The sequence below is a fragment of the Vulpes lagopus genome, chromosome 10 (genome assembly GCF_018345385.1).
Source record: "Vulpes lagopus strain Blue_001 chromosome 10, ASM1834538v1, whole genome shotgun sequence".
Taxonomy (NCBI): Eukaryota; Metazoa; Chordata; class Mammalia; order Carnivora; family Canidae; genus Vulpes; species Vulpes lagopus.
The window spans coordinates 76,379,685-76,523,863 of record NC_054833.1 but is presented as its reverse complement, the minus strand read 5'-3'; the positions used below and the strand labels follow the sequence as shown (position 1 = coordinate 76,523,863).

The window sequence follows — 144,179 nt, the reverse complement described above, 5'->3', positions numbered from 1 at the left end:
TTCTTGTCCTTTCTTTTATTAATGTGGTATTGATTTGTGGATGTTGAACCACCCTTGCAGCCCAGGAATAAATGTCACTTAGTTGTGGTGAATAATCCTTTTAATGTATGGTTGAATCCTGTTAGCTAGCATCTTAGTGAGAATTTTGGCATCCATTTTCATCAGGTATATTGGTCTTTAATCCTCCTTTTTGATTGAGTCTTTCTCTGGTTTTGGGATGAAGGTACTGCTGGCCTCATAGAATGAATATGGACATTTTAGTCATTTAAATAAATAATTTTATTCTAAATTTGTCATGGATATTATGTACTGAATGTCAATGTAGTTTAAACTCTGGATTTGCAAGCAGGATATAATTTATATTGCTATTAGTTATAGTTAAAGAGTGAGAAACTGGTTAATTTTTTATTTACCTGGTGAATTCTATCAGGTTTTATATTGAGTTACTAGTATTTTTTCTGATTAGCTTTTCCAATTTTAGAGGGACAGTGGGCCAAATCAGAGTTTCAGTACCAGCTGTCATGGGGAAAGACTTTTGAGACCTTCTACATAATCTTTTTTATGAATTTATTTGAGAGTCAAAAGCATAAATGGCAGTAAGGACTCCAAGAGCAAGAGAAATGTGAACTGTAATTGCATTGGGGCAGCAAAGAACCATAAATATTAAGGGGCAGCAAGAGACATTAAGATTATATGCTGATTTCACACAGTTAGTCAACAAACCCTGATGGAGTATTTGCCATGCACAAAGCATTGTGCTGGTGACAGGTAAACCACACTAGTGAACAGTGTGATTCCTCTTCATGGAGCTTAGGAAAATTAAGAAGAGTTCAGAAAAGTTAGAATCTTCTAGACAAAAATGGCACTTGGGAAGGCCTGAGGGTAGGAAGAAGTATACTGCCTTTAAGTTACTCCTGGAGCATAGATGGCATATTCTGGGTGTTTTAAATATCTGTGTATTTCTCACAATGTCTGGTATTGTGCTTCACACAGATAAAACAGATATTTTTGAAATAATAATAAATTATGAATGCCAATGACTATGACACCATTGTATCAGTGGGCCCTTCCAGAGTTTGTCTAGTTCTGAAGGCTAGGGATCCCTGGGTGGCGCAGCGGTTTGGCGCCTGCCTTTGGCCCAGGGCGCGATCCTGGAGACCCGGGATCGAATCCCACGTCAGGCTCCCGGTGCATGGAGCCTGCTTCTTCCTCCGCCTGTGTCTCTGCCTCTCTCTCTCTCTCTCTGTGACTATCATAAATAAATTTAAAAAAAAAATTTAAAAAAAAAGTAGTTCTGAAGGCTAGAACATGAATATCTTCTCTGTAAAGTGTGCAAATGATATCTACTACACACTATGATATAGAAATATAAGGTGTTATACAAAAAAACAATCTCTAAAATGCAAAAACATCATCAACGTGCTCATCATTCATCTTTGAAACAAAGAGAAGAGTAGAAAAAGTACGGATAAGAACATCAAGGAAGATTATCATTAGAAAGGGTCAGAATCCTTAACATTTTGTTAATTTAATGCTCAAACACGTAAAATAATGTATCTGAAGCAGAAATAGCCTCATCTCTGTCAGTGTTAAAGTCTCATTAACTTGGGGGAGAAAGAGAAAATCCTCAATCTACCCTCTTGAATAAAAGAATAGCTGTTTCTCATGATCAAAGCTCACAGATTGGGGGCGCCATCCATTTCTGTTAGGAAGGACGTTAGGTTTGAGGAGAATAACTACCATGACTTCAAGTGCTTTGAAGAAACCTCAGATGCGAGGCCTTCTGGCCAAGCATCTGCGATTTCATATCATTGGAGCCTTCGCTGTATCCCTGGGGGTTGCATCTTTCTATAAGTTTGCTGTGGCCGAACCAAGAAAGAAGGCATATGCAGATTTCTACAGAAATTATGATTCCATGAAAAATTTTGAGGAGATGAAGAAGGCTGGTATCTTTCAGAGTGCAAAGTGAATTTGGAATATAAAGAATTTCTTTGGGTTGTGTTTCATTGAAGCTTGTCACTGACTGTCCTGTGTTCCTGAGCTATGAAACATGAACACTTGGTAATGGAATAGATTCTCTTAATAAACAACCAAAAAAAAAAAAAAAAAGCTCACAAGTAAAAAGAAATTAAATTTAATTTTAAAAAAGCTCACAAGTCAATGCACCTGAGTTTCACACAACAGCATAGAAGTTGAACAATTTGGTTAAAGAATATGTTAATATTCTTTGGCACTGATGCCAATCAGTGAATTTGGGTAGATTTCCGCACAGAATCAAACTCTTGTTTTGATTATACATTTATATACACAGAGTATGTATGTGTTAAAAAGAAATTTGTTAACACTTTTTTTGGGGGGGTATGAGATACCATATATGAAAACATATTATAATCTACAAATACAGGACTCTAAGAAACTGCTATTATTAGTAATATTTTTACTGTTATATTGCTCCATGCCATTATAATCTTATGGGCAAGGCTTCTTAATAATGATCCTTTGGGAGCATTCAGTAAATGGTCTTGAATGAAATCCAAGTCTTGAATTGCTTAAATGAATTCCACTCTCCCCTTAATGGCATAGTACTGCTTCAGGATGTTAGTTAATGGAATTGTGACCCTACAACTTCAGCAGGGCTAACTCTATTAATAAGGCTAAATAGGCCTTTATCTAGGATGATAAAAACAAATAGCACAGCACTTTTTTTTAATATCCATTGAGATATCCTTGGAATAATGCCACAAATTTGAGTCTGAAGAAGAAAAATCAATTATTTGGAAAAAGAATGCATTCACATATTGCTCATCCTGCCTTTTACTAAAGTACTTCAAGTATGAGAAACAGACTATACTGATGCTTGTCACATCACATGCAGTGAACTTGAATAAAAGGCTCTCAAGATGTCTGCTGGTAAACATGGAAGCCACTCTCTCCATAGGGCATTTCCATATTAAATATCCTGTGTTATTATCAGTTAATTTACTGATTATATTACACTAAACATTGCAAATAGGTTTCAGTTCCTCTGCCAATTCTAATTGATTGGTAGTGGCTGTTGGGGGCACTTTGTTGAATAAAAATGTGATGGTAAAATCAAATTCTAAAGCAAGATCATGGATGTATGTATCTGAGGGTGGAAATATGAGGCTATGCAGTGAATCATGGCTCTGGATTAAGGAAAAGGCCGATTAATTACGGGCCCATGGTTACACACTCATTTATTCATTTTCTCATCATTCACCCCTTCCAAAAAATGGGAGAAATGTTTAATATAAAAAATATGAAGTCAGAGGAAAAGGAAAGTAAGATCAAATAATAAGAAATGCAATCCATAAAATCCTGTACCCTTAGCAAAAGGGCCTTATTACTTGACTCCGAATTTCCTAGTAGCTAAATTAAAAATGGGAGTTACAATCATCTACAAGATCCACTTTGTCAAAAATATAAGGAAGGTCCTATAAGGAAAGTATAAAATAGACATATTGGTAAAAAAAAAAAAGAATAGAAGTAGATCTAAAAGTCATGAATTTAAATCCTATTTAAAATTAACAGCCATGTCACTTTCAGCAGATTATTTAAACTTGACTGCCTCAATGTCTTCCCTTGTAAATATTACTTCCTGAATTGTTTCAAAGTTAAATTCTAAAGTGAGTGTGCTCTTTATTATTCTTTTGTCACCTAAATCCATTCCCCTCACTTCTCTGCCCTGCTCTGTGCCATGGGAGGCTGACCCAGCAAACTTCATCCCTTTGCCCTCTGGTGTCCAGTTTGGTTCAGTCAACCAGAAGTAACCTCTCCCCACTGACTGAGTGCTGAAAATCTAATGGTAGCCACTCTCTCCATAACCATAGCTTCTGATGGGCAGCAGCCTTCCATAGCACCAGCTCTCACAGAGCTCCAAAAGTACTGCTGCCTCCCCTTGCCTACAGGTAGTAACAGCTTCTAAATTACCTGGTGCCTCTGATCACTTGTTGTTTTCCTCAACTGTATTCATACTTCTATAATTAGTCCCTTCTTTAAGTTCTCATCAGAGTCCAATTTGAGCATGCATTCTGTTTCTGGCCCAGGCCCTAACTGATGATACAATAAATATTTATAACAAGATGGAAGAAGGAGGGAATAGAGGCCTAGTTTTGAGCCCCTAATACAAGCCAAGCACAGACACTGTTTATGATAGATATTCAATAAATGCTGATTAATCTAAACAAAGGAGTCTGAGTCAGGATAAAAGAAAAAGATACCACAAAAATTTCAGACACAGGACTCAGATCCTTTCTATTGGATGGTCCACTTTCCCCAGTATGAAGGTGAGCAGAAGAAAGAAAATCAGCATTGATTTAGTCTGGACAACAAAAACATGCTAGAATTTTGAAGATGGAAAATATTGTTCTCAGTTTTAATACAATTCAAAGAGGAATGATGTGGCAAAGAGCAACTCATGATTTTTCTTTGTGCTGCTTTATATACATGGGTTTATGATGGAGGCAAGTGGGCATAACATAATTAATGGAATGACTAATATTCTCACATGCCTAACCACTTTTTGGAGTGATTTACAATTTTCAAATAATGTACCATCAGAAAATAAATATTTTGCCTCCTTTTCACATGCAAAAAAAGGGTCAACTTTAAAAATGACTTAAACAACAGAGAAACTAGTTAACTAGTGCCCCAAAAGTGTAATGTTCACAGGGTCTAGCACAGGCATAACAAAAGGTTTGTGAGCATCCAGGAAATTCTGTTGTTATTCTCAGAAATCACCAAAGCCAGTCCATCCTAGTGTTTCTCTTAATATACTATCCTACATGTGACTTAGTATACTATCCTACATCCTAGTGTTTCTTTTAATATACTATCCCACATGTGACATGGGCCTCAGGAGAGGCCCTCTTCCTCAGATCCTCTTTATTGATAGAGACATATTTTTTTCTCTTCTGATGCATGATTTTTTACAGGAGAACAGAGATGTCCTAGATCCTTTCTGTATAAGTCATCTCCATAACCATACAGACAGATCTTGTATAAAATAACGACAGTGTAGGAGAAAACTCGCAAAGAAAAAGACTCATAAAGTAAAAACACTTTGCTTTTCTTTTTGCCATTTTCATCCTGTTTTGATTTTCAACATGCGTAAATCATTCTGTGCTATAAAATTTATTAAACAAAGTAGAAAAGCAAAGACCAAAAATGTAATAATTAAGCAAAGTTTTAATCCTTTACAATTTTTTGGCGTGATCAGCTTGGTTATATTTGATATACACTTAAGGGTTTTGTGTTTCAGAGGGAACTTTTCTTAAAACTGTTATGTGTCCCAGATGTGACCTAGTTTCATTCTGGAAAATAGATGCTGAGTGTTGCACAGGCAAGTCAAACAGACATGGCTATTTTAGGAGCCATTAATGCAGTATACTTAACAGGAACCAAATATGAAATCCCAGCTGGCCAGTGCAAACCTTTGTTGAGCATGTACTATGTGCTGAGCACAGAAATGTAGAAACAAAGGACAAGTCCTGATTTTAAGGATAGTGTAGTAAAAGAGGCAATAAACATGTCACATTGTAAAAGAAAACAAATGTAAAAGTACAACCAAACACATTAAAATATCAGAAGGTTAGGGGTGGGGAAAGAGAAGCATTTTGTATAATGCAGCCATATTTTCTGTTTTAGGAGAGTTAAGGGGATGCTTCATAGAGTATTGGGATTAGAGCAGATTCTGAAGTTTTAATTCCGGTTTGCAAATTTTTTTTCAATTAAGTCATGATCTGTTTATGGACAAATGTCCACTTGGATCAGCGAGATAACAGATGGAAAATGACTAGCCCAAGGCTGGACATAAAAGTAATAATTATTAAATGTTTCCTCTTTCCTTCTATATATTTTTTAATGGAGGTAAAATTCAATAACATAAATTCACCCTTTTAATCATTTTAAAGTGTACAATTCAGTGGTGCTTAGTACATTCACAATGTTTCACAACTATAACCACTTTCTAATTCCATAATGCCTTCATCATTCCACAAAGAAACACTCTGCCCATTGGACAGTCATGGGCCATCCCCCCCTCTCCCCACAGGACCTTGCAACCATTCAGCTGTTTTTTGTGTCTGTGCCTTTTGTGGACATTTCCTATATATATAGTCATCCAATATGTGGCCTTTTGTGTCTGGCTTCTTTCACATAGCTTAATGTTTTCAAGGTTCATCCATATTGTAGCATGAATCAGTACTTCCATTTCTTTTGATGGTTGATTAATATCCCATTGGATTTATAGACCACATTTTATTTATCCATTCAGCTGTTGGTGGACACTGGGTTGTTTCCATGTTTGGACTGTTGTGAATAGTGCTGCTATAAACATTTGCATATGGTATTTTATTTAAAAACTTGTATATATAATATATTCATATCATCTGTGACTAGAGATAGTTTGGCCTCTTTCTTTCCAATTTGGATGCATTTTATTTCTTTTTCTGGCCTTGTTGCTCTGACTAGAACTTCCAGTACAATGTTGAATAGAAGTGGCAGTAGCAGACATCCTTGTCTTGTTTCTGATCTTAGGGAAAGCTTTCATTCTTTCACACTGAGTGGGATTTTCATAGATGACCTTTATCGCATTGAGGAAGTTGCCTTATTTTCCTACTTTTCTGAGTATTTTTATCACGAAAGATTATTGAATTTTGTTCAATGCTTTTTTTGCATCAATTGTGATGATTGTGTGGGTTTTTTCCTTCCTTCTATTAAGATGATATAAATTTATTGTTTTTCACATGCTGGACCATGCTTGCATTCCTGGGATAAATCCTACTTGGTCATGGGATACAATATTTTTAATATGCTGTTAGACTAGTTTTGCTAGCATTTTATTGGGGACTTTTGCATCTAAATTCATAAGAGATATTTGTCCTATCATTTTCTTTTCTTGTGATGTCTTTGTCTGGTTGTGATACTAGGGTAAAGCTGGCTTCATAGAATAAAGTGTTCCTGCCTCTTCTATTTTTTAGAAGAGTTTGAGGATTGGTGCTATTTCTTAAAGCATTTGGTAGACTCCACCAGTGAAGTCATCGAGTCTTAGCTTTTCTTTGTTGAAGACTTTTGATTATTGAATGTTACTTGTTTTAGGTCTGAATATTCAGATTTTTCTATTTCATCTTGAGTCAATTTTGCTGGTGGTTGTATGTGTGTAGTTTGTGTGTTTTGAGAAATTTGTTTATTTCATCTAGGTTATATAATTTGTTGATATGCAAGTGTTTACTGACTGGTGAGTGGCTAAAGAAGAGGTGCTATATTTATACAATGAAATATTACTCAGGCATAAAAAAGAACTAAATCTCAACATTTGCAATGACATAGATGGCACTAGAGAGTATTATGCTAAGCAAAATAAGTCAGAAAAAGACAAATACTGTATGATTTCACTCAAATGTGGGATTTAAGAAACAAAAGAAAATTACCAAAGGGAAAAACAGAGGGAGAGAGGCTAACCAAAAAACAGACTCTTAACTATAGAGAACAAACTGATGGTTACTGGAGGGGAAGTAAGTGGGCATATGGGTAAAATAAATGATGGAGATTAAGGAGGGCCCTGGTTGTGATGAGCACCAGGTGCTGTGTGGAAGAGTTGAATCACTATATTGTACGCTTGGAACTAATATTACTCATTACAATATTATATGCTACCTATACTGAAATTTAAATAAAAACTTAAGAAAAACAAAAAAAGAATATATATCCAGGCTTTGCTGGCAATGGGCCAGGTGTAACAGAGCAGGTATAACTGCATGTGGCTTGAAATGGACCATGGCTATGTGAGCTGTGTATACTGCTGTGCAGCTTTTAGAAGCCGTGTGTGTTTAACAAAACAATGTAAAATATCACATTAAAAATATTCATAGTATTCCCTTATAATCAGCTTATTTCTATAAAGTCAACAGTAATGTCCCATTTAATTTTTTATTTTGTAGTTTGAATCTTTTTTTCCTTAACTAATAGAGCTAAAGTTTTGGTAATTTTGTTACTTTTTCAAAGAGCCAACTTTTTATTTCATTTATTCTATTTTTCTATTTTCTATTTCATGTATCTCTATTCAAATCTTTATTACATTCTTCCTTCTGCTTGCTGTGGGTTTAATTTGCTCTTTCTTTGCTAGTTGCTTAGGAAGATGAGATTATTGATACAAGATTTTTCTTTTCTTAGAATGAGGCATATAGAGCTATAAATTTTCCTCTGAGCAAGCACTCTTTAATTGCGTCACATGAGTTTTGATGTGTTGTTTCTTTATTCATTCATTTCACACTATTTTCTAATTTTCTGACTTCTCTTTTGACCCATTGGTTGTTTAAGAATGTGTGGTTTAATTTCTGCATCTTTGTGAATTTTCCAGTTCTCCTTCTGTTCTTTCTTTCTTCCTCCTTCCCTCCCTCCATTCTTTCCTTCTAAAAGGATGTGTTAAGAACATTAGACATTAAATCTACTATCTAAAAAAATTTTAGGAGCATAATACAATATTGTTAACTATAGGCACAATGTTGTAAAGTAGACCTCTAGAACTTCTCTTACATAACTGAAACCTGTACCCATTGAACTGTAACTCCCCATTTCCCCCTCTCTCCAGCCCTTAGAAGGGAGCATTCTACTCCCTGTTTTTAATAGTCTATTTTAGATAACTCATATAAGTGGAATCAGGCAGTATTTGTCCTGTGACTGGCTTATTTTACTTAGTGTAATGTCTCCTGGGTTTATCTATGTTGTCACATATAGCATGATTTCATTCCTTTTTTAAAAAGCTGAATAATATTCTATTGTATGTATATACCACATTCATCTGTTGATGGACATTTAGGTTATTTCTATACGTTGGCTATTGAAATAATGCTGCAATGAACATGGGAGTTCATATATCTCATTGAAATCCTAATTTCAATTCTTTTAGATATATACTTGCTAGACCAGATAGTAATTCTAATCTTAATTTTTTGAGGAAATCCTATAATTTTTTCCCCAGAGGTTGCACCATTTTGCATCTTACACGTACCAACCATGTACACCAATTTCTCCATATCCTTACACTTGTTAACTTTTTAAAAATATATATAATAGACATCCTAACAGATGTGAGTGATATCTCATTGTGGTTTTGATATGCATTTCTCTGATGATTAGTAGTATTGAGCATTTTTTCATATACCTGTTGGCCACTGTATGCCTTCTCTGGAGAAATGTCAACTAAAATTCTTTGCCTATTTTTTAATCAAGTTATTTGTTTTTGCTGTTGAGTTGTAAGAATTCCTTGCGTATATTCAGTATTAATCCCTTATCAGGTATATGGTTTTAAAATATTTTTCCCATTCTTAGTTTGCCTTTTCACTCTGTTGACCACCTCCTTGGCTGTGTGGAAGTTTTTGGTTTAATTACTTTTATAATTTTGCTTGTGTTGCTTGTGCTTTTGGAATCATGTGCAAGAAATCATTGCTAAACATAATGTCATGAGCTTTTCCTCCTTTTCTTCTAGAAGTTTTACAATTATTTCTAATATCATTCCATTGTGGTCAGGGGAAATGCACTGTATGGCTTGTCTTTTAAAATGTATTGAGATTTATTTTATAGCCTAATGTGTGGCCTTTTCTGGAGAATGTTCTACGTGCACTTGAGAAGGATGTATATTCTGCTGTTGGGCAGTGTTCTATATATGTCTCTTAGATCTCATTGGTTTATATGTTGTTCAAGTTTCCTATTTCCTTGTTGATCTTCTGTCTCATTGTTCTATCCATTATTGAAAGTGAGGTAGATAAGTGTCCTATTATTATTGTTGATCTATTTTTCCCTTTGTCAGTTTTTGCTTCACATATTTTGGAGCTCAGTTTATGTGGTTATAATTGGTATATCTTCTTGATGGGTTAATTTTTGACTCATTGTGTAATGTCCTTCTTTGTCTTGTAACAATTTTTTTCTTAAACTCTATTTTTGTCTGATATTAATGTAGCCAATTCAGCTATCTTTTGATAAGTATTTGTATGGCATATAGTTCATATCCTTTGTCAACTTATCTTTCTTAGGATTTAAGGTGTACCTCTTGTAGAGGACATGTGGCTGAGTCATGTTTTTTACTCTCTTCTCCCATTATGTGCCTTTTGTTTGGAATTTGGGGGGGGTGAAGTTTTGCTTTTTGTTTTTTTTTTGTTTTTTTTTTTTTGTTTGTTTGTTTGTTTGTATTTTTGAGAGAGAGAGAGAGAGAGAGGATGAGTGGCTGAGCCTGACCCAGGGCTTGTTCCCAGGACCCTGAGATTATGACCTGAGCTGAAGTCTGACATGTAACTGACTGAGCCACCCAGACACCCCTTGTTTGTAGTTTTTAGTCTATTTACATTTAATGTAATTACTAATAAAGAAGGACTTCTATTTAGCTATATGTTTTCTATATGTCTTCTATATTTTTTTCTCATTTCCTCCATAACTGCCTTCTTTTGTGTTAAATATATATTTTCTAGTATATCATGCTGATTCCTTTCTCATTTTTTCTACACATTTTCGAGTTATTTTCTTAGTTTAACATTCAATTAGAGGGATTACAATTAACAATTTATAGCAATATAGTTTGAATGAGTATCAAGTTAGTTTTAATTTTATATATAAGAGTTTTTTTCTATACAACTCTATCCCTCCCTTTATGTTGTTATTGCCACAGATTACATTTTTATATACTGTGTACCCATTGACATATATTTATAATTATCTTATACAATTTTTTAAAAATTGCATAGGATGGGATGCCTGGGTGGCTCAGCAGTTGAGCGTCTGCCTTTGGCTCAGCATGATCCTAGGGTCCTGGGATCAGAGTCCCGCATTGGGCTCCCTGCAGGAAGCCTTCTTCTCCCTCTGCCTGTGTCTCTGCCTTTCTCTCTGTGTCTCTAAATAATCTTAAAAAAATAAAAATAAAAATTGCATAGGAAAAATAACAAGTTGCAAATCGAATTACTGACATATATTTACCTATGTCGTTACCTTTACTGCTCCTCCTGTGTTCTTTTTTTTTTCCCTTCTCTTCCCCTCTTTTACTTTTCACTCATCTTTTGTTCCTTTGCTCCTCCCTTTTTCTTTTTTTTCAAACACTGGTAGGGGAAAAAAAGAGAAAGTTATACTTTACTATGATTTTAAATTGGGAAACTTATAATGTCCTCAGTGATTAAACCTTTCTCTCCTCCTTGAAACATGATTTGTCTCTGTGTTATTTGCCTTTTTGATGTGCAAGTTCAGCATCCCTAATTACATGGTAAGCATAGTAAGGATAGAGACTCTGTCTTATATTTCTCCACATTTCCAGAGTCAAAGGAAATGTTCTATTCATAGAATGCACTTAAAATATGGTTGGTGATGTTGTCCTAGATATTCTGCCTCCTTTCTTCAGGCAAGCAAGCTATTATCCCCACCTATAGTGAGAAACTGAGAACCAAGAGAGTTCAGGGACTTCACCAAAATAATAAGAAGAAGAGGAGAAAAACATGTTCTTCTGGGCTTTTTACCCAACATTGTTTTCCAGGCAGCTTGTCTCAGTTATCTCTCATAAGCTTGTAGCATGCTTTCCCACCACTAGCAGTAACTTCTGGCAATAGGCAATACTTGTAATGAATAATCCAACTGAGACGGCATTCAATTTGAGATGCTTATCTGTTCTTTTTAAATCAACACTGCAAGCAAATAAAATAGAATTGTTTCCCACAGACTTCCTGAGCAGTAGAGAGAAACACTTGAAGCTATTTTTTCAACCTAGGACAAAGTTTGTGAGGGTGGCTGTGCAGGCAAGTCACAATGAATAACTTCAAGTGAAATAGGAAAGCAGCATGTTAGCAGCTTGTTTCTCAAAGTTTAAAGTGGTTGAACTTTGTCTTCTCAGGCCCAGAACTCCTTGCTTGGCTTTCAGAATGTCATGGTGTAGTCGAAGGCACAGGTGAGACTCCTAAGGTTAAATTAAAAAGGGGGTTAGTTCTGAGTTATCTGCCATATGCATTCCAACTTTGAACAAGTTACTTCCTCATTTGCAAAAGTAAGGACTTATGTGAGGATTAATTTATGCCCTGTATGTGATGCCCGGAAGAGAAAAAATTGACACCAGCCTTCTTTCCTCATCATGGGTCCCTGTCACTTTTTCGTTGTCCCTCCCACTTTCACATTGTTCAGTGTCCTCATTCCCTTAGCTTCCTATCCCTTATAAAATACATGGGGTGATAAATACTTTCATGCTAAAGTATACCGAATGACGATTAGGGTCCATATTGAATTTTTACAGGAACATCCTCATTTTAACAGGGGACTGAAATCAAATGTCCAATAAATGAAATTATAATTATGAAATGGAACCTGGCTTGGTTACAGAAATTCAGTCTTATTAAAAACATCATTCCTCACAAAATAGAGCCAGGGCTTCTTGGAGAAATGGATGATTCCAGGATAGGGACATTAAAGCACCAAGTAAACCTGAAACATCTTGTCCCAGGAAGTATAGAGTACTTAAAAGATAGGAGAGGTATGCATGAAGGATGTAGAGATGAACTTGAAGAGGTTCCCACTGGCTGAGCTTAGGACAATTTGATGATTAAAATGAATACTGACAAAAATGAAGTATATCATATTAAATAAAAATACATTTATGAATCCATATTTACACTTAAAAAATATAAAGGAGGGTGTGGACAGAAGAGGAAAAACTCTTTAAAAAAACCAGAATAATGCCAACTAATGGATGTAAAAGGAATAATAGAAATAGAAAATCACCATTTTATGACAACATAGTAATAGTTAATTCAGGCAATGACATGGATACTAAAAGCACTGTGTGATAACCTTTTGAGGAATCATATATTCAAAAATTCTCAAGACTATTTAGTAATTACATTCAGAAAAAATATCTTTACAATGAGGAAATCTGGTGGACACCATCCTAACTAAATGATAAAATTTAACATCTCCCGTAACTGGACAATCCAATACTATGTTCCTGCCAATGTGATGCACTGAGCTCACAATATAATCTCTGCTAAACATGATAATGAAATAAATCTTATCATGAAGAAATAATCTGAGAAAACTTGCTGCACTGGACCATTCAAAAACATTGCTGTCATGAAATATTACAATACCGTCACATATATGGGTTTTCATGGGCCCAGATAGGGAACAAACCTACATCAGAGGAGACAAAAGAGACATGATTATAAATACAATGCATGATCCTTGATGCCTTGATTTTGGATCCCAGAGGAAAAAAAGAGAAAAAAAATGGGGACAATTAGGTAAATTTTAAAAAGATGCAATTTAAATTTTAAATTGCATATTAAACAATATTTAATTTAATTTAAAATTAAAATTTAAATTTCCCATATTTGACAATTACATATGGTTATCTTAAAAGAGTGTCCTTATTCTTAGAAGATAGATACTGAAGTACTTAAGGGCAAAGGATAATTATTTTTGTTACTTAAAAAAAAAAATACACATACAAACACACACACACACACACATATATATATGTTTCTATATATATAGAAACAGAGAAAATGTGGTTAACTATAACCAAAAAAGAACTTTGTACGTAAAAATACACCACCAAGGGTAGGCCAGTTATTTAATCAAATAGTCAATTTAGTTATTCTTCAGAAAAAAATCATGTTAAGTTTTTAAGGAAAATTATAAAAGGTCAAGTTTACACTTGTGGTGAGCATAGCATAATGTAGAGAGTCGTCCAATCACTATGTTATACACCTGAAACTAATGTAACATTGTGTGTAAACTGTATTTCAATGTTTAAAAAAGCGTCAAAATGTCAAAATATGTTTAAGGTCTCTGAATCATCAATTGTAGTCATTAACCTTCAGTCAGCAGATTTTTCAAACAGGTAACAATTAACTTCACTCAACTAGATCTTATGGCTTCACTTGCTTCACAGCGTGGAACAAAAAGAATCTTGACTGCCTGAAAAAAAATATTTTAGTAACAAGGGAAAATATAGAAACAATAATGACTGAAGACCGGTACATGTTGTATTTTATTTTGGCATGATTATCTTTAAAAATCAATTCTTACCACAAAAAACATACAAAGAACACAAGGTAATTTTGGGAGGTAATGGGTATGTTTGGAACCTTGATTGTGGTGATGGTTTCACAGGTGTATACACATGTCCAAACTCACCAATATGTACATATTAAATGTGTGAAAGTTTTTGAGTATCAATTATACTTCAATAAGATTTTATTTTTTTATACATTTATTTTTTATTGGTGTTCAATTTGCCGACATCTAGAATAACACCCAGGGCTCATCCCATCAAGTGCCCCCCTCAGTGCCCATCACCCAGTCACCCCCACCCCCCGCCCACCTCCCCTTCCACCACCCCTAGTTCGTTTCCCAGAGTTAGGAGTCTCTCATGTTCTGTCTCCCTCCCTGATATTTCCCACTCATTTTTTCTCCTTTTCCTTTTATTCCCTTTCACTATTTTTTATATTCCCCAAATGAATGAGACCATATAATGTTTGTCCTTCTCCGATTGACTTATTTCACTCAGCATAATACCCTCCAGTTCCATCCACGTCGAAGCAAATGGTGGGTATTTGTCGTTTCTAATGGCTGAGGAATATTCCATTGTATACATAAACCACATCTTCTTTATCCATTCATCTTTCGATGGACACCGAGGCTCCTTCCACAGTTTGGCTATTGTGGACATTGCTGCTAAAAACATCGGGGTGCAGGTGTCCCGGCGTTTCTTCAATAAGGTTTTAAAGGGCCATTCTGATCTCCTCTAGGAGGAGTTTCCTCTTCACCTCTGGAAAGAGATTTTTCTGAAGTATTCAACTTATTTCTTATATAAGCATGGGTACTTTTATGCATCAGTTTCCTTATCTATGAAATAAAAAGTACTACTACTCTATCAGATTGTTAATAATAAGTGAATTAGCACAGATGAAGCACTTAAATAGTGTATAGCACCTGATAAATAATTTTAGGTGGTTGTGTTACTTCTAGCCTCAGGATTGGATATTTTCTTGGTTACCAGTTGTGTTCATATAAAACATTACTAAAGTGTGGAGTTCCTTACTTTAATGAAATGTGCAACTTCTTGTAAAAGGCTAAGCCCTCATCAGTTTTGTGTTGTTACTTTATGTTTTTGTTTTCTTTTTGCAATTTCTGGAAAATATTTCCAAATTGCATTACAAAGTATTTGTTTATTTGGTTAAGTAATTTCAAAAAGTCCAGTAGCCATAGTGGATTTCCAGGTACTTCCTACAACTCTTCATATTAGCTAACCCTTCACATATCATTCCGGGCACTTCCTTCTTTGTTCCTACAGCCCACTTCTTATTGCTCATGGTTAGGCAGCTCCTCTTCTTCTGTCTTCTGTCCTTAAATGACCTGATAAATTTCTCCTATTTTGATATTTGTAAGATGTTTCATATTCTATATAGGTTATACTATGTAACACATGGAGGGTGAGGAAGACACATTTCCTCTGGCAAAAATCACTTTAATGTATTTTCAACTGATACATGTGCAGAGGTTTCAGAATACTGTATTTAGCCACAGTAGTATCAAATATAGTTTTCTCAGGCTATGATAAAATATAAGCAGTATTTCTAACACAGTGATCCCTGTCCTCTTTAGAAATCACGCTTTTATTTCTGTGAATCTTGTCTCAAGAGCAGAATTCTATCTACTTTCCATTTATATAAACTAAATAATTCATTTTAAAATATTAATTTTCGATACCCTTGGAAAAATAGAAGGTACTTTAAATATTTATTCTGTAAATTTAGATTTTACTTGATTTATAGAGACAGACATCCCTGGATTAAATGATTAGCCACTATGTGTCAGTGTTTGGCCTTTATTTTTAAAATCTGCTTACATGGATTAGAAGGATTTTTGTACATAAAAAAATAGGTCACCAACAGAATGATAAGCATGGATAATCCCTTAACAGAGTGTAAAATGATGACATATCTTGTGATTCACTTAAACTGAAATATAAAGTATAGGATTTATATGTCACAATGATACTTTAGACTGATTACAGTATCAGTACATTTTACTAAATGTCTTTATTACACATTGTTTTTAAGTGTTTGAAAAAATAGTGCATATACCTTTTTATTAATTTTTTATAATCTGAGTTACTTTAGGACATGATGAATTAATTATGTCCAATTTTATTTCACTTAGGGCTTCGGGGTGAATTTAAATAAAATGGTTATATTAATTTTAAATCAATAAATGGCAAATTAAACATCCCTTTCCATTAGTTTAAATACAATTTATAGGGGTGCCTGGGTGGGCGCAATATTTAAGTATCTGACTCATGATTTCGTCTCAGGTCATGATCTTATTGGTTGTGGGATCAAGCCCCGAGTCAGGCTCTGCACTCAGTGGGGAGTCTTATTGAGATTCTCTCTCTCCCTCTCTCTACCTCTTTCCCTTCTCTCAAGCAGATAAATCTTTAAATAAATGCAATTTATAACATTACCCTGTGCTGTGATTTATCTTTTTGTAATTTCTGTTTCCCCAAGTATTCCAAAATAACATTTGTTTAGTTATTTGATACCAAGTCCCTGCATGAAATTATAGCTGTGACTACAATCCCTTTCCATTTTGGAGCTTTTTCAGTATAAGAAACAAGAATCCCAAAATTCTTCCTCTGTGACCATTATAACTTTGCAGTTATACTATTGGCACAGTTAGAGATACTTTTCCATTTCTGACTCCACACTTTACCATTCTGAATGACGGCACATCACCTCCACCCAAAATGACTGTGAATACTGTTCAGAAAACAATGTGATGTGATGCCCAGGTCCCCAACATTTGAGACTGCTGTTGTGAATTGCCTTGGCTGGCACACCACCTTTTCAGGACAGCTCACATCCAATGATTCATCAACATGGAGGTATAAAAACTAATCCACTTTCATCTAAACTCTGACAACCTGAAAGGCCCACTCTAGCTTCAGAGCTCCCCAGGAGTTGGTTGAAACTTTTATTAGGACTGCACCACAGCCTTCTTTCCCCCTCTGTGTACTTCTGCTTCCATTTCTTCTTCTCCATAGCTCTTAATTCCCAAGACCACTTCTTAATAAACTTTCTGCCTGCTAATCTCCATCTCAGAGTCTACTTCCTGCAATTTTTCTGCTTATAGTATAATTTTAAAATCCTTTGTACTATAGATATACATGCCCCAGTAACAGAGATGCCTTCACCCTTAGTTTGAACTTCTCCATTGAAATCTTAAAATAGTTTTTCTTTGGGTAGCCCACCAGATGACATTGCTTGCAACCATGGAACTAAAATGCATCAAAAGGCAGTTTTACTAAATGATATAAAAATCTTTTGAACTTAAGTCTAAAAGCACTAGAAGCAAAAGTCTCAGTGTCACCTACAGTCTCCACTTAAACATTAGTTTTGTAACAAGACTCACTCAGTTCCTGGCCAGTGTGAGGAATAGATAAGTATTTCCTTTTATACAGTGAGAAGTAGTCCACATTCTTGATTCCCTTCCTCCAGCCTCTACCCAAATAGACACGTCAGCCGGAAATATCTGTAGAGATAAAGTTGCCCCAACCCCATCACCTAAAAGTTCAGACCTAATGAGTATACAAGTCCATGTTCTCCAAGGTTTTCTCTTTATTAGAAAACCAAACCTTGGGCAGCCCAGATGGCTCAGTGGTTTGGTGCTGCCTTCCGCCCAGGGCATGATCCTGGAGACCCGGGATCAACTCCCGCGTTGGGCTCCCTGCATGGAGCCTGCTTTTCTCTCTGCCTGTGTCTCTGCCTCTCTGTCTCTGTGTCTCTTATGAATAAATAAAATCTTAAAAAAATAATAAAAAAATAAAAAGAAAACCAAAGCTTACCCATGGTTAGTGTCTGGGATTGGTCTTATTTCCCTAAACACAGTACAGTAGCTAATAGAGCCAGACACTAATGCCCACTGGGATCAAAGGCCTAAGAAGTAGAAGCAGTTTTAAAATGTCAATTTTTGTCATCATTTCTCTTCCCTAGAACTCTGACAAGGGCTTGTAAATCTTTCCAAGGGCCTAGGCACTATTATTTCAAAGTATCTCTCAGATTCTGAAAATTGTCAATTAGAAGTATCTGCTGTTATATTTAACTGCCTGTGGACCTTGATGCTTACTGGACATATCTTGAGCCCGCTATGGTTCTTTGGATACTGGAATGCAGACCAGTCCTGGGGTTATCATCTAGAAAATCAAGTTAACCCCTATGGTGGATTTTATATCATTCTGGATTCTTTTCTCTGTTGCTGAGATCTAGCCATTTTGCAATTCCTTTTTTTTTTTCTCCTTCCTTCTTCCCTCCCTTTCTTTATCCCCTTTCCCTTTCTTCTGTCCCTAAAACAGCTGTAGGACTTCTGTTTGGGGGACTAATGCAAAGTACAGCTGCACTTAAACAATGCTGTAAGGATCTTGTGTAGGGGCCCCAGTAGTTTGCTTCAGGAATAAATGGCTTATTAATGAGTTCTGCCTGGAATGTTTGCAGCTGGTATGGTCATTCTGCTAGAATGGGTGCTGTGTCTGAATGTCTAGATTGGTGTCTGTCCAGGTCAGAGTTTTCCTCTAGCTGAGGTCTATTCTCAGCCATTCAAGGTATCTAGATATCGGCAGGGGAAAACCTTTGATATCGCCATTTCTTCTCACCATCACTTGCTTGTGCAAGGTACAGATTTCCTCTTCACAAGTACAGCCTACTACAGTTCTATTTGAAGTACCTAATCAGAGATTCTCTTTTATCATTTCTCCATCTACTTATAGTCCAATTCAGAGTTTTACATCTCATCTCAACCCATCTCTCTCTAAGATAGTATTTGTTTTTATTTATTTTTTAAAATTTAATTTAATTTTACTATCTTTTATTTGTATTTGTTTTAATTAAAAAGTTAATACTTGTTCATTTTTATGAAATTGGAAAATAAAAAAATTAACAATCACACCAAATAATCACTGCTAATATTCTAATATATTTACTTTGTTTAAAAAAAAAAGTGAGTAGAAACATAACCATGCACACACACCCTCCCAAGACATATACACTGTATATATAATAGCTAAAATGTACTGAGCAATTATGAGCTAGAGTCTCTGGTAAGTTTGTTTGTTTGTTTGTTTGTTTGTTTGTTTATTTGAGAGAGAGCAAGTTTGAGCAGGGGGGATACACAATCTTCCCACTTAGCAAGGAGTCCCAAATGGTGCTTGATCCCAGGACACTGGGATCATGACCTGAGCCCAAGGCCGACTCTTAACTGACTGAGTCACCCAAGTGCCCCTCTGTTAAGCATTTAATATGCATTTGATCTTCACAACAATCATGTGAAGTCATGTGCAGAGAATCATTTTTATTTTTGTCTGAATGTATCCATCTTCTCCACCCTCCATCAACCACCTCATGATTTCACCTTGGATCTGAAGTCCTGCTGGAGCAGACAATCTAGAGACTTGCTCTGTTTCTGGCAAAGGATTCAACATTCATCCTATGACAGACCAGTCAGATGGTCTCACTGGAACTTGAATCTTGATTAGAATGACTTAGAAAAACTAAGTCTAACAAATGTTAGCAAACATTTGATCATATTCATCTAGGTGGTGTTCTCTTCAAAAGACTTCCATAGATCCATAGATCAGATCCTAGATCTGATGAGCAGCTCTCCGACCTGCTCTTGGCCATGCTGAGTTCTTTAGATATTCCTCTGTATCTATAAGATTTCTCATATTCTTGCAAAAACATAGTTCTTTATAAAGTTACCTAGGTTTTATTTCTCCCACTTACCACCAGAAAATCCATAACTAATATTGAAATACATAGAATCAACAAGTCTTACTCTATTTTGCAGAGACTGAGACTTACTGAAATGAAGTGACTTGCTGAAGGTCACCCATGCAATAAGAAATTATATTAGTTCTCCGTAACACTAAAGTGTGTTCTTAATTTTAACCAACTCTCTTTTCAATCTCCTTCTGTATAGATACACAGATGTGTGTGTGTATTCTTATATTCTTCCACATTAAGATCTGGCCATACTCAAAATTTTAATCATTTTCAGCCTTTAGGGTTTTTTTTTTCTTTGTCTGCTAATAAAACCATCAAAGAGCAATTTTAAATTAACAAAAAGTACAAAGAAGGTAAAACATACCCATTATTTCAATACCTAGATATCATCAAAATTACTGTTAATGGGGCACCTGGGTGGCTCAGTGGTTGAGCGGCTGCCTTAGGCTCAGGTCATGATCCCGGAGTCCAGGGATTGAGTCCCACATTAGGCTCTCCAGAGGGAGCCTGCTTCTCCCTCTACCTGTGTCTCTGCCTTTCTCTCTGTGTCTCCCATGAATAAATAAATAAATAAATAAATAAATAAATAAATAAATAAATAAAATATTTTTTAAAATTTACTATTAATACTTCAGTTTATTTTGTTTAGTCTCTCTTCTCTTCCTCTCTTCCTCAGTGTGTATATATACACTCACATGCATTCACAAATAGGGATCCATACATAAATTTACATGTATAGTATATATAAAACAGAGAGAGCCATACTGTATATACAGATTTGCATCATCTATTTTCTTTTAATATTATTCTTTAAGCCTTTTCCTGAGCAATTAAACCTCTTTCAAAATATTTTAATAGCTATAATATATATCATTGTATGGATATACCATAATGTATCTAATCACTCTTCTTTCAGACATTTAATGGCTGTTTCTTTTTTTACTTTGATAACTAGTACTGCAATCAACAATTTTTTTGGCATCTGATTATTTTCTTAGAATAGATTCTGGAAGTGAAACTATTGATTTAAAGGCTTTGAGCATTTTAAAGATTCTTGATATATATTGTCAAAAATTTTCGGAAAGATTATTTCAATTTACAACACCACGAGCAGTGTTTAAAAATAAGCTTTATTCAGTGCTCCAAATATAGATGCCAACTTTTAGAAATGAATGTCAACAGTTGGAAAATAAAAGACTATATTGTATTAGGCATTTTTAAAATATATATATTTCTGATTATAAAGTATACAAACTAATTGCAGGCTGAAAAATATAGATTACAGAAAATAATCCCTTAACCCATAGATAAACATGAGTTTGATGAATATTCCTTTTTTTTGTCTTGTTACTGTGCACATATTAAATAAATTAATATTTATAATGTTGAGATCATAGGGCTTTTACTTTTATATCTGAATTTTTAATTTAATGAAATTTTAATATAATTTAATTTAGTATCCTGAAGAATTTGTATTAAATATTCTCCAAAGCATTTTTTTATTAGTTGCCAAATATTTTATCTTATAAATTGGCTATAATGTAGTTAACCTTTTTTGCTTATTGTAATGTGTATTGATCATTATATACAGGATTGCAATGCATAACATTGTTTCTAACCTCTGGCTACATTTCTCATTATTTCAGGAGAATTCATGAGCAGAAGTGGAATTATAGAATCATGGGTTTAAATAGTATGGATATTTTAAAGTTTCTTGATACATATAGACAGAAAATCAGAAAAATTATTCTAAAATGTTTCATTCAGCTTTGTATGAAAGTGCACTTCACTCTTCTCAATATTATTTTTTGTTGTTTTTTTCAATGATTCATGTTTTGCATTTTTCTGTTTCATATTTGCTTGAATTATTTGTTTTTTCTTCTTTGAATTCATCAATCATGTCCTTCACATATTTTTCCATTAGACCTAGTGTCACGAAGACTGAGCATCCATCCCCGAGAATCTGTTCTCTGCTTCTAAAGAGCTCAGAAGGATAACTCAGTTGCCCCTCAGTTACTCTTCTTAAATATTCCTAGTAATTCAATCACTTGTGACTCTTAGTGATAAGCATATGATCATAGTAACTCATATTTACAAAGGAGTATTCAGTACATTCAACTCTTCCACATCCATCATCAGTTTTGTCCCTGTGAGGGAGACCGGGCAGGTTGGTGTCATTAGCATCACGGTAGAAATGGGGACGTTGGGATTACACAGGAGAAAGCCGTCAATAGCCAATGGGGAGTCAAGTCGAGACTCAGACCAGGTCTTCCATTCCTAGATCTTTTCCTTTTCCTTAAGTCACTTTACTGATGTTGCTAGTGTCCAGAAATAGAAAATGACTCCACATAGGGTAAGAAAGTTCTGGAATAATCTTAAGAGACTTGATAGCAAATGCAAGGACTATAAATTTAGAATGAGACTGATTTACATTTGAGGGCTTTTAATTGCAGTCATCCATCAGTTTTAAACTTTCAGTGTCTAAATATAAAGACGTGGCAATATAAATGAGCCAGCTGCGCTTTTACACAGCGCATGAACTGATGAGTTTATGAATGAGTGAAGTGATGGAAATCAACAGCGCGAATAAGAATATCCCAACCCATTTCAACAGCCTGAGCCATACATCAGTACCTTGGAGAGCTTCCAACTTAAGCCATACCTTCCCTCACATTCCAGTCTCAGAAAAGACAGGTTTGCAACCGCCAAAGGAAAATCGGGAAGCGTTTTATTTACACTCTTATCTTCCATGATTCTTGAAAACTAAAAGATGATTTCATTTTCCATTTTCCTACCTGAAAAAAAAAAAAAAAGGTCTTCCCTTTTGCCCTATTTAAAATAAAATTGCCCGTGGCTTGTGATCTTGTGACAGCTTATTTAATTTAAGCAGCTCCACGGTATTTTCCCCCCCCCTTAAAGAGCAAACACATTTCTTTGCCACGTCTGCAAATTAAAATGTTCTTTGCCGGTGAGCTCCCAGGAGAAAACCAGCTCTCCGCTCCCTATCGCGAGTGGTGTTTATTCTGGGGGTAAGAGCTATTCTGGAAGGCAGGAGGGCATCGGCGTGTGGGTGTCCACAGGTAGGAGCTGCCCCACGGCGAGAAAGGAGGCGGGAGGAGGCCGGCGCCAGCTGCCCCGCGGCCTCTTCTGCGCCTGGGGCTGCGCGAGCTCCAGCCGCTCCAGCTCCCCGCCGCGCACGCGCGCTGCCGGCCCCCGGCCCCACCGCACCTGCCAGGTCACAAACCCCTCCCCACCCTCCCGCGCTCCCTCCCGGAGGCTGTCTTGTCTCCCGCTGATTGGTCGGAGCTCGGAGGCCGCGTCCAATCACAACCCCTCCTGCGCAACGTATCCCCGCTCTTCCCGCCCCCTCCCGCCCCGCACGCCCCTCACGGGCACCTACTTTCTTTGTGACTGGTGCGCGCTCCGGTCACTCAGCGCGGCGGGGAGAGGTGCGCGGGCGCGGGCAGGAGGCGGGGCCGGGGGGCGGGGCCGGGGGCGGGGCCGGAGGGGGCGGGGCCCAGGTGCGGAGCCGCGCGGGGGCGCCTGGCCGGGGAGGGGGCCCTCCGCGGGGCGGGGCGGGGCGGGGACCGGGGCGGGGCGGGGACCGGGGCGGCGGCGAGGAGGGGGTTACGCCGGCGACGTCGGCAGCGCGAGGCTTCGCGCGTGAGCCGCGCGGGCGCTGGGCCTGGCTCCCGAGCTTTCCCGGCCGGCGGCGGGCAGGTGGTCGACGCCGGCTCCCGGAGGAGCGCGGGGCGGAGGGAGGTGTCGGTGTCAGCGGCGTGGTCGACGGCGGCCCCGGCCATGGAAGAGACGCAGCCGCTTCCGCAGACCGAGCTGCCGCTGTGCGACAGCCTCATCATCTGGGTGAGTACGAGGCGGCGAAGGGCGCCGAGCGGCCGAGGCCAGCTGCCCCGGGTCGCGGGGGGCCCCGCAGGTGGGCCTGAGGAGTCGGCCGGGCCACCTGCGCCGCACACGGGGCGCGTTGCCCTTCGCGGCTGCTGTCGCCCTTGACCGCGAGAGTGCCACCTGCGGGGCGCGAGGCAGGTGTGTGTGTCCGGAGACGTGGGAGGGGGAAGGGAGCTCTGCAGGTATAGGCGTGGAGGAGGCTTGTCTCTCCCCGCCGACCCTGCTTCGGACAGCTGTGCCCGCAGCCCGGTGTCCATCCCCTTTTGGCTGCCCTATTTTCTCCCTCTGGACCACCGACTCTCCCGCCTGCTGTCTGCTGATCAGCCTTCCTGTATGGATCTCTGTGCCCCTGGGGAGCGAAGCCTCCCTCCCACCCACCCCCCACTCCCCGCCGCTGAAACTCCCCTCCCAGCCAAACCACTTTGCTCTGCTTGGACACAGGTGGCCAAGAGGTGGGTTTTGATGCCTGGATCGTGAGAGCTCCTCCAGGATCCCAGGACATTCAATTTTGTAGAAGTCATTTAGAAGGGTTATTTCTACATAGTTCCTGTTTGGAGAAAAATAAATGTTGGGGGTAGGGGCTCGTATTACCTTTTTTTTTTTTTTTTTTTGCTGGCCCCCATTTCCTCCTTCCGGTGGACAGCATTCTCTATAGAGAAAAAGACTTGGCATTTTCATTTGCACTTTGTGCGTGCTTAGTATTTTTTTTTTTTTTCCCTAAAGTAGGCTCCATGCTCCTTGAACTCAGGAGCCTGGGATGAAGACCCTGAGGCCTAACCTACTCAGGCACCCAGATGCCCCTGTACGTGTTTAATATTCTAATTAATTTGTGTTAGGTGGACGAGTAGAATCTGTCCAGTATTCCTATCAGTAAAATATCTCACCTTTTGGAGGTGCTCAGCCATCAGAGTGCTGGCATTCAGGTGTGGTTTCTAACCTATATTTTGGTAAGGTTGTTGCTTGATAGTGTGTCCACAAGGTGCTGTTGATGGTTGCCCATCCCCAAACTAGTTGTTTGGTGTGTGTAGAGGAGTGTGTGCATAATGGAATGTATACAGACTGGATCAGGAGGCGGTAATTAGTTGATGAGATTCTGTAGCAGTCTCCTAATTGGAGTAATGCAAAAGAATGGGAGAAATCAGAGCAGGTTTCTGGCCACGTATGAAGTCTGTTGGAAATAACCATGATTTAAAGCAGCTTTTACAGTGTAGAGGTAAATAGCTTTTGTTATAAGCATAATGAAAGTATGTAGGGTTTCTGAGTTAAAAGCAATTAGCTAACTATTCATCTGTATGTTCATTCAAAATAAGTATTAGGGTTTAGATGCTATATCCTAAGACTGTCATGAAATAAGGTAGCATTGTTTTTAATGAGGTGCTTTGTTTAAGTAAGTGACTAATTAAAGAGTGTATCCTAATCTGTAACTTTATTGTTCCAAACAACTGACTTAAGTAGTAAACTTAGTCTTTATGATGTCATTGACTTATATGAGGTGGAGGAAGAGTTTAGGATTTTTCTTGAATTGTATTGCAGTATTTTAAAATATTATGTGACTATATTCATTCTTTGAACCAGTAATTATTGAGTTCCTACTTTGTTCAAGGCACTGAGGAGGACAGATAATGAGAATAATCAAAGAACTTTCCATTTTTTGCTGGGGAGCTAGGCAGAGCTGTGCATTTTCACAATGAGAGGCAAAATTCCTTAAAAACTGCAAAAAATGGTACAAATGACAACAGTGTAATAGGTTATTTGCTTCTCGAGTTCTAAGGCTGTTGAAACACTGTGGAGAAAGTGGAGTTATTGTGCAGATTATTGCCTTTTGGATGCTGCTACAGCCAAATCTATCTGTTCCCATAACAATGCCTAGCTGCATAAAGACTAGGAACAACCACCCAGTTCCCCTCATGTTTTTTTGCAAAGTTTTATCGGTATCCTCTTTGAGCCCCCAATTTTTCTCCCCTCGGGAAAATGACCTCGTCCTTATCTTTGACTCCAGCTCTAGATCCCATCCCTTCTACCTCTTCTAAAACTTTGCTCTATCATTTATCTTCTTTCTGTATTTACTACTTCTTCCTCTCCTTTGGCTCCTTCCTCTCCACATGTAGACTTACTCAAATCTTCTTTATCTTAAAAAGAAGGAACAAAGAGCCACCACTCCCTATTAAAATGACACTGTATTTCCCTTCCCTATGCAGTTGAATTTTTTAAGTACTGAACTTTTATACTTCTTGAACTTTCATTCACTCCTCAACCCAATGCACTTGAGTTTCTTTTCTTTAAGACCTTCATCTATTAGATTTGGCAAACTATTATGTATAATGCTTATCTTACTTGTGAAATGATCTTATCTTACCTTTGTGAAATGATCTTCTGCCTTAGTTTCTTGGGCACCTGTCTGTTGGCTTCTCTTTACCTCTCCAGATGATTCCCAGGGAACTGTGGTATCTTATTTTGCCTTTGCCAGCCACTGCCTTATTGATGTCACTTCACTTCCAACATGTTTTCCCAAACTCTTCTGATGCCACACTCCCCATGCCCACCACGCTGCACTGACTTTCTCTTTCTTGAGGAAGTTAAGCTGTTTTTAATATACCAGGTCTTCTTAACTTTTCTTTCCTCTACCTAGAATATTCTCTTCCTGGTTCTTTTAGTGGCTAGCTTCTTCCTACCATTCATTTCTTGGATCTCTTGTCATCTTTCTGAATCAGTAACAGTGAATGGCCATCTTGTGCCCCACTCCTATATCCCTTTGTAACTGGCTACCCACTTTCTATGTGCCTATAACATTTAACACTGTCTGAAGTCCTCGTATTTGCTCCTTGGGGCCAGAACCCTTGTATGACTGGTTTTCTGCTCTGTCCCAGGAGCAAGAACTGGCCAGGATCTCTAATCCAACATTGAATCAAAGTCATGATAGTCTATATCCTTGTCTTGGTCCTGACCTTAGAGACCAGCATTTCACCATTAAGTAGATTCTTGTAGATACCTGAAGTAAACTTCTAACTGTATTATAGAGGATTGGATTTCAGCAAATAGAAATCAGGGGAAATGAATATTCTAAACACAGAACCCCTGGCAGTAATGTAAATGGTCTCCTTTGGCAGTAGATCCAAAAGAAATAGTAGAAGCCACATCCTTGTCATAATATTTCTTGTCTTGTCTCTTAATGGGTTCCCTACCATGCTGAGTAACTTTACATGTTGAGGAGAAGTAGTAGGAGATATAAGATTAAAAAGTTATGATGGGGGGAATGCCTGGGTGGTTGAGCCTCTGTCTTCGGCTCAGGGCAGGATCCCCAGTGGGGGGATTGAATTCTGCATCTGTCTTCCTGCAGGGAGCCTGCTTCTCCCTCTGCCTATGTCTCTGCCTTCTCTCTATGTCTCTCATGAATAAATAAATAAAATCTTTTTTAAAAAGTTGTGATGGGATTAAGTCATGGAGGTGAGAAGACAGTTGTAGTAAACTGTGTTCTTTTAGCACTAGATGGTGTTCTGGGACAGTAAAACCTACATTAACAGAATTTGAGAAGTCATAAAGAAAAGTTGGTTAGTAAAGAGATGCCTCTTCTGGCAGTTATTAAGAAGTTATATTTTATAATTTGGAACTCATCTTAAAATAATTAGTTCTTAGAAACATTATACCACTACTTAACAAAAAACTCAGGGCTGAAGGATAAATTTGGGCATCATTTACAAGGTAGAGGAAGTATATGAGTTTTAAGTATATTCATATGAAGATAAATTTAATTCTGCCTCTAAGCTCTGTGACATTTGGAAATTTAATATTTTGGGACTTTAATTTCACCAATAAAATTAGAGTTGAACCATATTTGTTTTAATGGCTTTCTTAGTTCTTGTATTGTTGACTTTGACATGCAGGTGGAGGAAAAACTCATGCCAAATATATGCCCAAATTCACAAATACTAAAGGCTGAATCATTTTTATGAAAACAATAATCTTCTTTCTGAAATGAGCATTTAGAGGAGGAGAATATGATAATAGAGCTGACCCAAAGTTGAGTTTTCATTGGCTGTCAGTTGTGAAAATCCTTTTTTCCCCTTGATTTTGGGAAGACATTTACAATGAAGCAATTCAGGAACAACATTTCCACCTTTCTAATTTTTTTTTTTTATTTAAAGATAAAAAGAAACTAAGATGGTTATTTGCCAGAATACTGAGGTTACTGATGGAAGCCCTGTCTGTTCCTTTTAGGCCACTTATTAAAAAGTCTTTTGCTTCTTCACCTCTACGTAGAGTGTGAAAGAAGACATTTTCCTTCAGCTGTCTGTTTTGGCCTCACTACCCATACTGAGTTTTTAAATTTATTCACCCTACTTGGTTATAAAGCCTTTCAATTTGGCCAAATGAACTTACATTTATGTTTGTCACTAATTTATTTTGCCACTAGTTTAAGAACTTACAAGAGACGCTCCAGTTTCCATGTCTGTAGGAAGGGAAAATTGTTTTAATCTGGACATGATGAGCAACAAGGCAACTACTTAGTATATGTATAACTTTTACATATTTCTTTACTGTTTTGCTTAATAGTCTATGCTTCTTAAATCATCCTTTTTAGGTAACTAATCATATCCATTTTGTAAAAAGTTAATCATGTAAAGTATGAGTAGGAAGAGTTGAAAAATGGAAGCCACAGTTTACCTAAAAGTATGTGATTGTCTTCTTTTTAAAGATGCCCTAAACCCTAGGGTTTTTCTTTAATGTACATCCACTTAATTGCAAAATCCGGGGATCCCTGGGTGGCTCAGCGGTTTAGTGCCTGCCTTCGGCCCAGGGTGTGATCCTGGAGTCCCGGGATCGAGTCCCACGTCGGTCTCCCTGCATGGAGCCTACTTCTCCGTCTGCCTGTGTCTCTGCTTCTCTCTATATATATCTCTCATGAATAAATAAATAAATAAAATCTTTTTAAAAAAATTGCAAAATCCTTGTTATTTTATATTTTAAATTCCATAAATTCATTCTGTCCTCTTAGTTAGCATTACCTTAATTTCAGCCATCCATTTTATCAACAAGATCATTGCAGGAGCCTTCTCCTTTAGGAGCCTTCTCTCTTCCTTTCTCTGTGTCACTATTGCTGCTATTCAGAATATGCTAAAGATGTCACTCCCTTACTACTCTAAAGTGATTCATTATTACCCAGAGCAATGGTTCTAAAAATTTGATGTGCATAAGAGTCACTTAGGGATTTTCTGATTGAATATGTCTAGAGATTCTGATACGTACAGCCCTTAGACCCCAAACATTGAGAAACTCTGAATCATAGTTCATTGCTAATAGCTATTGAGCTTGTACCATGTGCCAGGTACTGATCTAAATTTGCTGTGTTTGCTAATTACATAATTCTCAAAACCAACTTGTGTGGTAGAAAGTATTCTACTGTTTCTTATTATAAGGGTGATACCATCAAGGGTAAGTCCAGGCTTCTTGTCATGGCCCTCCAGAGTCTTGGCCCATGTTTATTTTCTTAGTCCCTTAGTTTGTCACCCCTTCTCTTTCCTCTCTACACTAAAAATCTAGTAATACTGAGCTGTATGTGGCCCCAGAATACCATTTCTTTTCATATATTTGTGCTCTTGTAATGTTCCTTTTTCCTGAAGCTTCCTTGTCTTGGACCTTTCTTTACTTAAGACATTCCGTTTGGCAATCATCCCTAAGGAGTCTTTCCTAAATACAAGCCCTAATTAAATTAGTTAACTTCCATCTATTTCAGAACAATTTGTGTGTATTGTAGTCATGAGACTGGGAATGGCATTATTTAGAAATAATTTATATCTTTTTCTGCTCTCCTTAACTCTTTTTTTTTAAGATTTTATTTTTTCATGAGAGACACAGAAAGAGAGGCAGAGACATAGGCAGAGGAAGAAGCAGGCTCCCTACAGGGAGCCTGATGCAGGACTCGACCCAGGACCCCAGGATCATGACCTCAGCCAAAGGCACATGCTCAACCACTGAGCCACCCAGGCATCTCTCCTGTCCTTAACTCTTGATTGAAACTGCTTGAAGGTAGAAAACTGGTGGTTTTCCTTTGTAACCCCATTATATACTACAGTGCCCCCACATAGAGTAGGAGCTTGGTAAAGTATCTTTGTATGTGTACTTTGAAAGTAACTGTGTCTAGATTTATTTGTGTCATCCTTCCATGTTGTATTAGGATAATGGAGATAGATTTGCGGAATCTCAAAATAAGCAATCACTAAAGGTGAATCATGGGGAGAGATTTTTATCAGATTAAAATAGGTGGTAAACTAAGGAATTATATATAATTCAGTAGTAAAGGGGATGAATATGTTTAGGCAAAGAGAATCATAGTGTATTTAATTTGAAATGATTATGGGTTGAGATTAGATGTCTAGGAAGTATATAAACCATTGTAGCTCTGTTACAATTCGCTTTTCAAAAATTCTTCTGTCTTGTATTACTTTATTAGAGAAAGATGCCACAGTTCCACTTCTCTCTCTTTTTAAAAAAATGTATGTATGTATGTATGTATGTATGTATGTATGTATTTGAGGGGGGAGAGGCAGAAGGGAAGGTAGAGTCTTAAGGTGATGCTGTGCTGAGTGTGGAGCCTGACGTGGCCTGTGCCACTCAGACCCCCCCCCCCACTCTCTCTCTCTCTCTCTCTCTCTCTCTCTCTCTTTTTTTAAGATTTTATTTATTTATTCATGAGACACACAGAGAGAGAGAGAGAGAGAGAGTAGCAGGCTCCATGCAGGGACCCCGACATTGGGACTCAATCCCTGGTCTCCAGGACCATACCCTAGGCTGAAGGTGGTGCTAAACCGCTGAGCCACGGGGCTGCCCACACTTCTCTTTTTGATGTTTATGTGAATGTTTAAAAGTAGAGATTTGAAAAGAGTAATATCTAAAGCCAAACTAGATGTAGTGGGTGGGCCCTGGACCATTCATGCCCTGAGACTAATTGTTGAATGACAGGCTAAGGCTCTGCTTATTTCAGAGCCCACTGGTAATTTAAGTAGTTTTAGACTTGACATTTCTAGCCTTTGTTGTCATACCACATGATGTGAGTGAAGTTTTAACTTGAAATAATAGGTTTTCCTAAAGCTCTTTCTGATGTTATTCTCCTAAAAATGAACACAATGCTTTCCATGAGGGTTTCAGAAATTCTAAAGTACTTCATACATTACATCAAGGTATTTCACTGTCTTAGGTACAATTTTTCATGATTTCAAGAATTGTTAAGTGTTTGCTTTTATAAAAATATTACATAGCCATAGAAACTTATTAATATAGTTTCATTTGTTTGGCACAGTCTGAATTTAAACAAAACAGGACAATTTTTAGTTATTTTTCTCTGTAGTGTTCATATATATATATATGTATGTTTGGGGGGGAGGGTGGTAACACTACCCTGTAAGTATACAGAGGCAGTAAAGTCATTTGTTCTATGTCATTTTAGCTGCAGACATTCAATACAGCTGCACCCTGTCAAGATGTCAAACAGCTGACTAATGGAGTTGCCATGGCACAAGTTCTTCATCAAATGTAAGTAGTGGTCCAGACTGTTTTTGAAAGAATTATAAACCCAATACCAAGGAAGAAAGCTTAGAGTCATTCTAAAAGTCACTGAAATTGTATCCTATGAAGTCCTGCCAGCCATATGGTACTAAGGCATTATTGCATCTGGAGAATTAAAACTTTTACTACCTGATGATTCCTTGCTTGTTCATAGAGATACATGTTAATTAAATGAGCAAACAAGTTTCTTACTATTTAAGAGATTTTAATTTTAAACTTGTTCTGGTCACATTCACAAGTTAAAATAACTTGAAAAGAAACAGCTTTGAAATGAAGGGTATATTGTCTATAATGTTTTTTTTCAGTTATATTACTGCCACTGGAAGGTATCAATAATCTTATAATAATAAGATTATTATTTTAGAGATAACTGAAATATAAATACTGTCTTTGGAAAAAATATTAAATTTTAAAATCTATATTTGAATTGGAAGTATGATTTCTATAACTCCACCAATAATAAAATGAAGTATGCATGAAATTTGAAGTCACAAATATTGGGAAATCTCAACTAATAATTCTATTTGGGGTAGGCCCATATTATATAGTATCAAAAGCGCTTAAGTCCATTATTTCCTAATTTTTGCCAAACATTGTGCAAGGATTATGATTATAACATCTGCAATATGAAAGGGATCCCTGGGTGGCTCAGTGGTTTAGTGCCTGCCTTCGGCCCAGGGTGTGATCCTGGAGTCCCGGAATCAAGTCCCACATCGGGCTCCCCGCATGGAGCCTGCTTCTCCCTCTGCCTATGTCTCTGCCTCTCTCTCTCTCTCTCTCTCTGTGTGTGTCTCTCATGAATAAATAAATAAAATCTTAAAAAAAAAAAAAAAAAAAAAGAACGTTCAGTTAAACTCTACAGACCCTTATCACCAACTCATTTTCTGTAATCTTTTGGATTTCGCTGTCACTGCTGGTCCTCTAGCTCTCTGATTTTCTTTTCTTTTTTGTTTTCTTTTTTGTCTCTTATTGTCTTCTAATAGCTTTTGTGCGAGAATAATATAATAGCCAACCAATCAGAAAGCTCTCTTTCTTCATAAAACTATGATTGACTTAAAACTGGATTAGAACCTCTTTTTTGCTGTTTGCCAGTTTTTGCATTTACTTAGCTGTCTAAGCCTCCTTATCATCTAAGGATTACTTTAATTTTTCTTTTTGAATCTGCTGCTTGTTTTGAAGCTTCACAGAAGTCTGGATCTGGAGAGTGAAACTTAGAAGCGTACGTTTCTCCCTAGTTGGATCATTATATCGAATTCCTGCTAAAAGGGCACATTTTACCATATTTCATTGAACACTTCAAAGCACTTTGTATATGTTACAGTCTATCATGTATTGCATTGATTGCTATTGTGACTCCTATCAAATCACATCAAAGTTGTTAGTGAAGATGAGAAGGGAAACTTTGCTTTCTAAGGAAGTAGCAACATTAAATGAATAATTCTTTTATTATTTACCTGAGGCAAGTATGCTACAGAATAAGATCTAAGATCATAAAAATTAATGCCTGGGGCATCTGGATGACACAATTGGTTAAGCATCTGACTCTTGATTTCAGCTCAGGTTGTAATCTCAGGGTTGTGAGAGCCAGCCCTGCATTGGGCTCCATGCTCTTAAATAGAGTCTGTTTAAGATTCTCTCTCTCCCTCTCCTCTGCCCCTCTCTCCTGATGCATGTGCACGTGTGTACATGTGCTCTCTCTCTCTCTCTCTAAAATATATAAATCTTAAAAAAAAAGAAAATCAAAGCCCAAACTGTATGACTTAGACATGGGAAGTCATAGACTTATTTCTAGGGTTCTACAAGTCCCTAATTATCTCTGGTCTGAATGCGTTATATATATGTATATATCTATATCTATATATATCTATCTTTTTAAAATATAGGTAGATATTTAAAAAACCCATGGGGGAAAAGCTATAACTACAACTGTATTACTTTCCTAGGGTTACTATAACAAAGTACTACAGAATAGGTACAAAACAACAAAATTTTGTTCTTTCATAATTCTGGAGGCTAGAAGTCCTAAATCAAGGTATTGGCTGGGCTATGTTCTCTCCAAAGCCTGTAAGGGAGGATCATTCCTTCTTCCAGCTTCTGATGTCTCCCCCTACTCCCCATTCCTGGTTTGTGGCAGCAAAGCTCCAATCTCTGTCTCTGCCACATGGCTGTCTTCCCTCTGTGTCTTTGTGTACTCCTCTTCTTAGAAGGACACCAGTCATACTGGATTGGGGCTTACCTGAATTATTTTGACCTCAATCTTAATTTGATTACATCTGGAGTAATTTCCAAATAAGGTCACAGTCACAGATATCAGGGGTTAGGAGATAAATGAACGTATATTTTTGGAGACACAATTCAATGCACAACAACTATATTATAGCATGTGACTCTATAATGTCCTCTAAAAGAAAGGCTTAATTTGGCCACTTTATGCAACAGATAACTTCTGTTTGTTTGTTTTTGCCTTTGACAAGACATTTTTGCTAGAGGAAAAAGAGTGAGATCAAGAGTATAGGAGCCCAGAGGCCTCAAGTACCACACACTCATTTGTTCACTCATTCATTTGGTAGATATTCGAGCATTTGAAATGATAAATCATGATAGCCATCATCTGAGCATTTCCTAAATTATAAGACATTGTTAGATACCCTAAACATATGTTTATTTCATTTAATTCATACTGTTCTATGAGGTAGACATTCCTCAGTCTATCTGTGAAACAGAAGTTTATAGCAGTGAAATAACTTTTGTAAAGTCAAATAATGAGTTATTAGCAAAGCCAGGATTTACATAGCTTTGGCCTCACTCTGACACCAGTGCTTGCAGTCAGCTGTAATCATTGAAATCTAGTATCTTGAACTTCTGATAGATTTTTTTTACTTTGCGGTTTTAATACATAAAAGTCCAGATGCACATGCCCAAAGAAAGCTCACAATCTGATGTTTTAAGTAAGTAGACCTTTTGAGTATTCAAGAAGAGTGTCAGGACGTCTGTTGAACCAAAACAACTATGTCATGTATAGAAACCTGTAGGTGTTAATTACTGCATGTATTTAGTTGGTAAGACTATCGAAGACAAACACCATGGGTAGAGTTAAAAAATAATTTTATACTGATTCTCTCTTACCTTTTTAGAAAACAGTTGGACCATATTTTGCTTCCTCAGTCTTGAGTCTTCTTATTCTGATTCTGTGTTCCTTAAGATTCACTCAAGTTCTGGGAAATAGGAGAAAAGGAACTAATTGTTAGGGCCAAAAGTCTAGTTAAGACATGTAGATGTGGCAATGAGAAAAAAAGTAAAAGAAGAATATGTCCAGAGAGTTTTGAGGTTGGATATCAAGTTTGATTGTGGGAAAGATTGACTGTCATTACAATTGTTTAAGAAGGATGAACTGTTTATAAGAAAGAAGAAGTTAGAAAGTATTTCTCAGGGTATTATAGACTGAATGTTTGTATCCATTCTAAATATATATGTTGAAGCCCTAACCCCAGTGTAGCTATTTTGGAGCTTCTCAGAAGTAATTAAAGTTGAATAAGTTCATAAGACTGGGGCCCTGATCTGATAGGCTTATAAAAGAACATACATCAGAGAGCTCACTCACTTGGTACTCTTGAGAGTACCAAGAGTCATGTGAGCACACAGTGAGATGGCAGCTACCTACAAGCCTAGGGAAGAGATCTAAGAGTTAAACTTACCTTGCCAGCATCTTGATTTTGAACGTCCATCTTTCAGAACTGTGGGAAATATCTGGTGTTGAAGCCACCCACTTGGTGATGTTTTGTTTTAGAAATTTGAGCAAACTAAGACACAGGGCTGCAGTTGACTTGGAGTAGGAAGACAAAGAGGCACACAAGATAAAGGGACAAAACCTAGAAGAGGTTATATTGAGATCCATTTTCTAATCATGTTATAACTATAGTATCATATGTCTCTTCACATACAATTCTTTAGGGTCAGTTAGTAGACTGGTTTAGTAATCAGGGTTCTCCAGAGAAAGAGAATCAATAAGACATAAATATATACAATAGGATACAGACACATACACAGAGGAGAGAGCAATTTGTTTTTAGGAATTGGCTCATAATGATTGTGGAGGCTGGCAAGTCCAAAAGTCACAGGTCAGGCCTGCAGGTCAGAGATTCAGAGAAAAGTTGATGTTGTAGCTAGAGTCCACAGACCATCTATTGGCAGAATTCACTCTTTCTTGAGGGAGGCTATTCTTTATCTTCAGGGCTTCAACAGATTGGATGAGGGCCACCCACATAATGGAGGGTAATGTGTTTTACTTAAAAGTCTACTGATTTAAGTGTTAATCTTCTTTTTTTTAAAAAAAAAGATTTTATTTATTTATTCATGGGAGACACACACACACACACACAGAGAGAGAGAGAGAGAGAGAGAGAAAGAGAGAGAGAGGTAGAGACACAGGATCACACCCCAGGCCGAAGGTGGCGCTAAACCACTGAGCCACCGGGGCTGCCCTTAAGTGTTAATCTAATCTAAAAAATATTCTCATAGCCACATCCAAGCATGCTTAAGCAAAAAATGGGTAACTTCACCTAGCCAAGTTGATACATAAAATTAACCATCACAACTGGCTCACCTATTTTACTTAATCTGATGTCAAAAGAAAATGAATTTGTTTTGATGACAGTTTTGGTTCATTACTAAATAGATCAAACTTTTTAAGTAAATATTTGGTTATAAATACACCATTTATGCATTTGTAGCCAAATTATGTTGGTAATTGTAGCCTTAGCATCTGGGGAGAGTTGAATATAATCAACATTCATTTCCTCAAAAGAAAATGGCTACAGATTCCACATAGATGAATTAGATGGCAAAGTAATTTGTGGTTACCCCAGTAGGAAGTGGTATCTTCTGTACTAGAGCATCTAAGGCAGAATGATTTCTGAAAAACTAAGCACCCTGTTTTAGTTTCAGCTTTATATTTTTAAATTCAGGCATTGGAAATGAATCCCTTTCATTGCTTCCCTCACTTTTGTTGGCTTATTTGTGAAGTACAAAATTTAGATGAGACTTGATGACCTCTGCTCGTACTATTATTCTGTTATTTTGCAGTGTTTGTGGAGTTAATATAGTTAATATAATTAATATAGTTAATATAATTACTCTTATAACTCCTCAATTACCCTTACATTTCATACATTCTCCTTTGAGTATAGTTTTGTGCTTTTTTTCTTTCCTGGTTTAATAGCTATTTCCCTGAGAGTCATGGTAGTAAATTATTCATCTTTATATTAATCTTGCTCAATTCCTTACTCAGAGCAAGCATCCAAATATTTGTTTAGAATATATAGGATCTAGGGATGCCTGGGTGGCTCAGCCATTGAGTGTCTGCCTTTGGCTCAAGGCATGATCCCAGGGTCCTGGGATCGAGTCCCACGTCGGGCTCCCTACATGGAGCCTCCTTCTCCTTCTGCCTGTGTCTGTGCTTCTCTCTCTGTGTGTGTCTTCATGAATAAATAAATAAAATCATTAAAAATATATACATAGGATCTATTAACACAGTTCACTATAGCCAAATGTTATTCTTTAAAACCTTACTAAATACATAAAAAAATTGATGTAGCAATTCTTTGTCTTGCCTTTCCATATTAATATGACTTGACTGTATGAGCTTAAAATGAAATTCGTCCTTGTAGACATCTCTTTACACTCATTCTACTCAATTACAATCAAGTAGATTTATTTTGGACTTTGCCGTGTACTAAGGTCACTTTGGGCAAATCTCTTATCTTCTCTCATCCTCAGTTCCCTGAAGAGTAAGATTGAGTATAATCATAATCAATCCTTTGCCAATTACTATGATAATGAAATATTGTACTGTGGGAAAACCATCAAGCACAGTGCTTAATACACAGTAGACACATTAGAATGTTAGTTTTTTTCTTTTTTTCTTTTGTCCCCCTCTTTAGAATTGGGACTTTTACATCTTCTTGCTACCAGAGTGTCTAGTATGAGATATTTAGTAAATGTTTATTAAATTAAGTAATTTATAATGAGAAATTACAAAAGAAATTCTTAGGAATCACTAAAAATTCAGTGAGTTCGTTTAAATAATATTTACTTGTATTAAAGCTTTCAGATATAAAATAACCTAGTGATTTAATTTGGTACTTTCTATGTAACAGAAACGTTTTAATGTTTTGCATTTGTTTTTTTGTTTCAGTGATGTAGCTTGGTTCAATGAATCTTGGTTAAGCCGAATTAAAGAGGATATTGGTGACAACTGGAGAATAAAGGTATACAGAGCAAGTAGTAGAAGCACTTAATCCAAACAGTGATTTTAAAATTAATACTAAGATCAATTAAATCTTTCTTTAAAAATTAATTTTAAAATGCATTTTATTTTGCACAATTTGAGTTTTGACACATCTATGTTCTTCTGCAACTACCATTGTAATTAGATGTGGAATATTTCCATAATCCAAAACATGCACTTAGGCCTCTTCCCAATTAATCCTCACACTTGGCCCTGTGGATCTGCTTTCTGTTACTACAGATTTCTAGAGTCCATGTAAATGGAATTAGACATTGTATATTCTTTGTGTTTAGCATTTTTCACTCACTATGATGTTTTTAAGAATCATCCATGTTGCCTATATTAGGATTTCTTTCTGAATAGTATTTCATTACATTTATACACTACAATTTGCTCACCCACTCATCTATTGATGGATAGTAGAATTGTTTCTGTGTTTACCTACTTTGGGTACAATTACAATGACATATATCTAATTTTTCTTGGGTAAATTCCTGAATATGATTGTATCCCATTGTCTAGGTGTATATTTAACCTTATAAGAAACTACCAGACTGATTTTTTACTTTTTCTTAAGTCAGTTTTGTTGTGTCTTGTAGGGTATTTGTGTGTTTCATTTAGGTTGTCCACAATTTGTTGGCATACAGTCATTTTTTACTGTTATGTTGCTACTAATATGCTGATGGTTGTGATCTTTAGTGATGTATCCTCTTTCTTTACTGATGTTGGTAATTTATATCTTTTGCCTTTATTTTCCCTTGATAAGTTTGGCTTGACATTTTAAAATTTATTAATTTCTTTTTAAGAACTAGCTTTTGTTTTTTATTTTATAGATGTCCTCTCTGTATTATTTCCTTTTCTCTACTTACATATTCTCTTCTTTTTTCTTGTGTCTTAAGGTAGGAAATTATAAGTTTTGGCTTTTTATTTTCCTAATATGAAATATTGCCTTACACATCCTACACTGTTTGACAAATTGTGTTCCTGTTTTCATTCATGTCAAAATATTCGTTAATTTCAAATGTGGTTTCTTTTGATCCATGGGTAGATTAGAAGTAGGTATTTTAAATTATAAATATATGAGGATTTTCAGATACCTTTCTTGTTTTTATTGATATCTAATTTAATTCCATTTTTGCTTGAGAACATACTCTGTACGGAGAAATTCTTTTATATTTATTGAGACTTATTTTATGATCTAACATATGGTCTGTCTTGGTGAATGTTCCATGTGTACTTGAAAACATATTCTGCATTTGGATTATGTCAAATGTACTGATAGTACTATTGCATCTTTTGTATCTTTATTGATTTTCTGTTTGATTATTCTATCAGTTATGGATGAGGAGTCTTTATATCTCTAACAATGATTATGGATTTGTTGATTTCTCCTTTCAGTTCTGTTAACTTTTAAATCATATAATTTGAATCCCTATTGTTTATATACACTAATTTTTAAATGTCTTCTTGATGAATGAATCTATTTATCATTATGAAAGGCCTTTTGTTATCCCTGGCAATCCTTCTTCTGTAGTCTAATTTGTCTGATATTAATGTAACCACTCCAGTTTTATGATTGTTTTTTTGTTTTGGTATATCTTTTTAAAAATTCTTTTAATCTATCTTTATATTAGGTCTTTCATGTAGACACCTAACAGTTGAGTCTTCCTTTTTTTTATCTAGAGACTATCTTTTTATTTTGTTCTTTAAGAAAAAAGAAGAAAATCTTCCATTTCTGTCCTTGTATTCCTGTTGTCATTTAAATCCTTGAACATTTTGAAATTAGCAGTTTTAATATTATATTGTCTTCTAATTCTTTCATTTCATTTCTTGGCCCATTTCTATTGACTGAGTTTTCTCCTTATTATCATCTGCATTTTCCTGTTTCTGCACATAAATAGTAGTTTTTTATTGGATGTTGGATAGTATGAATTTCATTGTTGAGTGCTGGCCTTTTTCTTTCCCTTTAAAGAGTGTTGAACTTTGTTTTTGCAGGCAGTTAAGATACTTGTGAATTGGTTTGATAATTCCAAAGTTTTGGGTGTTAGGATACAGATGTAGAATTATCTTTCCTCTAGGGCTAGATTAGACCCACTACTATGATGTGACCTTTTTAGGGTCTTTAGTTAGTGCTTGTCAGTGCAGCAGAGTCTCTTCATTCTGGCTGATGGGAATTTCAAAATTTCTGGCCCCGTGTAACCTTGGGAATTGTTCGTCTTAAAGTTCCTTGGATTGTTTTTTTCCTTGGAAATTATTCTTGACTGGGAAAAAAATGGAAAAAAAAGTGAAATTATTTTTGTTTAATCTCAATGAGCTTCACCCATTCACGTGCCAATTAATATGCAGCTAAAAGTGACAAACCACTGTGCAAATTTCTGGAGCATTTTCTCTCCATAGTGCTCACCTCTTTTCATTTGTCTGCCCTGCAAATTCTAACTACCATGACCTTCCTGAACTTCTGATGTCCATCTCCTCAACTCAGTGAGAACATCAGGCTTTGTTCAGTTTCTACCACACTATATACCATGGAATGAAAATTGCCTCCAGAGAGAAATCTTAAAGTCAGGCTCATCATTTTTGTCTTCCTTCTCTCAGAAATTAGAGTTCCATACTGTCCAGTATCTAAGGCTTGGAAAAGTTGTTCTTGCATTTTGTCCTACTGTCCGTTGTTTGTGGCAAGAGAATAAGTAGAAGCCCTGTTACTCGTGATTGGAGATGGACACGCTCATAGCTAAATCTTTAAAGTTGGTACTTCTTTTCATTGTAGCTCATTTTAAATAGAACCACCCTGGTTAGCCCGCAGAAGCATTTAGACACTTTAAATCAGATTCTGATTAAAGCTTTCATGTTTAAACAATATCATATACTTGTATTTATAAAACTCTAATATATGTTTTTTGTTGTCATTGTTATGAAACCAGAGTTTGTGTTGTCTTTCACCTTAGCATAAATTTTTTCATTAGTAACGTGAAATAATTTATTGAATTCTTATTCTTTTTTCCCCATTAGGCTAGTAATTTAAAGAAGGTACTTCAAGGAATTATGAGTTATTACAATGAGGTATGAAAAACATATGACTTTGTTTAAATACAAAATGCTATGTGATTATTACATTGACATCAGAAAATAACCTGGATTTTTGTTTATACATCTTACTAGAATGTAATTCATAATTGGAATATATTGTTTTTTGGCATTTTCAGAACATGCTAATTTTGTGAACATGAACAGGCTTAAATTTAATATATTGATTTGTAAAATAATGTTGCTTCTATATTGATACTCTTGAAATATGTTATTTTCTCCAAGAGAATTACTGTCATCTCTCTATATGATTTGATTTTATGCAATGCTATAGACTATAATTAAATTGAAGTATTTCCTGTGTCAAGCTTTATTTTGACATTTCTTCTCAATGCAAACAGCCTCAGAAGTATGCATGCTGTGAAATTATGCTTTTGTGCAAGTAAATTGGGAAAAATGCAAAATGAAAGTAGTTTTAAAATCAGTTTAGATAGTATACTATTCAAGTAGGTTTTTTCTTAGTACCATAGCAAGTTCTCTAGTAGGATTATTTGTTGCAAGAAAGCTTTTTGGTTATATTTGAAAATTTTTAGTGTGGTCTTGCCATTGAAAGATTTGGTTTCTATTTTTTAAAGTTGTCACATATTTATACTTCTGGTTGTTATCCAAATAATTTTAAGACTGAAAATTTTCAACCTATTAATGCCTCAAAGTATTTTGGAGTTCTTTTTTTAATGCTGAAGACTTAATGAGCTGAAAAAAAAAGATAAGCCCAAAAAGATTAATCCATTAGATTTGTTACATTTCCTGTTCATTTGTAAGTATGATGGTTTATATTGTGGTTTTCTACCAATGAGTCATGCATCAAAATTTTATGCATATCCTTCAGCTTAACATAAATCTGTTTATTTTTGGAAAGGCATAAGTTTTGTCATAATAGATACATCTAAAGGTTTCTTAATCCCTCTGACAGTGGGATTAAAGGGTATTTGATGTAAAACCGTTTTAGTTGTTGGTTGGTAGTCAAAATTTGGGGATGCTGCTTGAGCTTTGCTAACTGGTTTTAGTCAACAGTTATGGATTTATCAATTTGTTAATTTACCCAAGTCATTTCAAGATCCTGTTTATAATTTCCCGGTCATAATTAAATGTAATAAATTTTTTGTAGCCTACATAAAAGAGTGATCTAATTTATTGTCTCAATTCTGCAGTTTTTGGGGCAACAAATTTCTGAAGAACTTATCCCTGATTTAAACCAAATAACTGAGAGTTCAGATTCTGTGGAGCTTGGGAGGTTGCTCCAGCTTATTTTAGGTTGTGCAGTCAATTGTGAAAAGAAGCAAGGTAAGTGAATTTCAGTCCATTCAAAGTCAATTTGGGGATATTTACTCTCTAAAAACACCTACATTGTATAGAAAATACCATAAAAATTTACTATTACGTCTTGGCACAAAGCACCTGGAAAGGTAACCCAGGAGACCTTAAAAGGCAGACCAGTTCTGCCATTAAAAAGCTACAAATCTTAACCAGCCTATTTGTACCTGGATTTGTACCTATTTAACTTAGCACCTGTACAGTGGCTAAATTTTTCAACCTATTAATGCCTCAAACTATTTTGGAGCTTTTTTTAATGCCAAGAAAACTTTTAATGAGCTCAAAAAAGAAAAAAAAAGATAAGGCCAGGAAAGATTAATCCATTAGATTTGTTAAATTTCCTGTTCATTTGTACAGTGGCTAAATTAAATGTATTTTAGTTTAATTAACTTACTATATTCAGTGCTTAGACTTAGTGGAAATTCAGTAAAAATTGTACCTGATTTATTTTGTTTCACGTGTAAGATGCACACTTAGGTTGATTTAGGTTTTTATAAATAAATATGCAGATATTAAATTATAATCCAAGCTTCTTCAGATAATATTCTGCTCTTTTTAGAAGAATGACTGTCTAGTGTATCCTCCAGTTAAGCAGTCTGGAATTGGTATTTTACAGTGATATATACAAACACAGTGATCCATATCCTAATGAGTACAAAAAGACCATTTTTGTTTGCATGTAGTGACTGAAATGATGAACTGAACAGACCAAGACTTACTTCCCTCAGGGCCTGCATCAGTCTGGGTGGTGAGATTTCTAGTGCTGATGTTTTTTGTATGATTTGTCCAAACTTACCGTACATCACCTTTATAAGAATATGTTGGGTGCTTAAGTTTGTACAATACTTTAAGCCAGGACCTTAGAAGACAAATTCAGTATTATCTAAATAATGAAGTAAGAATATGAGACAGGTTAAATTCAGTAAGAAAAAATTCAGGAAGAAGAAAAATAAAATACATGAAATTAATTGCTTATTAATAAAAAAGAAAAAGGATTGGGTATCAGAAAACTTTGGTATTAGTCTGTCTTTATCATCAATTAGCTATATTTTTCCAGGGCAAGTGAGTGTTTCTCCATAGGTTTTTATTTTTCACTTAGAGATAATGTCAAAGATCTATATATTGGGATTTTGCACAAAATTTGCTCATGGAAAACTTCCATACATGTTTAATTACAAATTGACAAATAGCAATTAATTTATAAATCTAGAAATTTTCTGTTATTCTTATTTTTTATTTGATTAATAAAACTTTTCTGTTATTGTTTCTTTTTATTTGACTAATACTTTATTTCAATTATTGGTGGTTTATAATATCTTTTTGCTTAATTTTAGCACATTTGGCAGGGTTTTTTTTTTAAGTATAATTGACATTCAATTTTATATTAGTTTCAGGTATACAACATATTGATTTGACGATTCTATACATTACTCAGTGCTCACCAAGAAAGGTGTAGTGCCCATCTATCACCATACAGTGTCATTGCAATATTATTTACTATATTTTCTATGCTCTACTTTTCATCACTATGACTTTATAACTGGGAGTTTGTACCTCTTAATCCCTTTTATCTGTTTAACCCATCCTTCCACTCACCCCTTCTCTGATGACCACCAGCTTGTTCTCTATATTTAAGAGTCTGTTTTGTTCTGTTCTGTTTTGTTTTAGATTTCACATGTAAGTGAAATCATATTGTATTTGTCTTTATCTGATTTACCTCACTTGTCATTATACCTTTTAGGTCCATCCATGTTATTGAAAATGGCAGATCTCATTCTTTTTTATGGCTAAGTAATATTCCATCATATGTTTACATACATGTAATATTTCTGTGGTATGTATATATACATACAGGTATATATTCCATTGTATGTATGTGTGTATGCACATATATATGTATATACACATTTGTATGCACTACATCTTCATCTGTTGACAGACATTTGGGTTGCTTTCATATTTTGGCTATTTAAATAATGCTACAATAAACACAGGAGTGCATATATCTTTTTAAATTAGTGTTTTGGTTTTCTTTGGGTAAATACTCAGAGGTAGAATTACTGGATTATATGGTATTTCTCTATCTGTGTTTTTTAGGAACCTCCTTCCATATTGTCTACTACAGTGGCTGCACCAATTTATATCCCAGTCAACAGCACACGAGTGTTCCTTTTTCTCCATATCCTCGCCAACACTTGTTGTTTCTTGTGTTTTTTATTTTAGCCATTCTTACTGGTGTGAGGTGATACCTCTTGTGGTTTTGATTTATATTTCCATGGTGATTAGTGATGTTGATAATCTTTTCATGTATCTGATGGCCATTTTTATTTATTCTCTGGAAAAATGTCTAGGGCCTCTGTTCATTCTTTAATGAGATTTTTTTGTGTTTTTGGTGTTGAGTTGTAGAAGTTCTTTATATATTTTGTATATTAACCCTTTATTGGATATATCACTTGCAAATATCTTCTCCTGTTCAGTAAATTCCTTTTTGTTTTGTTGATGGTTTCCTTTGCTATTTTTGTATTGTCTCTGTAGTTTATTTTGTCTTATGTTTCCCTTGCTGAAGAGACATATCCATAAATATGTTGCTAAGGTTTTTGTTAGTTGTGGTTTTAGGTCTCACCTTTAGGTCTTCAATCCATTTTGAGCTTATTTTTGTGTAATGTGTAAGGGAGGGGTCCAGCTTCATTGTTTTGCCTGTAGCTATCCAGTTTTCCCAGCATTATTTATTGAAGAGACTGTCTTTGCTCCATTGTATGTTCTTGTCTCCTTTGTCATAGATTAATTTGATCATATAAGTGTGGGTCTATTCTAGGCTTTGTATCCTGTGGCATTGATCTATGTGTCTGTTGTTAAGCCAGTACCAGACTATTCTGATTACTAGATCTTTGTAGTACTATCTTGAAATCTGGGATTCTGATACCTCCAGCCTTGTTCTTTCTCGAGATTGCTTTGGATACTCAAGGTTTGTTGTGGTTCTATAGAGTTTTAGGATAACTTGTTCTACTTCTGTGAAAAATGCTGTTAGTATTTTGATAGGGATTGCAGTGAATCTGTAGATGACTTTGGATATTATGGACATTTTAACAGTATTCTTTCAGTCTGTGAGCCTGGTACATCTATTTGTGTCATCTTCAGTTTCTTTCATCAATTTCTTAAAGATTTCAGAGTATAAGTCTTTCACTTCCTTGGTTAAATTTATTCCTAGATATTTTATTTTGGTGCCATTTTAATAGGATTGTTTTCTTAGTATCTATTTCTGCTACTTCATTATTGGTAGATAGAGACACAACAGATTTCTGTATATTAATTTTGTATCCTGCAACTTTACTGAATTCACATATTCTAATAGTTTTTTGGTATAGTTGTTTTTTATATAAAGTAGTATGTCATCTGCAAATAGTAACAGTTTAACTTCTTCCTTACGATTTTGGGTGCCTTTTATTTCCTTTCTTCTCTGCTTGTTACAGTGAGGACTTCCAGTACTATATCAAATAAAAGTTGTGAGGATGGAAATCCTTATCTTGATATTGATCTTGAGGAAAAGCCTTCAGTTTTATACCATTAAGTATGATGTAACTTGCGGAATTTTTAGATATGTCCTATATTATGTTGAAATATGTTCCCCCTAACTTATTTTGTTAAGTTTTTTTAACTATGAATGAATATTGTACTTTGTCAGATGCTTTTCTGCATCTATTGAGATGATCACATGGTTTTTATTCTTATTAATATATCACATTGATTGATTTGTGAATATTGAACCACCTTTGCATCCTTGGAATTAATCTCACTTGATCATGGTGAATGATCCTTTTAATGTGTTATTGAATGCAGTTTGGTAATATTTTGTTGAAGATTTTTTAATCTGGGGTAATCAGAGATATTGATTCTTAATTTTCTTTTTTGTAGTGTCTCTATCTGGTTTTGATATCAAGGTTATGCTGGCCTCATAGAATGAATTTGGAAGTTTCTTTCTTCTATTTTTTGGAACAGTTTGATAAGAATAGGCATTAACTATTCTCTAAATGTTTGGTAGAATTTACCTGTGAATCCAGCTGTTCCTGGATATTTGTTTATTGGGAGTTATTTTTTATTACTGATTCAATTTCATAATTTCATTACTTGTAATAGGTCTGCTTAAATTTTCTATTTCTTCCTGGTTCCATTTTTGGAAAATTATGTTTCCAGGAATTTATCCATTTCTTGTAGATTGTCCAATTTGTTGGCATATAATTTTTCAAAATAGTCTCCTGCAATTCTTTGTATTTTTGTGATGTCAGTTACTATTTCTCCTCCTTTATTTCTGATTTTTGAATTGCCTCTGTTTTTTTCTTTTTTTCTTTTTTTTTTTTGCTGAAACTGGTTAAAGGTTTATCAATTTTATCTTTTTAAATAATCAGCTCTTGGTTTCATTGATCTTTTCTATGGTTTTTTAGTTTCATTTATTTTCACTTGAATCTTTATTATTTCTGTTCTTCCACTAACTTTGGCCTTTGTTTGTTCTTACTTTCCTAAAACTCCTTTTGAGATTTTTCTGCTTTCTTGAGGATAGGCTTGGTTCACTATAAACTTCCCTCTTAGAACTGCCTTTGCTGCATCCCAGAGGTTTTGGACTGTTGTGTTTTCATTTCCATTTGTCTTCATGTATTTTTTTATTTCCTCTGATTTCTTTGTTAACCTGTTGGTTTTTTAGTTGCATGTTGTTTAGCCTACTTACATGTCTGTTCTTTTCCAGTTCTTTTTTTTGTATTTGATTTCTAGTTTCATACTGTCTTACTTGGAAAAGATGCTTGATATGACTTCCATTTTCTTAAATTTATTGAGGTTTGTTTTGTGGCCTAACATGATCTATCCTATAGAATGTTCCATGGGCACTTGAAAAGATTGTGTATTTTGCTGTTTTGAATGGTATGTTCTGCATATACCTGTTAGGTTCATCTGATTGAATGTATCATTCGAAGCCACTATTTCCTTGTAGATTTTCTGTCTCAGTGTTCTATCCAATGATGTAAATTTTTTGTCTTCTGCTATTACTGTCAATTCCTCCCTTTATGGCTCTTATTATTTTCTTTATGTATTTAGGTAGCTCCTGTGTTGAGTGCAGAGATATTGACAGTTGTTACATCCTTTTGTTGGAGTGACCTCTTTAATATTATGTGGCACCCTTCTCTGTCTCTTGCCACAGTCTTTGTTTTAAAGTCTATTTTCTCTGATAGAAGTATTGCTATCCTGGCTTTTTTTCCTTCTTCTATTTTCATGGAGTATTTTTTTTTTTACTATCCCTTTACTTTCAGTCTATTTGTGTCTGTAGGTTTGAAGTGAGTTTCTTGTAGGTTCATACAGGTGTAGCATATAGATTGGTCTTGTTATTTTTATCCATTACATCATCGTTGGTCTTCTGATTGGAGTATCTGGTCCATTTACATTTAAAGTAATTATTGATAAGTAATATACTTATTGTCATTTTATTGTTTTCTGGTTGTGTTTGTAGTTCTGTTCCTTTTTTCTTCTATTGCTCTCTTCCCTTGTGGTTTGATGCTTTTCCATAGGATTATGGTTGGATTCCTTCTTTATTTTTTTTGTATATCTGGTATAGGTTTTTGATTTCTGGTTGCCATTGAGTTGATCTATAACATTCTGCATAGGAATTTATATTAATTTGATGGTTGCTTAAGTTCTGAGAGCACTAAATTTAGACCCCTTTCTCCACTCCCTTCTCCACGTTTTATGTATATGATGTCATATTTTATATCTTTTTGTTTTTTTGTATCCTTTGATTAATTTTTGTACATATAAATGATTTTACTACTTTTGTGTTTTAACTTCCATAATAGCTTTATAAGTGATTAATCTGCTGCCCTTATGTTTGCTTTTATCTGTGAAATTTTTTCCCTTCATAACTTTACTTCTGGTTATGTCCTTTTGTTTCCCACTTAAAGAATTCCCTTTAGCATTTCTTGTAAGGTTAGTTTAATGATAATGAACTCGCTTAACTTTTGTTTGGGAAACTGTTTATCTCTCTTTCAATTCTCAGTGATAACCTTGTTGGGTAGAGTATTCTTAGTTCTTTCCTTTTGGCACTTTGAATATATCATGCCACTCTCTTCTAACCTACAAAATTTCTGCTAAAAAATCAGCTGATAGCCTTGTGGAGTTGCCCTTTTATATAATGTTTTTATTTTTTATTTTATTTTTATTTTTTGCTGCTTTTAAAATTCTCTATCATTATGCTTTTTGGGGGAGAAGAGGCAATACATTCTTCTTCTTTCTTTTTTCTTTTTTATTAGTTTAGAGGTAGAATTTAGTGATTCATCAGTTGCATATAACACCCAGTGCTCATTACATGAAGTGCTCTCCTTAATGCCTCCCCTGCCCCCAGCAATCCTTACATCTTCCCTCCTCCATGTTTGTCAGTTTTAATCATCTTTTTTCAAAGAACCAACTTTTGGCTTTGACTCTATTTGTACTATTTAGTATCTATTCTTTTTATCTCATTTCATCTATTTTCTTGTGAATTAATCAGTTCTTCCTATTATAAATTAAATTAGATATTTTAAGCTGTAATTTCTCCCTAAGTTGATTTTGTTTCTTTCCATGAACTTTAACATTATTTTCATGATTTAATTCCAAGCATTATTTAGCAGTTTTGTCCTCAGAATTTTAAAAGGAAATTCAGTTTCCACATATTTAAATAAAACTAGTAAATAAAAAATAGTTTCATTGTCACTATTAAAAACATCAGTGTTACTTAATTGGATTTCTTCTTGAAGGTATGTGGGCAATTTTTAGAAGTGAGCAAGTAGAGAAAATCTTGCAGTAAATTAATTAAAACTTAAAAACAAAACACATACAAAATGTAAAACAGTTTACACATCTTTATACTTTGTAATGAGAGTTGATTCCAGAATGATTCCAAGGTATTGCAGTAACCTCAGTCTTGAAAGAATGAACTTCTTTGGTTAAATAAGTATTCTGTTTATCTTGATGGAAGAAAAGATCATTTTTTGAAGGCTTTAGCAGTCTTTAAACACTCCATTATCCAGAAAATTCAGTTAAAGTAAAACATTGCATTGCTTGTACATTCTCTACTTAATTCTTCTGCTGGGCAGCCTGGGTGGCTCAGCGGTTTAGCACCGCCTTCAGCCCAGGGCGTGATCCTGGAGACCCGGGATCAAATCCCACATTGGGCTCCCAGCATGGAGCCTGCTTCTCCCTCTGCCTGTGTCTCTGCTTCTCTCTTTCCCTGTGTCTCTCATGAATAAATAAATGGAATCTTTAAAACAAAAATTCTTCTGCTTTCCCACCCACTCCAGTCTTAGCTTTACAAATAAAAGAAAGATTGAGAGAACTTTCAGAAGTTTTCCAGAAGAATCATTAAAACAATAAAAGTATTTGAAAATAATGTGATGGGTTTTTTTTTTTTAAATTTAGAAATTTTTGGAAATTGTTTTAGCTGAATAACATATAGTTGAGGTGGATTATGCAAATATATGGAACACTTTTTCTTATGGTTCCTCATTTCTTATTGGGACAGAATCAACATACTGTCTCTGTGTTTGTGGTAAGGCATAAATATCTCCTTGAGATGAGATGTGATGAATATTGAGTGTGTGTTTACAGGAAGCTATATAAGTCCCTTCTTTAAAAGCCCTCCTGAGGGAACCCTGGGTGGCGCAGAGGTTTGGCGCCTGCCTTTGGCCCAGGGTGCGATCCTGGAGACCTGGGATCGAGTCCCACGTCGGGCTCCCGGTGCATGGAGCCTGCTTCTCCCTCTGCTTATGTCTCTGCCTCTCTCTCTGTGTGTGACTATCATAAATAAATAAAAATTAAAAAAAATTTTCTAAAAAAAACCCTCCTGAAATGAGCTAAGTAGGTGATAAAATGTGACTTTTTAGGCTGGAGATTTTAGGAATTCACTTAATATATATGGATTCATCCTAGAATACTGAATATTTAACAACAGGGAAGAAATTGTCATAATTGTTTTAAGATTATAATTTCTTCTTTCTCTTCTAAGAAAATTAGAGGTTTTCTTCTTTAGAAAAAAATAAAACATTTAAAATTATGAATATTTCAATTCTGCTTATCTAATATTAGTAGACATATATCTTGTGAAAAAATACTTACATAAAGAAGTATGTGTGGTAAATGAACTTTTGTGCTGTTAATTGAATGGCTAAGGTACCATGGGTAAAGAGTAGATTTTTATCAGATCTTTTTTTTTTTTAAACACAGAACATATTCAAAATATAATGACACTAGAAGAATCTGTTCAACATGTGGTTATGACTGCTATTCAAGAGGTAAGTTTTTTCATATATATATATATATACATATATATGAATATATATTTCTGTTTGTACAAACAGAAATCTGCTTGTTCTTTGCAGCAGATTGACTTATCTTAAGCTAGTGTATCTTTCCTTTTCTTTCCCCAAAATATCTTAAAAAGACTTCAATCCTAATTTTAGTACTTCTATATTTTAGAAGATAAATTAATATTGTCAGGATCCCTTAAGTAGCTTTACCTAAGCAGGATAAACCACCTCTGACCAAATAAGAATTTTTATCTTTTTTTTTCTACCAATTAGGACAGTCTGTCTTGAAATTTTAAAGCATGTATGTAAATATATCTTATATTCATTTTCAGAATGTTAGTACTGTAAGCAAATATGGTGATAAGTTTGGGAGCCAGGTAGGCTGGGTTCAAGCCAGTCTAGTTGTGTAAATTCAACCAGAAGGATTCAGAATTCATGTGGTACACGTTGATTCTTAACATCAGACTTAAAGGCTAAGGTATGTGGAATGCAGAGGAGACCTGAGGATAGGTAGAGTAGGGGATTAGTGAGGGCAAACTTAGTTTGGCAGGAGCATGATGTGGAGGGAGACCTTTCACAGGAAGTTAGCACTTTGTGTGCTCTGAGTTTGCATTGCTGGCTTGAATTTAAAGCCTCACAATACATAAATCTGCCTTTCAGATGCAAAAAAGTTATTTTTATAAGGATCCTTTCTTTCATGTAATTGTAACTCCTCCTTTTAAAATAACTTCTCAAATTAGGCTTTTGCCATATCACACATTTAAAGGTTATATTTTAAGAGTGTTAATTTATTTTATGGAAGAATCTTTAATATTATTTATTATTTTGTTACCAGTTTTATATAGTAGTTCATCTTTTAGAATTTGGATTGTGAATTTTCAGCATACAGGTATTTTAAATATATCTTCAAGTCCACTTTGCTTCTGGTATCCTCACAGATCTAATGGTTAAACATTGTGTTATTTAGCTTAAGCCTCTAGTAAAGTTTTTATTTGAATAATATTCTAAGGATCATCAAAGTACGGCAAAGGAAAACTGAATATCAAGCGTTTTACTGTCCTTTCAAGTAAACTTGTTTTTTACTTTGTAGCATCTCTTTATTGTACTTAACTTTACTATTTTAATTTCTTAGTTGATGAGTAAAGAAATATTGAACTCTCCTACAAATGATACTGTTGGAGAATTAGAACAACAGGTGAGTCTCTCAGTATGTGGGGAAAATGTTGAAAACATTCATACAGTTCCTTGGCTAATTATAATTAGTATCATAAAGCTTACATAGGGGAACATATACAAGAATATTTTTCTCCATAAAATTTAGGTCGTTTATTCTGTAACATTTCAATTGAGTATTGTCATGCATTCCCTCATGAATGCAAGTACTGTCAGTCTCCAGAATTTTTTATGCTCATGTTCAAAGAGTTGAGTGACATTGAACTTTCCTTCTGAAACTTATAATACGTATGTGACTCATTCTAATGGTAGACAATATACAAATTCTGCTAATACCTAATTTATCTAATAAGATAATATTTTTGTCATGTTGAAGAAACAGCTCCAAGACCCTGTGCTCAACACTCCTTTCCCTGGTTCTATTTCATGACTGTTTCACAGGGGGGAAAAGGAACTCTCCTCTGACATATAATCTGAACTAGATTCTAGGGGAAAGGGTATAGGGAGAGCCAAATGCATCTAGTACTTTTTCTGTTATATTTTTGAACATCTGTTTTTCATGAGTGTCACCAGTCATCTCATGAAATATTTCAAATTAAAACTTTTTTTCTATGAAATTTTATTTGAATTTAAACATACTATGGTTTTCTAAATTTTTTGAAATGAAGTTAAACAACATCCTCTAATACTCTGTTGTTTAAATATTACATAAGGAAACTTGTATGAAAGGGGAGGTTAGCATTCCCTTTGACAAGGATGGAGGAGGCCCTTGGGCCTGACAACACACAATACAGTTAAGAGGCATTGCCACCTACTTTATGGCATCTAACCATTTTGTTGTTGTTGTTGCATCATTATATTGTGTGTGTGTGTGTATGTGTGTGTATATATAAAACTCTGTTACTGATAGTTCAATTTTTAGAAAATGCAAATTGAATAAAAAATTTTTCATAAAGATTTACATAAAACTTTATTTCTGTGGGACTTTAGCCTTAAACATTAGACTGTGAATATTACTCACAGAAAAATAACAAATTGAGACATTTTTTAACAGATACATTTTTTAAAGTTTTCATTTAAATTCCAGTTAACATAATGTGTAATATTACCTTCAGGCCTACAATATGGTAATTCAACACTTCCATACATCACCTGGTGTTCATCACGACAAGTGTACACCTTAGTCCCCATCACCTATTTAACCCATCTTCCCACCCATTTCCCTTCTGGTAACCATCAATTTTTTCTCCATGGTTAACTTATAAAATCCAACACCCAAAAAACAAATAATTCAATTTAAAAAATGGGCAAAAGACATGAATAGACATTTTTCCAAAGAAGACATGCAGATGGCCAACAGACACATGAGAAAATGTTCAGCATCACTGATCATCAGGGAAATGGAAATCAAAACTACAATGAAAGCCTTTTTTACTGCTATATCCATGCAGTTGAGCACTGTTAGAGAAAAGTACAGCCATTCATTTGAATTGGGGTCATTATAAATGCATGATTTCCATCCACAGTTAGGCCCTTCATCATTGTTCTGTACTAATCAACACCTTCTCCCATTACCCAAATGACAACTGTCTCACACAGCTATCCATTTGCATAAAGCCACTACCTTAAAATCTTCCCCCTCACTCTGAGTAGTCAGTCATTGTCTACTATGTGCCAGAGAGACTGTGCTAAGTGCATCTCCTATTATATAATTTGCATGGTAACCCTAGAAAGTTTCAAATGAAGACCCAAAGAAAGTAAACTTATTAATAAATTTTAATAGCTATTTTTAAAAAGATTTTACTTACTTAATTTTTTGAGAGAGGGAACAAGTGAGAGAGCGAACATGAGTAGGGGTGGATGGGGAGATGGAGAGGCAGAGGGAGAAGCAGACTCCCTGCAGAGCAGGGAACCTGATACCAGCTCCATCCTGATACCAGTGATCCGGGGACTCCAGGATCATGACCTGAGCCAATGGCAGATGCTTAACTGACTGAGACTCTAAGGCACCCTGACCATTTTTAATATCAGTGTATGTATATGTATATATATATATATATACATATATATATTTATGTGTATGCACATACATATATTTTTCAATTTGTGTCAAAACACACCTTACTAAGAATCAGGACATTTTGTGTTTCAGCTTAAAAGGGCCTTGGAAGAACTTCAGGAAGCACTAGCAGAAAAAGAAGAACTGAGGCAAAGATGCCAAGAACTGGATATGCAGGTGGGAAAAGAAATCAATCAGAGAAAAATTTAGTCTTGAAGTTTAGAAAGGTTTTATTGTAAATAATTCATTGGCAAAGTGTTTTAGAGGTTGGGTTTCATTTCTTAGAAGGCAAATTTAAAGTATTTGTTATAGGCTTGAATATTCAAGCATGAATTTCATAGTTATTTTTCTCTTGGAATTGAAAATTGTAACACCTACTTCTTTGAGAAAATCCTTTTGATTGTAGAATTTCAAGTATTTAGATGAGCCCTTAGTTTCTTTTGTAAAAAGAAGAAACTAAAATAGCTACTGCATAGAGTGTGAATATTTAAGTGAGGTCATTTATGGAAGTATTTAGAAGTGATCGAGCTGCCCCACCCTTCATAAATGAGAATACCAAGTTTGTTTTGCTAACCTGTACATGTATCTGAACACATGTATATATATATAATTCTTGAGTTCATATGCCTTTACACATTAGCAAAATAAACTTGGTATGAGAGACAATAGTTAATGGTTAGTGGGGTAGATTTTAAATCCGCCTAACCATATTCAGAACCTAGCCGTGTTATTGGTTGTGTCCTCTCAAGCAAATTATTTAAATTCTTTATAGTTCAATTTTCTCTTTTGTTCTAGAAATGATGTGATAATAGTATGTATCTCCCAGAGTGATTATAAGGATTAAATGAGTTGATATACATTAAGCACTTAGAGCAGAACCCATCACACACAACCTTACCCCATCCTTCCTTGACAATTCACAAGGCTGAAGAGAGAAAACAGTCCCAACCATGACTTAGAAGGGAAGATGTACTAGGTCTTGCTACAGTGGAGAGGGTGTCCCAAAAAGTCTTCAACTACACTGGAAAATATAGGGTATCTTGACTGCTGATGAAGCATGAATTAGATGAAAAGAATAAAAGCATGACAAATGTGCAAACATTGCAGATTAAAGAGCATGCTCAAAGACTTGAGCTAAGCTTAGAAAATAACCTTTGCTTCATGTTGTATAACAATTTCATCAGTAAAATAGACTAGGTGGTAGGGCAATAAAATGAGGTTTAAAAGGAAATTGTAGCTATATAGAAACAAATCCATGAATAATACTTAACAGCAGACTTTATCCTAGGTAAGCTACTGAACTTCAAGAATAAAATAAAAACAAGTACTAGTCATTCAGGTAGAAAAGGCAAATCACCCACAAAGACAAAATCAGGTTCCCCTACAACTTGAATGCCAGAATATGGAAGAGAGGTTTCTGCAGAGTACCTAGGCAGGGAAGCAGCCTTATACCCAAACAAAGTGCTCAGTTGCAGACCTCATGAGCCATTCTTTTTTTTTTTTTTTTTTTTTTTAAGATTTTTATTTGTTTATTCCTGAGAGACACAGAGAGAGGCAGAGACATAGGCAGAGGGAGAAGCAGGCTCCCTGCAAGGAGCCTGATGTGAGACTCCATCCTGGGACCGTGGGATCACGACCTGAGCCAAAGACAGGTGCTTAACCACTGAGCTACCCAGGCACCCCTCATGAGCCATTCTTAAAGAAACTGTGTGTTGACACAGTTCAACTAGCAAACATGTTTTAATCAAAGAATGCAAAAGTGGGAATGTTGTGGTGAAAGATCTGGTGAAGCTTGAATCCTTTCAAATAAAAAACTATGTTGGTTCTGTGCACATTATGGTTATAAACATTGGGACAAGCAAAATTCTGATCCAGGAAATCAGAAGGCAGGTCCAATAATGTGTACTTGAGAAAAAGAAAGAAAAATCTCCACATGATACTTTGATGTGAAGTTTTAGAAACTCTGATGTAGTCTTCTAGTTCTGTTCCAGTCAGGATTATTATGGGGCCTTCGGGCAAGTTCTGAAGTGTTTGCCAGTGTTTTTTATTTTTTAATTCTGCTTTTCCCAGCCATTATTCATAACACCTGGCAGCAGTAGGCAGCAATCCTTCACTTACTGCAGTAGCAGTGGCCAGTCTTGCTTATGGTGTGTTAGAGAAAACATACTCCTGCCCACCATTGTACAAGATAAGTGTATATCTGAAACAGTGATTTTCAAACTCTAATGAGATAAAGGGGACTCCAGCTATAGAATTTCATGTTTCATTTTTTTAAATATGCAAATGATATACAAGTGTTAAGTTAAATCTGGTGATGTGAGAAAATGAGCCTTTTTTTTAGCTTTTTGAATTTTTCTATCTCTTAAATAACTCAGAGAAACAGAAACAGAGACAGAGAGACAGCAGCAGAGGAGAGAGAAACAAAGAAATAGAGAACAAACCAGAGAGAGATAAATGCAGGTACATTATGATGCCTAGAACCACTCCTGGACATTCTAAGGCCTGGATAGAGGAGGGTGTGGTACAAGGAATTTGCATGTTTATTACCCCCTCCTTCAGTCTATGATTAAAGGTGGCTCTGAGGCCACACTGTAAAACATGGATAGGAACCAGGTTGGTTACACACTGGGTGTTGAAAATTAAATTTGCCCTTGCTCCTCTACCCTCTTTGGAGGGTTCCTGTCCAGTTTTGGAAGACTGAGGGTATTGTTTCTCTTCCGTTGATCTTTTTATGAGAGCCTCTCCCCTCCAGCCAAGATGAGATATTCTTTCCTTTTTTTTTTTTTTTAATTTATGATAGTCACAGAGAGAGAGAGAGAGGCAGAGACACAGGCAGAGGGAGAAGCAGGCTCCATGCACCGGGAGCCCGATGTGGGATTCGATCCCGGGTCTCCAGGATCGCGCCCTGGGCCAAAGGCAGGCGCCAAACCGCTGCGCCACCCAGGGATCCCGAGATATTCTTTCCTTTATGTCCCACCCCCACCTTATGGTATGCTTCCATGAAAGCACCTTGAATGTTTTCTGTTGTGTAATTATTTACATTTCTACCCCAAGGATACTGAGGGTTCAAACTCTCATTCTTTTTGTGTATCTCAATAATTTAGGATTGTTCATAACAGATAATAGTCACTAAACTGCTTGCATGGCAAGGATGGATGCATGCATTATATTTAGGAAGAGAAACTTCTTTCTCCTGTAGTCAGTCTGGGGACAGTTCTCAGCCTTTGTGTTGCTCATTTGAGGGACAGTGTTTGTAACCTTTAATTTCCTGTTACTAGCTCACTGTGTCAGTATAGTTCCATTCACATAATTGGGTTGAATTAATTACAATTATTGAAAAAAATAATCTCTCAAACCTATGTAGTAATATGCTGAAAGTCATGAGAGGCCGAAGATTCGGGTTTTTTCAAATGAATCCTAATAAAAATTGGTCTTATATAAGCCTAGCTGTAAATTTTTAAAGATATTTTTAAATGGAAAAGAAAAAGAATTGAGGGATCAAATTATATTTGTTGCATAAATATGTAAATAAAATAATGTGTTATGCACTGGTATTGATGTGCTTCTAAAATTACATGTTTTTATCAATTTTAAAACGTAAACGGGGTGCCTGGGTGGCTAAGTCAGTTAAGCGTGTGCCCGCAGCTCAGGTTATGATCCCAGGACCCTGGGATTGAGCCCCACATCAGGCTCCCTGCTCCGTGGGAAGCCTGCACATCCCTTTCCTTCTGCTGTTCCCCCTGCTTGTGCTCTCTGGCATGCTCATGCTCTCTCTCTCTCTCTGTCAAATAAATAAATAAAATCTTTAAAAATATATATAAGCAAACAGCCTCAGTGTGCAAATGGATTCAGTTCAACTTTTTGTTACCGATTCATTAGCAAAATAATGGGCTTGTGCCTGAAGGCATATATGTAACTGATAATTTTCTGCTATGAGCCTGAAATAACTTTGTGCATATATGTGTGTGTATTTTAGCTTACTAGGTAACAGCATCCTGATAGTAAATTTATAACTAAAAGGGGAACAAATTAATTTTTTGAAGTTTATTGATACATCAAATTTTAGAAACATTTTCTTCCCCAAACTAGGGCAAGCATAACATTTTGAAGATACTTAAATGTATTACTCTGTTTTCTCTATATTAATCAAATTATTTTGATTTCTTTTCTTTGACTTAAACAGCCTAGACACAAAATTTCAGATTTGGAAGGATCCATAGGAATTATCTAGTCTGATTAACCAAGCTAATTTAATAGCTTAGTCACAATTATAATGTGACCTCGGGACTTTTTTGCTATTGATACTTATGTTTGTATATTTGTTTTTTAGGTGACTGCACTTCAAGATGAAAAGAATTCATTAGTTTCTGAGAATGAGATGATGAATGAAAAACTTGACCAGTTGGATGGATCTTTTGATGATCCAAATACAATGGTTGCAAAAAAGTATTTTCATGCGCAGTTACAACTAGAACAATTACAGGAAGAAAACTTCAGGTAGCATTTTTAATAAAAATCATTCCATAGAATTCTGTTTAAGAGCTAGAAAATCCTTTCAACAACTAATTATTAAGCATTTTATCACATGTTGTAGTATCTTAGAGCTTTATAGCATGCTTAGGATACTGATTAAGCTCTGAAGATACCCAAATGGTATAAGTGGTTCTTGCCTCTACAGAGTTTAAAATCTAGTTAGGGAAGTGGGATATGTATATAAAAAAACAAAAACAATGATGACAACAAAAAACAGTTTAAAATAACTTATGATAAGGGCCAAATGCAGGCAATGGGCAAGTCCTCTGGGAGTTTAAAGGAGTGATCACTGAGGCGCAGGGAGAGTGGAGCATTTCTTATGTATGAGAGGGAACCTGATAATAAGTGGAAAAAATGGACATCTTAAGCTAAAGAGGTGCTTTCCATTTTAACTTTTATATTTCTTCTTAAAAAAAAAAAGGTGTTGTACATCTTACCTTTAATAAACATTGTCTCTTGTGTGCTTGCTGCTGAGCCTGGAACCATAAGGCACTCTAATTGTACTATATGTATTTTTTGTTCCTTTTTTTTGTTATCAAATTTAAATGCAAAAAACAGTTGCAACAATAGTGCAAATAATTCCTTTATACCTTTTATTCAGATTCCACAATTGTTTTGCAGTTTTTACCATTCACTTTAGTATACATATTCTTATGGATTCACATTTTTTTTTCTGAACCGCTTGAAAGTAAGTTGAAGACTTGTACCATTATCCCTGCATACTTTGGCATGTATTTTCCTTAAAAAACCTACTGTCTTATAAACCACAGTATAGTGATTAAAATTCAGGGGTTTGTCATTGGTACAATATTGTTATCTAATCCACAGATCATATTCCATTAGTTGTCTCATTGTCCCTTATGGCTATTTTTTCCTGATTCAGAATCCAATCCAGGATCATGCATTGCAGTTAGTAATGGATTCTTACTCAATGATCTTTAAATCCATAGCTGCTATCATTTATTTAAAGGTGAAATTATCCCAGATTCGGCCTCTGGGAAGCCTTTCAGCTGCCTCCAGTGTCCTTTCAATGTGTTGCTATCCTTTGAGCACTTTCTTACTTTCTGGAACAACAAAATACTCATCTTGTCCTTTCCTGACTCTGCAGCAGCCATTTTTCCAAGGATCCCTCATTCCTTATATTTGACAATATTGTTTAGAAACAAAGATCTTGTGCTCCAGATGAGTTTTTCTGTCCTTGCTTCTAGACACCTTTGGTGTTGTAAAGAGCTAGGAAATATACTTGCACATGGTCACACTTGCTGTGTTCACACACTTGTATATATACATGTCTGCATTGGTTTTTATTCTCTCACTATAAGTTCATATTGACATCTTTCATTTTAGTCCTCTGTGTTTTCAGGGTTCATTCTGATCTCCATTTCCATATTTTAAACTCTTTCTCCAATAATGAGAAACCTGTCTCCCATTTTCCTCAGTATATTTACTCATATACTCTGTCCCAAAACACACAAGGTAATTTAAGAATTGCTAACCTTACCTTTGTAATAAAGCAAACTATTAATAAGATTTCAGTATGTTTACAGTTCTTTTACAAGGTAACATTTACATATTGTAAGATGAATAAATAGTACAATTCGACATGTTTTAACATGCATACATTTGTGTAATTTCACACTTTAATCAATTACTTTTCATCTCAATCACTGAAGAAAGTTCCTTTATCTTTCTTCCCATTCAGTCCCTACCTCTCAGAGGCTAATTACTCTTCTGATTATTTTTCACTATACATGAATTTTCTCTGATTTAGAGTGTCATATAAATTGAATCATACAGTATAAACTCCTTGGTGACTGGCTTCCTTTGTTCAGCATGCTTGTGAGATTAATCTATGTTTTGAATGTATCTATGATTCATTATCTTTTATGACTGAGTAGTACTCAAATATTTGCAGTTATTCCACATTATAGCACACTTTTATTCATCAATTTTCCTTTAGATGATGGGCATTTGGGTTTCCATATTTTGGTTAATATGAGTAAAACGAGTCTGAACACTTTTTGTTGATATATTTTTTTCTTATTTCTCATTGGTAAATATGTAGAGTGGTATTGCTGAGTTATGCAATAGCTCTGTGTTTAATCATAAAAGACACTGCCAAGTCATTTTCCAAAGTAGTCATAACATTTTATACTCCCATGAGCAGAGTTTGCTGCTCGTTGCTCTGGTTTTTTTGCCTGAGTAGCATAATTTGTTCTTATCCATCTTTTTAACTTCAAATATTTCAGGAAAAGTTTAGTAGCATCTCCTTATGACTTTAATGGCATTTTCCTGATAACCAGTAATGCGATAAGCTCCTTTCCATGTGCTTGGTGCAATATATCTTACTTCATGAATTATCTCTTCACACTGTTGACTTATTTTTAAATTGGATTATTTGTCCTTATCCATTAGTTATGGGAATTTTGAAAATTTTGAATGCAAATTCTTTGTCAGATATGTGCATAGTAATATTTTACTCATCCTGTGGCTTGCCTTTTCATTTTTTAAATGGTGTCTCTCAGTGAATAGAGTTCTTTACTTAGATGAAGTCTATTTTATCAGTATTTTTAATATTAGTGTTTTTATGTACTGCCCAAGAAATCTTTGTCTACTACCATGCCATGAAGATACTTTCTTCTATTCTCTTCTAGAACCTTCCTAGTGTTCTCTTTTACATCTAAGTCTATGGTCATTTTTATTTTATTTTTTTGTAATAGTGTAAGGTGTGGGAGTCAAGCTTTATTTTCCATATGGTTATCTAGTTGTTACAGTATCATCATTTGGAAAGATTTTAATTTTACTCCACATTGCTTTGTACCTTTGTGGAGAATGCTTTAACCATAAAATTTGGGTCATTTTCTTGATTCTTTAAGTTCTTTTCCCTTGATCACTTTGTCTTTTTACCTATATGGTATGGTCTTAGTTCTAGAGTAAGCTTAAAATCAGGTAGTGTAAGTATTCCAATTTTATTCTTTCTTTTCAAAATTTGTTTTGGCTGTTCCAAGTCTTCTGCATTATCACTTAAAATTGAGAGTCAGCAAGTCAGTTTCTGTTTAAAAACACCCTTTGTGATTATGATTTAGGTTGTATAAAATTGAAAAGTACATTGAAAATTTCTATCTATGAATATGGTGTCTTCATTTATTTAAGTCTTTAATTTCTCTCAGCAATGTTGTGTTGTTTCCACCAGAGAAGTCTTGTATGTGTTTTATTACCTTTATTCCCAAGTAGGTACTATTACAAGTACAATTAAAATTATTCTGAAAAGTGGCTGCTGAATGTACAATTGATTTTTATATGTTGAAATTTGATCTTATATTTTGAAACTTTTATGTCTTGTAAAGTTTCTTAATTCACCTATTGATTCTGGTAATATATGTAGAAAATCTAAGGCATCTACAATCATCTAATCTATTAATAGAGCTTTACATCTTCCTTTTATTATTTCTGCTCTCTATTTTTCTTGCATTGAGCAAGAGCAAACATCTTTCTTTGTTCCAGGTCTTAAGGGAAAAACATTCAATTAAGTACCATCAAGTATGATGCTTGCTGTAAAATTTTTTGTAATGTGCTTTTTATCACTTTAGAGGAGTCCCCTTTATTTCTGGTTTGCTAAAAGTTTTTATCATTAATTGGTATTGATTTTTGACAAGTGATTTTTCTACATCTTGAAATAACAGTGTGGTTTTTCTTTTTCATTCTTTCATTATGATCGTTTAATTTTTGAATGTTGAACAATCTTCTATTTGAGGGTTAGACTAGTTTGGGTCATACCTATTCTGCGTAAATATAACTGGATTCAATTTGCTAATATGTTGAAAGAATTTTTTTGATTGTCTTCATAATAGATATTGGTCTATAACTTTTTTCTCTTGTAATGTCTTTTTCAGGTTTTGTTGTCAGAATTCTGCTAGTCTCATAAATAATTGGGAAGTATTCTCTCCTCCTCTATTTTCTGAAAGAGTTTATGTAAGAATGATATTGTTTCTTCCTTAAATGTTTGATAGAATTTATCAGTAAAACAATCTGGACCTAGGTTTTCTTTGTGCAACACAGGGCTTTTAATGACAAAATTTCGTTAATGGTCATAAGACTTCTCAGATTTTCTAGTTCATCTATGTCAGTTTGAAAAGTTGTGCTTTTCAAGGTGTATATTTATTTCATTTAAGTTATTGAATTTATGGGCATAGAGTTGTTCATAATATTCTTTAATTGTCCTTTTAACAACTATAGGAGTGATACTGATACTTTTTCATTCCTAATATTAGTAATTTGTGTTTTTTCTTATTTTTCTTGATCATTCTTACTAGGGTTTCATCAATTTTATTAAACTCTTTAAGCACTTTATTGACTTTCCATATTATTAGTTTTAGATCACTGTTCTTTCTTTTTTTTTTTTTCCTTTTATGTGGGTTTAATTTGCTGTTCTTTTCCTAGACTCTTGAGGTTGAAACTTGGATGATTGATTTTAAGCCTTTCTTTATTTCTAATATAAGCCTTTAAAATTGTAAAATTTCCTCTAAGCACTGGTTTAGCTGTATCCCCAAGGATTGGCTGGTTGTCTTTCTGTTGTTAATCAATCTGAAATATTTTCTAATTTCCTGTGTGATTTCTTTCTTGACTTGTGAATTATTTAGAAATGTGTTAATTTCCAAGTGTTTAAGACTTTTCTAGACTTCTTATTGTAAGTTCTAATTTAAGTCTCTAGTGGTTAGAGAACATATTTCATAAGATTTCAGTCTTTTGATACTTGTTTTATTGCTTGGCATGTTTCATTGTGATGAGTGTTCCATATGCACTTGCAAAGACTGTGTATTCTGTAATTTTTGATGACAGACATGTTCTATACATGTCAAATCAAGTTGGTTAATAGTGTTGTTCAGAGCTCTTCTGTAGTTTTACTGATATTTTTGTTTATTTCTGCATTTATTGGAGACTGGTATTAAACCATGATTGTGGATTTTTGCCTTTGAATCTGTCAGCTTTTGCTTCATGCATTTTAGGCATATGCACATGTATGATATGGCTTTGTAATGAATTGACCCTTTTATAAAAATTATGAAATATCTGTGTCTTTAATAATACTCTTGTTTTAAAATTTATTTTGTTTGATGTTAACATAACCACCTCAATTCCTTTTGCTTAACAGTTTGCAAGGTGTTTATAAATCTTTTTACTTTTAATCTACCTGTGCCATTATATTTAAACTGTCTCTTGTAATTAGCATATATTTGAGCCTGGCTTTTTATCTAGTCTGACAGTCTCTGCCTTTTTAGTTAGTGTGTTAGTCTATTTGTCTTTTATGTAATTTTTGTTATGGTTGTATTTAGGTCTGTCAGTATGCTGTTTTTCACTTGTCATATCTGTTCTTTTGTTCCCTTTTCTGCATTCCTTTGGGTAAATCAAATAATTTTTTAAATATTTAATTTCATCCACTGTATTCTATTTACTATTTGTTGTTACTATAGTGTTTGAAATACTTATCCTTAATTTATCATAGCCTACGTAGAGTTAATATTTTACCACTTTGCATGTGATGTATATTTTTTAGAAATTTTAATAAATAGCTATATGTTATCTCTTCATCTTTTGAGATTAAAACCCTTATTAGAACTAGAGATAATCAAGTACAGTGTTTCAGAAGTGAAAATGAAAATTCAGAACATTAAGTTTATTCTCAGCCAATTTCAAATCCAAGAGCTGAAAGTGTCATATTCCTTTAGTCTTTCTTTTGAGTGTGGAATTTAAAAAAAGATAATTTAAGTATGTCTTACTAAGCATTCATCTCAGTAAGAAAATAAATGATAGAAATTACATTATAAATACTTGTTTTCTATATGCAAGGCTTGAAGCTGCAAAAGATGATTACCGTGTTCACTGCGAAGAACTTGAAAAGCAACTAATTGAATTTCAGCATAGGAATGATGAACTGACTAGTCTTGCTGAAGAAACAAGAGCCCTGAAAGATGAAATAGACGTTCTTAGGTATGGCATATCTAAATATAATTATGTCACTTCTGAGTTATTCCTTAGTCATTTTGGTATTCCATATTCTAATCAGGGATTATTAGTTATTCCTATCAAGTACTGATCAGTTCTTATCTAGGTTCCTAGTCTTACTTATTTTATGCTTATTCATAGGAATTGCTGCTTAAGGATAATATTCAATTCTTGTGAGCACAATTTTTTTTTTTAAAGAGAAGACGGATGGGGGAGGGAAGGGGCAGAGGGAGAGAGAGAATTCCAGGCAGGTTCCACTCTCAGTGCAGAGCCCAGTGTGGGGTCCAATCCTGCAACCCTGAGATCATGACCTGAGCTGAAATCAAGAGTCAGATGTTCAACCAACTGAGCCACTGAATTGCCCCATGTTAACACAAGTTCATATTAGAATTCATAAACTCAAAGTGATATCTTTTTCTTAAAACTGTGTAAACTGAATTACTTTTAGATACATTTAGCTTGACCTCTTTGTACTCAAGAGTATATTTTGTGAACTTTTTACATAAGGGAAAGCATTCTCACAATCTACACTTTGGCATTTGATATAAAATAGGTATAGGTAAAGTACCTTAATACTTATTTCAGGATTATCCCAATGTTTTCTAATTGTCTTTGACAATATATAAAATTTGTATTTGGCTTTTGCCTTTGAAATATTAAGCAAACAGACTATTAATGTGCTATTTATATTTTCTGTTAAATTTTCTCAATTAACCATTTTTATTGCAGTTTTTATGTCCATTTGAAACAATCTTTATACCCATTCATTTGAACCTTATGTGTTAGAAAGTGATTTGGTTTATGTATTTATTTTTGCTCTAGCCCAGTTTTTCAGGTTAGCCCAGCTAAAAAGGACAGTGCTCTGTCAGACAAATTATAAGTTTGACAAGTCAACTTTCTAAGTATATCAGATACTTGGAACAAAACCATTCTGAATGCTGTACACAAGGCAGAACTGCCCTATAAGCTACAGAGAAGCTTAGGTTTGTTCAGTTGCATTTACAAAACCATTCTTTTTATACATTGTTCTGTATGAAATGGTTTGATAATTAGTGTGTCACATTTAAGGAATTTTTATTTTGATGCCTTTACAACAAAAAGGCTCAGTGGTGGATTTGAATCTTATTCCAGAGTTCCCACAAAGTTTATTTCTTTTGTCTCTCTCATTTTCTTCCTTCCTTTTGTTTTGTTTGTTTGGGCCAATTGATCACTTATCTGGCTAATTTTACAGCCAGAATAAAATTGTTATATGCATTTACTAGTTCTTACCCAGTAATGTGCAGTTTGTATTATCATAGGGCTACCTCTGATAAAGCAAATAAACTAGAGTCAACAGTTGAAATATATCGTCAGAAGCTACAAGATCTGAATGACCTTCGCAAACAAGTGAAAACTTTACAAGAAACAAACATGATGTATATGCATAATACAGTCAGCTTAGAAGAAGAATTAAAGAAGGCAAATGCAGCCCGTACACAGTTAGAAACATACAAGAGGCAGGTAAGAAAATATCTTAATTTTTTAAATTAAAATCAAAAGAGCTCAATTTCTTTTGATTCCTTTTGGTACTCTAAGAATGATAGAGATGAGAAGAAGCATTGCCTTATAGTTGGCTGTGAACTTATGATAGATTTATTCTACCTATAATTTTAATTCTGGGGTTGATAATTGAATTTGAGTATCTGGGTCTTTTCCCTTTTTATTATCTTCTGAGTTTATATATATATTTTTGGGTATTTTATTGTTTGTTAGCATTTCTAGTAACCAATAATAATTGCCTAGAGAATGGAGGTATAACTGATAATACCATTTTGCTATTTATCAAGCAACCGAGAGAAACAGTAAAGTGTAAGATTTTTGTTTTGGGTCTTTTTTTTACTAAATTATTATTTGGGTATTTTAAAATTGATGTTAACTTCTATATACATGCTATTTCCACAACTATTTAGGATTACTAGATTATATTATTACTATAAATTTTATTTCCAATCAATTTTTCATTTATTGAATTACAAAAACCACTTAATATTATATGGTCTTACTATCTACTTTTGTTTCTGACAAAAGGTTCAAGATCTTCACAATAAACTCTCCTCTGAATCCAAAAGGGCAGATACACTAGCATTTGAAATGAAGCGGCTTGAAGAAAAACATGAAGCTTTACTTAAGGAAAAAGAGGTACACATAAATATAGTTGATGAGTAATACGTCTGTCTTCTCTTTTTGTGTTTAATATTGTCCTTGCTCTTCTGAGAATGGAAGTCATGTCAATCAGATCTTCTGTCTTTCTCCAAATTAAAGTGTTGGTGTAAAAAAAGTAGTAGAAATTCCCTTTGCAGTGTTGTTAATTTCCTTCACAAGGGAAGGTGAAGTCACAGGGGCAAGGCTACATGTCTCAGTGTGCATTTTTCCATTCTAGACCATTGGCTCCTTGACAGTAAGGGCCATAGATTTTATTTTTTAGTGGATTTATTGAGTTATAATGTATATACCATAAATTTTGCCCACTTGAATGTATAATTCAGTAGGTGTTAGTACATTCACAGTTGTGCAGTCATCACTAGTCAAATTTTAGAGCAGGGCCATTACCCCATTAGTTTGTCTACTGGCATATGCTGTGCATTCTGGTTTCTCTCCCCTCAGCCTTCACAACCCTTATTCTACTTTCCGTCTACAGATTTGCCCAGTCTATCCAGAATATGTCATCATACACTTTGTGGGTTTTGTGACTGGATTCCTTCATGTAGCTTAGTGCTTTCAAAGTTCATGCATGTTGTAGCATGAATCAGTGCTTCGCTTGTTTTAATGCTAAAGAATACTCCATGCTATGGATATATACCACATTTTATTTATCCATCCATCATTTTATGGACATTTGGGCTATTAAATAATGTGGCTATGAACATTTATGTACAAGTTTTTATGTAGACATATGTTCTCATTTCTTGAGTACATATGTAGATATGGTACTGCTGGGTCATCTGGTAACTATGGTCAACCTTTTAAGGAGCTACCAGGCTATTTTCTAAAGTAGGTGAACCATTTTTCATTCTCAGCAATTTATAAGGGTTTCCAGTTTCTCCATATCCTTGCTAACACTTACCAGACTTTTAATTTTAGCTATCCCTAGTGAGTATAAAGTGGTATTATTGTGGTTTTGATTTGTATTTCCCTAATGACTAATGAAGTTGAGCATCTTTTCATGTGCTTATTGGCCATTTGTATGTCTTCCTTGGGGAAATAACTGTTCAAATCCCATACTCATGTTTTACTTAGGTTATCTGCTTTTTTATTGAGTTGTAAGAGTTCTTTATAGATTCTGGATATAAATTCCTTCTCAAATATATGATTTGCAAATACGTTCTTTTTTTTTAAAGATTTATTTATTTACTTATTCATGATAGACACAGAGAGAGAGAGAAAGAGAGAGATGCAGGGACACAGGCAGAGGAAGAAGCAGGCTCCATGCCGGGAGCCTGTTGTGGGACTCGATCCCGGGACTCCATCCCGGGACTCCAGGATTACGCCCTGGGCCAAAGGCAGGCACTGAACCGCTGAGCCACCCAGGGATCCCCGATGTTCTTTTATTCTGTGGATTCTTCCCACTTTTTTATGGTGCTATTTGTAGCAAAATAGTTTCTTATATGATGAAACCAGAGTTAACCTATTTTTTCTTTTTTTGTTTATGCTTTTTTTGGCAGTATTTCAATGAAATCACTGAGTAGTGTGAGGTTATAAAGATTTATGTTTATATTTTCTTTTAATTTTATAGTTTTAGCTCTTAGTCTGTGACAAACTTTGAATTAATTTTTATATATGGTATAAAGGAGGGATCTAATTTCATTCTTTTGTGTGTGAATATTCAGTTGTCCCAGCACTGTTTGTTGGTAAGATTATTCTTTCCTATTGTCTTGATACCATTGTTGAATTGACCATGACATTGTAATGATAGATCCATTATACATTTCTCAGAACTCATAAAAGTAAAACAGAAAGAGTAAACCTTAATGTAAACAGTGTCCTTTGGTTAATAATAATGTATCAATATTGGCTCATCAGTTCTTCCAAATAACCACTAACTTTACCTGTCCTTACTCAGAACACCTTTGCAAGGGTTTATGTATTCACATTTCCATTTGATGCTGTGGATACTAAAGCCAAAGAGTCAGCTCACCATAGGTTATGTAAGTGAAATATATAATAGTGAAACTGATATTCAAGCCATGATCTATTTGCCTCCAAAGTCCATGCTTTTTTTTTAATTATTCTATAGTTAAAAAAAATTACTGTTGCATATTTGTACTCCACTGTATAATTACATCAGTTTGTTTCAAATATTAATTATCTAATGGGGAAATCACAAAATTTATATTGTCAGAGGAAGACATAGACATGGCCAACAAGCACATGAGGAAATGCTCAGCATCACTGGCCATCAGGGAAATACAAATCAAAACCACAATGAGATAACACCTCACACCAGTGAGAATGGGGAAAATTAACAAGACAGGAAACAACAAATGTTGGAGAGGATGTGGAGAAAGGGGAACCCTCTTGCACTGTTGGTGGGAATGTGAACTGGTACAACCACTCTGGAAAACTGTGTGGAGGTTCCTCAAAGAGTTGAAAATAGATCTGCCCTACTACCCAGCAATTGCACTGCTGGGGATTTACCCCAAAGATACAGATGCAGTGAAACACCAAGACACCTGCACCCCGATGTTTATAGCGGCAATGTCCACAATAGCCAAACTGTGGAAGGAGCCTCAGTGTCCATAGAAAGATGAATGAATAAAGAAGATGTGGTCTATGTATACAATGGAATATTACTCAGCCATTAGAAATGACAAATACCCACTATTTGCTTCAACGTGGAGGGACTGGAGGGTATTATGCTGAGTGAAGTAAATCAATCAGAAAAGGACAAACATTATATGGTCTCATTCATTTAGGGAATATAAAAATTAGTGAAAGGGAATAAAGGGAAAGGAGAGAATGAGTGAAAATATCAGTGAGGGTGACAAAACATGAGAGACACCTAACTCTGGGAAATGAACAAGGGGTAGTGGAAGGGGAAGTGGGTGGGGGGTTGGGGTGACTGAGTGATGGACACTGAGGGGGCACTTGGTGGGATGAGCGCACTGGGTATTATGCTATATGTTGGCAAATTGAACTCCAATAAAAAAATTTTTTAAAATTTGTGTTGTCTAAACATTTATGTGATTTACATAAGAGAAATTATCTCTTAGCATTAAAACTAAAACATTGTCACATAATTAGCTAAGCAATAATTATGAAATTAAGATAAATTATTGTAAGCATAAAGTACATTTCTGGTAGGCAGAATTAAATATTTTGCTTATATAAACAATTCTTTTTTAGAGGCTAATAGAACAGCGTGATACTCTGAAAGAAACAAATGAAGAGCTTCGGTGTTCACAAGTACAACAAGATCACCTAAACCAAACAGGTGAATTTTATTGGATTTAGAAGGTTTTTTTTTAATGGTAGAAATTTTGAAATGGTAATCTTTTGTTATTGTTGTTTAGATGCATCTGCTACAAAAAGTTATGAGAATCTTGCTGCTGAGATTATGCCAGTGGAATATAGGTAAATTTTTTATTAATTGAAAATCTATACTTAATGGTAGAAATGTCTTTTTAAAAACATTATTAGCCTTTAGAGGGTCCCATTTTATGAGTCATGGAGCTCAGAATTACTTTGTCTCATCTGCTTGAACTTCTTAGATTGTTACTGCTACTACCACAGTTTAGACTTTATTCAAAGGTAAAATTTTACCAACTAGCTGAATGAACTATTCTGGTTTTTATAATACGACTTTTATTGTGTTGAACTTCTTTTCCTACCCATAAACTCAATGGAAAACCTTTTTCATATCTGGCAGTCAAATCCACATGGGTGAAACAAATAGGAAAGGAGCTGTCAATAATAGCAGGAGGATTAAGCAGAAGTTAAATAAAATACAAATTTTAGAGGTTCCTCTTTTTTTTTTTTTAGAGGTTCCTCTTAACCAGCTTTTATTCTAGTATTTTGCTGCTATGTTTACTTCTAGATATTTGACTAATCTAGCAATTGTTTATGGTTTTCCTTTCCTTTTTGTGGTAACAGTTTTATTTATTACTTCATACTCTTTATTTAAATAGATTTATTGAGATACAATTCATCCATTTAAACCATATGGTTCAGGGGTGTTTACTGTAGTCATAGCGTTGTGTAGCCATCTAATCTGAGAACATTTCATTCCCCTAAAAACATCCTATACTTTTTAGCAGTCATTCCTGGGTCCTGCTTCCCCTCCAGCTCTAGCACCAAGCAACTGAGAATCAACTCTGTCTCATATAATAGGCCGCCTTTTGTTATTGACATCTTTCACTCAGCATATAGTTTGCAAATATATAAATTTTCATTTTCAATTTTTTGTTATTAAGACAGAGCTCTTTACATGCTGGACTGGAAAGCAACTTTTTAGTTATTAATATCCAGTGATATTAATTTCATCTTAAAAATAGCCATATGAGAAAAGCTATATGAGCCTGTATTTTAAAGTCATGATGCAGCCATTCAGAAGAACATAAATTGAGATTAATTTAAATTAACCTTTTAAGAAATTGCGTTTAGGGAGACAGCAGGTAGGAGAACATTACTTTTTTTATTTATTTATAAGATTTTTTTTAAAAGATCTTATTTATTTATTTATTCATGATAGAGAGAGAGAGGCAGAGACACAGGCAGAGGGAGAAGCAGGCTCCATGCTGGGAGCCCGACGTGGGACTGGGTCCCGGGACTCCAGGATCACGCCCTGGGCCAAAGGCAGGCACTAAACTGCTCAGCCACCCAGAGATCCCCTATTTATTTATAAGATTTTTAAAATTTATTCATGAGAGACACAGAGAGGCAGAGACATAGGCAGAGGGAGAAGCAGGCTCCCTGTGCAGAGCCTGATGCAGAACTCCATCCCAGGACGCCGGGATCACAACCTGAGCCAAAGGCAGATGCTCAACCATTGAGCCACCCAGGCGTCCCTCCTTTTTTATTTAATATCATTCCTATCATTTGCATTTTAGAAAATGTGTATATGTAAACTCTTAATAAAAATTGTTTTCTGAAAACAAAAAAAAATCTAGAGACAGTCATATGACTCTCATTTTAAGAGTATATTTAAAAAATATTAAACTAATTTCTTAAATCTATTGCTTTTATTTATTTATTTTTTTAATCTATTGCTTTTAATGTTTGTTATCTGAGGATGTGCTGTGCCTTCAGTGAACAGCATCTTAAGTTACCCGTAAAATAACTCCTATTTCTTTTGGGATTTGCATAATATTTAATGATATATAATATCTAATACTGGTGCTTTGAAAAATTTATTGCTTGATTTTTGGGATAGTCTTATAATGTATATAGTTTTTTCTTAAAAACTTTCAGAAACATCAGTTACATGTTTAAATGACAGCTATTAAAGGAATTGGAATTTTCTGAAAAGTTAAGAATGAAAAAAATGTTAAATGTACATTTAAGAAATTTAAAAACAAATTTTGCTTTTCCACATCAGGGAAGTATTTATTCGACTTCAACATGAAAATAAGATGCTCCGCTTACAACAAGAAGGCACTGAGAATGAGCGTATTGAGGAACTTCAAGAGCAGCTAGAACAGAAGCACCGCAAGATGAATGAATTAGAAACTGAGCAAAGGTGGCACACTCTTTTGTAATTGACATTCATAATGATTCCATTGGCTAGCCACAAAATCTGAACTTACAGAAGTTAAAGATGTCTTTGTAGTTAAAATAAGTAGGATTTAAAGAAGTTTAAAAAAAATAAAGAAGTTTAAATAGTTACTTGGTTTCAGCCTCTCACTCCCAATATTTTAGCATACTTTATTAACCAGGTTGCTTGTTCTTGAATTTCATTTATAAGCCTTCATAATTCACAGAAAATTTAACAATTGGATACATGACAATCTGGCTTTGGACTGCAGTCTGTGCATGGATGGAACTTAGACTGGAGTCAAATTTGAGTCCTGCCTCTATTTAAATTTATTAGCTTTCTGCTCTGGGCAACTCACACTTAGTGTCCTCAGTTATGAAAGCAAATGGTGTACTCATCTGACAGCAATGAAGTGCTTAATAATTATACTAAAAATATATAAAATTGATACAGTGTTCACCATATGCCAGGTGCTTTTCTAAGCACTTTTTCAGTATTCATTTGGAAAGCCGCACAATAACTGTATGAAGTAAGAATCATAATATCTTTTTTATGGATAAGGAAGCTGAGGTCCTAGCAGGTTAAGTAACTTGTCTAAAGTTCTAAGCTAGTAAATTCTCAATCCCACATTTGAACTTCCTGTCTGTCTGATTCCTGAATCTGGACTCTTGACCACTATGCTAACTTGCCTCTTATAAATAGCATATTTTGCTATCAAAGTATTTTATTTCATCTGACCAACCTTTATTGATCTTAGAGCCCACTTTAACCTTGCCTCTCAAACTTGTATATATAGTATTACATCAACTGTGGTTAAGAGAAGAATAACATTTTAGCTTTCTGAAGGGACCATCAGATATTACTATCCTATACAGTTCAATATCAGCATTGGAGATGCGAAGGCTCAGCCTTTAAAGGGTTACTGTGGGAAAATAGACATTTGAATAATGATTGTATTATGGGATGCCTGCAACAGTAGAATAATGGAGTGTTTTAAGGGGCAGGTATGTTAGGTCGTATATACATGAAAAGAGACATTCAGATACTTTCTCTTGCTGATAACCTCAGTGGAGGTAACTCTTAAGCAGGGTTTTAAAGAATAAGATTTTGTCAAGTTAGAAATCTACTCTAGGGGCAGCTCGGGTGGCTCAGCGGTTTAGAGCCGCCTTCAGCCCAGGGCCTGATCCTGGGGATCTGGGATTGAGTCCCACGTCGGGCTCCCTGCATGGAGCCTGCTTCTCCCTCTGCCTATGTCTCTGCCTCTCTCTCTCTGTGTGTCTCTCATGAATAAATAAATAAAATCTTTAAAAAAAAAAAAAAAAAGAAATCTACCCTAGTTGCTAGTGTTAGTCTCTTTAATTTAAATAAAAAATTATGAAAAAATGATTGGGAAATGGTGGCCTTTGTCAATACACCATGAAATCTGAAACAACAAGAAGAAACCTCATTCCCATTCACTAAAGATACAAATGTAGGAAAATTGAGCTATTTTTCTGATTTTCTTTTTCTGATTTTTATACCAGTGAGGATGGTGCAGAATTGATGTACTTTTTGCAAGTGGCACATAAATATCTAAAATTTTTAAATGTGGGAATATATACTTCCTTGATAAAATGTCATCTTTTTAAAAAATATTTTCTTGCAAGTAGCCTACTATACTTACATTATATATTATACCTAGCCACAGATAATTGTGGGTCATTTGTTATTGCTATTAAATACAGACTTCATGAGTTAAATTGCACAAATGTACCTTTATAGATCCAAACTACTTTGGCTTTCAATACAAATAAATATATATATGATTCATCTTATTAATAGGCTAAGCAAAGAGCGCATCCGAGAATTGCAGCAGCAGATTGAGGACCTCCAGAAATCTTTACAGGAACAAGGCTCCAAGTCTGAAGGAGAAAGTGTAAGTAACTTAAAAATTGTCATGATTCTGCTGTGTGTGGACTCTCTGCCATAAGTTCTGATGCCCAAATTAGTCTTGTATTTGAAAGTGCTACCCTTATCTTTTGAGGGTACCCTTGAATACCGTATATATCTGCATAACAGATGCAGCACTTTTGCCAACTTGGAGCCTATAAATTAATGGTGTGTACTGGAAGGTGATTTCTGTCTATCCTACTTCAACATCTGCACCTAAATTCATGGTAATACCTGGTTGAGAGTGTGCTGCAGGAGAGGTCTTCACAGCTCTTTTCTCAGGTGTGAGAAAAGTACAAGTAAGAGTAGTCAGCAGTCAGGATTGGGGAAAACTAAGAGGAGGGAGAAAGTGAGACAATGATTTCTACCAAAGAGCACCAAAAAATTGGATCATACCAACCTCCAAAGGACAGACACCTCAATGCAGTTTTAAAGACATCACTCCAAATATATTTCTTCCCTCTTTCCATGCTGACTCATTTATGGCCTTGCCGTTTCTCATGGGCTTTGATGGCAGACATTACGAGGGCACAGATAAGAGGACTCAGCAGAGATGGAACAGCCCGAATCTGAATATACCTAGCCAGGTGTCTGTAGTTGGATCTCTGTACCCAGAGGGGAAAAGAAGTGACAATGGAGGGAGGAAAGCATTTAATTAAAACAAGATAGAGTTTGATGTGTGTTAGACACTTGGGTAGATGGACGATAAGGTGGTTGTGCCTATATTGATGGGGGAGAGAGCTATGAAGAGTGAGTAGAGAGATGAAAAAGACTGAAAGGGTTGTATTTCCTCTCTGTCTTTTATATGCTTTATATGATTTTCTCTTTTTTCCCTGGGGGCTTGGAAATAGAAATCGTCTCAGGCATGGCGGCATCTCATATGTGCATATATACGGTATTGTAACCTCTCTAATACAAATATTCTTTTAAGCCACATTAGGGAATACTTTTAAAATGGGACCTATTTGGGGGAGTACGTTTTGGATTACAGTATTTTTTAAAGATTTTATATTTATCTTTTTAAAATCAATTAGTGTCTGAGTTATATTTCAGATTTTATATTTTAAACTCTTAATCTATTTGGTAGATGATCCTGAACCCACTATTGGAATTTAAAACTCCTGCTTTTTAAAGAGGAAGTTTTATGTTTTAAATTTTATTTTTTAACAAAATCCACTGCTTCACTTGATATTAATATTAAAGTGTTTGCATTTGTAATGATAAAGCTTCATTATAAAGGTAATTATTTAAGTCTATTCTTCATTAAACTCCTAAAATCTTAAAATTTATATTTTAAATAATGATTTTAAAATGTTTGATACTCCTCAATATATCACATTCAGCTTGCATTTATTATTTCTCTTCAAGTTTAAATTTTATTTTCATGGTATTCAGAAATATGAAGCATTTTTCTTTTTACTGTTTTGCTCCTCCTCTCATTTCCTAACCTCCTTTCCTTTCCCTTTGAAGTAAAAAATATCTAAAATCTTATGTTTTTACAAGTATGTTATTAGAAATACAAATTTTTGAAACATTTATAATTTTAAATAACACACTTCAAAAGGAGGTAAAGAGATTTTGATGTCTGGAAAATTTATCTTTGTCACAATAGTTATCTCACAGCAACTTTTTTTAATTTTTATAGTCCAGCAAACTAAAGCAGAAGTTGGAAGCTCATATGTAAGTAAAACTGATATTTCATTTCAAATATGAAAGGGGAAGGGTTTTAAAAACTTCTAAAGGTAGTATTCTTTTCTGATTTTGTTTATAAGAAAAATCCCCCAATGCCAATTGAATGTTCATCACTGCCCCCAAGAAATGAAAAGAAAAAAGTGCTAACATGTTCAGCCTGACTGCCAGTGATCCCAGATCCTACATTTTTCAGTCACTAAATGTCATATGAAGAGTTTACAAAGTAGACAACTGTCACAACTTGGCTATGTGAAGACATGGGATGCTTAACCAAAAAAAATATTTTGTTTGACTTTCTAAGGAAGCAAGGATGGCAAGGGGGAAAAAAATTAACATTTTTAGCACCCATCATGTGCCAGGCAATTTACTTATCACAGCAGCCCCTATAATATTTGGCAAGTATTATTCCCATTTCACAGGTGAGGAGATTGAGGATCAGAAAGTGATTTGCCCACAGTCCACAAATGTTATGTGGCAGAAATCAGTCTTCATTCCTAGGTCTGTTTGCTTCCAAAACTCCATGCTCTTTCCCCTACTTAGGGAAAAACTAACTGAGGTCCAAGAAGAATTACAGAAGAAACAAGAACTCATTGAAGATCTTCAGCCAGATGTAAATCAGAATGGTAGGTATTTGTAAAAACTTGGATCAGACTCCATCTAAGGACTTGCCTTTTTAGTTAAAGGATTCAAGAACTGTGTATAGGTTTTTGGACGCTCCATAAATACCTGTGTTGCAAATAAGAACCATGACAATTTTTTAGTGATTTAAGTAATAAATGATCTAATCTTAAAGCAAAAAAAAATCTAATAAAATGAACTGATTGATATATAGGAGTATCAAACATTGTAAAAACATAATAGAATTAATACTATGAAAATATAAATAAAATAATGTATAATCAAAGTAAAGTAAGTTTTAAATATTGTGTAGAAGGAATGCTTTATTTTCTTATGATTGTGATAACACTGTAAAGTGTGTTTAGTCATTGAAACATTTGATAGAAAGGAGAAAAATAGCTGGATAAAGCAGATTACAGATATTTTTTAAGAAAAAAATGAAATGAAATGATTGAGGATATATTGGTTGCAGCTCAAAGGTTTTAGATAAGAATTCATTACAGAGAAGAAATAAACATTTCTCTTAAGTTCTCTTATCAGTCTTTAGAAAAAAATTATATAATTTTTATGTGAAGAGGGAGTATTTAAAATTGGTCATGTTTCATTTCATTTTCAATAACAGCACAAAAGATCAATGAACTTGAAGCTGCTCTTCAGAAGAAAGATGAAGATATGAAAGCAATGGAGGAAAGATATAAAATGTACTTGGAAAAAGCAAGAAATGTAAGTGACTTACTTTGGGGGACCCAAGTCTTCTTCTGACTCAGGTTCTTATCAGGCTGGTTCCACCTGTGGGACTGTTCCTCTTCTATCTGTGTCATGTCACTTTTCTCCCTATATCCAGCCTTGGGGATCAGTTCTCATATTCTCTCCTTGTCACTCATCAGCATCAGGTAAAACAAACATGGATTTTAAACCGGGACTATAGTGGCTTCATTTGGGGAAATGACTATTATGAAGTACAGGAACTTTAGTTCTTAAAGTGAACGTTTGCCTTTTGTGAAAATTTAGCTCTTCAAACTTGTTTCAAATTATTTTAGCATTCGGTCTAGATTAATAGTTAAGCACTATTCTGTTTACCAAACTAATTTTTCTTTTTCCTTATTTCAAACTTAAATATCTCTAAGTACTATTCTCACAAAATCTTTTATTTCCATGAATACCATATATTTTCCTAATTAATTATAAGTATTCTCTCTTAGAGAATGTTAATCTACTTTTTTCTACTTATTAAAGAGGATTATATGATGAAGTTTTAAAATGCTACTAATACATTTAAATTTTTTGTTTATTAAGTTATAAATAGGACCAACAGCAACAGGTAAACCTTAAGATCTCAAGACTTAAAAGGTAGAAGTTACTTCTTGATCACAGGAAGCCCATCTTTCAGTGGGGGAGGGGCCCTGCTCCATACAGTCCCCTAGAGCCCCCAGCTGACAGGTTTTGCCTTCTTGAACATAGCATTTCCAAGCTCACTCAACATAGTCCAGCTGGTAGATGAGGGATGCCAGCCTAGACTATACTGGGGAAGATTCATGATGAGGTAGACCTGGGAACTGTGAACCACTTTTCATTCTCGTTTCAGTGGGCAGAACTCAGGCATGCAGCTCCACCCACCTTCTAGAGAGCCTTAGTAAACATCTGCAGTTGTCTCTGCCACAGTCCAGTTTCTCTCAACTACGAAAGTAGAAATGCTTTTAGTAGAAACTATAAAACATAGAAAGGTTCCCAGAGATAACTATTAACCTTTTGGTGTATTTTCTTAACAGAGCATTTTTTTCAATGTATATTGTCTCCATGACTGCTGACCACAGTACAGACACAAACACACACACACACACACAATTTGTATGATCATGGTACACATGATTTTAAAAGTTAAACACATTTTAAAAGTTAAAATAATAATTTCCTCATGTTATAGTATATGTCCTGCCAAAGCGAGCTCAATTTCCTCATGTTATATAAATGTAATTTAACACTTACTGAGCACCTGTTATACTAAGCACTGGGAATATAGCTAAACAAGACGACACTTATGGAGCAGCCTTTCAAAATAGAAGAATGGCTGTATAATGTTCAGTTGAGTGGGGTATATCATAATTGACTTAGTCATCATCATACTATTGTTGGAAATGGTTCATTTCCATTTCTTTTTTGTTCGTCTAGAAATAAGACTATAGACAACATATTTATACAGAAAGCTTGCCCCTTATTTTGGTTTATTATCTTAGCCAGGTGCCTAGATTAATGGGTCAAATGGAAGTTGTAGGTCAGAGATGCTTGATATGTATTTCTAAATGTTGTTTTAAAAGGATTATAACTAAGTAGACAAAGCAATGACAATGAATACCATATTCTTGTCATCATTGAACACTATCATTTAAAAGAACCAATTGCTTGTATAATAAATATGATTTCATTTTTTTACCTTTACGTGGAGGGAGAGTTAATTATAGAAATGTGATGTCCATGCTAGAAAATTCAGAAAATAGAGAGAAGTCATATTCATACTTAATATCACTTAGAGATAACAAATTATGATTTAAACTCTACTTTTATAATGTGAACTCCATGAGGGCAAGCACCAAGTCTCCTGTATCCCCATGTGCCACTGTCGGTGCCTGCCATATTCGGCACTCAGCAAATTGTTTTGCACTCAGCAAAAAGTTTTGAATGTAATGTTTAGCATATTACCTTTAGGCTTTTTCCTTTACCTCTATAAGTATAGGTGAAATCTTCCTAATTCTTTAGATGATTTTATTTTTTTTTCTAAGATTTTACTTATTTATTCATGAGATACAGAGAAAGAGAGAGGCAGAGACACAGGCAGAGGGAGAAGCAGGCTCCATGCAGGGAGCCTGATACGGGACTCGATCCCAGGTCTGCAGGATCATGCTCTGGGCTGAAGGCAGCACTAAACCGCTGAGCCACCCAGGCTGCCCTCTTTAGATGATTTTAAATCCTTGTTACTAGATTTGTAATTCCATCATACAGATGACCCTGGCTACATAGTTTGGTTGAGTCTCTAAACAACATTCTGATTGAATATCTTTTACCTACCTTTTAATAATTTCCATAAATGTAATTGAGATATCCTCTAGTTTACAGACAAAATCGCTGATTTCTATTATATTGATCTTATATAGAATTACATTAAGTAGGTTTGGTAGTAAAAGAGATTGTTACTATGATTTTTTTTGTTACTTTATACAATTAGTTTCCATATAATTATCAAATTTGTTTTAATTTGAAAAAAAATACTCAAGTCAGATAAATATGGAAAGTGTTATTTCAAGACCTTAGTGCTCAGAGCTTAATAAGACTAAATTACTATCTGAGTACTGAGCCTTGGAGAAAGGAAATTGTATTTTGGGAGAGGGATCTTCCTATTTTTGTACTGAAGTTTGATACCATTGTACTTCTATAGAATGCTATTTTTGTTATTCAAATTTAGTAGCCGAATTAAGCCATAGTTAGCACCTGGATCTCTTCCTGGATAATTTTTCACTTTATGTACAAATATGTATATATATTTAAGTTCAATTTGCCAACGTATAGTATAACTCCCAGTGATCACATCATGTGCCCTCCTTAATACCTGTCATCCAGCCACCCTATCCCTCTGCCCACCTCCCCTTCAGCAATGGAGATATTATAGACAATGTTCTTATATTTCAATACTTGGTAAGGTAAAGTAAATGTAAAATATTTTTTTCTTTAAACAGGTAATAAAAACTTTAGATCCCAAATTAAATCCAGCATCAGCTGAAATAATGCTACTTAGAAAGCAGTTGGCAGAGAAAGATAGAAGAATTGAGATTCTGGAGGTAAAATGTTCATATTCATACATTTCCTTTTAATTATTCTGTGTAGCCCTGGTAATTAATTGCTGTCATATATCTGTCATAAATGATCAAGTCTCACAAGAAGTTGAAGTCAGAAGTTAGAGATACCATGTTTTATCACTCTGTGTTTTTTACAAAGAATCTCATTAGCCCACAAGATTGGTCTCTTGAGTGTATGTACTCTGCTGCATTGTGTCTCTCTCTCCCCAGAGCAGCCAATCAAATGGGTATTCCTTAGTGTCTAATAGAGTTCTGCTATATTAGCTCCTTTTAAGCTTATGTGGATTAGAGTTCATCCAAACAATATAAATAAAATAAAAAGAAAGAAATCAAACTCGCCTTTTTAAAAAGGTACTGTACTCAGCTAACCAGATATTCCTTCTCTTTTCTTCTCTCTGTTTCTCACTTGAAACTAAGTAAACTCCTTAGTTGCAATTCCTGAGGGAAGAAAGTGCTCACAGAATCTGTAAGCCCTTGGACTAAAGTGGCAGTCTTGGTTACTAATCATGCACAGCTATATTAGTGATGACATCTTCTAATTAATTAGCTGAGTCTTTAAGTTTTAAAAGTTATTTTTTGCGCTAACGATGATACCATTTTTACTAGCTGGGTTAAGTATGTCAGTCTGGAGTTGTATATTCATAGATTTTATAATTGGGCATGTTCTAGTTTTCTTTGCAAAGTGTTTTTACAAAGCTACTATTTTTAATATGATGTTGAGATGTGATACTGTTCTTGAAGTCCATTTGTACTTCCTCATAATAATGTATGTGTAATTGCAGAGCCATGATGGGTTCTATATACTAGCCTTGAAATTTTCATCATTGATAGTAGGTTTCTTTTTAAATCAACTAGAAATGCTGTATTTTAGAGAGACACATTGTATTCATTTACTGTTTTCTTCATATTATTTCTGAGCCAGTAGATATGGACTGTAGTGGAAACATTTTATTTAAAGACTTAAAGACTTCACATTCAGAATGCACACTAGTCTTTTGTGCACTGGCTAAGTGCTTGTCCAGACCATGGAAAGTGCTATAGAAAGCACTGGATAGAGGTATCTCTCTGAAGAAACACTGTTATTCTACAGGATCCAACTTATATGTCTCTTCCCCCATAAAGCTTTCATATGTGTATTCCTAAGGCAGAGTTGGTTATCTCTCCATAGCCATTCCATGTATTCTGAACTCATAAATTCATCCTACAATAGCATTGTTCTTCTCTTTGATGTTTGTGAGAGTGTTTTGAGAGCAGAGGCTATATCTGATATCTCTGTACTCCCAGCATTAAATATCACAGAAATCAGAGGCCTGGGTTACTGGTTTATTGGTATATTCTCTTAAAGTCATCACCTCCTCTCTCTGATCCTATATCTTCTAATTGGTAAAATAATGAGACTTGGACTGAAAAATCCCTGAACTTTTAAATTGCATTGGTTATTTACTTCCCAGTGAAAATGTACAAGCATCATTATTGATGCTTGAAGTACAGCTCCCCACTAAGTAGAATGACAAGTGGCACCTCTGACTATAGGGCTCTGAGGAGAAACTTGACTTACATCACAGCATATGGGCCTTTAGCTTACACATATTTTTCTGTATGTATACCGCAAGAAGCAAAAATGAGAAAAGTGGTGGAAATAGCAGTGGTGGAAAAGTGGTGGAAATTCCAATAGTGGTGGAATAGTAGATAGAATAGATGGTATTCTATCTACCATCCCTCTTGGGATGTCTTTGTTTGGATGTGAGCCAGAAAAAGGTCATCTTGCCTCCCTCATTTTTTGTGTGCTTTTGTATCATGAGCATCTTACTGTAGGAACATTCAAATAGTCTAGTTTATAACTTTTTATATGTGTCAGCTGTATTTGGTGCTCAGTGAAATTACAAAATTTGCTATATTTTGGGAATTAAAAAATGGATGTAAGTCTAGAGTAGTGAGCAAATATGGCTATAGGCAATCTAGTATACAGATCACCAAGAATAGAGACAAAAATTTGTGTTAAGCTTTAGAGGAAATTTTTAAAGGATTTTCTGGCATATGTTTTACTACATCCTCTTTCTCCTTAGTTTTGACTCCCCCATAGGTGGAGTCTATTTTGTCATTTTTTTTTTAAGATTTTATTTATTTATTCACAGACACAGAGAGAGAGGCAGAGACACAGGCAGAGGGAGAGGGAGACGCAGGCTCCATGCAGGAAGCCCAATGCGGGACCCGATCCTGAGTCTCCAGGATCACACCCCAGGCTGCAGGCGGCGCCAAACCCCTGCGCCACCTGGGCTGCCCTATTTTGTCATTTAAGCCAGTGGTTACTTTCTTCTCTAGATAATGGGGGATAGTAGCATGAGAGTCACTAGTTTGTTTGTTGTTGTTGTTTAACATCTGTTCTTCCAGTAAAATTTCTAAAATAAAGATTTACTCGTCATTATCTTTTTCTTTCTTAAAGGCATATACATGCATTCTCCATGATTTCATTAAGATATTTTTTTAAGACTTTGACAGAGAGAGAGCACACACAAGCAGGGGGAGCAGCAGAGGGAGAGGGAGAAGCAGGTTCCCGGCTGAGCAGGGAGCCTGATATGGAGTGCAGTCCCAGAACCCCAGATTCATGGCCTTAGCCGAAGGCAAAGCCGCCCAAGCACCCCCAATCCCCGTTCAGAATTTGACTGCTTTATGCCACACAATGGCATTTTTTAAAATTCTCTAAATGGGCACAGGGGAAAAATGATTCCATTTTTTGGTTGTTTGGGTTTATTTCTGGGATTTTGATAGTCCTTGTATCTTTTTCCAGAGTGAATGTAAAGTAGCAAAATTCCGTGATTATGAAGAAAAACTCATTGTTTCTGCCTGGTACAATAAGGTGAGTTGACATTCAGCCAGTGATTGGATATTGTGTTTATCAAACATTTGACCATGAACCATAGGAGTATATATATTTTATACCACAAATCAGTACATGTACACGTTTACATATATAACTGAAGTGAAGTTACCCTGTGTGCATTTCTCTTCTTTTTTCTTAACATTGGTCATACTTCAAATTGTGTATTTTAGTTTAATGTTTTTGGTTGATTTTCTCCTTCTTAAAATCCCTAAAATTGATTTTGTGACTCATCAACTGTTAGTTGATACACATGAAGCACACATACAGCAGTTCATAAATATTTCAGGAATTGCCTTATTTGAATGAAAATCTTTAATTCATACTTCATAAAGGGTTTCTGAAGTATGAATATCTGCAATGCAAAATTAAATACTTATAGTACTCAACATTTATTTTAACATTCCATAAAGCCTCTATGTCTGTCTTTCACTGTTTTTTTGTGTTTTTTTTTTTTAATCAGCGGTGCTCTTCAATAATTATCTCAACAAGGAGAGAGTAGTATAAAATTATTTGAAGTATTTTACTTTGTCATCCTACCATTAGCAAGGTGTTTTCAAGCATTTCATGATGTATTCTTTTGGGTTCTTTTAATCCAAATAGAGAACAACAAAGCCATTATCTACCTTAGCTGCTGCTTTATTATGAGAGAATATCAACACATGGATTCTCCATGTTTGAACGCTATGCTTCACCACATAGAACTGGTGGCTGTTCCTCAAACATGCCTGTTCTTTTATGTCACCATACTTTTTGTCTGTGCTCTTTCCTTTCCTTCTCTGTTTGGTAAAATCTGACCTAATTTAGCAAGGCCTTAAAGGAAATTCTATGTAAAGTGTTCCCAGGACCTGCCCTCATGAGTAAGTCATCCTAGTTGAAACTGGGAACTGTGTATTATTATCCCTGTTTCTCTGTAGCATCCTTTTTTATATATATAAAGATTTTATTTATTTATTCATGTGAGGCACAGAGAGAGAGAGAGGCAGAGACATAGACAGAGGGAGAAGCAGGTTCCCCACAGGGAGCCTGATGTGGGACTCGATCCTGGGACTCCAGGATAATGCTCTGAGCCAAAGGCAGATGCTCAACCACTGAGCCATCCAGGCATCCCTTCTCTGTAGCATCTTGATACATGAATCATTAAAGATATTAGAGCCAAATAATGCATTATTATTCATTTTCTACCCATATCTTTTGAGCATTTACCATGTTCTATGTCTTCTACTAGTTACTCATAATTCTAAGCTGAGTGGAAATCTGTTATGTGGTCTATTGAGAAAAAGTAATGACTTCTTTTACTAAGAAACCCAACATCCACAATTACAGTAATTTGTCTCATATCAGTATATAGGTAAACAATTGTGAATTTGAACTATGATGGTTCTCAAACTTTGGCATGCATCAGAAGACTTGTTAAAACAAGTTATTCGACTCATCTGCAGAACTACTGATTTAGTAGGTCTGGGTAGAATCTACAAGCTAGAACTTGCATTTTTAACAAATTCCCACTGGTAGAAATGATGATCTGGGGACCACATTTGAGAACCATTGATCTAAGAGCTTTTGTTGTGCTATGTCTGATCATTGTGGGTAGAGTGAAGGCCCAAACACACAAATTTCTTTGGAACCTTTTTTGTTATAATTAAGCTTAATTTTAGAATATTATTTTAAGCTACTATTTTTAATGATTTCAAATTCTGTAGGTTAAAATAGAGAAACCGGATTTTATGCCTTTGTTTCCTCTTCCTTGCTAATATTACAATGTACAGAATAATTAGCTTCTGAACCCTTTACTTTTTCTATAAAATGAGGAAAACATCAGCTTTATAGAATTGTATTCAGGATTAAATGACTTTATATATGTGAAAAGCACTTTACAAACTCTAAATAGTTTTGTTATTTGTTTGCTTATTTTTGTTCAGAGTCTAGCATTCCAGAAACTGGGGATGGAATCTAGACTTGTGAGCGGCAGTGGTGCATGCAAAGACACTGGTGCCTGTACTCCTGCACGGTCTTTCTTAGCACAGCAACGGCATATCACCAACACCAGAAGAAATCTCTCTGTTAAAGTTCCTGCTATAACACCTGATTAAACTATAAAAGAAAACATAAACAGAAGTGCCCTTAAAATATTTTGTATCCTTCAGTTAACTGCCAGATTGAAAAAGAAATTTATGATGGTGGATATCAGCTATTTTAAAGTCAATATGCATAAAATTAATTTTGTCAGCTTACTTTAAAAACAAATATAGAATTAGCTATTTCTCTAAGAGAGCACATTTGAGTAATTGGAAGATGTAATTAGGCACACATTTTAAACATTTGTCTTCTTCTGAGAGTATTATAATTTCAAACTGACTTTGTATATTTTAGTTTAATGTTGTCAGTTATACTAGTAACTTAGTTTGCAATGTGTTATCAGTAATAAGTAATTTAAAAATATATCTATATTTGTTTTATTATTTTGGTCCATATAAAAATAGTCTTGAAGTAGGTACATGGAGAACTATACAAGAGTTATATTTTTTTGACTTGATATATATAAGGATTTACCTCTATCCTCAAATCTGTTATGAGATGGGCCTATTTTATCATGTAGTGAAAGATAAAACATTTGGAAGATTGGACTATTGCAATAACTTCTGCTGTAGTAAGTGACTAATTGGAGATTTTGCAGATTCAGGAGATTTCATAGTTCTCCTGCATACCTACTATAAACAAGGGCTTCTGTATAGTGTAGTTGAAATGCTAAGGGTATGGAATTGAATGGACTTTATAAAAGGTGATTTTTCATGTGGGAAGCAGGGCAAAAAATATAATTTGTGTGAAACATCCACACCAATTTTAATATGATTATAGTTATTGCTTTTAAGCATAAAATTATCAAGGCTTTTGCTAAAAAACATGCTGTAATAGTTTTCCCCTACACTGCAAGGAGATGGTGCAGTAAGGGAAACAGTCGGGGATCAGTTTGATTTTGTTTACGAATTAAGGAATCTGTCCAAGACTCCATTCATAGTATTCAGTTTACTTCTGTCCAAAGCTCTTCTTTTATTTATTTTCTAATTTTTTGGGTCATTTTTAAGAGTCACACTTTAGAACTTTGAGTTAAATCTGTGCTGTCCAGTATTGTAGTCAAGCTAGGTATGGCAATTTCAATAAAATTAATTCAGATTGAAAGTTCCTTGGTCCATCAGCCACATTTCAGATGCTCAACAGCCACGTTGCTGCTGGCTACCATATTGGAAAATGCAGATATAAAAGATGTCCATCATTGCATAAAGTTCTATTGGACAGTGCTACACTAAACCTTTTTATGGTAACTGGGAAATACTCTTTGATGTTTGACCACAAAAATAAAAAGAAGAAAAATTTTAGGACTGTTTCAGATATGAAAAGGAATTAAGTTGTGACATAACTAGCATTCTGTATTCCTTGGAGTTATACCTTATGTTGTGACGTTCATTGTTAATCTTTCCAGTGCTGTTCAACAACTGCACACCTATCAGCATATGTCTGACCCAGGGGTCAGCAAACTTTCTGTAAAGAGACAGGCGATAGATATGTTAGTTAATATCATAGGCTTTTTGAGCCATATGATCTGTCCCAACTACTGGACTCTGCTGTAAGTGTGAAAGCAGCAACCATAAACAATATTTGTATAAGCAAAATGGACATTGTTGTATTTCAATAAAATTTTATTTACAAAAACTGGCAGTAGGACAGATTTGGCCTGCGGGCTGTGTCTAGATTTTATTTTCAGCCTTTCTTTGCATATATGAGTATTGTTCCATTTACAGTATTATTCATTTATATACTTGGTTTTTAGATTCTTTACCAGTAAATTTTTTACTAATCACTGACAATACAAGAATTTCATATTGCATTTAAGTCTCTTAAGATTGGGGAGCAGCTATCAGGATATGTTGTTTTATCAGGGTTACTTCTGTTGACTACCTCTTAGATTTTGATGTTTTTTATTGGTGCAATTATATTGTTGGTTTGCGTTTTTGTATATTCTTACAGTCTGCTTGCCTGCAACTTATAGTGAAATGAAATAGCCCTTTGAAAATATTTTAGCATGCTAATTAAAATTTTCCAAATATTATGGCATTTTGGTATATTTTGGTCAATATAAGACATCTCCTCCTTTGGTGTTTACTACTTACTTATAATTGAGATTTTACAAGCTCTTCAAGCTCCCTTTTCTTGAAACTTATTGTAAGACATCAATTTCAATAAATTAGTACTTTCACAGTCGTTCATAAATTTTAGTTACTATATTTGGAATTTCTAAGCAATTCATGCAATTTCTGAATAAGGACAGAAGGCTAGTTTTTTTTTTTTTTTAATAGAGAAGAAACAAATTTTGTGATTTATCACTTTTCTAGTTGATAAGTAGTATTTAAAACGCTTGATATAGAAGTATTTATACAAGACTAATGTAAAGATCTGTATTATTGTGTTAACTATATGGAAATTCAGGAACTGATCAGAAGTGAGATTCTTTTCCACATCTGGTTAATGTAGTGAGATTGACACCCTGTGGGTGGTATAGCATTATAAATATTCATCACGAACCATGACTTCTACATGTCTGTTTTGTGAGGTTTGAGTGTATATGCCAGGGAAGGGAAATCCAGCATTTATCTGTTTGATAAGGAATTGAGTGTCCCAGTGATTAAAGAGTAAAACCACAGACCAATTTGGAAATGATCTTTAATTTTGAGCATTTGCTCTAAGGTTAATATACTCCTTTCTCTTTTTAAAATAAAAAATGTGTATACATATGACAATGATCATTTAATGTATTGAGAAATATTTGAAGTTCATTCTATTTTTTCAATGAATAAGGCTGCTGAACTAATGATTTAGTATAGATTAAGAATTAATGTCTTCTCTAGAAACATTAAACTGAGTATCCTTCATTAAGATGTCACCACCTCTGATAACTAGATTGCTAATTTGAATGTTAGATAATGTTTCTACATCTACACCTCTTTCCGTATAGCTGGACATCTGGCTCTGTGGGTTGGCTTTTAGGCCACAGTACTGCATTAGGTTCTCTATATGCATATTTAATGAGAAGCATTCCTATGTAAAAATGTGTGTGTATGGTTGTATGCATACATTCCTATTGTGAACCTGTACATGGCAAAGAAGTAGTTTGGAAACTTGTAAAGCACAACCATTAAAGAAAATAGTGTTCAGTTATTAAATTTGATGTAGCTTAAATATTATGTTTAGTTTATAAGAGGTTCTTTCTATTTTCTATGGCAAAGACTTTGACACTTGAAATATAGAAGCAATACTTGATTTATTTTTGTAAGTATTTAGGATATTATTTTAAATAAATGATTGTCTAATAACTATATATTAGTTGTGAAAGGTTTTAAATAAACTTTCTGATTTCTGTGTCTGACATTTACAGTGGATTTTTTTTAGCGGGTGTAAGTGCACATTTATTTGCCATCTTAAATAAAGGATTTAAAATATTAGTTTTCTTTAAGAACTAATTACATTAACTTAATTCTTCTAATTTTGTTTTTCATTTGAATTTTTTGGTGAATAAGATGTGTAAAAGTGATTTTTCGATGTTCCCTTTTATGTCTCTGGTTTCATCACTATGATCTAAACATTTTGCATTATTGTGCAATCTGGAATATTTCTGGGTCTTTGGCAGAGTTGCTACTTATCACTCAACATCCATTCTCCCCTTCTTCCTTTAGTAATAGAATGCCATATTTTAGTTTGTTACATTTTCCATCCAATAATGGGTGAGGGCAGGAAGAATAACTACTTCCCAGACTCCATTGTAACTAGGTGGGGCCATTTAACTAAATGCTGTCCAAAGAGATGTGAATAAGTAGTGAGGGGCAACCCTCTGGGACAGTGGAACTACAAGGAAGAAGACACTTGGATCTCTGATACAGCCATTGGGTCAACTCAGCTGTCACTTCCAGCCCAAATTTCTCTGAAGCAATTTTTTTAAAGTGATTTCATTTTTTCTAGCATTCTACTTATTTCCCAATCTCTACATGTTTGTAAGTGAGTTGTGAAATTTTTAGGAAAATGCAGGTGTTCCATGTTCTTGGAACATGTCTTAGAAAGGTTTAATTCTTTTGCTGTTAAGGGATGCTCAGTAAATACTTGTTTTATTACATGAATGAAGTTCATGTGCCAGATATGCAAAAATGGAAAAAAAGTGAAGTTCCATCTCACTTCAAATAGATCTCCATGATCCCAAAACAATGTGATTCTATAAATCTCACTTTCTGAACTTAGCAATAAATGCTGGCCCAACATCATCACATAATTTTGTGATTAGTTTCCTAAGAACAACCAAAGGCTCTTGACCTGCACTTGACTTGCACTTGTGGCTGCTAGCCACAATGGATACTTAAGCATAAAATGTAATTAAATTTTATTCCCTCGTTACAGCCACACATGCCTAGGGGCTACAGTATTGGACAATACAAATAAGGAATTTTCAGTCATCACAGAAAATTCTAGATGCCTAGGTTGAATATACACACTCTGCATCTCTGAAATTTCAGGTGATATGTGATCATAAATGTAGTGAAGTAAAACTTTCAGACATCTTCCTGCACGCAGCAACATGCCCAGGGCTAGAGCTGCAGTTGGATTCTTAAGCTGGCTACAGTTGTGTCGGTGAAGCACTCCACTCCCTTGTCCACCTGGGCTGTAGCAACATGCTATCAGTAAGTGGTAAAAGCTGCAGTTTAGGTGTCTTGCCTCGAGCTTCATTCAACTCAACTATTTCCCCTTTCCATAAACCCTTCCAAGGTTTCTCAAGTGAGATGAGAGCCATTTTTCTAAAATTTTCTGACTCTGTCTTACTGATCTTAATGTGATCTACTTTTTTTTTCCTTCAAATATCTGTCCCAATACACCGTTTCTTGAGATCGTTGGCCATGTCTGATTCATCTCTGTTTCCCTCACAGCACTTGGCACAGTATCTTCTACACAGTCAGTACGTATATACTAGGTGAAGTAGACTTGCTGATGATACACAGGTTTTCTTTAGAAATCCTGTCTCAAAAAAAAAAAAAAAAGAAATCCTGTCTCAAGATGCTCTGAAGAGATAAAGGAAGTGAATTAAAGGAGCTTCTGAATAGACAAATTAAGAAATGCTCCATGTGTGGACTCAATGAATAAACTGTCACACATTGATCAATACTTCTGAGAGAAATCCAGAAAAACAGTTGAGATTTGTGCATACCATGTGACTAAGGAAATACCCACACTGAAACAGGTAGAAAAGCTGAAACACACTCACCATAAACCCGACTCCCAGCAATGTGCCTTGCAATGTGAAGGAGACCCCCAACAACCAGTTTCTCCCTGGGGAGTGACAGGTTTGAACCATACATCTAACATCCCAACTTCTTTGGCTGCTACCTGAAGAACTAGCTTCTAACTAAGGTGTCTCTGGTAGCTGATGAGCCATGGTGCTCACTAGTCTCCTAGGACCTCAGAGAACAAGGATGTGGTTTTAAATGGGTACACAAACACTTCCTGGGATTCTTTCTCTGGCTCACTGCTGAGTGGCAGGCAATAAAGCTCAGCTCCCAGCTTCTCCCTGGAGGGGCTTCACTGTATGTCTAACACTTTTAAGTTTTCTAGCTGCTGCCTGACAATTTGCCTACTAACTAGCCTCCATGTAAAACCTGATGGTGTAGGCAATTACCAGTCCTCTGGGAGCTTGAGCAGGCTTGTGAGCACTTCCTGTAGCTTCTCCCCATCTTACTCCAGTGAAAAAAACCAAGCCTTCGTTTTCTCCCTGGAAGGAGTTGAACTATACATTTACTACTCTGACTTTTCCAGCTGCTGCATGAGGGTCTAACTTCTTTCTTGTTTCTAGGAGTTGACAAGGCCCAGCCTTCAGTAGTCGCTTTGGGTCCACAGAGAAAGTGACAGTTTTGAATGGCCCTGCAGACTATTCTTAGGACTTCTCAGTTCACTCCACAATAAAACCCATCATCTCTCTGGAAGGGACACTGTATACTACTACCCTAATTTCTCCATTTGCTGCCTGATAGTCTGGCTTCCAACTTGTCTGTTTCTGGGAGCTGACCACACAGGTAATGATTAATCTTGTGACTTTTTTGAACACATGTATAGGCACTTCCCAAAGTTCCAATACCCAGCAAGCTGCAGTGGTAAAACCAAGTCCCCAGCTTCTCCCTAGAAGGAGTTCAACTTCACACCTACCCACCCCCATCCTTTTCAGCTGCTACTCAAGGGACTGGCTTCTAACCCAGCTATCTATGAGAGGTAACATGACCCAGCATTTTGCCAGGACCCTGGGGACAACAGATGAACCATTTCAAAGAGTGTATGGTCTAAATGAGGAAGCAGGAACTGATCACAGCTCCTCTCCCCCGCTCAGTATAGGGCAAATGAGTGATAAAGTCCAGCTCCCAGGTTCTCCCTGAGGAGAGAAGGAATTGGAACATCTAGTGCTCCAAACTTTTCCAGCTGCTATTGTGAGGAATTTGCTTTTATCTCGCCTATCTTGAGGCACTGACAGGACTTGGCATATTCTATTCTCTTGGGGGCCACTAAAAACTAAGATGGCAGTTTGGACAAGCACAAAGGTTTGAGAGGCATCCAGAATCTCTGGCCAGGCTGACTTGTGAGGCTCATCTCCTATATGAGGCTAGTCTGTGAAGACTGGGAAAGGTGAGTGTTTTATGTAATGTGCAGAAACCAACATAGATTGTCAAGTACAATGAAGAAAGGAAAATCTGTTCCAGAAAAAAGAACAAGGTAAATCTCCCGAAACTGACCCTAATGAAATGAAAATTTGTGATTTACCTAATAGAGAATTAAAAATAATGAAGTCAGGAGAACAATGCATGAGCTAAGTGAGAATGTCAACAAAGAGAAAATATTAAAAAGTACCAAACAGAAATCATAGAGTTGAAGAATACAGTAACTAAAATGAAAAATTCAAAACAGATTAGATTAAGCAGAAGAAAGGATCAACAAACTAAAATTTCATTGGAAATCATTTGGTAAAATGAGCAAAAGAAAAAAAAGAATGAAAAAATGAAGATAGTTTATGAGACTTATAGGATACTCATCATGGGAGTCCCAGAAGGAAGAAAGAGAAATGGATGGAAAGCTTATTCAAAGAAATAATACCTGAAATCTTTCCAAACCTGGGAGAAAAAAATAGAAATCCAAATCCACAAGTCCCAAAGGATACCAAGTAATGTGAAATAGACTCATACCAAGATACGTTATAATCAAATTGTCAAAAGTTAAAGACAGAATTTTGAAACAGCAAGAGAAAAATGACATGTTATACACAAAGGAACTCCCTTAAGACTATGGGCAGATTTTTCAGCAGAAATCTTGTAGTCCAGAAGAGAATGGGACAATATACTCAGAAAGCTGAAAGAAAACAAAAAAAACCCTGCCAACAAGGAATACTTATTCTGAGAAACCTATCCTTCCAAAATAAGGGGGAAGTATCAGGTAAACAAATGCTGAAGGAATTCATCACAACTAGACCTGCCTAAGAAGAAATACTAAAGGGAGTTCTTCAAGTTGAAATGAAAGAATATTAAACAGCAACACAAGAGCATAAAAGTATGAAAGGTGGGCAGCTTTCAACGAATTCAACGAATGCCTTACAGTGTGGTTTACACAGATCCAACATTGAGTCAGGTGAAATAAAGACAAGCCCTGAGAATGGGGTTTTTCAGGAAACTGCCAGAAAGGTCAAATAGTGACAGCTCTCTGATCACGGACCTTTGGGATGCTACAAACCCATCCTACTCCCTCCAGCAGTTACTTGGCGCTCGGTTTTCTCAGCTCCATAGCTGTGAGGCTGCCGTTTTTTAAGGGGACTGCAGAACTGAGGAGAAGAGAATGGAAATAGGGTAAGTTAAAATGCCACAGAGCTTCCTGTTCTTACTGAGATCCAGCTCTTTTATTTTGATTTTTTTTTTTTTTTTTTTTTTTTTTTGCACCTTAAACAAATGGTCAGACTGTTGCAAGACCTTGGTTACTTGTCAGAGTTCTGGAAATATGGATTTTGACAACTTTTGCTAGTTGTCTAGCTGGTTATATGGAGGAGTGGCTTTTCGAAGATTCTTACTTTGCCATTTCAGAAGTTCTCTCCACACGTCAGATTTCTGGACCCAGGGGACCCTGGGTGGCTCAGCGGTTGAGCTAAGATCCTGGAGTTTCAGGATCCAGTCCCACATCAGGCTCCCTGCATGGAGCCTGCTTCTCCCTCTGCCTATGTCTGCCTCTCTCTCTCTCTCTCTCTCTCTCTCTGTGTGTGTGTGTGTCTCATAAATAAATAAAATCTTAAAAAAAAAAAAGATTTCTGGAGCCAGAAGGGACCTTAGCATACAGTCTTTGAATTGTTAAGTTAAGGCTCACAGAGTTCAGAGGCTTGCTACATAGCAGCAGGAAATGTCTGACACCCTACACCTTTAGCACTCCTGCTCTACCATAATCACTTGGCTGCGTTCCCCCATCCTGCAGATCCAACAGATATTAACCGAGCATCTACTATGCACCAAAACTGTTAGGGACTGAGCCTGTGTGAGCAAGGCACAACTGCCTCCAAAAAGCTCAGTGTAACTGGGAAATTGCATGGATAAAGGAAATTAAAACTTCTGAACAAAATCCTCAGAGAATCAAGGAGGGAGCAACCAACTGGCTGAGAGTCCAGAAAAATGTCTTTGAAGAGTTGACATTTAGTCTGGGTCTGCCATGTGTAATGAGATACTTCGTGAGGAAAAAAAAAATAGCTTATATAAAGACATGAAGATTACAAAGGACCTAGCCTGTCTCAGGAATTGATAGGAGTTCATAGTTTGGCAGAAACACTAAAAGATGCGATTGATGAGGTGAACAGGTTTCAGATCACAAAAATTATCATAGACCCAGCCAAGGAACAGGCCCACACATATGGCCTTGCACAGTCCATAGAGGGCACCATTCCCCAAGCTACCAGTGATGGCACCTGGAGTTCCAATGTGGCAGCCCATCAAGGATTTATGATTCTATAGTCAACAGAGAGAGTATACTGTTCTGTGAACCCAGCGAGGGGTTGTGTAGACAAAAAGGTGTAGAAATAACTAGTTTTAGTCTGAAATAACTAGAACAGCATTACAACTACAATTAAATCTATTATATGCCAAGCGCACTGTTACTTAAATATAATAATTACATCATATACAATATATACTATATTTATAATATAAATTTATATGTTTAGTATGTATTAATTTTATATATAGTTATATATTATATGTATATATATATATGTTTATATATAGAGACACACACACATGCATTTGGTGTACACAGTAACTACAAACATAAATATAATATGGTCCTAATGATTAAAATGCTGATGTATCAGACAGTTTAGGATAACTTATGCTGCATAACTAACAATCCCCAAATCTTAGTGGCTCAAAAAAAAAATAGATTTGTCTTATTGCATGTCCATCTTGAATCAACTATGACTCTGCTTTATGTCTTTGTCACCTGGATATACACTGATAGACCCTTATCTGGGACATTGCTGGTCTCACGGCAGAGAAAAAAGAAACATGTTGAACTTGTGGAACTTCTGCTCATTTTATTGAGCAAATAACGTGGTCATTCTTGGATGTATCAGGACAATTATACATAATGGTCCCATGGGGAGGAGCACCACAAATAAAAACCCAGAGAGGGATAGTGGCTCTTATGATCAGTCTCATAATTGACCACAGTAGGTATTATTTCACTGTATTTTGCAGATTAAGATATGAGTTCCAGAAAGTAAAGTAGTCTGTTTAATTCACAAGCAAAAGTTAATAAATGGTAAAACCTAGAACTGAATTAAGGCCCGGCCCCCAGGTCATCTAACTCTTCATGTTACAGTCCCCCACACCCCTGAATCTTTTATGTTATAAACATCAAAGCCCTCTGATATCTTTGGACCTTTGATATATTTGGACTAAGAGAAGCCTGTGTTCTGACCCTGACTGTTGCAACGGGTATCATCAATGATTCCGTGACAGCCCCTAAAAGTAACCCTTATTTTTGCTTAGTTTAATTTCTTATCTGCTTCAAAAGCTGAAGGAAATGTTCTTAGCTTTTTAGAGAACACATAGCTCATGGTGAATGCACAAAAACACAGTGTGACCCAGATATTGGACAAAATACCCATCCAGGGATATCAGCCTATTCTTGAGCAATAAGCGCAGGGAAAAGGAAGAGGTGGCCCCATTTCAGAAAGCCACCTGGGAAATGGAACAGAAACAGTGAGGTAAGAACAAGTCTGCACTCTCCTCCACTGTGTTCCTGAAGGATTATTACAGAAGTTGGCATGAGGACTGAGAAATACGTCATTGAAATGAGGTAACAAGGACAGAGGGGTAATGGCAGAGATCTGATTTGGAGTGATAGGTCCAATCGAGCACCAGCTCATAATTCTTCTACCTTATTTTATTCATTAATTCATGATTTTTTGAGCCCAGTCATGTTCCAGGGACTGTTCTTGAACAAGACAGGTACTATTTCTGCCCTCAAGGAATGTGTTAGCTAACTATTGTTGTCTAACAATGCACCTGAAAACAGTGGCTTAAAACAATAACCATTTAACTCATATATCTAAGTTTGGCAGTTTCGGCTGGATTCAGTTGGGCAGTTCTCGTCTCAGCTGGGATCACTCAATGGATCTGGATTCAGCAGCTAGAGATGCTTGGGTCCAGTTCATCTCAGATGGTCTTTGCACAGTTCTGATGGTAGGCCAGCTGTCAGCTAGGGATGCAACAGCGATGACTGGGCCATGTGTTTCTCATCATCCATTAGGGTCACATGGGCTTGTTTAGTCCAGTTTAGCAAGTGTTTTTGTGTTTTGCTTGCATTTGGGGTTGGTGTCAAAAAAAACTCTGTGGACCATCAATGTTACGTGGCCTTCAGTTTTCCGGCCATTGTCTCCCCTCGGCAACTACATGCAGAGGTATTGAGCAGGATCCTGGCATTGCTGGTTCTCTACTATAAAAGACTGTACCAGGGCTCAGTTGAGTTTCAGCTGGTAACACCATTCAAAAGCTGACCATCTATTTGCATGAGAAGTTCACACCCACCCTATAGTTAAACCCAATGTGAACAGCTTAAGAATAATCAGAATGCATGATGGTGGAGTTAAGGCAAAGGAGTACCCTTAGGACAGAAGATAATTCCACATTTTTTCCCAAACCTGTTCCCCAGGTTTAGTTGATAGTGGTCACACTCTGCTTGGTCCTGATTCCAAAGCCACAGTAGTATTTCCTTAGGTAAGTCACAGAAACTGCTTCTCCATAGATACCTGCCTATAAATAGGGAGTAAGAGCTACCCTCCTGACTTCCCAGAGGGCCATTCTGATGCTGGAGCAAGATAAAGCTTGCACAAGTGTCAGAGCATTAGTGGTCAGCCTCTGGCTGCCCCAGGGTCCAGATTTTTACTCTTAGCAACCGTTTGGCACCACTTTCACCTGAGGCACCTCCACAGGCTAGAAGCAAATCCATTTCTAAAAAAGCAAATGGGAAAGAGGCAGATTTCAGCTATAATTTTTATAATTGATATGATTTCCCAAACCATTCAAAGTCCATCATTCCCTTTGATTCTGACAGTTCTTCCTTTAGTGGAGGAATCATCATCTGCTTTTCATCTCATAGATGAACATCATTCACGACATAAAAGATCTGCTCAAAGCTCCGTGAGAGGAGACAGCAAGGCTGGAACTTGGATCATGCGTCCTCTAATTCCTATCCTCATCCCTCAGAGTCACTTTCCATTCCCATTCCCGTATTCTCAGAGGACACACCAATTCTTCTTGCTCTCCTTGCTCCTCTCCCTCCCTCACCCTCTCCTTCAGGACCGAGGGATTGCACGGAGTCGGTGGCTGACTGGGGAGATGGTGAGTCCTGTTCTGAACTCGAGGCTCAGCTTCTCATTGTCTGGAGGCCTGAAGGTAAATCTTTGCACAAGGGAAGTGAAGAAAATAAACAGCTCAGACCTGGCCAACTGTTCTCCAATGCATACCCGCTTTCCTGAAAGACAAAACATAAGACAGGTCATCAGACCCTTCTGATGTAGGGTCCTGCAGGCGTTGACATCTTCCATTTCTTGTAAAACCTTCTTCTGGAAGGGACTGGTAGGCCCCAGAGCTTTATATACAGAGGCTCATTTAATCTGACAACCACCGGGGCCAAAGTATAAGTCTGGACTCCAAAAATCCAGTGCTTCCAAGGGCGAAGGTGCAATGTACAGGGCCTTTCTTGGCTCACAGTTGTGCCAACTGTGGCCATCCTAGCCACATCCCACTGTTATGTGAGGGAGGAACTAGAAGCAGAAGGGAGATCCAATTCAACTCCTCTCACTTTCTAGCCATGTGATTTGGACATCAGGGGAAGTGTGTGTGTGTGTGTGTGTGTGTGTGCATTTAAAATGGGAACCTTATTGGGATCCCTGGGTGGCTTAGCAGTTTAGCGCCTGCCTTTGGCCCAGGGCGTGATCCTAGAGTCCCGGGATCGAATCCCATATCGGACTCCTTGCATGGAGCCTGCTTCTCCCTCTACCTGTGTCTCTGCTTCTCTCCCTCTCTCTGTGTCTCTCATAATAAATAAATAAAAATCTTTTTTAAAAATATAAATAAAATGGGAAGCTTATTCTAGGGGTGCCAGGATGGCTCAGTCAGGTAAGTGTCTACTCCTTATTTCGGCTCAGGTCATAATCTCAGGGTGATGAGATTGAGCTTGGCATTGGGCTCTGTGCTGGGCATGGAGCCTACTTCAGATTCTCTCTCTCCCTCTGTCCCTTACTCCTTAAAAAAAATTTTTTTTAAATGGGAACCTTATTTTATATATTGTGTGGGTTATATACTGAATCCAAAGAAACCAAAGAATAACATATAGCAAAACAAAGTATTTGAACACATCACCTGGATAATTGTAAACATTTTAGCTGTAAAATACCATTAACTTCATCTGGTTAATTCTCAAAAAATGGAAGAATACAATTTAAAAGACTACCTTTAAATAAAACTTTTTGGGTGGCAGCATTATAAAATAGGTTCCTGTATAATTCTTTTTTTTTAAAGATTTTATTTATTCATGAGAGAGAGAGAGGCAGAGACACAGGCAGAGGGAGAAGCAGGCTCCATGCAGGGAGCCCAATGTGGGACTCAATCCCAGGATCCTGGGATCACGCCCTGAGCCGAAGGCAGATGCTCAACCACTGAGCCACCCAGGCGTCCCTGAAACACTTTTAAAGTACAGAAAACTTGCAAGAATAATACAAAGAACTTGTTTCTGAGTTATTTATTTCAAAGTACATTGTCTACATTACTTATGAAATCTTTAGTATGTATTTCCTAAAAACAAGGACATTCTCTAATATAACTCAATATAACCATCAATTCAGGAAAACATTGATGCATTATCACCAATTCTGCCCCTTGTCCCCCGCCCCAGAGATGCCCAATCAGGTTTTGCCAGTTGTCCCTATAATGCCCTTTATTGTAAAAGGACCAGTTGAGTATCAACTGTTACATTTATGTGTCATACCAGTGACTTCTCAACTTCCAAGATTGGTTTTGTTTTTGTTTTTGTTTTTGTTTTACTGAGCTTTTCATTTTAATTCCATAGTGTTATATTAGTTTCAGATGTACCATATAGTGATTCAACAATTCTATACACACTACTCAGTGCTCATCACACAAGTGCACTTCTTAATCCTCATCACCTATTTCACCCATCCCCACCACCTCCCCTCTGGTAACCATCAGTTTGTTCTCTATAGTTAAGAGTCTGTTTATTGGTTTGTCTCCTTTTTTCCCCCTTGTTCACTTATTTTGTTTCTTAAATTTCATATATGAGTGAAATCATGTGGTATTTGTCTTTCTCTGACACTTAGAAAATACTCTCCAACTCCATCCATGTTATTGCAAATGGCAAGATCCATTTTTTTATGGGTGAATTCCCATGTGTGTATGGTGTGTGTACACAAGAGGTCTACATGACTGGCTTTTTTGAAGGTGACAAATTAATTCATAAGTGCAATGAATGATTTTTCTTATGAAAATAATTCATAAGACAAAATAATTCATGTTTCCCATGATTAGATTAAGGTTGTGAGGTCATGCATTTTTGATAGAAATAACACCAAAGTGAGGCTGTGTATTCATTTCATCCTATTGGGTGGTACACATTTTTGATTTGTTCCATTATTGGGATGTTAACTTTGATCACTTGATTAAGGTGGTGTCTACGAAATTCCACCCTGTAAAATTATTTTTCTCTTCATAACTAATAAATACTTTCTGTTAATAAACCGTTCCTCATTAACCTTTCATCCACTAGTTTCCATTGCCATTTCTTGGCTAAATTACTTATTACTCTGATGGTTGTCAAATCATGATTTTTAAAAATCCATCATTCCTTCCACATCTATTAGAATTCTACTAAAAGAAACGTTTGCTCTCATCCCCATTTTTCTCTCACCCCCATTTATTTATATCAGTATGAGTTCAGAGATTCTTACTTTTATTCAAAGGGTTATAATTTATTGTTATTTGTTTTAATGCTCAAGATATTCCAGTTTGGCCATTACATGCCTATTCAAGCTGGTATTTCCTTAGCTTTTGGGCACAGCAGTGTATTTCAGGCTCATCTTATCCTTTCCCTTCCCCACCCCTGGAATCAGCCATCTTTCTAGAAGTCCAAGTTCCTTTTAGTGGGTAACGATATCTAGAAACCAAGAACTGGGCAAAACCAAGATCTGGGCAATAGACATGCTTGTTGATATCAGGGTAGTGTTGTTCTCATGCACATCAGTGGCTAGAGCTGGGGGATCTATGTATGTATATAATGTGAGTATATACTTAAATATATGTATATGCATCCATGTTTACATCTATATTTATATGTACCTACCTACTTACCTATCAAAAATCTTGAGTTCATACCAATAGCCTCTGATTCCAATTCAGTGCCACAGAGCTCATTCTGTCTTTTCTCTTTCCCTATTTGTAATTTCCTCCCATTATTGTCAGTAGGTTTACCAATTGGGTCAGTATCCCTTGCACATAACTTATCTCCCATCACTGCCACAGTCACCCTGTGCAGGCCTCACCTCATTTCACACCTGCTCTAGGCTTCTGCTGTCTTCTCCATTGCAACAACCTCCCACAGTTTCACTACCACTATCTCTCGTGCGCGTGTTTGCGATAACTTACTTTCTCTATACATAATACGTATTTACCACAGACATTTTTAAAAACTGCGTGAAAAAGAAAAGTGTAAAGAAGCCAATGAAAGATGTAAAAGATGGTTGTAATCCCATAATCCAGACAAGAGTCCTTGCTAACATTTTGGCATATTTCCTCATTGCCCTTGTGGGGATTCCCCTGGACACCATAACTGGTATAATTCTCTGTAGTTAATTCTGTGTGCTGCATATGCTACTTTGTATTTTCCCATGCAATTACATAGTCTTGAAAAGGCATTCACGTATGCATGCCTCCATTGTGTCCTTTGCCTATAAGGGGCTGTTGAGGAAATAAAATTAGGTAACACCAGCAGAAGTGTTCAGTAAATGTGCTGCACAATTATGCTGTTATTACATTACTTCATCTCTCTTCCCACCATCTTTATCTCTTTACTCATCACACATAGTACTCTGAGGAAATTCGTTAAAATGCTACCCAGTCGGCTGTCCTGTAAATACTAAGATTCTTCCAGAAGAATCCATTGATGATGACAAAACTGGACCCAAAGAGTCAGGAACCAGGGAACCAGCTGTGAGTTTTGGGCACATTCATATCTCAGAGCTAAATTTTACCCACCTGTCAAATCCATGAATTTGATCTCTCTTTGAATTTGATCATGTGGATGGTTGGGCAATGATAGCAAAACAAAGGCAAGTAGGAATTTGGTTTTCAAAGCATGAAAATGAGGACTACTTGCCTTCAGAGCTTCAGCCTGGGTCACGGGAAACTGGTATCTGCTTGGTGCTCCCACCAACTGGCTATCACCAACTAACAAGGTCAATTACTTCATTAGTAAAATGAGAGAAATGACCTAGGTGTTTTGGGAAAAGTTCTTCCTAACCTCATCTCCTATGATCAAATGATTTTAGTTGAAAAATGGGGAAGCAAACTCTTGCCTTTTGTGAAGCTGCCTGCTGCCATGTCAGAACAACCTGGAAGGACTTCAGTGAGGAAAAGAAAATAGGAATTTGCAATAATAGCTTCCCATTCTGTGCTGATTATGCAGAGGTAGTAATTTCACACGTGGTCATCTTTTCCCAAGAAAAGAGAAGGAGCTATCCATATTTTGTTCTTTCAGGGAGGCTGTCTGTAGAAAGTGCTAGACTAAGAACAAGGAGAAGCAAAAGATGGGAGTGCGGTGGGGAAAAAAAAAAAGAGTGTGTTGACAGTTTCTTAACTCATTGGATTTTTCAGATTTCTATTTCTGCTGTTTAACCCCCATTCTGTCACAACTCCTGTGGGAATCCCCAAACTGTCTGCCTTCTTTGAACTTCATTATTCTCCATCATGAAGAGAGATAAGACTAACTGCAAAAACGGCTCCAATTGTCCTCTTCTCCGTGTATCTACATCATTTGCAATGTGACTTCAGACCCTTTCCCACCAAAAATTATAGTATTTTCCCCTCTCTTTATTGGGACTGATCTGATGACTTGCACTGACCAATAGAATGCAGTAGAAGTGGCAGGGTGCCAGTTCCCAGTCTGGGCCATAAGAGACACTGTGTGCTTCCAGTCTCCCTCTTGGGATCTTATCACCAACATGGAAACAAACCAAGCTAGCTTGCTAGAGAATGAGATAACATGGCAAGCCTGTTTGCTCCAGCTGAGATCATCCTCGATCAGCCTTTCAGCCAGCTGACCTCCCAAACACATAAACAAGTGCAGCTAAAACCAGCAGAGCTACTTAGTAGAACTATAGACTTGCAAGCAATAATATTGTTGTAATGAGTTATTGTTTTAAGCCACTGAGTTTGTGGACTGTTTGTTATGCATACATATACTACCCCATACCTATGGAATGAACTCAGAACCAAAGTAGAAGGGCCTTTAGTGAGAAGATGAGTTACAGTCTAGCTGTGGTAAAGAGAGCAGTACTCCAGAAGTACAAAACCTGGAGTCTTAGGTCCTATCCACCAATTCCTTGGGCACAGGACCTTAGATAAGAAACAATTCTCTCTTATTCTCTGTTTCCTTAGATTAAGAAAGGAAATACTGATCACTTTTCTGTCTGATTATTAATAACAGGGTAGCTGCAAAGATTAAATGAGATAATGTGCTTGCAAATGAAGTCTGTAATTAAGAGGGTGTGATAAAATTCTCAACAGCAAAGCACCAGTGAGGCAAGAATAATTATAAGCCTTGGAATCTACAGCTGGGACTCGGTACTGAAATACAAAACTTGAAGCTACTGTAGACAGAAGACTGGAAAGTACTCCTACGTCTCATAGCAGCTTTCCTTTTAGGAAAGGACTTGTCCAATATGAGCAAAGATGACACAGAATCAGGTGAAGTAAGGCAAAGATCTAATCCGAATCAGCCCAGGTGCATGCAGGGTGGTGCTGCATCCTCAGCTTCAGGTCATACCATGTGGGTTCAAATTCAGTCCCTCCCCTTCTGAGCCTTAATATCATCAGCAGCAAAATGATACTGGATCAGAAAACCAATCTGTATTTATTTTTAAGTTAGTGATAAGCAGACTAGCATGCATTTCACGTGTGGGCTCTGCGGAAACAGTTACTAGATATAGATAGATGACATAGATATAGATTAGGTATAGATATATAGATATAGGTACAAATGACATCGAGAGGGAGTCACGCTGAGCAGGGCTATCTGGAGATATTTGAAAAGCCAAGGATGCCAGGGAAAAGAGTAGGGTGAGGGCTAAGAAAGGGCTTCTAGATTTTGACACCCCTATTTGTTACAACTCACCTATTGAGAAAGGCATAAAGGCTTCCTTTTTCTTAAACTGTCCATTCTCCAGAAAATGCTCCGGGTTGAACGTGTCAGGGGTGGCCCATTCTGCAGGGTCCCTGTGCAGTGCAGTCAGGTTGGTCACGATCACGGTCCCCTAGAGAAGACAGCAAAGACTCAGGCAAGGCTTGACCCATGCTCACACCTACTCAGAAGGGCAGAAGTCCCCTGACTCCTACACCGGGGCCTGACCACATCCCATGCCCCAGACTCCATCACCCTCCCCAACTCACTGTCTTCTGAGCCCACTTCCCCACACACCCACTGACTCAGGACCCTGCTCTTTGCGATGGGACAGCTTAAAATGACAGGTTTGCAGGGAAATTTACCAGGGAAGCATAGCTTCTACTGACTGCAGAATGGATCTTTCTACAGGGACATATAGGGCAACTAGGGCAGCTCTATCCAGGTAAAAGATGTCTCATTCAGCTCTGCTTCTCCCACTCTCTTTCCTCCAGCTTCTGGCACACTCCACAGGAGGTTTAATATAACAGAGTTAGGTTCTCTAGTGAAAGGAAACATTATCCATCCAGGTACATAACAAGAAACCCAGGTGTCCTCCATATTGCCTCCCTTTCCCTCTTTCTGCCTCCATCTAGTCTAGTCCTTCAGTGACGCTGCTCAATTTTTACCTCTTGATTCCATCACTTTCATTCTACGTCCACCCCTGCCTCCTAGTCCAGGCTACCAACTGGCTTGCCTACACTCCTGTAACAGCTGCCCAGCTAGGCTCATAGCCTCTTTTCCCTTTCAATCTGCTCCACACTCTGAAAGCAGAATGAACTTTGGACCAGATTTAATGGTGCCACACCCAGCCACCCACCCACACCTTGAATACCTTTCAATAGCTTCCCACCACCCTTAGGTAAGAGACCCATCTCCTGACCCTTGTCTGGACCATTCTCCTTCTCTGCCTGCACTCACACCACAGAGGCCTTCTTTCAGCTTCTCAAAAATGCTGTGTTCCCACTCATTTTCCAGACTTTTTACAAGCTGTTCACCTGGCCTAGAATGCCCGTCTTCTCTACTGTGTCACTGAGCTAAATCCCAATCACCCTTTACTCCTCAGCTCAAATAATATTTCCCTTTGGAAGCCCTCTCCGACCTCTCCTCCTTTCCAGTCCAGCAGGCCTGTATCTTAATGGAAACCAGGGAGTTCTCCCAGCTGGGCATTATCATGGTTTGAAAGTATATACCTGTATAATTTTTACTCAGCGTTGTTTTCCCAGATGGGAGCATTTTAGACACTTAATGGACATTTGTTAAACTAATAAAGAAAGAACTGCTATTTTTTAAAAAGATTTTATTTATTTATTTATTCATGAGAGAGGCAGAGACATAGGCAGAAGGAGAAACAAGCTCTCTGCAGGGGATGTGGGACTCAATCCCAGGACCCTAGGATCATGACCCGAACCGAAGGCAGATGCTCAACCACTGAGCCACCCAGACGTCTCAATAACTGCTATCTTGAGCACTTTCTCTACTAAACACTACATGCATGACCTTATTTTACCTCCACCTGTGAAGTAGTTTTGAATGTATCTTACAGGTAAATAAAGCAAAGCTCTGAGAAGTTAAGTGATGTGCCCAGAGTCACTCAGTGGGAGGAGCTAGAGCCGTGATTTGTACAAGGTCTAGTTCATGTTAAAGCCATGGCTCCTGGCCTCTACAAGATAAAGTCAATTAGGTCTCTCAGTTCCCAGGATTTTAATGAAAGCTGGTGTTAAAAATCAGTGGTAGGATGAGGCTGTTGAGCCAAATGAATTGCTAGAAAAACGTAAACAGCACCTGTAAAATAAGTTAGACCTCAGCCTTTACCCACAAGATGTCAATCAGTAAGAAAACAGTGAATGGAAACAGCTGTAGGAATAGGTACAGGAATGGGTAAGCTCTGGGTCTGTCTGTTGGGAGAGACCCCAGGTAAGACGTACACAGAGGGACCTAGATAAACTGGAATGGATCCTCAGAGGCTGACCAAGGCCTTGAGAAAGCCAAGAACTGTAAATGTGCAGTGTCCAGAGAGGACACGAGGGGGCAGAGGAGAGCTGTCTGCCCTGGTCTTAAACCCGGCAGAGGAGTGAGAACAGAAAGTCCTTTGTGAGGACAGGAATTTCACTGGGACCAACTAAGAACAATTGCAGGGAGACTCTATTCAGGTGCAAGTGAAGCAACTCCTGTGAAGAGCGCATGGTGTAATACAAAAAAGACCAGCCTGGGAAACAAAACAGATCTGCTTCTGGAACTCAACTCTTGTCACTTTGTAGTTGAGGGACCTAACGCAAACTTAATCACTCCTGAGCCTCGACTTCCAAATTTATAAAATGGGAATAACCCTTATTCTGAGGACTATTAAGGCCTTTTGAAAGAAACTTTAGAGTCCATTGGCACACAGTTTGCTTTATAGGCATTGGTTCCCTTCTCTCCTTTTCTAATAATTCATATTGCACGCACCTGCATTAGTTTCCCTTGTGAGACAATCCTACTACAGGCTTGTAAGTAAAAGCTGGAAAAATACTCATGGGGAATATCATGCTAGAAACACCAGCATTAATGAGATATTGGCTCAGGTAGTCTCAAAATGTCCCCTCATATTTTAATATCTTATAACTGCAGGATTCCTCTAGCAGAATTTTCCAAGTCTGGCGGGTGGTGCTGTAAGAAGCTCCACCATGGCAAAGAAAGCGGTGCCATGGCAAAGTCTGAGAACTGCTGTTTGCTGTACCCTCACAAAGATTCATAAATTCACATTACATGGTAAAAACAAAACACACACACAAAAACAACCTGAGACATCCCATATAGCAAAGAAAGCCAGTTTTGCCTTAACATATTTGCCCTATGAATTCCCCTTCCCCTCCATAATACCTATGACTGCCTAGTTGAATTAATAATATTCCAAAGACCACACATGGGGGAAAGAAAGCTAGAATCTCAGAATGTTTCTCTTCCCATTTAAGTGATTCCCTAGGACAAGAATACGTGTCACCCTCCCAGTTCAGAGTTTAACATTTTAAAAAACCGGCTTGAAGATCTGAGGCTGGGAGTTTCTGGTTACCTTGGGCAGGTAGTATCCAGCCAGGGTGGTGTCACCTGTCACTTCCCTGGGCACATTCAGGGGGACGATGTTTCCCATTCTCTGCACCTCATGGATAAAAGCATTGGTGTAGGGCATGGACTCTCGAACAGCTAAACCTGGCAGTTGTGACTGGCCAATCACCCTGTCGATCTCAGCTTGGACTTTTTCTGGAAAAGAAGATTCCATTATTCTGTTTTTCCACAACCTTTCTTAAGCCTGGTTAAGGTAAAGAATGGAATAACCAGGATCAAAATGGCTGAAACTAAAACAAAACCAAACCCAAAACTATAGCTCTATAGACTGATTTTTCAGGAGGTACGTCAGAGTGAAAAGCAGGCCTTGGTTTTAGACATAACTGGTTGTGAACTCTCGCTCTACAACATTACTGCTGCAAGTTTCTTAAACTCTCTGAGCTTTAGTTTTTCTTATTAGCGAGATTAATCTACCTTCTTCTGAAGGATGTCTTGAACTTTACATGAACTGATTCGGGTAGCACCCAACAAATCAAAGAAACTTCTAATGGTGCCCCAATATACCTGTTTTCCTCTTTTTTTTTTTAATAGAGATTTTAGCTGGACACCTGGTTGCCCAGTTACAGACTGCATTTCCCAAATTCCCTTGTGACTAAGTGTGATCATGTGACTAAGTTATGGTCAATGGAATATATGGGATATATAAGGATGTTTAATACTTAAAACATGTCCTTAAAGGAAAGATATGTGTTTCCTCCTTCTTCCCATCCTACCCATGGAAAGGCAGCCCTTGAGGTAAGCCATCTTTGAGAGTGCAAACAAGGGCATCATTCTAGATACAACAAAGGAACATGTTAGAAGAAGCTTAGAACCAAAATGGCTCTGCAGAGACCAGCTTGGGTTTTTGGGGTTTTGCTTTGTTTTGTTTTGTTTTTACTTTAGCAAGAAATAAGAATTTCTGTTTTACTGGCCAGTTAAATGTTTTGAAAATTGTAGTAAAACATATGTGACATAAAATTTACTATGTGAACCATATTTGGGCACACAGTTTAATGATGTTATATATATTCACATCGCATAACCAATCTGCAGAACTTTTCATCTTGAAAAACTAAAACTAGATATCCATTGAACAAACAGTAAGTTCTCATTTTCTCCTGCCTCAAGCCCATGGAAACCACCATTCTACTTTCTGTTTCTATGAATTTGACTACTCTAGAAACCTCATGTAAATGGAATTATACAATTTGTCTTTTTGTGTGTTAATATGTCATTAACTTAGCATAATGTCCTCAAGGTTCATCCACATTATAGCACGTGTCAGAATTTCCTTCCTGTTTAAGGGTGAATAATACTCCACTGTGTTCTACATTTTGTTTATCCATTCTTCCATTGTTGGACACTTGGGCTGCTTCAATCTTTGAGCTATTGTGAATAAAGTTGCTATGAAGATGGGTATAAATGTCTGTTATTTCAAGCTGTTGTTATTTTGGAGACCTTATTACAGAAGCCTAATCTATGTCCTAGCGGGGTAGCTTTTCACCTTTTTAGGAAAATGTACTTCATAGTTCCAAATTCATTTTGCATTATGACTCAAGACACATAAGCAAAAATATAGACACATAAAAAACATGCTTTTATGTATGATTATGGAAAGTTTCATGAACAAACGTAATCTTAGTACATGTGAAATACTCTGATCTTTTCTATTCTACTTTTATTTTAGGAAAAAAATGTTGGTCTTGATTCACTAAATTGATTTTATGTCCTATCAATAAACTGTTACTTACATTTTGAAAAACAGTATCCTAATACCCCATCTCTCATGTGCTCAAACTGTTCTGGGTCCTGGCGGGGTGGTGCGAATATTTTAAGTCACTGCCTTTAAATGGACAAAAGTCTTTGGGGGAAGATATATGAATAATGTGCAACCAGCACAACAGTAAAGGGGCATTAGGTCATCTCTAGAGGAAGAAAATAATCCTAATAATAATAAAGTCAGCTCTAGAGGAAGTAATTTCCTGTAAGCATGGGGGAACATCTTAGAGAAGGTTGTATTTGAGCAGATTCTTCAAGCACAGCTGGTGACTTACCATGTAGAGAAATTGGGGAGCTACACAAGTGGTAGGGGAAAGAGCAGACATGATGGTAGAGATATAAATAAGGTTGGTGCAAAGAACAACATGGAATTTTGTGAGGCCACCATGCAGGGTGAGTGGAGCCGAAAGGCTGGGCAGACAGATGGAAGCACCTCAGAGGGCATGATATGCTACACTAAGGAGTGAACATCATCCACAGGGCAATGGAAGGCATTACTTAAAAGGACAGTAAGCTGTAACCAGATTTCATCTAAGAATGTCTTTTCCTGGAACTCATCACAGTGTCAGTTGACTTTACCGTCTTCCCCTCTAGACTCTGAGTTTCCTGGGGCCAGTGACTGTTATATTGGGATTATGTGAACCCATCACAACCTTAACAGGAAAACTGAAGAAGGTACTGTTCTCAAGTCCACATCACCTCGTGACTGTCCTACCTTTTCATTTTACCATGCTATCTTCTGGCCTCAACATGGGGGGGCAGTACCCTCCAGGAGGCACCACTCCATCTGGCTCAGGTACACTCACTGACATGCTCACCTTGGATTTCTGGGTTGAGGGCCAAGTAAAGCAGACCCCAGCGCAGGGTTGTAGACGTTGTCTCAGTTCCAGCAAAGAAGAGGTCCAGGGTGCTGTAGATGAGGTTTTCTTCATGGAAACTTGAAGTAGCATTGCCCCTATTCTAGAAAGTACAATGTTTATTGGTTTGTTCAGTTGGTTCTTGGTTGTTACAAAACACAGGGGCTTCAGCCTAGGGAGAGAAGGTGGAAGAAAAGCTCCCCAGGAAAAATATCTTTCCCTTTGGCCATCTCAAGAGCTAGAGGCTTATAACAACAATATCACTAGCATCCTCCTGCCCCAAGTGCTAGAAGCTTTTGTTAGCTTTGGTGGATGAAAATCAAGACAACTCTTTTATTTTATGCCTATAATTTGGGAGAATCAATTACTGTAATGGGAAGAGGAGCGGTTTAAGTAGAAAGACAGGCCTGGACTCCAATACTAGCAACATTGCATGACCTAGGGCAAGTTACTTAATCTCTCTGCACTTCAGTTTCCCATTTCAGGAAATAGAAATGAGATACACACACCCTTTAAGACAGCATTATGAATTACATGAGATGTTAAGAGCATATAACAAATACTCAACACATTTGTACTGATACCAGGAAGAATAAACAATTCCTCTTATATAAAACAATTCTCATATCTCCCTGTTATCTCTTCCTTTTGAGGTGAAACCACTCTGATTCCATCAACCATGCCTCATGGCCCTCCATCAGCTTTATTACCTTCCGCTGGAAGTTTCAGTTTGTCAATAATCCTCTCAAGGTGTGGCCGCATACCTGCACAACATTTAGCAAGTGAAGTCTCCTCCTCTGTGGAGAGGTCAATACTTCTACTAATGCTATCCAATAAGGTGAGATAAAAGAGAGGATTGATAGAAATCTACCATTCTGTCAAGAGGAGGCACAACTAATCTGATGACTTAGAGATTATGACACTGACGCTAATGCATGGATATATATTGACCACAGCAGTTACTGTGTTAAAGGCTATATACATCCAATTTGGCTTTTCCATGCTTTTTTCCTATAATGTTGGAAAGTGGATGAAAGGAAGATCAGGGAGGAAGGGAAAAGTCCCACTCAGGCTCTGAGGCTGAACTCTGGCATCCAATTCAGCTTTTCTCGTTTTGCGCTGAGGGCTGAGGGAAGAAACAGGCAACTGGGCACAGATCCAGCTAAAAGTGAAAGAGTCCTTTAAAGCTCAATTGTTTGTTTTCCTTTTGTATAAAGCTCCTTCAAAATATGGGTAGAGGGCAGAGAACAGAAGATGAACAGGAAGTATTTGGGCATCCCCAAGGCCTCAAGCCAAACACCATTCAACCCCTACCTTTATTTCTACTTGCCTTGTCAATCCTGAGTTAATGCTGCTCCCACACTCTATAAAATACTGCCTCTATTTTGACTCCCCCGTGGTAAACTAAGTAATGGCCCACAGAGATGGCCATATCCTTATTTCCGAAACCTGTGGATGTTACCTTATACGGCAAAAGGGACTTTGTAAATATGATTGTTAAAAATCTTGATGTGGGGAGATTATTCAAAGTAATTACAAGAGTCTTTATAAGAAGGGTCAGAAGGAGGGGAGGGTTGTAAAGAGAAGATGTAAGGATGGTAGCTGAGAAGACTACATACTGGATTTGAAGATGGAAAAAAGGGGCCATAAGCCAAGGTAGCCTCTAAAAGCTGGAAAAGTCAAGGAAACAGATTCTGTCCTAGAGCCTTCAGAAGGAACCAGCCCTGCCAATACCTTGATTTCAGCCCAGTGAAACTAATTTCAAATTTCTAACCTCCAGAACTGTAAGAGAATAAATCTGTGTTGTTTGGAGCCCCCAGGTTTGTGGTAACTTGCTACACAGCAAGTTACAATAAGAAACTAGTATACCCGCATTTGCTCTTTAAGAACAAACAAGAAAAACTTTGGTTTCCTCACCTTTTCCATTTCCTTGAGGTAGGCGTCAATAAAATCTCTTGGTTCAGCAGGATTCCAGTCTCTCCTGTGGTTTTCAGTCATATGAGCAACGAACACTTTCAGTTTCTCCCAGTCGTTAAAGAGTTTTTGATGGGGTCCAGGGAGAAATTTAAAAATCCATGGAAAGATATTGTAGAGCTAATTGAGGAAAACAAAACACTCAGAGACAATCTGGTGCCCGTTTTTCACTTTCTAAGACAAAACCATTGATATTCTTTTTCCATTTCTCTCATTTACTTGCTCTTAAAACTTGGGTTGTCTTGACTCTTCTCTCTCACCCTCTTCTCCCCTGCTAGCAAAGCATTTCAGCATTCCATCCAAAATGTATCCAGTTTCAGACCACATCTCACCACCCTAGCCACGTTGTCCCTACTACAAATCCCGTTTCTTACCTGGGTGCTGTGATAACCTCCATCCGCTTCACTGATGCCATCCTTAACCCACTCCCAGTTTGTTTTCCACAGAGCCACCAGAGGCATCACTCAATAGTTTAATCAGATCATTTCACCCCTTGGATCTCAATCCTCCAATGACTTTCCATGATTCTCAGACAAAGCTCTACCTCATTCCCCTGGCATATAAGCTCTGCATGTACCAGCCCCTACACACACCTGTCACCTCCTTTGCTATCGCTCCCTGCTATCTTACTCTCTCTTATTCACTCCAGTGCAGCACCATTGGCCTCTCTGATGACATCAAACATGTTCTTGTTTGGGCCTTTGCATTTGCTATTCCTTCCACCTAGAATACTCTTCCTCTGAAATCTATAGAACCCCAGCCACTAATTTCATTAAGGTGCTACTCAAATGAAACCTTGGAAAGGTCTTAACCTGATGAGCCTATAAGCACCACTGCCACCCTCTCTCCATTCCCTTACCCTAGTTTATTTTCTTTCATGGTAGTTATCACAAATAAATGTGTTGTGTCTGCCCCACTATGATGTAATATCCATGTAAGTAAGACATATTTATTGAAATAAAGTATTTAAAAAATATTTTCTCTAATAATATCTGGTAGAAAGAAGCATGACATAATGGAAAGTTACCTATGCTTAAAATGAGACAGATACAGGTCTATTAGCACGGCTGCTTTCTAGGTATAATATTTTGGTAATAATGATGATGATGATACAATTTGTTGCTCCTTTGTTTAACTAGCTGCGAATGGGCCCTGAGGTAATTCTGGTGACTGTATGACATTAGATCCATACAGCACCTAGCACAGAGCCAGTGGAACACTATCTGGATTTGCTTACCCACTTCCATATACACCCCATGATGCTTCATTTTTAAAGGGTTTTTGTAAAATTTAACTGAGATAAAGTTGTATATTTGTCCATCAAGACCAAGAAGCTGAGCAGAGTTTCTGACAGACTCATAGACCTAGAGGGACAAAATGGAGCACAGGGTCCACTAAAGAAAGAGTGAACTTTGAGCCCCAAAGGTCTATACCCTATGATATTGACAATATCAAGTGTTGATGGGCATGTAAGTAGCATAACTGCTTTTGAAAGCTTTAGGCATCTTTTGTGTCCAGGTATAAATTCAAGAGAAATGAGTGGGCACGTCCACATGAACAACTGTACAAGAATGTTCATGGCAGCTATTCATAACATCCTCAAACTGGAAACAACCCAAATATTCATCAATAGAGAACTGAGCAACAAACAGTGGCATATTCATACAATGAAATACTATTCAGAATTTTAAAAAGAAAAGAGCAGCTAACAGATGAATCTGCAATCTGCTGACAGAACAGGCTTTCTGGTGAAGAGTACTTTAGGGTGGCAGAGTGGCTGAGTTAGGGCGGGACACAGAGGGGCGAGACTCAAAAGCAATGGCAATATTGTACTTATAAATAAAACAACATGGATGCATAAATATATATCTATATATCATGTAAAGTTTTATACTTCACATGAATGTTAGGAATGTTCTTTATAGGTAGCAAATATCCAATAATATTATCAAAAAACACTAAAGTCAACAGATTGACTTCAAATAAGTTTGAGTTAAAGTCCACTGTATTTTTCTCAATTTTATTCATTTATTCATGAGTGACACACAGAGAGAGAGGCAGAGACACAGGCAGAGGGAGAAGCAGGCTCCAGGGAGCTCCATGTGGGACTCGATCCCGGGTCTCCAGGATTACACCCTGGGCCGAAGGCAGGCTAAACCGCTGAGCCACCCAGGCTGCCAATTCCATTGTAAAAGGTGGTATTTTAGCTTAAACAAAAAAGTAAGAACCCACCTGTGTCTGACATCAACTCCAATATTCTTACCCAAGATATGGAAAGAGAACCTCTTACCTGGCATCTCATTGATGCCTCCAGACATGTGACCTCATCCAGCAACCTCAGCAATTCCTGAAACTGTTCATCCTGGTACTCAAAGCGCTTTCCAAAGGTGATAGAGCAAATGATATTGGAAACTGCATTGTTGATCTTGAAGTGAGGGTTGAAAGGCTGTCCTGGGGGTGGAGGAAGAGATGGATCCTTCAGATGGGTTTGTTCTATGTTCCACTGAGAGTCTGCTCTACATGACATGAAATACTGAATATAGATTTGCCTATGAGGCTCTGGTCACAGCCCCCTACACAGGGTCTGACATACAGCAAGTACGCGATTAATACCTGGGAAGTCTGATGACCAGGGTTTAAAATCAGTAATGTTTTAATACCAGTCTTCTTGTGCTTAATCCTAGAGCTCCATGAAGGCAGCGTCATGGTTAGTTGTTCACTGTAATACTTTCAGTGCTTGGCACAGTGCTGGGCACCAAGTAGGTACTTAGGAACTTAATAAGTATCTTTTCAGTGAACGAATGAGTCACAATCTCCTGCACCTGTCCTAGGAGACAACTCACCATTCTCCTCTTCTATCGCCTGGATGAGATGATGAGCTTCCTCCTGAATGCGTTCCTCTATGCTCTTCCTTCCTAGACCAAAGTTCTTTAGTGTTGCCAGGGTGAACCTTCTTTGTTCCTTCCATGTTTGGCCACTAGACATGATCAATCCTGGAAAAAAAGAAGCCAACATTATGGTTTCTTATTCTATAATGTAAATGTCTGGCAAATTGGTATGGAAATAAGCATTGGCAGGAAGGAGAGGGCATTAAGGCACGTGAAAACTCTTCAGGGAAATAATCCCAAAGAAGTGGATATAGTGGCTAGCATTATTGATTGCTTGCAATGCAAGAACTTGAATGTTTTTACTGCATTTTGTAAGTTAGCACTTAACAGAAACTCTATGAGACAGGTGTAAACATTACTCCCCCTCTCTCACTTTGCTGATGAGAAAACTGAGGCACAAAAGATCAACTTCACAGAGTGACAATAAGTACCTGAAGAGGCATTCAAATTCAGATCTGCTGGATTCCAAAGACCACACTTTGATTACTAGTCACATAAGTATATTGAAGTATTTGTTTAATGCTACATGTTAATGCACTCATGGATAAGATAAAATCCGTACTCTTAAGGAGGTGAGGCTTTCCAGTAGAGTCTTATCTTGAAAGATGAAGGTGATGAAGGAGCAGAAGGCAAGCTGAGGACAAAGCACAAACTGATACCCCACCCCCAACTACTGGATGGAATTTGTGTGACATTCCTCCAGGAAGCTCCTGTCCTAATGTTAATGCCTTGCTAGAGGGAGAAACAACCTTAACTTGACAATGGCAAGGCCTCTAGAATCCTCTGAGTCTTCTTTAACATATGAAAATCCTTTTGAAACCTCCCTTTTCCTTACTTCCTCCAACTCCCAAGTGTATAATCAGTCACCCCTCAGAACCCCAACTCCAGGGCAGCAGCTCTTCCTGCCCACAGGTCCTGTACCCCTGCTTTAATAAAATCACATTTCACACCAAAGACATCTCAAGAATTCTTCCTTGGTCATCAGCTCTGGACCTCACCCCTCACCAAACCTCACCTACATTCCAAAACATCATATGACACCCAACATGGGGTTTTGAGTCTTTTCATCGGTACTGTGAGCTTTGGTGTAAACTTGGTGAGTACTTTCTCTCCTCTTCCTTTACTCTCATTGCAGGGACTTTTCAAGGGGTGCGGTCGTATTAGAACATTTTCTGATCGATTGTTCAGGCTCCAACTCTCTAGTCCGTGACTACGAGGAGGAGAAAGTCTGTCTTTTGGCTGGAAGTTAGTACTCTGGCCAAAATGGTAATAAGACCCAGAAACTTGATGCCCTCTCTTTAGTCCTGTCCTTATACAAAGTTGTCTGTTTGGGGCACAAGACAGCCACCTAAGTCACCAGGACAGCTGCCAATCTTAAGATTCCCACGTGAGGCTTCCTCCTGATTGATCTAATGTGATCCCCTTCACATCCCTGGTCTACTCGCTTCTGGCTGCAGTACCTCCACTGGGAGCTGGCTGAAACCAGTACTCAATGTAATTAAAACCTAACTGCGGACCATTTCCTAGGGAAGTTGGCTATAAGGACTGAAGGGGTTGGAATGCTGCTTAGATAGTGGTGGATTTCTACCCTTGCCGTTTTTCATCCATGTCCTCTACTAACTACTTAAGCTACAAAATTGGGTAATTTCCCCTTGTAAAACTTCTAGCATTTTCCATGGGTTTAAAATGACAGGGAGAGACACCTGGGTGGCTCAGTGGTTGAGCGTCTGCCTTCAGCTCAGGTCGTGATCCCCGGAGTCCTGGGATCGAGTCCTGCATTGGGCTCCCTGCATGGAGCCTGCTTCTCCCTCTGCCTGTGTCTCTCCCCCTCTCAATGTGTGTCTCTCATGAATAAATAAACAAAATATTTTTTAAAAAATAAAATAAAAAAATAAAAAAAAATACAGGTGATGTACCCTGCATGGGACACCACCCAGGAGTCAGGGGGATTTGGTAATGAACCTTCTCTACTTTTCCAGGAGCATGGCCTCAGTAGGCTTCTTCAGTCCCCAAGAACTCTCCCTTGGGATGCCTTTTAACCCACTGGAAACAATTTGGGTTGCAAAATTTAGACTGAGCTCCTGTAACACTGCATGGCCTTAGTGGGATCTGTCAGTTAAATCTCTGCTGTAGGCAACAGGGCAAATGGACCTCGGGTACCTTCATCGCTCATACCTAATGATGTAGGAAAGACATTAGAGTTTGAAGCCAACAGCCAAGAAAGAATTCTTGAGACGTTTTGGTGCAAAAGGTCACTTTATTAAAGCATGGGTACAGGACCCAAGGGCAGAAAGAGCTACTACACCAGAATCATGAGGAATGGCCCATTATAGACCTTCAAGTTGGGTGGGGGTCAGGGATAGCGTAAGTATCTAAGGAATTTTGGAAGCAAGGTTTCCAGGACCCTAAGGGGGCTAGCTATTGTTAGGAAAGGTCATTTATTACCATCTAATAAAACCTTAGTCATGAGACCCTTCAGATACATACATATCAGTGGGCTGTATGCTTGGAGAGTAATTGCCAATATGTATCTTATGGGGTACAGATTAAGGAAGTTTCCAAAATAATTTTTATATGTTAAAGTAGACTTACAGGATCTGGGGAGTTAAGCTAAGATTACCTGCTACCCCTAGCAAAGTATTACACTGAAGCAGCTGAGTCCCTAGAGGAAGGCTACTCTGCCTGTTTCAAGGACTTATCAATGGGCTGCAGATAGTAAGGAAATGTAATGATTTTTATTCTGCCTTTGTTTCCCACATCATTCTCCCCTGAACAGTTTTGACCCTAAGTCTTTAAGGCTGCTGAGGGTGGAAGGTCTCATATTCTGTAACTTCTTCCTGCTGAATGGGGCTATAGAGATGTCCCTACCTATGGGTCAACACTGGTCAGCTGGGGCTTATATACATATAGGAGTTATGAAAGCAGAGGAAGCTGAATCTAAGGGAGACTGCATGTGTGGATCTTCCTGAGTGGAAAGGATTGCCTGCCAGCTTGAAGTAGTTCGGGCAGTGAAGGAGTCTCAGCACCAAGTGAAAACACGTGAGAGAAAACAGCAAAACATGATTAGTCTAACAAAAAGAAAAAGAAGACCAAATAAGAGTCCTTTGATAGTTGACAAAAATCCTCTTCCAGTCTAGGAGTTTAACCAATCATTAAAGGAAAGAGAAAGATCGTTTAAAGCGCCAATTCAAGTATTCATGACAGAAACCCAGAAATATTTTGTGATTATCTGGAACATACATACAGCATTCTGTTTTTATGTAAGCGCAAGTTCTACCTTGTGTAACAGTTAAAACATCTAATGCCATTCTGTTTTGTAGAGACTCACGTAGGGCTTTGACCATGTCCTTATTAAGAGCTTCCATGTGCCAAACAACATTGTCCAGTCCCAAAGAGGGAACAAAGGTGGATGCTAAGTGGCCATACCAACGAGACACAGAACGTGTCCACCATTGTTGAATTTGGAAGGTTGCCTGGGTCGTTAATGGTTTTAATAACGCATCTGTGCATCCAGGCAAAACCCAGAGTACAGTGGCCTATCCAGCCTTGGGGAAGCCATGGATTCAAGTTGGAGCCACGTAGCCACTGGGTCCTGTTAGGAGACAGTCATCTAGTTCTGGGTCTCCTTTAACTGCAGTTAAGATATCAAGGGCTATTCAGTTTTAGAGGACCATCTTTTAAATTTGTGTAATAAAAGTCTGCTGTCACTTTGCAGGAACCAAGGGAGTCCAAATCTAGGGACAATTTCTCTAAGCAAAGTTTTCTGTAACCTCTGTGGTCTTTTTACCCAAATGAGTAGCCCCTGTTGTAAACCCTGTATTACCTTCCATTGGTTATTTTTGGGTATAAAGATTTTTCCTCATTAGTAACAAGCCAGTCTTGTGCCTTTCTTGGTCTGAATAGACTGGTCTTATGGACTTTATTGTTAAGACTGGTAAAAGACTTAATATTTGCTTATTTTGTGCTGCCTGCTTGGCTGCACAATCTGCCAAATTGTTTCCTTTAGATTCTAAGGTCACATCCTTTGATGTCCTTTGAGGTAAGTTACAGCCACCTCCTCAGGCAGATGTACACCCTCAAGAAGAGTAATGATTTCAGGCCTATATTTGATTGGGGAATTATAGTTTTATAATAATCCCTTTTCTTCCAAATTGGTCCATGGGCATGTAGGACTAGGAAACCATATTTGGAGTCAGTACAAATAATTTTTAAGGCTTTGGTAAGTTCAATGCATGAGTGAACGCTATAGCACACCCCAGCTTTTCTTATTCCCTTTTCTATGATACTATTGTCATCAGTACACCAACTGTTATCTGTATTTTTGATAGGCGACTCTTAAATCTCGTTGACTAGAATAAACAAGATCAGTAACCTCTGAACGGGTATGCTTTATAGAGTAATATGGTCAGGTAGCTGGGTTTAAAGTCTGACAGGTTTTAATTATATTTCAGGCATCTCTATGAGCGTAGCTTTGTATTTAATAAATTGGCCTCCCTTGGTCTCTAGACATTCTGGACCTGATGTGAAGTCATTACAGTCAGGGACTGTCCCATAGTAAGCTTTGAGGCTCCTACCAAGAGGACTGTTGTATGCTTGGCTAAAGCCTTTGTTTGTAATTGTACATTAATAGAGGTGGCTTCTAGGATAAATATGACTGAGGGATGATACCATCAAGAAGCCCTCTTTGAGGCCCAGTTTTAATGGTATCCTAATTACAAGGAATCACTGGCAAGTTGGAGAAGACTTGTCTCAAGAGATAAGGGCATCCTCAAGTGCATCATCCAATCCAATCATAAAGAAAGTGGGATCATCCATTATCTCCACAAGTCCCTAGTTAACACCATAGAATGGAGTATACGCTGGCTTTTAAGGAGCAATTCTCTCACTTCCACCACACAGAATTGGTAAAGATGCTAGTTGAGTTATACAATTGTTGGAAAATCATCTTCACCTATGCTTTGATAAAATGACCTTTTTGTACCAAAATGTCTCAAGAATTCTTTCTTGGCTGTTGGCTTCAAACCCTAACATTTTTCCTTTCCTTTTTTTTTTTTTAAGATTTTATTTATTCATGAGAGATACACACACACACAGAGGCAGAGACATAGGCAAAAGGAGAAGCAGGGTCCATGCAGGGAGCTGGATATAGGACTTGATCCTGGGACTCCTGGATCACACCCTGAGCCAAAGGCAGATACTCAACCACTGAGCTACCCAGGCGTCCCCCTAACATCTTTCCTACATCACCTAGGCCTTCATGCTCTACTCCAGGACCCCAACTTAAGGACCTCTTGCAGAGCATGTTTGATCATAATTAGACCAGTAAACCCCCTCCTGATACTGAATGATAATTATCTAAATAGGCCTCCTCTGCATAGACCCCGGTTGCTGGAGGAAGCAGGGCATCCCAGCTGAAGGGGACTCTGACTCTCATTCTTTCAGTATTCCTTCTCCCCCTAATAGATGTGGGGGCTTCTCCCTCATTTCCTGGGTTAACGGCTATAATTGGAACGAACAGGGGATTTTAAGGAATATTCCCAAGCAGCTTCTGAAACTCCCTTTGTTTCAGGGCCAGACATGCACTGCCTATTCCCCTTTATGGGGGGAAAACATGTCGTCGGTTCGTCTGTTGGACCTGACAAGTTCTAGAACTGGGAACCCTTTCTCTGCCTTCTGGCAGCACTTTACCTCTTCTGTTTTCTCATCCCTCACTTTTTGTTTGGGCACCACCCTGGGTGCATGAGGCCTGTAGAGATGGTTCCTGTGCCATTCTTGGCACCTCTGGCACCATGGCTTCTTCTCCCCCTCTTTATCAAGGAGCAAAGAAGAGCAGCCCCTTGGAGACCTAACACCACCTACTCCAGATTTCCCCACCAGTGTCTCAGGTGAAAAATTGACAAGGGGGAACAAATTGGTTGACTTTTAGGTGGGCCCAGGGGGAACATAATTCAGTATTTAAGTTACATTTGTTGGTTTAATTAGGATAGATCTGTCTTTAACATTATCAGCATTAAATATGAAACTTTTATTCTACCAAAGTTTGCTCAACATCAAGTAAGTTCGTGTTACCTCTGTTGCAATTTGTTAGCAAAAAGATGACTTAAAATGATGGTGTTTTCATGGGTAATTGTTAAGATAGTTTTCAAAGTCTTTGTTAACCTGAAACTAAAGTTTTGCTTGGATGATAAATGGAATTGAATTCATTGAACATTTGAGTCTTTTCCAAATAAGGATGAAGTGCTAAAGCACCAATTACTGGACATAGGTTTATGCTTTTGACTTCTTATTGCAAAAAAAACCAAGGATCTTGAGTCTGTTGGTAAACATACTTTGTGCTTAACTGATTAACAAATTTGCTTCTAAAGAGTTTTGGTATAACAGTTCATATTTGGTTACTATTCAGTTTTCACTGGAGACTAAGGCTAGGATTGCCAAGTTCTGCTAAATGTAATTAAGACTGGTGGAAATAAGGGAAGTAATGCTATATGTAGGAACGATCTAAGGTATGGGAATATATTTTTGTTGAAGGTAAAAGAAGGTGATTTTGCCTAAATAAGACTGGAAAGAAAAGGCTTGGGACAAAATCTGAATGCAAAACAAAGTTGTAGAAGGTTTGTGAAGGGAAATCTTTGGAAAGGAATTTTAGTGTGATGAGGACAGACTAAAATTGAAAAGAATGGATTTTTAGGGCAGCCTGGGTGGCTCAGCGGTTTAGCACTGCCTTCAGCCCAGGAGCTGTTCCTGGAGACCCAGGATAGAGTCCCACATCAGGCTCCCTGCATGGAGCCTGCTTCTCCCTCTGCCTGCCTGTGTCTCCTGCCCACCCCCCACCCCACCCCCACCCCCACCCCCGTCCCGTGTATCTCATGAATAAATAAATAAAATCTTAAAGAAAAAAAAAAAGAAATGAATGGATTTTAAAGTGTATTGGTGGTATACGATTAAAAGTGCTTTCTGATTAAAAAGACAAAGTTTTCTTGAATTGTTGATCTGCTCTTGATAAGAAAATGTAAATAAAGTTTTTTCTTTTGTCTATTTAGAAAGCCAGTTTCTATGTTTCGTCCTTATCAGGTCTTTGATTACTTGGTTAAAATGTCTCAATATTAAAAGAGCTAAATTTTGCTAACAACTCTATAACCCTACATATTTACCTTTGAAATCTCTTATTGTCACCATGATTAAATTTTAAAAATTGAATTTTGTAATGATCTGTAATCCTATTTGGGCATGTGCTATTACGTTCTAAGGTTTTAACAAACTTCCCAAGATTTAAATTGTAAATGAAGTCTCTTTGACATATTATTTTTATTTGGTATGTTAAATTACTCTGGAAGCACTGCTAAGCAAATGATAAGCATTAGGTTAAATTTGGGTAAATGCTGTAACTATTCTAAAGATGATACCTAATTCCTAAAGTTTTAATATGTTCCAGTATAAGGCCATTACTTAATATTTTGGTTAATGAAGTGTTATGTGTCACAGAAATAACCAGATTTCCTTACCAGCTATATTGTAAACTCTCATCAGATCTTTAACCATGTCCGTTTTTGAGTCTTTTGTCATTTATAGTTATAGGCCTTATTCTATAAAATGGTTCATCTTTAAGGAGATTCATGTAAAGGACTTTTAGGACAAATACAGGTATTCAATATCTTTAAGATCATAAAATGGAAATGGATAAGAATTTCCAGAGCTAATTAAAGCTGCATTCAAACTAAATAAGAATAGTATCAAGGACTAAGTGATTGGGAAAAATGATTATAGTTTTTTTGTAACTCTTGGTTGAAACATTGCTGGTTCTCTAGTATTTGGTCTTCCAGACTAAGGAAACTTTCTTTTAAGACATCAATTATATACAGAAATGATAATAATAAAACAAATTAAAGCATTTAACTTTTCTATCTGAACCCTCAGAAATTCAAAAGGTCTCTCAGTAAATATTCTTTCTTCCATGGCAATCCTAGTCATTTGCATAAATTCAATAAGAATCTGTTCTCTTTGTAACAGGACACCATTGGAAACATTGGTCATTTTACCAAGGCTTTGACTGGAATGTCATATTTGAGAGACATGCATAGACTCTAATATAACCAAACAGCTTTAAGGAACTAAGATCGACTTTATGAAACAAGGAGCCTTATATAAAGCCCCTTGGAACTGTTGGCCTGATACCTTGCTTACAGAGTTCCCAGCAGCCTCATGAGGTGAGTGAAGAATGTCACTTTCTGGCAGGTGTAGGAACCTTAAGATATATTTGGGACCTCATGAAGAGGAAGCCACCTATGTCTACAGGTATTGTAGGCACGTCTGATGGCAAGTACCTGGCTTAGCTTCTGGCCTGCAGAGGCTACTAAGAGTTCAACCTAGAGATTCCTTATGAAAGTTCCAGCAAAGCAGATTCTAAAAGATCTATGTGATAATCATTTTTCTTGCTGAGTTTATTTAAATAATTAGGCCACGTTTGTTAAAACCAGACCTGTTTTTCAAATAAATTAATCCTGATCTGGCTATCTCTGATTAAAAATAAGGGTTGTTACAGAGAGAACATGTTTCAATAACACATCTTTGTAGATACTAAATTTTAACACTATTTATTATAAACTAGGCTAGAATTCAAGAATTCTGGTTTCCTCAAATCTTGGGCTATGGCTCTCCAAATAAGGTTTCCAATCTTCTTCCATTCTCTTGACTTAGTCATTAAAAACTAAAACTGCCTTTTTTCCTAAAGCCCTAAAAACTGATGCTAGACAACTTGAGGTAAACTTCAGAGAAACTGCTACAATAGTTTATAGACCATCTTCTTGCTTGTTATTCTGGATAATAACAGGACCCCATGGGCATATGATTATTTGAACAGCTGGGGAAAAAATGGCATTGGTTCCCCAACAATTACATAACCCAGCTAGCACTTTGACCAATTCTCTATGGCTGGGATGACAAAATCACTCCGTAAAAGCCAGAGTGTACCCTCTCTATGGGGTTAACTATGGACTTGTGGAGATATTGGATGACCACACTTTTTTAAAAATGGATTAGATGATGCATTTGAGGATGCCCTTATCTCTTGAGACAAGTCTTGTCCCACTAGCCAATGATTCCTTGTAATTAGAATATTGTCAAGGTTAGACCTCAAAGAGGGCTTCTTGATGACTTTATTCTTTAGTCATATTTGTCCTAGGGAACTACCTCTATTGATTTAAAATGCATGTAGAGGCTTTACCAAGCATAGAATGACCACCTTTAATGACCCTCTAATCCATTTCCTTACGTCTCTCAACTCCCAAGTGTATAATCAGTCACCCCTCACAACCTTGGCACAGCAGCTTTAATAAGAACACCGTTTTGCACCAAAGATGTCTCAAGAATTCTTTCTTGGCCATGGGCTCCAGATCTCCCCCCACCCAACCTCACCTACCTTCCAAAATTACATTAAAGAAATGACTCAAAAAAGCAAGGAAGAGTATTTCATACAGAAAGAATAGCACATGGAAAGGCAAAGTGGGAAAAAACAAACAAACAAAAAACCATCCTGTGTTCAACAGTCCACCATTTGTTTTACAACTCCAATAAGGCCATCCTACGTTTTTTTTCTTCACCTTCAGAGTACTCTCCAACTCCTTATAGTGTCTGGCTTTGGCCTCCACCATCTCCACGAGATGGCCATCTCTGTCAAATCCAGGGAAACTTTTCAATCTTATCTTCCTTGATCTTTCAGCAGCATAAGGCACTTCTTTTCTGAAGCCCTCTCTTCCAGTGGTGCTCAGGAGCACATCTCTAGATTTTCCTTCTTCCCATATCTTTTGCTGGTTCATCTTCTATCAAATCTTGAAATGATGGACTTCTTCAAGATAAAGTCTACAGCCTCTTCTTTTCTCCCCAGGAACCCCATTCCTGGGAAATCTCATCAGCTCCTATACTTTTAAATAACATCTATTGATAGTGACCATTTATTTCTGTCCCCAAGCTCCAGACACATATACACAACGGTCTGCCTGATTCGCCTACTTAAAGCCTTTCAAACTCACCATATCCATGATTGGATTCATCATGTCCATATAACTCCATACCCAAGCCAAACTAAACATCTGTCCTCCAAATGTTCCCTCCTTTCCATCATCTATGCACTTGGGTGTCTACCTCAATACTTCATTCTGCTTCCCATCTTCCTTGATTTAGGTCATCATATCTTATTGGATTTACCCCCCTAGATACCTTAAGTTCATGTATCTTCACTGCCACTAATCTGGTTGAGCCTACCCTATCATCATTTCTTGCCATCTCCCTAATCTAAACTATGAGCTTGTCTAACCTAAAACACTACAGTAGTCTCCTGCTCCCCATATACCATTTTCTACATTGCAACCTACATAATTTTTAAAATGTGTAATGGAAATAAGATCATTCCATTCTCTATTTAAAATCATTCAGGAGTGGGGTGCCTGGGATCCCTGGGTGGCGCAGCGGTTTGGCTCCTGCCTTTGGCCCGGGCTGCGATCCTGGGGACCTGGGACCTGGGATCGAATCCCACGTCGGGCTCCCGGTGCATGGAGCCTGCTTCTCCCTCTGCCTGTGTCTCTGCCTCTCTCTCTCTCTCTCTCTCTCTGTGTGTGTGTGACTATCATTAAAAAAAAAAAAAAAAGAGTGGGGTGCCTGCATGGCTTAGGCAGTTAATTGAATGCCTACCTTCAGGTTCGGTCATGATCTCCAGGTTCTGGGATGGAGCCCTGTATCGGGCTTCCTGCTCAGTGGGAGTGTACTTATCTCTCTCTCTCTCTCTCCCCTTTGCCCCTCCCCACTGCTCATTTTCTTTTTCTCTCAAATAAATAAAATCTTGAAAATAAAATAAAATAGGTCAGCCCCAGTGGCGCAGCGGTTTAGCGCCGCCTGCAGCCCAGGGCGTGATCCTGGAGACCCAGGATCGAGTCCCACATCAGGCTCCCTGCATGGAGCCTGCTTCTCCCTCTGCCTGTGTCTCTGCCTCTCTCTGCATCTCTATGAATAAATAAATAAAATCTTTAAAAATAAATAAATAAATAAAACAAAATATAATAATTAAAGAGTTTCTATTGTTATTAGCTTAAAACTCAACACCCTTAATAAGAGCTAGCATGAACAGTTTCTGGCCAAGCTCAGCAGTTCATCTTCCTTTAGTTACCTCCAGTTTAATTAATCCCTGTACTTGACACACTGGCCACCTTTCACTTCCTAAAGTTCACTGTCCTTCTTCCCTCAGGGACTTTTCCTATTCTATTTCAGATTTCCTAGTGCCTCTTCACTTTATTAAATTGATTGTCACTTATGTATATTAGCTTTCCTTAAATCCCAGGACTAGATTAGCTATCCCTAATTAATGCATCCTGCACATATCTTAATAAGCCTAATGCTTTAAGTTATTAGAGCTAATTGATACTATATTTCTGAGTAGAATGTAAGTTACCTAGGGACATGGATTTGATCTGCCCTCACTGTTGTGTAGCTAGTGCCTAGCACTGTGCTTTTCACATAATAAATGGAGTGAGTGGATGTAGAGTTGGAAGATAAACTATTTCAAAAAGGAATTGGGAAGCACCTGAAAAAAAAAAAAAGGTGTTTGGTAGAGTAATAGATTCGAGTTATCCATTTAGGTTTTTAAGTCTTTATGTTTATTTAATGATAATTTTAAGCATTCTTGCCAAACTCTTCTAATACAGAATGGAAGGCTTGAGATACTCTGTGGGCACAGCCCTAACAAGAAAGCATAAGGAACTAGAAAGCAAGAAGAGGGACTTATATAAGCAGCAGAAGGAAGCAGATCGAATCCATTTTTCTAGTGGAAGAGATTGGAGTGGGAAGCAGAAAGAGAGCGAGAATACATTGCCTCTTCTTCTGCTATCAATGAGTAATGCAGTTACTTATTTATCAATCTTCCCAGAGCAAGTTCATGCAGGAGACACAGCTTCTTCCAGATACCTGACAAGACCCTGCCAAATTCTCTAAGGGGTTGCCTTCAATAGGGAAATATGGGCATCCAGCTTTCTTTAATTGTCGGAATGCGCCCACTCCCTGAGAGTGCTGGAAAATTAGTGACAGAGGCACCTTTCACAGACTATAAGAATATCAAACTTACCCATCTTACATTGGTTAAGAAACTTACCACTGTTCTTAAAGACACGTTCACGGATAGGTGTGATAGGGCGGTTCACAAAGATTTGGTTCTGGTCCACAAGAACTTCTTTGATCAAGGGCAATCCAGTTACAACAACTAAAGGCATGTCACCGAGCTGCACACTAAAAACGTTTCCATATTTCTTTACAAACTGAAAAACAGTTAAATAGTCACAATTGAATATGCACGTGTCTGTATGTCCGGGAATAGAAGGGTTGTGTGTAGCTGGGGAAGGTCTTGTACCAAGGATAGTCTCTGTGTACCTTGGCATGATGGGTACCTTTCTCTTCTGTTTGCTTTTCCCCTCCTCTCAACTAGACTTGGATTGAATTCACTATATGTTCCTTGTAAACATTCATTCATATATTCAACCTACACAAATTGAGTGAACTCAAAAACGAGGCATGAAGATGTAACTATAATAAAACAAGGTCTCTAACCCTGAAACATCTTAGAGTCTAGTGAGGAGAGAGGATTCAGAATACCTGACTCGCCAAAGAAGACTGAGAGACTTAGTGTAAGTCTGGGGTTGCAAGCATGGAATTCCTAGTAAATCATAGCTGTTGAAGTAGTAAGAGAATGTCCCCTTCCTCAACACGTGCTGATGACTGAAAATTCATGATAGTGCTGGGGCCTGCTATGTAGAAAACCACTCTAGTTCTGGAGCTATGTGGATACCTCAGCTCTATGGTTCACTAGCTGAAAGTTGCTTTACTTTTTTTTTTTTTTTTGAGCTTCAGCTACAAAAAGGAAAAAATTATTCCTCCCTCAATGATTTTGGTGAGGAAGAATGAGAGCAACAGTGTGAAAGGCAATTTGTTTTCTGGTACCTGGTGTATAGCCACTTGAGCCCCTGAGGAATGAATGGGCTCTGTGTGTGCAAAGGGATGAAGAAACACACACTCATGGCAGCAGGGAGGATGAGAGCACACAGGTGATGTGCTAGAGGAGGGCACATGGACACCGGGTGACATGTTTATCTCAATTACTCTCACAACCACCCTGTGGCATTAATGATTTTCCTGGTCTTTCAGAAAAAGAAAATGAGTCGAAGCCCAAGCAATGTCACCAAGGTGACCACAAAGCTACTGAGTGGTGAAGGGACTTTGCCAGGCATTATGTAAGGTTTGTGGACAAAGACGTGAAAGAAAGAGAGGGAGGGAGAGAATGGAAGACTGTGTGGTATGTCAGGAGTACACACAAATGTGCAGGTATGTGCAAGTGGGTTGAATAAGAATGAATGGTATTTAAGGTAATACTATTCAAGTGAATAGTAAATCAAGGTATTTCCTGATTTGTTTATTCAAGAGACGACTCTGAGTAGACCCTATCCCTGCCTCTTGTCCATCTGGGCTGTGGCTAGCTTCAGGCAGTGGTACCAAACAGAAGGGCTCCATTTCCTCCGTGTATCTATGGTCTCTCCTTCCTAATCCACACTGTTTATGCTTCCCCTTGCCACCCTCAGTGCCTTGGACCCCACTGTCCCTATCAAAGCAAATACAATGGATTACACCAGTCTCATTCTCCACCCTGCTCCCACATTAAAAACCAAGCCTGAACTCAATATTTCCCTTGTTCATTCAGCCCAGAGTCTTCCACCAATCTTTGTTCATCTCTAGCACAGTATGTTCTATCTTGCTGGAAAGGGTAGACCCAAGATTCCCTCTCAGATTCGTCTGCCTCTAAAGTACATGTCTTTGCTTTTAAAAAATGGTAGGAATGGATCCATAAAAATCAAGCAATTGTTTTCTTTTTGTTTCATCTTGCTGACTGCCTGGATGAGCTTCTTAGGTTTTATAAAAAGGATTTCTTGACTAATTTAGAATATTCAGAAAACATGTTTTTGGAATGGCTAAAAATCTCAGGTTAAACTAAATGACTCCTAACTGACAATGTGCATCTACAACTTAGAATCTCAGCTTGTACTAATGAAATGTACAGCATTTCATTAGTATTTACTGGAGTGAACTCCTTCCGAGTTTCAGCCCCTTCAGCTTTCTGCCCATGTAGATTTCTCAACCAAAAAAGAACTGGATCAGAAACTTTCATGGCATACTCAACTGTGTAAATATGGATAGGTCAAGTGACCTCCTGGAGCCCTGGTATTGACTGTGGTGGTGTCTAACACTTTTCACATGCACTGTGCTGGTCATCATACTGTCACTTTACGGGATGACACACCGGGCATCTGAACACTTCTTTTAGGTAGAGTATACTACTGTCCAATGTACAACAATAGCCAAGTCATTACAAAAATGAGAAAGTAATAGAATAAAAGGGGTTAAAAAGTAAGATGATTCAGGAAGGCAAATAGAAAAATGAAGAGAAAAGAATTAACACATAAACTGATAAAATGTGAACAAAAGTAATAGGAAATTCAACACAAATGGTCAAAATTGCAAGTGTGGGATTAAGTACCGACATAGTAAGATAAAGCAAAATAAATGTTTAGGATAAAGAAAAATTAGGAGGGGAAGTTAATGACATAAGAGCTTAAACCATGATTACCAATATCTTGACGAACAATTGGGAGAGATTCCACTTCTAAGTTCTTAAACTCAAGAACCCACAGAACAAAGACACAAAGAGAGGAAAAGGAAAAGGGGAAAAGTAGAGTGATTCTCACTTCACAGGCAGCAGGGGAGAAGGTTTGCTTCTCTAAACTCTGACCAGCCCTGAGCAGTGTGTGTGTGTGTGTGTGTGTGTGTGTGTGTGTGTGTGTATATGCACACATGCATGTACATATCATTCTAACAGACCAAAAAAAAAAAAAAATGCATCCTGTTTCTATATGTTACTAAGGTTTAACACCTTTTCCCCAATATGTGTATTATATTTTTAAAATGGCCTGCTTATGTCTTCTAACCTTTTTTAATTGGGAAGTTCAATTTTGTACTCACTGATATGTAGAAGCTCTAATAAAAAGTTACAAACAGGAAAACTTTTACACAGGAGTCTGGAGAAATATATATCAAATTCTATAGAGTAATTGCTCAGTGTGTTTATGTATGTGTATGAGGCTGGGTTGGCACAAGGAAGGGCAAGATTCTCTCCCTCTCACTCACTAAATTATATTTGAAAATTTTTTTAGGGCAGCCCGGGTGGCTCAGCAGTTTAGCGCCGCCTTCAGCCCAGGGCGTGATCCTGGAGACCCGGGATCGAGTCCCGAGTCAAGCTCCCTGCATGGAGCCTGCTTCTCCCTCTGCCTGTGTCTCTGCCCCTTTCTCTCTCCCTGTGTCTCTCATGAATAAATAAATAAGATCTTTAAAAAATATATACTGGTAGAAAGGGATTGTGGAGGCCAAGAAAAATTAAGGCCATTCCACTCAAGTTTAGCATTAGCACAGTACAGCCATCTTAGGCCCCTGGGAATAAGAGCTGAACTTTATAGGAAAAACTGCAGAATGTCCTCGGCAGGGAATCCCATATCAGAAAGACAACAGCCCATACCCGTGGTAGAAAGTTCCATATATAGAATGAGAACAGAGAGGATCCCTGGATGGCTCAGTGGTTTAGTGCCTGCCTTCAGCCTGGGGTGTGATCCTCGAGCCCCGGGATCAAGTCCCGCATCCGGTTCCCTGCATGGAGCCTGCTTCTCTCTCTGCCTGTGTCTCTGCCTCTCTCTCTGTGCCTCTTATGAATGAATAAATAAAATCTTAAAAAAAAAAAAAAATGAGAACAGAGCCCACGCCCACGCCCGTGGCAGAAAGTCCCATATTAGAATGAGAACAGAGCTCAATGCCCTTGAAAGCCCCATGTCAGAATGTAAACAGAACTTGAGAAATTCCTCCAATTCCTCCACCCCTTCTGGAAATCCCCTAGGCCAGCCCATAAAAAACCCAGCTGTAACCCACTTCGGGTTCCAAGTCCTTGCTCCGCTATGTTGGGTATACTTGGACCCAAGCTGGGGCCTGCAAATAAACCCTTGTGCGCTTGCATCAGTGTCGGCTCCTTGGTGGTTTCTCGGATTCGCAATCTTGGGCATAACAGGATATGAAGCTATTGAAAGAAGACATGAATCTCTATCCCAGATATAGGAGAAAACCTCTAAGAGGAGATGGTATTTGAACTAGATCTGAAACGAAAGTCAGGGTGCCAGCAAAAGCACATGCAGTGTGAAGGCAAGACCTTTTAGGCTGTGGGAACAGTGTATGCAAATATGAAGTCAGGAAAATGTGGGTGTTCAACAAATGAGTTATGTGGTTTGACTGCAGTGTAGGGTTCATTAAGGAGCACTGACTATGTGGTAGGTCAAAGCTGGGTGCTGGGGGGTACAACAAGTCCTTACATTAAAGAAGCTCACAGTCTAATGGAGCATCTGGAAAAATAATCAGTTTTTATTTTTCCTATTCTGTACAATAAATCATTTGATGGGACCAAGTTAGGAAGCATGTAAAGGAACCAGGTGCCAAGTGCCAGGACAGGTTCCTGGGAAAAGTATCTCCTCATCTGAGTAAGGAGATAGGAGACGAAGCTGGCAAGGTAATCTGAGCTAGATTGAGGAGAGTCTTCTGGCCAAGTAAAATAGTTTGAATCTTGTTTTCTTTGTAATTAGAAGTCTGAAGATGTTTGAATGGGAGATGTAAACAGGTGTTGAAGAACTTGGATTGTGAAGTTGTACAAATCCATTTGAAATCACACAGAGTGTAATTTGGGGGCAAGTTATCTGACTTCTCTGTGTTTCAGTTTCCAAATCTATAAAATGGGAGCCAAGGCAAAATTAGCCATAATACTGATATTAATAATAAAATTATTTATTGTTATTGATTTATCTAGGAACATATTTTATCAAAGGGACTCTGGTAAGATACTGACAAAGGAATGAAGGGGAAGAAGCCAGAGTGGGATAATGGAGCCTACCCAGCAAGGAGGCCAGACACGGGATGGTTGGGATGCAACAACACTGACTTTCCTTGAATTTCTTGCTTTCAACTTTTAAAAAAGGCTAAGAGTAGCATAGATATAGAAATAAGCATCAACTGTATGCTAGGTACCCTGGCAACAAACTGATATTCATGAGGTTGATTCTTACAACAATCCTAGAAAGCACTTACAGTTTGCAGAGAAGAAGATTTGGCACACAGCTTATGGGTATAAAGTCTGGGCTCTTTCTAACTCACTCTTTAGGTTTCATCCTTAAATGAAGGGTTGAAGATATTCTCTCTTCTTCTGAGTGATGGCACTCTCTAAGTATTAACTAGCCACATGAGTTCCCGATCAAAAACCGTATTCCCATTACTCAGCAATTAGAAACGACAAATACCCACCATTTGCTTCAACGTGGATGGAACTGGAGGGTATTATGCTGAGTGAAGTAAGTCAATCAGAGAAGGACAAACAGTGTATGTTCTCATTCATTTGGGGAATATAAATAATAGTGAAAGGGAATATAAAGGAAGGGAGAAGAAATGTGTAGGAAATATCAGAAAGGGAGACAGAACATAAAGACTCCTGCCTCTGGGAAACGAACTAGGGGTGGTGGAAGGGGAGGAGGGCGGGTGTTGGAGGGGAATGGGTGACGGGCACTGAGGCGGACACTTGACGGGATGAGCACTGGGTGTTTTTCTGTATGTTGGTAAATTGAACACCAATAAAAATTAATTAAAAAAAAAAAACCCGGAATCCAGAAGTGGACCCTGAAATGTATGGTCATCTAATATTCGATAAAGGAGGAAAGACTATCCATTGGAAGAAAGACAGTCTCTTCAATAAATGGTGCTGGGAAAATTGGACATCCACATGCAGAAGAATGAAACTAGGCCACTCTCTTTCACCATACACAAAGATAAACTCAAAATGGATGAGAGATCTAAATGTGAGACAAGATTCCATCAAAATCCTAGAGGAGAACACAGGCAACACCCTTTTTGAACTCGGCCACAGTAACTTCTTGCAAGATACATCCACAAAGGCAAAAGAAACAAAAGCAAAAATGAACTATTGGGACTTCATCAAGATAAGAAGCTTTTGCACAGCAAAGGATACAGTCAACAAAACTAAAAGACAACCTACAGAATGGGAGAAGATATTTGCAAATGACATATCAGATAAAGGGCTAGTTTCCAAAATCTATAAAGAACTTATTAAACTCAACCCCAAAGAAACAAACAATCCAATCATGAAATGGGCAAAAGACATGAAGAGAAATCTCACAGAGGAAGACATGGACATGGCCAACAAGCACATGAGAAAATGCTCTGCATCACTTGCCATCAGGGAAATACAAATCAAAACCACAATGAGATACCACCTCACACCAGTGAGAATGGGGAAAATTAACAAGGCAGGAAACAACAAATGTTGGAGAGGATGCGGAGAAAAGGGAACCCTCTTACACTGTTGGTGGGAATGTGAACTGGTGCAGCCACTCTGGAAAATTGTGTGGAGGTTCCTCAAAGAGTTAAAAATAGACCTGCCCTACGACCCAGCAATTGCACTGTTGGGGATTTACCCCAAAGATTCAGATGCAGTGAAACGTCGGGACACCTGCACCCCAATGTTTCTATCAGCAATGTCCACAATAGCCAAACTGTGGAAGGAGCCTCGGTGTCCATCGAAAGATGAATGGATAAAGAAGCTGTGGTTTATGTATACAGTGGAATATTACTCAGCAATTAGAAACGACAAATACCCACCATTTGCTTCAACGTGGATGGAACTGGAGGGTATTATGCTGAGTGAAATAAGTCAATCGGAGAGGGACAAACAGTGTATGTTCTCATTCATTTGGGGAATATGAATAATAGTGAAAGGGAATATAAAGGAAGGGAAAAGAAATGTTGGGAAATATCAGGAAGGGAGACAGAACATAAAGACTCCTAACTCGGGGAAACGAACTAGGGGTGGTGGAAGGGGAGGAGGGCGGGTGTTGGAGGGGAATGGGTGACGGGCACTGAGGTGGACACTTAATGGGATGAGCACTGGGTGTTTTTCTGTATGTTGGTAAATTGAACACCAATAAAAATTAATTAAAAAAAAAAAAAAACCCGTATTCCCCAGCTTCTCCAGGTATAGCCAGTGGGACACGAGAAGTAGTGATATGTGCATCCCTGGGTCTCATCCTTAAATGAAAGGTGCTTGTTCACCACCTTCCCTATTCCCTTTTCCTTGGACTAGAACTCACACACAAGACTGTTGCAAGACCAGAGCTACAACATAGAAGGAACTGGAGCTTTTGGATGACTTTGTGGTACAAAGCAATCTCTCTGTCCTCTCCTGGAGGGAGGAATGCCTACATCTGAACTCATTTGTGGGAGAAAGGTGAATTTCAATCTTCTTTACACTACTGCATTTTGGGGTCTCTGTTATAAGCAGTTCAATGTGTATCCTAACTAATACATGTATCCACCTTATCTATCATTCTTCCACTTTGATCTAATAAGGTTTTTTCTTATTTAGATAAATGTTACTCTAATAGATCATACAGCTATGGCAGAGAAAATTTAGAAAGTAGAGGCAGAAACACAAGAAAATGTCCCATAATGCCATTTAAACAGTTGGTTTCTCCACTGTGCTGTTGCCATGCTTTAGCTCCTGCAACTTTCTCCCATTTAAAATCTCTTGTCCCCTTAATTTCACTTACCTAATTGCCTAACATTTAAAGCTCATTTAAAGCTCAACCCAGTTTATTCCAAGATTCTACAAGAGGTTATCTCTAGGGGTTCCATTCTCTGTGATCCTATCTCCTGATACCTCATTTGGTTACCATGAGTCTACACCACACATTTCATCATACACTGTTTTGCGTTGTAGCTGTCCTATGGTAAGCGTTTCATAAATGTGTTAGGAAAATGAATCCATGAATAAATCAATCATCCCCTATCATGAAAAGTCAAGTGGCATAAGTAGAGAATAGATTTAAGAGTCAAATAGCCTTGGATTCAAGTTCTTGTTTTGCCATTATCTATGCTGAGTAACTCAAATGACTTTATTGTTTTCAGCCAGTTTCCTCAGTGGCAAAATGGAAATACCACCAGATAATGCTTACGTTGTGTGTCTTTTGTGAAGATTAAATGAAAATGGACATATAGATCCTGATATAAGACCTAGCAAAGAGCTGGTACTTAATGTTTCCAAGCTGCTAGAATGTAAATTTAATTATAACTAAATGCACCGTTTGACTCCATTTGTTTTACAATTGAAAATATTAAAAATGCCAATCTGTATGCAGTAAAATTTAACAGTCTGATCTGATGAGAAAACATCAGGCCATGCATAAGATCCTAGCATCAGTTTCATTATTAGCCAGTTTTATGACAGGTAAATCATTTATGCTTTCTTTATTTATTTTTTAATTTTTTATTTATTTATGATAGTCAGAGAGAGAGAGAGGCAGAGACATAGGCAGAGGGAGAAGCAGGCTCCATGCACCGGGAGCCCAACGTGGGATTCGATCCTGGGTCTCCAGGATCGCGCCCTGGGCCAAAGGCAGGCACCAAACCGCTGCGCCACCTAGGGATCCCTCTTTATTTTTATTTTTTTTTTGAAGATTTTATTTATTTATTTGGGAGAGAGATAGTGAGAGCATGAGCAGGGTGTGGGGAGAGTGAGATGCAGGCTCCTTGCTGAGCAGGGAGCTCAACATTGGCCTCAATCCCAGGACTCTGGGATCATGAACTAAATTGAAGGCAGACACTTAACCAACTGAGCCCCCCTGGAGCCCCTCATTTATCCTTTCTTTTTTTTTTTTTAAGATTTTTAATTTATTCATGAGAGACACAGAGAGAGAGAGAGAGAGAGGCAGAGACACAGGCAGAGGGAGAAGCAGGCTCCACGCAGGGATCCTGACACTGGACTGGATCCTGGATCTCCAGGATCAGGTCTTGGGCTGAAGGTGGCGCTAAACCACTGAGCCACCCGGGCTGCCCTCATTTATCCTTTCTAATCACATCTATATTAGTGGTAAAACAAAAGCACAGATCAAATTTCTGATTCCAGATAAGATTCAGTAAAAGCATTCCATTTTACTCCTGTTAATCATGACCCTAATTGGCACAGACAAAAATAACTCCAAATAAGGCCTGCTTTTATTTTTTTCTGCCAAAGTGTCAGAAAAAGCCTGACCCAATAGGACAGAAACATTTTAGCCTTTCTACCTTCCTGTTCTGGAGGCCATGAAAAAAGATATTATTCTCCCCAACCCTGATGGGTGCTGCAACAGTGGAAAACATGGGTGGAAAATTGTCTTTACCCTACCAACAAATGATGCCCCTTGCCCACCCAGTCTGTGAGCTAAATTGTAACTATCACTCCTGAACTGGAGGAGTCAAGAGGAAGAATTCTAATTTCTACCTTTCTCCTACAGTAATAAGGAGATGCTCCTTCCCCATAGAGCAGATATGGATAGATCTCTGACTTCCATCCTCCCTGCAGTAAGGCATAGGTTACTCTACCCAGGGTTGAGCAGGGGGCTGTCTTTTTTTTCCCACTTTCATTCTCCCTAGCCTGCACTGATGAGAATGTAGGATGGAGTCCTGTGTAGGTAGATAACACATAAGCAGGGAAGACTAGAAGTGCTGCAGAGGCTTTATAACTTAAACTGGTGTTTGAACTACAAACCATAAAAGTGAGCATTCTGAACATAAACAGGTTGACACTCTGCTAAAATGGAAGAATTTACATGTCCAGGGTCATATAAAACACAATGTCCAGGATATATTCCAGAATTACCTTAGCAAGAGCCAAGAAAATCTCAATTTGAATGTGTTAATACCAATAATGAGATGGCACAGATGTTGGAATTATAGGATAAAAATTTTAAAGCATCTATAATATGTTTCAATAAACAATTACAAATACTCTCAAAAAATGTTAAGGGGCATCTGAGTGGCTCAGCCTGTTAAGTGTCTGACTCTTGATTTCAGCTCAGGTCATGAGCTCAAGGTCATGAAATCGAGCCCTGCATCAGGCTCCATGCTCCTTGTGGAATCTGCTTCAGATTCTTTCTCCTCTCCCCCTGCTCTCTCTCTCTCAAATTAAAAATCCTAAAAATAAAATAAAATAAAATAAAATAAAATAAAATAAAATAAAATAGAAAATCTTAACCAAAGAAATAAACAATATACATAGGAACTAAGGGGAAAAACTAAAATTTGAAAATATGATAACCCAGGGAAGCCTGGATGGCTCAGTGGTTTAGAGCCTGCCTTCAGCCCAGGGCATGATCCTGGAGTCCCAGAATTGAGTCCCACATCAAGCTCCCTGCATGGAGCCTGCTTCTCCCTCTGCCTGTGTCTCTGCCCCTCTCTGTGTGTCTCTCATGGATAAATAAATAAAATCTTTTTTAAAAAAATAATAATCCAAACAAAAAACTCAATAGAACAACTCAATGGCAGAAGGGTACTGATAAAAGAACCAGTAAAACTGAAGACAGATCAATAAACTGTATTCAATCTGAACAACACAGAGAAAATAGATTGACAAGAACAAACCTGAGCCTCAGGGACCTATGTTAGAATAACAAAAGATCTAACAGTTGCACCATGACTGCCCAAGAGTCTCAGAAAGAGAAGAAAAAAAGAATGTGGAATTGAAAAAATATTGGAAGAAATAATGGCTGAAGACTTCTCAAATTTGATAAGAGATCAACCTACAGATCCAATAAGCCCAAAGAAACCAACACCAAGAAATACCATAATCAAATCTCTGAAAAGTAAAAGCCAAAAAAAAAAAAAAAAAAGTGGGGTGCCTGGGTGACTCAGTCAGCTAAGTGTCCAACTCTTGGGTTCCGGGCAGGTCATGATCCCTTAGTCATGGGATCGAGGTTCGTGTTGGTCTCTATGCTCAGCGCAGATCTGCTTCAGATTCTCTCTCCCTCTTACTCTATCTCTCAAATAAATAAATAAAATATTTTTAATGAAATAAAAGCAAAAAAACTTCTTGACAGCAGGCAAAGAAAAACAACTCATTAATTACGGGGAGCAAACAATTCAAATCATAGCAAATATCTCATTAGAAACCACAGAGGCCAGAAAGAAGTGGTATAACATTTTAAAGTGTTTTTTTTTTTTTAATTTTATTTATTTATTCATAAGAGACAGAGAGAGAGAGAGAGAGAGAGAGAGAGAGAGAGGCAGAGACACAGGCAGAGGGAGGAGCAGGCTCCATGCAGGGAGCCCGACATGGGACTCGATCCCAGGTCTCCAGGATCACGGCCTGGGCTGAAGGCGGCGCTAAACCGCTGAGCCCCCCCCCCCCCCCCCCCCCGCCGGGCTGCCCCATTTAAAAGTGTTGTATGAAAGACACTGTCAATCTAGAATTCTCTATTAAGTGAAAATATACTTCAAAAATGAAGGCAAACTAAAGTTATATTCTTAGGTAAAGTTATAAGAAGTTTTTGCCAGCAGACCAGCTGTAAAAGAAGGGTAAATAAAGTTCCTCAGGTAGAAAGGAAAGATATTGGTGGAAAATTTAGAACATTGGGAATGAAGGAAGAGCAACATAAAGGATAAATGGGTAAATATAATAGAATATTCTCTTGAATTAAAAAAGTATGCTTAACAGTTAAAAGCAAGTTTATAATATTGTCTGATGTGGTTCTCAATGTATATAGACATAAATTTAAGACAATTATAAAGTGGGAAAGATACAAGTACTTAATGGGTATAAGGTATCTATTATACTTGAAGTGGTAAAATGTTGATACTAATAGACTGCATTAAGTTACATGTGCCTATTGAAATCCTTAGACAGCTATTAAACACAATGCAAAGAGGTATACTAAAAAGCACTAAAAATAAATTAAAATGGGATTCTTAAAAAAAGTTCAAGTGACCCACAGGAAGACAGAAAAGGAGAAATAGAATTAAAGACAGAGGTAAAAATAGATAATAAATAATAAAATGGCAGACATAAGTATTGACTTATCAATAATTATATTAAATGTAATGACCTAAATCCACCAATTAAAAGACAGAGATTGGCAGAATGGAAAAAAAAAATGACCCACTGACATGCTGTCTGCAAGAATCTCTTTTCAAATATACAAATAGGTTAAAAGTGAAGAATGAAGAAGTATATACCATGCAAATTATCATCAAAAGAGAGCTGGTGTGGCTGTATCAAATTAGCTAAAGTTCAGGCAATGAAAATCACCAGGGAAAAAAAAAAAAAAAAGAAAAAAAAGAAAATCACCAGGGATGAGGGACATTACATAATAACAAAAGAATCAATTCAACAAGATGATAGAACAATTTTAATGTGTATGTACCAAATAACAGAGATGATAAATACATAAAGGAAAAACTACCAGAACTAGATTGAGAAATAGATAAACCTGCAATTATAGTTGGAGATTTCAGGATGCTTCTCCTAGTGATTGATAGAATCAGTAGATACGAGGTCAGGGTATGGAGAACTAAACAAGATCATCCAATGAGATATAATTGGCATATATAGAACACTCAGACCAACAATGGCAGAATACATATATTTTTTCAAGCATGCATGGGACTATATCCTGGGTCATAAAACAAGCCTTAACAAACTGAAAAGACCTGAAATTATACAAAGTATGTGTCCTTTCACCATAATGGCATCAAACTGGAAATCATTAATAGAAAGAAAGCAGGAAAATTTCCAAATACTTGGACATTAAACATATTTCTTTTTTTTTTAAGATTTTATTTTTAAGTAATCTCTACACCCAACAGGGGGCTCAAAGTACAACTCGGAGACCCCGAGTCCCATATTCCACTGACTGGGCTAGCCACGTGTCCCTAAACAACATATTTAAAAAAAAATTTTTTTTTTAATTTATTTATTCATGATAGACAGAGAGAGGAAGAGACACAGGAGGGAGAAGCAGGCTCAATGCCAGGAGCCCGACGCGGGATTCGATCCCGAGACTCCAGGATCGCGCCCTGGGCCAAAGGCAGGCGCTAAACCGCTGAGCCTCCCAGGGATCCCCTAAGCAGCATATTTCTTAAACAAGATATAGGTTTAGGAGCCTAACTTTAAAATTCCATGAGTAATCCTGTCATTTAGTGTTACCAGTTGGGTGTTTCTCCAAGAAAGTGATAAAACCTTCTCCATCTGCTCTTGAGTACACATGCATGGGTTTAAAGTGCTCTAGGTACACGTAGGGAAAGGGGAACTAATATTTGCTGTGCACCTACTAAAAGTCATGTTTGACCATCGATTATTTTCTTTAACCTTCATAGCCACCAATCACAGAGTTGTCATTCAGCTGGGTAGTGACAGGTAGCAGAGGTACCTAGCTGAGTGACAGGAAACCAGCTGAGGATTTTTGAGAAAGGGTTGGATGTTGGAGGGAATTTTAAGGAAATCAGAAGGGCCAGAGTTAGGAAACCTTGGTGGGATATGATTCTAAAACGGTGGAAAGAGGCTCCCTAAAGAAGTCCTAACTCTGGAAGGCAATGAGAAGCACTAATAAAATTTAAGCAGAGGGACATTTTAAAACAATTACTTTAATGAGAACAGATTGCAGCGAGGAGACTGAAAGGGAGGAGCTCAGCTACTGAAAAGTGGTGAGGATTTTTGTGGTACTACTATCATTTTACCTTCAGGAAATATAGCCTTCGAGAAGGTAAGCACAGCGTTGTTGTTGTTTTTAATCTCCAAGGATAAAAATATTAAAGAGGACAAAGTGATCACATTATAAATAGGATATTCCATTAACATTTAACAAGGTACACAGTTAAATGGGTTAAAGAATGTAATATGTCTGGCACCCTTAAATAGTAAACAGTGAATACTATTTCACTTCTAGAAGGGGCAAGTGTAATCATGCCAGTCGACGGTGGGGAAACCGAGGCTCAAAGCAGGGTTCACCGCGGTACCTAATTAGCAGCACAGCCACCCAGCCTCCCGCCCACGATCCCCGGGATGGCCCCTGTCCTGCAGGTCAGGCTCAGGGCACGGCCCTGCACCTTCGCCCGCTCCTACCCGCTGCAGCTTCAGGTGCGACTGCTCAAAGTCCAGATGGAAGAAGTTGCCCACGAAGGGCAGGGGTACGGGGCCCGGCGGGTAGTTCTTTGGGCGCCGTCTTTTGAGGAAATCAGCAAAGAACAGAAAGGCGACGGCACCCAGCAGGAGGGTGCGGAGATGAAGCACTGCCCAGAGGGTGGCCGCCAGGGAGCCCACCGCCGCGAGCATGGCTCTCCGGTCCTCTCGCTCTGCTGAGCGCTGAGCCGGAGACGTCCCTGCCTGTCCCTGCTGCTGAGCTCGCAGGACCGCCTGCCCGCCCCGCCCCGCCCATCATCTCGCCCATCTCGCCCATCTCGCCCTGCCCCGCCCCTCGTGCAGCCGCCCCGCTCGCCCCGCCCCTGCCGCTGCCGCCCCGCCCACCTCGCCCCGCTCGCCCCGCCCTCCCGCTGCCGCCCGCCCATCTAGCCCCGCCCATCCCGCTGCCGCACCGCTCACCTCGCCCGCTCGCCCCGCCCCTCCCGCTGCCGCCCCGCCCACCTAGCCCCGCCCCGCCCCTAGCCCCGCCCCGCCCGCCCACACAGCCCCGCCCCCGCCCACATGGCCCCGCCCCACCGCCCTCGCGTGAGAACTGGTCCCAGCTCTTCGCACCACCCTCCTGACGCCCCCCCAGTGAGCCTCCGTTTCCCCTCCTTCCTTCCCTGCAGCGCAGACCCCACGCCAGCCAGGCTGACCTCCAGAAGCCTGGGCCGACATCCTGCCGCATCGCTCTTGGAAAAGGCCAGGCTGGGAGCACGGCTCTTCTGTTTAGAAAGCCTGTCTCGGAGCCCCCGGGCTGCTGTGGTGCCAGCGCCTCCCCGAGAGCACCAAGCCCTTGAGCTCCGTGTTCAGTCTCCCTCTCCCAGCCAACGGTTGGAATCCCGCCAGGTGAACGGCGATGCTAACAGCAGCACCTGGCCTTTCTCGGGCTCTTAACTAAATGCCAGGCGGCACACTCGCCTCTGTACATGAATCATGTCGTTCTGACACAATCAGGCAAGATGCTCTTCTGGGTTCCACCTTGCAGTTGAGGAAACTGAGACCCAGAGGTTAAGTGGCGAATAGGTGGTGAATAAATAAATCCACCAGTCTGCCACACATCGGAACAAGATTCTGTATTTGTAACTTTTTGAGGATTAAAAAGCATTGCATCAAGAGGGACCGGGGTGGCTGGGTTGGTTAAACCATGGACCTTGACCATTGATTCCTGCTCGAGTCCCTTATCTCAGGAGTGAGTGTGGAGCCCACGCAGGATTCTCTCCCCACCTCTTCCTCTACAGGATTCCCTGCCCCCCACGGCCCTTCCCCCTGCCTCTAAATAAATAAATAAATAAATAAATAAATAAATAAAATAATTAATTTATTAATTATTTAATTAAAAAATAAGAGCATTGCATCAAAGCCCCTAGCCCTGAGCCTAGTCTGTAACAGATGCTTAGTCAGCATTGAAAGATGTCTTTAAAAAAAAAAAAAGAAAGGAAGAAGATGTCTTCGTCCTTCTCCTTTTTAGTTTGCCACCCGAGGTTCCTCCTCTGAAGCCCCAAGACAGTGGTAGGACCCCAGGTTCCAACCTTCCGTGTCATTCTGTGTGTGCCTACCTGTGTCTCCTCATTTGTGAGATATATAGATGCACAGTCTGCATAAAATAATGCATTAGAACAGAATAGAATTTAAGTGGCTTTTCTATGTTTCCAAAATCAGGACGTCTTCTCACAGACTGTATAAAGGAAGTGTTGGACTTTACCTGAAATCCGCAAAAACTGATGGTTTAGTTATATTTATAATACTATGATTTAAACTCCTATAAGAAGAAAAATGAAGACCATTTATTTGAAAACAAAGATTAAGTCTCACCTTCTATTTTCCTTCTCATTAGTTCCTTCCAAAGTAAAATCTAAATGCTATGATTGACATTTTTTCCTATTATGAGTACTTTCCGGGCATTGTGTAGCATTTGGCAAATATAAAGGAAGAGGAAGACATTTTTAACTTTAAGAACGTATTATTATTATTAATATAACCTTCCCTAATGAATATCATTCTCTTCTTGTTCCATTAAGTCAAAATAGAAATCAGTATAGATATTTGGTTTCTAATATTTTAAAATGGATAAAGAAGATGTGGTCTATGTATACAATGGAATATTACTCAGCAATTAGAAACGACAAATACCCACCATTTGCTTCAACGTGGATGGAACTGGAGGGTATTATGCTGAGTGAAATAAGTCAATCGGAGAAGGACAAACAGTGTATGTTCTCATTCATTTGGGGAATATAAATAATAGTGAAAGGGAATATAAAGGAAGGGAAAAGAAATGTTGGGAAATATCAGGAAAGGAGACAGAACATAAAGACTCCTAACTCTGGGAAGCGAACTGGGGGTGGTGGATGGGGAGGAGGGCGGGTGTTGGAGGGGAATGGGTGACGGGCACTGAGGGGGACACTTGACGGGATGAGCACTGGGTGTTTTTCTGTATGTTGGTAAATTGAACACCAATAAAAATTAATTTAAAAAAAATGTAATGTTACTTGTGAAAAGTATTTTGCATAAAGTTGTGTATACCTCAGGTTCAAGTTAATGGCTTTGATTTATGTTCTAAAGAATAGGGAATAACACAAACATTATTAAGATCCTTAGTTATAACCAAGATAAATATTGGTATTGGTGTTAAATGCAACTTTGTGTTTCTCTCCTATGTTCTCTTATACTAGCCAATCTCCCAAATCATTGAGTTGCTCTTAAAAAGAAGAAAAAAAACGAAAAAAGGAAAGAAATCAAGAAAAGGAAAAAGACTTGACTTGACGTGGCTTTGTGGTTGATCAAATCATTTTTTCATTGGTCAAATCACATACAGGGAAACACATAAAGCAACTAAGTGGAATATACATCAAATTCTTAATTTTACTAATGGACAGAATTGCACTATGAAAAATTATCAAATTATTCTTTTCATTGGTCCTTAGGCCTTAGTTCCTGAATAAAGTGTTAAGCCACTAAGTTAATCAGCATTACTGATTAACAGTTATCAAGTGGGTTTTTTTCAGCATTAGTTGAAAAACTGTTGTGAATCCTGTCTATCCAGAGAAGTAACACTCTATAAATACTAACAAATAATTATGCTAGAGTATTTTTAGATATTAAATCACATGTCAAGCATCTAAAGTGAATTTGAGATTAAGAGAAAGGCCTATTTTCTAAACAACAATGATAACTTCTTAATTTGCAAATTCCTTATTCTGTGAATTAGAATAGTTTGAGATTTTTGAAATTTCTATTACTTGTCTTAATCTTCTTCCACTACATGAGTACATTGACAATTAGAAGACACAAATATTTTTCAAATGCTTTTAAGGATTTATTTTTAAAATTGTGATACATTATTTTTTACTAAGAAATAATTTGACCCATTGTATCTTTTTTTACTTGCTTTGGATGTTTTTTCCCAATATCTGTAAGTTGAAGGCATTTCTGTCATACTGAAAACAAACTTAAATGTGCTAAAAAAAATTCTCGTGTGTCCTGTATTAGTATATCATCAGTGCCCTGGAAGTCTGAAGGCTGATCTAAACTTGCATGTTTTAGAATACTCAAGAAGAAAAAAATAACTACCTTAATGCCAGCCTTTTAGATTTCATGAAGATTTTGGTGAGGAATAATAGTACATAATATAAGTATTGACAGAACTCTAAAAGTTCCTTTCTATAAAATATAAAAGACACAATATTTATATAGAATCAGGTAAAGGAAATCAGTATCTAACATTGGATATTTTGTGCCTCGTGTTTACATTATAGTATTCAAATTGCAAGTATAACATTTTAATATTTGCTCCTATTTTTTATAAAAGTAAATCCTAAATTATTAAGCTTTTCCAAGTGAGAAAGTAACAATTTTTTCAAACAAAAATTGAGGGAATTTGATGCCAGTAGAACAGCCTTACAAGAAATGTTAAAATAAGTACTTCAGAAAAAAGGAAAAAGATAGAAGAGGTCAGAAACTCAGGTCTACATAAAGAAAGGAGTAGCATTAGGGAAAAACTAAGTGAAGATAAAAAAAAATCTTTTGTTTTTCTTATTCTCAATTGATCTAATAACAGATCAAAATAAAAATAGCAATGATGTATTCAGTGATTATAGCTTATTATTAAGTGGTATGAATGATGAAATATTGTATGGGAAGGCAGTAGGAAAACTATTAAAGGACTTTCACTACCAATGAAGCAGTACAATGTTATTTAAAAGTGGATTTGGATCAGTTGGACATGTATATTGAAAACCCCAGGGGATCCCTGGGTGGCTCAGCGGTTTAGCACCTGCCTTTGGCCCAGGGCCAAAGAGTCACGTCCCAGGATCAAGTCCCGCATCGGGCTCCCGGCGTGGAGCCTGCTTCTCCCTCCTCCTGTGTCTCTGCCTCTCTCTCTCTCTTTCTCTGTCTGTCATAAATAAATAAATAAATCTTTAAAAAAAAAAAAAAGAAAAAGAAAACCCCAGGCAACTACTTAATAAAAAAAAAAAAAGAACTATAATTGATGTGCTAAGACAAAAGAGAAAATAGAATTATATAAAATGCTCAATTAAAACCAGAAAAAGTAGAAAGAGAGTTGAAGATGAAAGAAACAAAAATCAAGAGCAATTAGTAGAAAACAGTAATGAATATGGTAGATTAATCCAACTGTATCAGCAACCACCTTAAATGTCAATGGTCTAAATGCACTAATT

At 37.2% G+C, this 144,179-nt stretch overlaps 2 protein-coding genes and 1 non-coding gene across 3 annotated transcripts; 2 read left to right on the top strand and 1 right to left on the bottom strand.

Annotated features, from left to right (window-relative positions):
* Positions 1–23,426: 23,426 nt before the first annotated feature.
* HOOK1 (hook microtubule tethering protein 1) lies at positions 23,427–86,476 on the top strand. Its single transcript, XM_041772547.1, has 22 exons — positions 23,427–23,684; positions 31,168–31,253; positions 37,480–37,552; positions 40,582–40,632; positions 41,808–41,940; positions 50,209–50,276; positions 51,424–51,486; positions 53,617–53,700; positions 57,854–58,020; positions 63,904–64,044; positions 65,358–65,559; positions 66,127–66,237; positions 69,442–69,529; positions 69,609–69,669; positions 71,633–71,773; positions 73,610–73,703; positions 75,363–75,397; positions 75,950–76,032; positions 76,650–76,750; positions 79,756–79,857; positions 82,664–82,732; positions 84,676–86,476. Exons 1-22 carry the CDS (start codon positions 23,622–23,624, stop codon positions 84,844–84,846), a joined length of 2,187 nt encoding a protein of 728 aa, XP_041628481.1. The 5' UTR covers positions 23,427–23,621; the 3' UTR covers positions 84,847–86,476.
* On the top strand, positions 52,180–52,305 carry LOC121501090. Its single transcript, XR_005990528.1, has one exon. It is a non-coding gene; the product is annotated as a U6atac minor spliceosomal RNA (small nuclear RNA).
* Positions 86,477–94,136: 7,660 nt separating the features above from the next.
* On the bottom strand, positions 94,137–139,792 carry LOC121499260 (cytochrome P450 2J2). Its single transcript, XM_041769751.1, has 9 exons — positions 139,441–139,792; positions 125,524–125,686; positions 113,346–113,495; positions 112,793–112,953; positions 110,446–110,622; positions 108,490–108,631; positions 105,861–106,048; positions 102,764–102,902; positions 94,137–96,832 (listed from the first exon to the last, which is right to left on the bottom strand). The coding sequence occupies exons 1-9, from the start codon at positions 139,648–139,650 to the stop codon at positions 96,654–96,656; spliced, it is 1,509 nt and encodes a 502-aa protein (XP_041625685.1). The 5' UTR covers positions 139,651–139,792; the 3' UTR covers positions 94,137–96,653.
* Between the last annotated feature and the right edge of the window lie 4,387 nt (positions 139,793–144,179).

Bases quoted from the DNA above. Each gene is read 5' to 3' on its own strand.
- HOOK1 (XM_041772547.1), top strand. From the start codon at position 23,622: ATGGAAGAGACGCAGCCGCTTCCGCAGACCGAGCTGCCGCTGTGCGAC. The intron at 50,277-51,423 runs GTAAGTTTTTTC...TTAATTTCTTAG, and splicing joins TTATGACTGCTATTCAAGAG to TTGATGAGTAAAGAAATATT. The intron at 65,560-66,126 runs GTAAGAAAATAT...TTCTGACAAAAG, and splicing joins TAGAAACATACAAGAGGCAG to GTTCAAGATCTTCACAATAA.
- LOC121499260 (XM_041769751.1), bottom strand. From the start codon at position 139,650: ATGCTCGCGGCGGTGGGCTCCCTGGCGGCCACCCTCTGGGCAGTGCTT. The intron at 112,954-113,345 runs GTGAGTTGTCTC...CTCCACCCCCAG, and splicing joins GGCGATAGAAGAGGAGAATG to GACAGCCTTTCAACCCTCAC. The intron at 110,623-112,792 runs GTAAGAGGTTCT...TTCCTCAATTAG, and splicing joins AGGCATCAATGAGATGCCAG to CTCTACAATATCTTTCCATG.